The sequence below is a fragment of the Salmo trutta genome, chromosome 38, assembly GCF_901001165.1.
Source record: "Salmo trutta chromosome 38, fSalTru1.1, whole genome shotgun sequence".
NCBI lineage: Eukaryota > Metazoa > Chordata > Actinopteri > Salmoniformes > Salmonidae > Salmo > Salmo trutta.
In genome coordinates, this window is record NC_042994.1 from 2,762,896 (window position 1) to 2,907,074 (window position 144,179).

At 41.3% G+C, this 144,179-nt stretch overlaps 2 protein-coding genes and 2 long non-coding RNA genes across 7 annotated transcripts; 2 read left to right on the forward strand and 2 right to left on the reverse strand.

Moving 5' to 3' along the window:
• Positions 1 to 20,636: 20,636 nt before the first annotated feature.
• Positions 20,637 to 23,935, reverse strand: LOC115177780 (uncharacterized). Its single transcript, XR_003872497.1, has 3 exons — positions 23,904 to 23,935; positions 21,522 to 21,581; positions 20,637 to 21,355 (listed from the first exon to the last, which is right to left on the reverse strand). It is a non-coding gene; the product is annotated as an uncharacterized LOC115177780 (long non-coding RNA).
• A 2,600-nt stretch (positions 23,936 to 26,535) lies between these two features.
• LOC115177743 (zinc finger protein 883-like) lies at positions 26,536 to 44,787 on the forward strand. 2 transcript variants are annotated; one of them, XM_029738700.1, is made up of 4 exons: positions 26,536 to 27,184; positions 41,210 to 41,375; positions 42,840 to 43,506; positions 43,843 to 44,787. In XM_029738700.1, the coding sequence occupies exons 1-4, from the start codon at positions 27,176 to 27,178 to the stop codon at positions 44,516 to 44,518; spliced, it is 1,518 nt and encodes a 505-aa protein (XP_029594560.1). In that variant the 5' UTR covers positions 26,536 to 27,175; the 3' UTR covers positions 44,519 to 44,787. The 2 variants fall into 2 exon arrangements, with proteins under 2 accessions (XP_029594560.1, XP_029594559.1); XM_029738699.1 differs by having other exon boundaries at positions 42,840 to 44,787.
• Positions 44,788 to 45,172: 385 nt separating this feature from the next.
• LOC115177775 (uncharacterized) lies at positions 45,173 to 47,215 on the reverse strand. The gene is made up of 2 exons (XR_003872492.1): positions 46,851 to 47,215; positions 45,173 to 46,467 (listed from the first exon to the last, which is right to left on the reverse strand). It is a non-coding gene; the product is annotated as an uncharacterized LOC115177775 (long non-coding RNA).
• A 3,723-nt stretch (positions 47,216 to 50,938) lies between these two features.
• On the forward strand, positions 50,939 to 69,393 carry LOC115177751 (zinc finger protein OZF). Of its 3 annotated transcripts, none has more exons than XR_003872473.1 (4): positions 50,939 to 51,077; positions 63,757 to 63,928; positions 68,107 to 68,304; positions 68,506 to 69,393. XR_003872473.1 is itself a non-coding variant. In XM_029738720.1 (3 exons), exons 1-3 carry the CDS (start codon positions 62,636 to 62,638, stop codon positions 65,936 to 65,938), a joined length of 1,545 nt encoding a protein of 514 aa, XP_029594580.1. In that variant the 5' UTR covers positions 62,252 to 62,635; the 3' UTR covers positions 65,939 to 66,198. The 3 variants fall into 3 exon arrangements, 1 of the variants encoding a protein (XP_029594580.1); XR_003872472.1 differs by having other exon boundaries at positions 63,757 to 63,916; XM_029738720.1 differs by lacking the exons at positions 50,939 to 51,077; positions 68,107 to 68,304; positions 68,506 to 69,393 and adding exons at positions 62,252 to 62,644; positions 64,575 to 66,198.
• Positions 69,394 to 144,179: the final 74,786 nt, after the last annotated feature.

A 144,179-nucleotide genomic window follows, 5' to 3' on the forward strand; every position in this document is an offset into this window, starting at 1 on the left:
TGAATGAGGGTGAGGTAACAGACATAATTCCGATAGACGAAAAGCTATTATCCCAAATTCCCGCCGACCTCATTGAAATAATTAAACATATGAACGAGTCCGGGACGACCGATGAAAACCAATTATCCCAAATCCTGCCCGCCCTAGTTTGTTTTAATTAAAAATGTCACGTCCTGACCAGCAGAGGGCGTAATTGTGTTAGTCTTGGTCAGGATGTGGCAGGGGGTTTGTGTTTGTTAAATGTTGTGTGGGTGATTGGACTCCCAATTGAAGGCAGGTGTGTTGAGTTGCCTTTGATTGGGAGTCCTATATAGGAGTGTGTGTTTTTCTTTGGGGTTGTGGGTAGTTGTCCTTGCACTGCATTGTATGTGCCTGCAAGACTGTTGCTGTCGTCTTTATTGTTTTTGTCCAGTGGATACTTTACTCCTTTTTTTAAATAAAAAAACATGAGTATCCACATACCTGCTGCGCCTTGGTCCATTCTTGACGACGGTTGTGACAAACAATATGAACGAGAGCATAAGATCTTCTACACCGGACCCCACACAGACCCCGCCATTAACGCCCATGTCCGAAGAGTCTGAAACGCAATAAGATGTTTTTGAGGAATTGGAAAATTGTCTAATAAATCAGGAGGGAGATGGTCTTGATAGAAGTGTCAGGGTTGTGTACAGAAATAAATTCAGCAATACAGAGATTAGACAGTTTTTCGATTTCACATGGTTGAATCAAAATCTTGATTATGCGTTTTTTTACGTGATGATTTTGGATACTCTGAATGAACTGTTAGACAGGGCAAAAGATTATGGCAAACCTCGTGATGTATTATAGTTATAAATTTGTGGAGATAGCATGCAAAACACTATCTCTTATTTTACCCAATGGTGAAGCAGATCTTGAACAATTTATAGCCCTGCTGGAACGACTTGTTCAACCAAATTTATCCGTCATAGCCGATAGAACTTTAGAGTTTGTAGTGCAAATAATACGTCAACCCCTGGGTGGTGGGGGGCAGAGAAGGAAACTAGATAGCCTAATGCAATCAGAAATCATAAACAATAAAAGGGCATGCCTCATAAACGTTCACAATCCCGGTAATAAGCTATGCTTTGCAATAGGCCTAGCACATTTACTCAACCCTGGATGTACGGATCTAGAGGCGTTACAAAAGGCTAGAGAGCTTCAAAATGCTGTCGGTCTGGGCATACAGGATGCTGTGGCATTCTCTGACATAGTCAAATTTGAAAACTTTCTGAACATCAAGATTGTGGTTTTGTACCACAGTAGAGCTAATGCAGCTCTCTTGAAATTCCAAAACAACCCACAACCTCATCCTCAGATTCTGTACTTATATGTGTAAAACGACCATTATTATGCTGTTACCAACATCTGCACGTTTTTAGGCGCAACTTATGTGTGTCCAGCCTGTCATACCGGCTACACCCGAAAGGGGGGGGCACTCGTGCCGTTATAACTGTTCCGTATGTCTGGATGAAAATTATCCGATGCTGCCCTTAAACCTGACACCCTGTGAGGATTGTCACAGGACATGTCGTTCGGCCTACTGTTACGAAAAACACAAAATTGAAACATGGCACCCCAAGGCCTGTAGATCTGTAAGCAGTTGTGACATTAACAAGAAATGTCCAAAATGTCAATGCAATTACAACCTTAAAATAGACAGCCCTAAACCTTGTGTGTGGAATCATACATTGCCCAATCTGTAAAGGGCCTTTGAAAAGCAGAGACTCTGAAGTGGTTCAAGAAGTGCCACACGAGTGCTATATTCAACCCTTGGCTGAAGATGAACATTCAGAGAAATACGTTTTTTATGATTTTGAGACTAATCAACAATCAGGGGGTTCATTTGCCTATTTTTGTATCTACCATGACTTTCAAGGGGGATAAGTGGTCAGCAGAGGGACCCAATTGTGCACTCCTCTTTCTAAAACATTTCAGAAAACCCCAGTACAGAAACTTCACGTTTATAGCGCACAATTCTAGAGCATATGATTCATACCTTCTTTTGAACCCTCTGATACAGCAAGGCGTTGCACCCAGTGTCATAGCTCAAGGTAGTAAAATCTTGTGTTTTGTAGACCCCGCTTTCAACCAGAGATACATTGACAGTTTAAGCTTCTTACCAATGAGATTGGCTCAAATGCCTGAGGTCTTGGGTTTTGAGAACTCTGTGAAAGGGTTTTTCCCCCATTTTTTTTTACATCTGAGGAGAATCTACATTATATTGGATCTTATCCGAGACCCGAAATGTACGGTTGTGATCAAATGTCTCCCAAAGAGCGAGAGAGATTCATGACATGGTACGAGACAATATGTCACAGCACTTTTGATTTCCACAAAGAGATGGAGTCATACTGTGACAATGACGTAGTTATACTTCATGAGGGGTGCCTCAGATTCAGAGCAGAGGTAATCAAAGACGCAGGCATTGACCCCTGGAGTTGTACAACTATTCCATCGGCATGCATGAAAACCTATCGTACACACTTTCTACCTACAGCATCTATAGCTATCCCCTCACCTGACAACTACCGACGGCAATTCAAGTCATACTCTAGTGGCTCCATTCAGTGGTTGGAGTTCTTGACCGAGGATAAAGACATTTGTATTCAACATGCTTTGAATAGGGGTGAGAAGGCGCTTGGAGCTTATCATGTAGACGGATACACACAGATTGACGGTGTTGAGAACGTGTTTGAGTACAACGGTTGTTTCTTCCACGGTTGTAAATCTTGCTTTGAGCCACAGGCCATGTGTGTCCTCACCCAAAAGAATTTTGGGGCAATGTACCAAGAGTTTCAAGACAAATTGGAATCTTTACAGGCTACTTATGGTTTGAAAGTGAATGTGATGTGGGAACATGAGTGGACCACACTCAAAAAGTCTGATCTTCATGTTCGAGCTTTCCTTTCCAGCTTTGACACACCAGAACCGTTGGAACCACGACAGGCCTTGTATGGAGGCCGTACCAATGCTTTGACATTGCGGTATGTAGCGCAACCAGACGAGACAATAGGATATGTAGATTTTACATCTCTTTATCCTCATGTAATGAGTTCCTCATGCTATCCTATGGGGCATCCTGAAATTATTCACCGCGACTTTGACTTACCCCAAAACTATTTTGGTCTGATCAAAGCAACTGTCTACCCTCCTAGGGGTTTGTTTATACCAGTGTTGCCTTACAAGGGACCTCAAGGAAAACTTTTCTTTCCCCTATGTCGCACCTGCAGTGAAAACAACAACCAGGAAAAGCCTTGTGACTCAGATCAAGAAAGAGCCCTGACAGGTGTATGGGTCACAGTTGAATTCTCTAAGGCTCTAGAGATGGGGTATCGTGTGGCCAAAATCTTTGAAGTGTGGAACTTTTCCAGGAAATCAGACATTCAAGACTATCATGACAGAGAAGGCATACTTCTTGACCCTGACAGAATAGAGGTCAACAAGACCAAACGAAATGTGTCAATATTGTACTTAAACTCGCTTTGGGGGAAGCTTTGGTAGAGATGCAATATGCTAACAACGTCGATCATTAAAAACCCCGAAGAATTTTGGGAATTTGTTTTTTCGGACCAATATGCAATTTCACATTTTTCATTCTTGAGTCAAGACAATGCAATGGAGACGTAACAAGAAGTGGGTTCTACCCCCGGGTAAAGTAAATGTGTTTCTTGCAGCAATTACCACGGCCTATGGCCGACTTGAACTGTACGCCCTCATGGAGCAGCTTCAGAGGAGGGTTCTTTACCATGACACAGACTCTGTGGTCTATGTAAGTAAACAGGGTGACTGGAACCCCCCACTTAGCAACTATCTGGGTGGTTTAACGAGTGAACTCAAAGATGGCGACCATATCACAGAATGGTCCTCCTGTGGGCCCAAAAGCTATGCTTTTAGGACTAAAGACAATCACGTGGTGTTGAAAGCCAAAGGCGTGACTCAAAACTACGAAAATGCCCCGCGTGTAAACTTGGAATCAATCACATGCTTGGTCGAGGGGTTCATAAACGATCGGAATAGTGACTTGGAGATTTTGAGCTCCTACAAAAAAATTGTTAGGGGTAAAAAGGTCTTCCATCTCAGGAATGCCCCACTTACTAAAAGATTCAGGGTAGTCTATGACAAGAGACTGCTTTTACCTAACGGGACCACATTGCCCTTTGGCTACTGACTTATGCTACAAGCCCCAGTGTGTCTTAAAGCTTAAGATATAATGGCTGCTGTAGAAGGTTTTGACCCCCGGTTGCAACTACCATTTTCGGCCTTAATCGCAGGCCCCTCCAACAGTGGTAAAACTTGTTTTGTAAAAAGTATTTTAGAGAATTCTGAACATGTGTTATCTCAGAAGCCTGACAATATTGTGTGGTGTTATTCGTGTTATCAACCTTCGTATGATGAATTGTTGAAGAAAATAAAAATCAAGTTTGTTGAAGGAATACCTCAATCCCTGTCTGATGATGAACTTTTTCCTCCTCATAAAAACAATCTGCTGGTTCTGGACGATATGCTATTTGCAGGTAGCGAACATCCTGAAATTGCATGAGCTTTTACCCAATATACTCATCATAGAAACCTGTCCGTGCTTTACTTGATGCAGAATGTGTTTCACCAAGGTAAAAACAGCCGTACCATTAGTTTTAACGCCAATTACATGGTTTTGTTCAAAAACCCTAGAGACAAACTACAAATTAACACTCTAGCTCAGCAGATGTACCCGGGAAGGAAATCCTACTTTATGGAGAGCTATGAGGACGCTACCAAAGCACTATTTTCTTATTTAATCGTGGATTTAAAAGCAAATACTCCAGAACACCTGCGGCTCCGAACAGGCCTGTTCCTGTGGGAGTGGCCGGCTGTGTACATTCCTAAAAAGTAACCGCTATGTCTCTGCGTTTAAAAAGAAACCTGCCCCTCTTGAGAAGCCTAGTTGGGGCTACAGCTGAAGAACAGAAGGCCATGTGGATCACTGTTCTTCAGATCTCATATTAACCCTATGTGAGATTGCTTTGAATCTTCTCAAAGGGCGCATTCCACTCACCCTGACCCAATTAAAAAAATTAAAGAGACAAAAGACCGTGATCAAACTCTTTGCCAATAAAAGAGCCAGTCTTTGAAAGAAAAGACAACAACAGTCTGGGGGTTTTCTTCTGCCATTGCAAACTATAGCTGTGCCCTTCATCACCAGCCTTATTGCTGCCAGACGTGGGGGTTGAACACAGAGTGTGATGGCAAATAAAATGTACTTGGTGCCTCAACAAGAGTTGGATAGACTTAAAAAACAAATGCAGGGTTCTGAAAATATCAGACAAACAGCGGAAAATTATTTGGATACGGCCATGAAGGATATTTTGAACCGAAAAGGATTGAACCCCTATGATAAGGTCCAAAAATACACAAAACTCTTGCAAAGCCTTCCCTGTAGCTCAGTTGGTAGAGCATGGTGTTTGCAATGCCAGGGTTGTGGGTTTGATTCCCACAGGGGGCCAGCACAGGAAAAAAAGTATGAAATGTATGCGTTCACTACTGTAAGTCGCTCTGGATAAGAGCATCTGCTAAATGACTAAAATGCAAAGGTATTTGGCCTTGGTAAAACAAGGTGAGAGCGATACCAACCATTTAACGCTTTCCCTACCGGAACTTTTAAAAGATGACGCGCCTAGAGAGAGCCATGTACCTGTGATCTTACCGGCTGAAGATCAAATGCATGTTGAAGATAATGTTATGCATGACATGTTGACACATGTTCCGGCACGTAACAGGAAAAATGTTAGATACATTATGAACAAGCTAAAAGACTCAAAGGGGACCGCTACTTGGAATTACAAAGGAGAGTTTATCCTTCAGGGCGCTGTTGTCAAGGGTTCACATATGCTTGACTTGCTTAAAAGTACCACGGCAGCCCACAAGGTTGATGATGACAGAAGACCACCAGGGTGGTGTTAGTTTCTTAAGGCCCTGGCAATCCTCAACGTTCCCCTCTCGGGGGTACCTAACCATAAGCTTCGTCAACAGATTCAAGCTTTAAAACAAAACCCTTCAACGAGCTACAGCACCCCTAAAGATGTCGCAACAACCCACCCCCCCTATAAAGAGGATGATGATGACTCATTTAACCCCATGAAGTCCTCCGGACCTTTTCCTAATCCCGATCTCTCGGGTGGTTAGACTTTGAATTACTTTTGAATGACTATGATTAAATTCAATACATTTTATTTGAAAAATTAAGCAATTTAACATTTGTGGCATTCTTGAAACATTTGACGTGAGCATACGCCTTGATTACACGGTCTTAAAGGACACACATTTGAACACTTGATATTTTCTAACAAAACAAGCTACAACGGTATCATTACTTCTTAAATCATCATTATAAAGAGACATAACATCTTCAAAAGAAACTCCACGGGCTCTTTGACATAGCTAGAATACACAGTGTTGACCACATGTTGTGGAAAGGTTATCTTGCACTTGTTTGATGCTGTAGTAGATCTTTGATCCGTTTTTGGTCAAAAATTCTTTAATAGATTTGGGGAAATGTGAAAAACCAGGGGGAAAGCCGTAGGAATCAAAAGAAGTTGAGATTTTTCTTCCTCCTTCATCTTCTAGTGTCACAGCTATCCAATGTTCACCCGGCATGTGTTTAGGATGGGTATTGACAATAAACATGGCCGGCTGCTCCGGCCATTTCTCAATAGGTAATTCATCACAAGCCAACACTCCATAAAATTGTTTTCCAATCAATCGGGTCATGAGCCCCTCCAACTCTTGTGTATTCATGTCTTTGCTCAACGATCCACTAAGACCTGTCTTCGGGGCATTCACTTCCAAGATTGAATCAGAGCATGCATAAACAATCATGCTAACTGTACAGGGTAAAGGTGTACGGAAACGCATTTCCAGCCTGAGGTTACCTTGGGACACCACAGACAGATTTCCTGAGGTGTCATCATCAGGGTATAAATTGAAAGCATACAATGTGTAACCCTCTGCAAAATCATTTCTGTCAATAGGTAAAGAGAGATCTTTTAGATGCCTTCCGGTAGCCAGGAATAGATTGGAAAATTCTCGCACAGATATGTTGTTATTATATTGCGTCTGGAAAGCCTTAGCAGGGACCTGACGTCCGTCCTGACAGAGAGCTACATACTCTGCATTGAAGTGTTGAAAATTAAATGGGTTTTTATGTAAGCTGTCCATATTAGAGGCGTGATCAACCAAACCTATAACCACTGTCATGACGTTGCCCTCTCTCTGGGTACAGAGAACACAGTTGAACCCCCTCCCTCTGCACCAGGCCTTTTCTATGCACCATTCCCCTACCTACCTCCCCCTACCCAGGCTGCTGTGGTGAGAGGGGTCGTAAAAATTCCAAAGGAGAATGTCCTGCCTCATGGCCCAGTTTTGAGACAGAGAGTGGTTTCATAGAAGGGACCAAAGGATTCTTCCACCTCACAGGACGGGGTAACTGAACGACATTTATGTTCTGGAGAAGGTATAAAAGATCGGTGAAGATTCAAGCTACAAACTGGTCCGTTGGGTACAATTTTATGAAACTCACGAGAGACAATATTGCCATATTACCATACTAAGGTTTATATACTAGCCTCAGCGATGAGACTTACATCTAATGGTTGTATAAAATGTATGAATAAGGATAAAGCTATTTGGAATACGTTGAGATGCTATGTACTGATGTTAATGTGATAGAATGTATTTCTGTTCAAAGCTTAAATCAGTCATCGGCACGCCCCCCAGGGTCACAAACAGGACCAGGCGTCATGTGACAAGCCTGTTCTATGTTCACGTATAAAACCCCCACCCTGATTTTCTTTCATCAGACCAGGCCTCCACTCCATTACGAGTTGGCCAATAGGTTTGACCATCCAATTCCTCTACTGAAAGTTAACTACACCACGTTGTTAACTTTTAGACTATCGATACCGACAGAATAAGAACAAGTCTTTGATATTAATTATTAGTCTGCAGCTAAGTACTCGATATCATCGAACGCGAAGATCGACGAAACATCCATTCTATAACGACATTAATGAATGTCGCTTTGAAAGATCCATTCTAACCAAGAGAGAGAGAGAACGCGGACAAAACTCTCCAACAGGACAAAAACTCTCCAACAAGGATCCCGACGACACACTGAGCGTAAATATATATTGGTTGCAATTGATCCCGAATGAGTGAGCGTTCATGTGCAAAGGGTTAGCATATCAATTGTTAATATTAATGAACTCTGTGTTCCTCCTCAGCTGCCCTTTATGACCCTTTGTTTAACAAGCCGCCATGCCGGTTTAGCCCACTAGGGCACATTCCTCTACCTTTTCTTTGTAACAATAACTACTGTTTGTATGCTTTCTGTGAATTACTTTGTTTAGTAAATAAATTATTTTAAGACAGTTGATGTATGGATGATTTAGTAAAGGCTGGGTTTGTGCAGATACAACATTTTACAACGTTTGGAATGAGACTGGACGCAAGGTAAAATACACCATTTAAACCAGAAGATAATCGGCCTATACTACAATATAATATATAATGTTATAATATAGGAAAGTTATATTAGGAAAATTATAACTTTGTAATCTGAATATTTTCCTTGGTGCCCCGATCTCCTAGTTAATTACAGTTAAACGATTAATCAGTTTAATCGCGTGATAATAATTACAGGGAGTTATTTTGATAAACATGTCTTCAGTTAATGGTGCCCAAAGACACGACACCACATAGCGGGGTAAAGGGCCTAGAAAAAGGTTTTCTTGACTGCAGATTATACTGCCCACACGCATGCTAAAGGTTTTCATGGTAATTCTTTGGAGAGGGTAAAGGGCATTTCCTTTCATCAAAGCCTGTGTGTGACCCAGACGAACTGCCGGAGATACAGACACTTTTTTAATAAAAAGCGTTTCCCCCAACACTTTTAAACTAAAGTCACCGTCTGGGGCAGACATCAGACAAAACTCATCCTTGGCCCTGGTTAATTTTAGTCTTAAATCAACCGAATTTAAGAGTAAACGTTCTTGAAAGAAAATGTCAGTGTATAGGCCCTAGCAGATGAAACTCTTGAGATTCGGCACAGTAGCGAGCGCGTGCCTCCAGTCCTTTGTTTGCACCGGTGGAAGGGTCTATCGATTTCATAGTGACTCCTGCAGGATCCTTGCTAAACAGCCTGGCGCTGAATTGTGTCTTGAGAGTGTCTTCGGAGTAGTTGCGTAAACACTCCATGATGGCCCTTTAGCGGTATGTGGCACTGCTTTGACTGATTAGGCGTTCACCCAAAGTCACATCCACTTGGGAGAAGATGGTGGCCACGGGGTAATTAATGAGACTCACTTTGGCATCGTCTGCAATATTAGTACCATCTCATTTGGTCACTTTTAGACGTAAATGCACCAAGGTGTTGTTGAGGTCCAGATAGTTGTCACCGTGACCTGGTATGAAAAATTCTATAGGACTGTTGTCGGTAATGGTAGAGAGTGGGGCTATCTCCACATAACTGGACCTATCTATTGAATGTTGGGTATAGGGGGCCGTGAAAAGATCGAGGTCTGTCTTTATAGCTTCAAAGGACATGCGGTGTAAAAAAGCCATTTTTCTTGGTTCTTTTAGAAAATACTTCCGAGTATTCTTTTTGTCGTTTTAGGTCCAGACCTCCTCACTTTACCACGTCTTTGCCTTACTGAGTTTCTTTTAACGGTTAACCTCCACTTTTTAGGGGCTGGCCTGCGTCTTATACCCGGAGGTCTCTTTTTTGGTCTTCGAGACAACATCATGAGCCTTCTCGGCATCTGGTGACGCCCTTCGGGTCATAGCATTGGCTACAACCTCACTTACTATATTTTTAGCCGCTGATTTTTTATGTGGTTTGGCTATGCTGAGGCCTCTCTTCATAAACGGTAAAACCATCCTAAAGAGGTTACGAAATATACCGCCTATCCCCGAACCGTACATGGTTGGGGGATCCATGATAGCCGGGTAACCCCATTACCCACTTGATCAACATAGTATGAGACATAGCGGTTAGGGTCGAGATGGTGGTTGTGTTCCATAACCATTTCATTTATTTGTATTATGTTTATAAAAAAAATTAAAAATTAAAAACATATATGTATAATACTAATGATATATTTATTATATATGTAGAGAGGCTTTAGAGGGCCTAAAGTGGAGTTTTACAATCGTTTTACCATAAGTAAATTCGATGTTTTCGTTCTGATCCGTTTTAAGCTCAACCAGAATGTTTTCAATATATTTCTTGCTTACAGGTACGTAGTGTGGCTTGTCGTTGGTGACAGTGACTATCCCTCCATCCTTTCCCTCTATATGAACTGTTCTCAGGAGGGGCACACAACTGTCTCCTACCCTTTGATAGGATATGATGTCGGTATACACAAATATGTTGTAAAACCCTGCATGTATATCCGCAGGGAATGGGGATAATATATCTTTCACATACGTCCATTTATTGGGAACCATCCCCAACATGTATGCTAAATTACCTGTGGTCTTTATACCCCTATCCGCAGCCCCTGAGATTTGTACACGTTTATGAATAGGGTTGTAGCTCAAGAGTATTTCCGTATTGTTCTGGGTTAAGAGTTCATTCAACTCTGAGACGATCCTGTCGACGGTTCTATAGAACCCTTTTTTAATCTTTAGAAATTTCGCAGGTTCCGATATCCTTTTGCAATAAAAATCCCGGTCCTTATCTTTGAAATTATACCAGCTGTGGGGGTATGTAATCTCGCTGAGACCTACTTCCCAGGCCTCGGATAACTCTATAGGCTTTGGAAAATAGTTGTATAATTCGAACTTTGGTTCTTACGATATATGTGTGCAGACGCATTACTGGGGAGGGTCAGGTAGAAGCCGCTGTGTTCCATGATGCACTCCTGTGTACACGCGAATGCTGTTGTATTTATCATGCCTGAGGGTTTAAGTTAACCCCCGATGCCTCCACCACATCTTGCTCTAAAACCCAACTGTTAAACTTTTGGGGCCAGTTTTTCCAACGGACCAACACCCATTTTGTTACCCTTTTCTCTCTTATGATCTAGAATCTCCTCCACGTGAAAGACTTTGTCTTTGCCCATCTGTACCTTCTTTAGTTCCTTCTCATAAAACGATCCCTCTATAAGCTCCCCGTCATAATCTTTTATCTTGTAGATAGGGGGTATGCGAGGTAGACATTCGGTAACGGTGAACACCTCATCGCTGTAACCTTGCTCATATTTTTTGTCGTAAACACCCCTCAACTTGGATATACGTACCAAGTCCCCCACTATGAATTTAAAATCAATTTTTTTCTTACAGCGAAGGGGGAACAAACCATACAGATTTTTAAAGACTTGAAAAGAGTTTTCAGAAGAGACCTCTGCGGGCTTCATCCTTATAGTCTTATGGTAGCTGTAGTTGTAACCCTTTACTAAATCTTGAACTATATCGATATATCTATGCGTGTTGTGAGCTGAAAAATATCTCCACATCCGCTCCATCAGAGTTCTGTTTAAGCGTTCAACAACTGAAGCTTTCAAATCCGAGCCTGTAGCTCCTTAGGGTCTGACCCCCATGACGTATTGGAGTCCTGGTATGTTGTAGGAATATCCATGGTATATGCTGAAATTAAGAACCGGAGGCTTTAAGGGACCTACTTTAATTGTTGAACCAGTCCTTTGGGGGTCAGGGCGTGGTTAACGCAGCCGCGTACTTAGTTTTCTTCGGGGGCTGACCCTTCTGAGGATGACCCTTCTTGGGGTTCCTTTGAATCATAATCCTCAGGATTCGTATATATTATGCACTTCCTTAGCCGAGCAATGCTCTGCCACTGTTGGCTCTGTACAAAAAGAACGTCCAACAACTCTAACATTTTCAATTCCATTAGATCCCAACTTTTAAAAGGAATAAGCATGCGCAACCTGAAATCCCCAGTCAGGCCACCATCACGAATGTTTTGGTTGCGGGTTTCCTCGTTGCTGATATAGAACTCCACGCATCCACAAGGAAGTCCATTCTTTCTCTGTATTTTCACCCTGTGAAATACTCTTCCTGAGGAGTCTGGGGTACCTTCCCAACGGGTCTTGTAGCCCGTGAACAAGCTATACCCCTTTGTGATATCTCAGTTCGGGACACAAAACCTTGCGAAAAACCGACCAGTCTTCAGCCCCATATAGTCCACTCCTAAAGTCTGGTCTGTATATTCTCCACCTTCGGCTACGGTATAGAGTTTCACTCTACGGGACAGGTAATCAAACTGATACCCCCAGGGCTGTCCATTAGACATCATCACTTGATCTTTCAGTGCAGTTGCGGGCGGTATTTGGGTTCTATACACACACAGAAACCACTTTCGTGGCGCATCGTATATTGCTGCTTTATACTGGGCCTTTTCTCTATGTTTCAGCCGAGGTCCTGCTTCCGTTGTTACGGTCATCGATGCTTTGCCATATCCATGTTTATTTTTAAAATCTTGTTTAGTGTTCTGGGGCCGCATGTGTCTGGGTCTTATTTGTAAGGCGTCTGCCTCCAACACAAAGCTCCCCGGACATTCCTAATTCATAGACAACAACCCTAAGAGCAATAAAATAGGTGGGGTGTGGGGCCATCGTCTTTGAAATGTTCAAACACAACCCCCCCAGTTCAACGAGGTCCCTACACTTCAATCATCATGACAACTTCAAAGGAATAGATGCAATATAGATATAAAATAACACACACTCTAACACGTGACAGAACAGGATGCAACTATATGACCCTAACCACGTGACACCTTCCCGCCAGGATGTCCTGACAGGATGCCCTTATTTGGGCATGTACGCCCCATCCGGACATAGGGTCATAAATCACGATTTTGACCGATGCCGTCTTCTTTATTTTCTCTCATGCACATTTTTGTTTCTTGAAACAAACATCCGTTACAACTGCAGCTGTAGGAATAATATAGTGTCGTGTCTTTGGGGCACCATTAAACTGAAGACATGTTTATCAAATAACTCCCTGTAATTATTATTACGCGATTAAACTGATTAATCGTTTAACTGTAATTAACTAGGAGATCGGGGCACCAAGGAAAATATTCAGATTACAAAGTAAAAATTTTCCTAATATAACTTTCCTATATTATAACATTATATATTATATTATAGTATCTGACCGATTATCTTCTGGTTTAAATGGTGTATTTTACCTCGCGTCCAGTTTCATTCCAAACGTCGTAAATTGTTGTTATCTGCACGAACCCAGTCTTCACTAAGTCATCCATACATCAATTGTCTTAAAATCATTTATTTACTAAACTAAGTAATTCACAGAAAGCATACAAACAGTAGTTATCGTCACAAAGAAATGGTAGAGGAATGTGCCCTAGTGGGCTAAACCGGCATGGCGGCTTGTTAAACAAAGGGTGATACAGGGCAGCTGAGAAGGCACAACAGAGTTGATAAATATTAACAATTGATATGCTAATCCTTTGCACATAAACGCTCACTCATTCGGGAACAATTGCAACCAATATATATTTACGCTCAGTGTGTCGTCGGGATCCTTGTTGGAGAGTTTTTGTCCTGTTGGAGAGTTTTTGTCCGCGTTCTCTCTCTCTCGGTTAGAATGGGTCTTTCAAAGTGACATTTGTTCATGTCGTTATAGAATGGATGTTTCGTCGGTCTTCGCGTTCAATGATACCAAATTTCTAGCTGCAGACTAGCAATTAATATCAAAGACTTTTTATTATTCTGTCGGTATCGATAGTCTAAAAGTTTAACCACGTGGTATGGTCAAAGTTCAGTAGAGGAATGCCTGGTCAAACCTTGGCTCCCTCTTCTGAGGTAAGCTGGTCTAAAGAAAGTAATTCTGGGTGGGAGTTTTATACTGAACATAGAAACGCTGTCACATGACGCCTTGTCCTGTCTGTGTCCCTGGGGGCGTGCCGATGACTTAGTTAAGCTTTTGAACAGAAATACAATTCTCTCACATTAACATCAGTACATAGCATCTCAACATATTCCAAATAGCTTTATCCTTATTAATACATTTGATACAACCGTTTAGATGTAAGTCCCATAGCTGAGGCTATTATATAAACATTATTATGGTAATATGGCTATATTGTCTCTCGTGAGTTTCATAAAATTGTACCAAGCGGACCAGTTCGTAGCTGGATTCTTCACCGATCTTTTATACCTTCTCCAGAACATAAATGTCGTTCGGTTCTCCAATTCTGTGAGGTGGAAGAATCCTTTGTTCTCTCAATGAAAACCCTCTGTCTCAAAACTGTGGCCTGTTAGGCAGGACATTCCCTTTGGAATTTACGACCGCCTTCACACAGCCTTTTGTCAGAAGTATAGAGGTCGGGGGATGGTGCATAGAAAACCCAGAGGGCAACGTCATGACAATAGGGTCTACTTTAGGTTTTAATATAGTATACTATAGGGTCCAATATAGGGTTTAATATAGTATACTATAGGGTCTAATATAGGGTTTAATATAGTATACTATGGGGTATATTATAGGGCTTAATATATTATATTTAAAAATATATATATTTAGCGTGGCAAGTCAGTTAAAACCTCTTACATCTACACGTTCCGCTAGCGGAACGTCTGCTCCAATATCCAATGATGGGCGGGGCGCGAAATACAAACTCCTCTAAAATCCGAAAACTTCCATTTTTCAAACATATGACTATTTTACAGCTATTTAAAGACAAGACTCTCCTTTATCTAACCACACTGTCCGATTTCAAAAAGGCTTTACAGCGAAAGCAAAACATTAGATTATGTCAGCAGAGTACCCAGCCAGAAATAATCAGACACCCATTTTTCAAGCTAGCATATCATGTCACATAAACCCAAACCATAGCTAAATGCAGCACTAACCTTTTATGATCTTCATCAGATGACACACCTAGGACATTATGTTATACAATACATGCATGTCTGTTCAATCAAGTTCATATTTATATCAAAAACCAGCTTTTTACATTAGCATGTGACGTTCAGAACTAGCATTCCCACCGAACACTTCCGGTGATTTTACTAAATTACTCACGATAAACGTTCACAAAATGCATAACAATTATTTTAAGAATTATAGATACAGAACTCCTCTATGCACTCGATATGTCCGATTTTAAAATAGCTTTTCGGATGAAGCACATTTTGCAATAATCTAAGTACATAGCCCGGCATCACAGGGCTAGCTATTTAGACACCCAACAGGTTTAGCCTTCACCAAAATCACATTCCCTATAAGAAAAATGTTCTTACCTTGCTTGTTCTTCGTCAGAATACACTGCCAGGACTTCTACTTCAATAACAAATGTAGGTTTGGTCCCAAATAATCCATCGTTATGTTCCATCAAGACGTTTTGTTCGTGCGTTCTAGACACTATCCCAACGCTAAATCTCGGCCACGAGCATGTCGCAGAATTTGACAAAAAATGTCTAAATATTCCATTACCGTACTTCGAAGCATGTCAACCGCTGTTTAAAACCAATTTTTATGCAATTTATCTCGTAGAAAAGCGATAATATTCCGACCGGGAATCTGCCTGTCTGTATACTGAGGGAAAAACCGAAAGCCGGGGGCGGGGCGGGTCGCGAGCGTAAGGCTTAGTCCACTGAGTGACCACTCAGCTTTTGCTCTCGTGTGCTTCAGCCAGGGCTTTGAATTACGTCATTCCTGTTTTTCCCGGGCTCTGAGACTTCATTGGAGACGTGGGAAGTGTCACGTAACAGCAGAGATCCCTTGTAATAGATAGAGAGAATCAACAAGGGCAAGAAATGTTCAAACAGGGTACTTCCTGAACAGAAGCATCTCAGGTTTTTGCCTGCCATAGGAGTTCTGTTATACTCACAGACACCATTCAAACAGTTTCAGAAACTGTGGAGTGTTTTCTCTCCAAAGCTAATAATTATAGGCATATTCTAGTTTCTGGGCAGGACTAATAATCAGATTAAATCGGGTACGTTTTTTATCCAGCCGTGAAAATACTGCCCCCTAGCCATAAGAGGTTAAGAACAAATTCTTATTTACAATGACGGCCTAATGACGCTGGGCCAATTGTGCCCTGCCTTATGGGACTCCCATTAACTGCCTGTTGTGATACAGCCTGGAATCAAACCAGGGTCTGTAGTGACACCTCTAGCACTGAGATGCAGTGCTTTAGACCGCTGCACCACTCAGGAGCCCTACTATGGGGGCTTGGACAAGTTTTACATGGGTCGTGAGCTCATGACTTGAGACTGAGCTGTGGCTAAAAGATCTGCTTTGTATATCTGAAAGGGAGCAAGATAATATACCTAACTCGTCATTGCACAGTTTTTTTTTTAGCTCTGCGTGAGTGTCATGGTCATCGCAAAACAAACTGGGAAATAATTTCTGTAACTTCATTAATGTACAAGATATTGCCTAATGTCCATGTTTTATTGACTTAAGTCCATATTAAGGCTACATATCTCAAGTCTGAATCGGGCCCTTCATACACATCTTGCAATTAACATTGTATTTGTTTTGATTTTTTGCTGTATAATTTATCATGAGAATGATTTTGGGTTTAACTATCCAAATCAAATCAAATTTATTTATATAGCCCTTCGTACATCAGCTGAAATCTCAAAGTGCTGTACAGAAACCCAGCCTAAAACCCCAAACAGCAAGCAATGCATGTGAAAGGAGCACGGTGGCTGGGAAAAACTCCCTAGGAAAAACTCCCGAGAAAGGCCAAAAACCTAGGAAGAAACCTAGAGAGGAACCAGGCTATGAGGGGTGGCCAGTCCTCTTCTGGCTGTGCCGGGTGGATATTATAACAGAACATGGTCAAGATGTTAAAATGTTCGTAAATGACCAGCATGGTCAAATAATAATAATCATAGTAATTGTCGAGGGTGCAACAAGCACGTCCGGTGAACAGGTCAGGGTTCCGTAGCCGCAGGCAGAACAGTTGAAACTGGAGCAGCAGCATGGCCAGGTGGACTGGGGACAGCAAGGAGTCATCATGCCAGGTAGTCCTGAGGCATGGTCCTTGGGCTCAGGTCCTCGGAGAGAAAGAAAGAGAGAAAGAGAGAATTAGAGAGAGCATATTTATATTCACACAGGACACCGGATAAGACAAGAGAATACTCCAGATGTAACAGACTGACCCTAGCCCCCCGACACATAAACTACTGCAGCATAAATACTGGAGGCTGAGACAGGAGGGATCAGAAGACACTGTGGCCCCATCCGATGATACCCCCGGACAGGGCCAAACAGGCAGGATATAACCCCACCCACTTTTCAAAAGCACAGCCCCCACACCACTAGAGGGATGTCTACAACCACCAACTTACCGTCCGAAGACAAGGCCGAGTATAGCCCACAAAGATCTCCGCCACGGCACAACCCAAGGGGGGGCGCCAACCCAGACAGGAAGACCACGTCAGTGACTCAACCTACTCAAGTGACGCACCCCTCCCATGGACGGCATGGAAGAACACCAGTAAGTCAGTGACTCAGCCCCTGTAAAAGGGTTAGAGGCAGAGAATCCCAGTGGAAAGAGGGGAACCGGCAAGGCAGAGACAGCAAGGGCGGTTCGTTGCTCCAGCCTTTCCGTTCACCTTCACACTCCTGGGCCAGACTATACTTAATCATAGGACCTACTGAAGAGATAACGTGTAGGTATGTACGGCAGGACCAAATCGGAAAGATAGGTAGGAGCAAGCCCATGTAATGCTTTGTAGGTTAGCAGTAAAACCTTGAAATCAGCCCTTGCCATAACAGGAAGCCAGTGCAGGGAGGCTAGCACTGGAGTAATATGATCAAATCTTTGGGTTCTAGTCAGGATTCTAGCAGCCGTATTTAGCACTAACTGAAGTTTGTTTAGTGCTTTATCCGGGTAGCCGGAAAGTAGAGCATTGCAGTAGTCGAGCCTAGAAGTAACAAAAGCATGGATTCATTTTTCTGCGTCATTTTTGGACAGAAAGTTTCTGATTTTTGCAATGTTACATAGATGGAAAAAAGCTGTCCTTGAAACAGTCTTGATATGTTCTTCAAAAGAGAGATCAGGGTCCAGAGTAACGCCGAGGTCCTTCACAGTTTTATTTGAGACGACTGCACAACCATCCAGATTAATTGTCAGATTCAACAGAAGATCTCTTTGTTTCTTGGGACCTAGAACAAGCATCTCTGTTTTGTCTGAGTTTAAAAGTAGAACATTTGCAGCCATCCACTTCCTTATGTCTGAAACACAGGCTTCTAGCGAGGGCAATTTTGGGGCTTCACCATGTTTCATTGAAATGTACAGCTGTGTGTCGTCCGCATAGCAGTGAAATTTAACATTATGTTTTCGAATGACATCCCCAAGAGGTAAAATATATAGTGAAAACAATAGTGGTCTTAAAACGGAACCTTGAGGAACACCTAAATTTACAATTGATTTGTCAGAGGACGAACCATTCACAGAGACAAACTGATATCTTTCCGACAGATAAGATCTAAACCAGGCCAGAACTTGTCCATGTAGACCAATTTGGGTTTCCAATCTCGCCAAAAGAATGTGGTGATCGATGGTATCAAAAGCGGCGCTAAGATCTAGGAGCATGAGGACAGATGCAGAGCCTCGGTCTGACGTCATTAAAAGGTAATTTACCACCTTCACAAGTGCAGTCTCAGTGCTATAATGGGGTCTAAAACCAGACTGAAGCGTTTCGTATACATTGTTTGTCTTCAGGAAGGCAGTGAGTTGCTGTGCAACAGCTTTTTCTAAAATTTTTGAGAGGAATGGAAGATTCGATATAGGCCGATAGTTTTTTATAATTTCTGGGTCAAGATTCGGCTTTTTCAAGAGAGGCTTTATTACTGCCACTTTTAGTGAGCTTGGTACACATCCGGTGGATAGAGAGCCGTTTATTATGTTCAACATAGGAGGGCCAAGCACAGGAAGCAGCTCTTTCAGTAGTTTAGTTGGAATAGGGTCCAGTATGCAGCTTGAGGGTTTGGAGGCCATGATTATTTTCATCATTGTGTCAAGAGATATAGTACTAAAACACTTTAGTATCTCCCTTGATCCTAGGTCCTGGCAGAGTTGTGCAGACTCAGGACAATGGAGCTTTGGAGGAATACCCAGATTTAAAGAGGAGTCCGTAATTTGCTTTCTAATGATCATGATCTTTTCCTCAAAGAAGTTCATAAATTTATTACTGCTGAAGTGAAAGCCATCCTCCATTTGCGAATGCTGCTTTTTAGTTAGCTTTGCGACAGTATCAAAAAGACATTTCGGATTGTTCTTATTTTCCTCAATTAAGTTGGAAAAATAGGATGATCGTGCAGCAGTGAGGGCTCTTCGATACTGCATGGTACTGTCTTTCCAAGCTAGTCGGAAGACTTCCAGTTTGGTGTGGCGCCATTTCCGTTCCAATTTTCTGGAAGCTTGCTTCAGAGCTCGTGTATTTTCTGTATACCAGGGAGCTAGTTTCTTATGACAGATGTTTTTAATTTTTAGGGGTGCAACTGCATCTAGGGTATTGCGCAAGGTTAAATTGAGTTCCTCGGTTAGGTGGTTAACTGATTCTTGTCCTCTGACGTCTGAGGGAGTCTGGAAGGGCATCAAGGAATCTTTGGGTTGTCTGAGAATTTATAGCACGACTTTTAATCTTCCTTGGTTGGGGTCTGAGCAGATTATTTGTTGCAATTGTAAACGCAATAAAATGGTGGTCCGATAGTCCAGGATTATGAGGAAAAACATTAAGATCCACAACATTTATTCCATGGGACAAAACTAGGTCCAGAGTATGACTGTGGCAGTGAGTAGGTCCAGAGACATGTTGGACAAAACCCACTGAGTCGATGATGGCTCCGAAAGCCTTTTGGAGTGGGTCTGTGGACTTTTCCATGTGAATGTTAAAGTCACCAAAAATTTGAATATTATCTGCTATGACTACAAGATCCAATAGGAATTCAGGGAACTCAGTAAGGAACACTGCATATGGCCCAGGAGGCCTGTAAACAGTAGCTATAAAAAGTGAGTGAGTAGGCTGCATAGATTTCATGACTAGAAGCTCAAAAGACGAAAACGTCACTGTTTTTTTTTTTTGTAAATTGAAATTTGCTATCGTAAATGTTAGCAACACCTCCGCCTTTGCCGGATGCACGGGGGGTATGGTCACTAGTGTAACCAGGGGGTGAGGCCTCATTTAACACAGTAAATTCATCAGGCTTAAGCCATGTTTCAGTCAGGCCAATCACATCAAGATTATGATCAGTGATTAGTTCATTGACTATAACTGCCTTGGAAGTGAGGGATCTAACATTAAGTAACCCAATTTTGAGATGTGGAGTATCACAATCTCTTTCAATAATGGCAGGAATGGAGGAGGTCTTTATACTAGTAAGATTACTGAAGCGAACACCGCCATTTTTAATTTTGCCCAACCTAGATCGAGGCACAGACACAGTCTCAATGGGGAAAGCTGAGCTGACTACACTGACTGTGCTAGTGGCAGACTCCACTAAGCTGGCAGGCTGGCTAACAGCCTGCTGCCTGGCCTGCACCCTATTTCATTGTGGAGATAGAGGAGTCCCTTTTTAAACAAAAGTATATGCAAGGCTTGATTTCACTAAGTGCGCTCCATGTATTAAATAACACAATATAATCAGCTTTATTTGCTGAGGCCTAACAATAAATGTACACAGTGATTTAAACATCACATCCATACACCAGACTAGAATAGACCTACAAACAGTCTGTCTGAAATGGCATCCTATTCCCGATATAATGTCATTATGTCAGTCTTGAGGATTGCCAAGTCAATGACGTCACACTGACAGAAATCATCATCTTCGCCATGGTGATGCACCGTGACAATTTATTTTGATGGTTGTCGAGTGGGCATGTTGTCGAGTGGGCAACACTACACGCTTAGACAAAAAGGTGCTATCTAGGCCCTTAAAGGGTTCTTCAGCTTTCTCCATAAGAGAACACTTTGAATAAACCTTTTGGGTTCCAGGTAGAACCTCTTTGGTTCCACTTAGAACCCATTTTGGTTCCAGAGGGTTCTACATGGAACCCAAAGGGGTTCTCCTATGGGAACAGCCAAAGAACTCTTTTGGAATCCTTTTGTACCCTGCATGTGTCACAGGTGATACCAAGGTCTTATAATGAGTGACATCATCCTTGCCTCCTCCATGGCATCGGCTTAAGGTTCTGAACATGGTCGCTAGGCAACAGTCCAGGGCGGAGAGGGGCCATGGAGAATAGAGGATCATGGAAAAGAGAGTCCCTCGTGACGTCAGAGACTGTACTGGGGCAGGGAGAGGAGACGCAGACAGACGCAGGAGGGTGGAACAACGGATCCTAGAGAGGGAGAATGAGAGCAAGAGAGAATGAAAGTGAAAGTTGAGAAAGAAGAGGAATAAATTATATTTTTGATTTATCATGTTCTCTCCTCTAGCTGAGTACATATATATTCATGATAACAACTTATTGGGCCTTAAAGCTTAATCATGCACCCATGTTTTACCTGCAGCACTGCTCCAAAGGTGTCAGGATAGTGGGTTCATTTATAAAGTGGCCTCCAAACCTGTAGTCCGCACACAGACACAGGGGCGAAAATCTGATATCAACTTTGGAGGGGACAATTACATGAAATTTTCTCAAGAGCAATTCCTGAGGGGGACACCAAGTAGTGCTGTAACACATAGCCTACATTGTAATATGGTATATGTATATTGAGGAACCAAAGAAATAACCTCTTACATCTAGACGTTCTGCTAGCGGAACACCTGCTCCAATTTCCAATGATAGACGTGGCGCGAATTACAAACTCGAAAATCAAAAAACTCACCAGGCTCGAATATGACTCTCACAATATTAACTTATGCAGAGTATCTCAGCAGCATGGGATGTTAGGTGAGAAGGACATCTCCAATAAGAATTCCTATTGTAAACTATCTAGGGTTATGACAATAGGGTATTAACTTCAGATTAAATGATTATAGGTTTCTGTTATTGAATCAGGATAGACCATCCCATGCATTAAATTAAATTGAGACAATCAATGACTCCACCAACTCAATATACATAACGTTCCATATGTGTATTAAAACATTTTCAAACACAAATACATTTTCAGACATAACAAAAGAAATAGAAAATAATAAACCCCAATGAGTCTAAATTATTTGAAGTTCGCTTAAATAAACCGTTGGCGCGCGTTGGAGCTCAAAAAATGATGACACCCAAAAATATCCTGAAGCACCTCACATTGTGGTTACTCACTGCTTGGTAGATATTCCCTCAGCGAAGTATGGCAGTTCCATGCAGGTTTCCTCACAAAGTCCAAGGCAAGCACAGCTACCCATGCAGACAGTACTCCTTAGCCGTAACCGATATCCCATGGGAACACGAACTCGTTAAGCTTCCCAAGCAATTATCTCCCAGTGTCACACGATGCTAGGCTAACCTCAATGCGGACAAATACCTCCACGACGAGACGGTAGCTTCAGTCTTTACTGAGTTTTAACAAAATTATAACAACTCTTTTATAAAATAAAACATGTATTTCCCTTCATATCCTAGTAGGTATGGGTTTTGTTCTAGTTCTGTCGTCTTCTTTTATAATTTCTTTACCAACCGTCCTAAGGTAAAAACGTCCATCCTTTTCATCAACGTCTTTTTTCCTCTCTTTTTTTCCCAGGCCTCCCGTTAACCAGGTCAACTCCCATTGGCCACAACTTATTGTAAGTTTTGACCTTATTGGTCAAAACTTACAATTCAAAGTAAAACAAACTATTCACTTATACATTAAATAAATATTTCTTCAAAAGCATAATGCATTAACAACATTACAGGTTAGGAGCAATTCAATTATCTTTTAAATATATAACCAATTAATTATAACAAATAAACTCAATACCTGGTTCAAACAAGGGTATTACACAAACATATGACTATTTTACACCATTTTAAAGACAAGACTCTCCTTTATCTAACCACACTGTCCGCTTTCAAAAAGGCTTTACAGCGAAAGCAAACATTAGATTATGTCAGCAGAGTACCCAGCCAGAAATAATCAGACATCCATTTTTCAAGCTAGCATATATGTCACAAAAAACAAAACCACAGCTAAATGCAGCACTAACCTTTGATGATCTTCATCAGATGACACTCCTAGGACATTATGTTATACAATACATGCATGTTTTGTTCAATCAAGTTCATATTTATATCAAAAACCAGCTTTTTACATTAGCATGTGACGTTCAGAACTAGCATTCCCACCGAACACTTCCAGTGAATTTCCTAATTTCCTCACGATAAACGTTCACAAAAAACATAACAATTATTTTAAGAATTATAGATACAGAACTCCTTTATGCAATCGCGGTGTCCGATTTTAAAATAGCTTTTCGGTGAAAGCACATTTTGCAATATTCTGAGTAGATAGCTCGCCATCACGGGCTAGCTATTTTGACACCCACCAAGTTTGGTACTCACCAAACTCAGATTTACTATAAGAAAAATTGGATTACCTTTGCTGTTCTTCGTCAGAATGCACTCCCAGGACTTCTACTTCAATAACAAATGTTGGTTTGGTTCCAAATAATCCATAGTTATATCCAAATAGCTCCGTTTTGTTGTGCGTTCAAGACACTATCCGAAGGGTAACGAAGGGTGACACGCCCGGCGCGTTTCGTGACCAAAAAATTCAAAATATTCCATTACTGTACTTCGAAGCATGTCAAACGCTGTTTATAATACATTTTTCTGCGATTTTTCTCGTAAAAAAGCGATAATATTCCGACCGGGAGTCGTTGTTTTCGTTCAAAGACTGAAAAAGAAAACATGGAGTCGTCTCGTGCATGCGCGCTCCAGTCTCATTGTTCTCAGATCGACCACTTACCAAATGCGCTACTGTTTTTCAGCCATGGCCTGCAAAGTCATCATTCAACGTTCTGGCGCCTTCTGAGAGCCTATGGGAGCATTAGAAAATGTCACGTTACATCAGAGATCCCCTGTTTTGGATAGAGATGATCAAGAAGGCCAAAAAATGGTCAGAGAAGGCGCTTCGTGTTTGGAATCTTCTCAGGTTTTGGCCTGCCAAATGAGTTCTGTTATACTCACAGATACCATTCAAACAGTTTTAGAAACTTTGGAGTGTTTTCTATCCAAAACTAATAATTATATGCATATTCTAGTTTCTGGGCAGGAGTAAAAATCAGATTAAATCGGGTACGTTTTTTATCCGGCCGTGAAAATACTGCCCCCTATCCATAACAAGATAAGGTGTTTGCCGTACTCCTAACTACCAGTACCCAAAACTACACAACTAATCACAACAGCAATACCATTGCCTTTAACAAATCTTAGTTCAGTCACCAGTTTAAGTTGAGAGTGGGGGTATCCATGGCATTTTCCAATTATGTTCCTATTTTACAAGTCAAAAAAATTGAGAACCTTTCATAATGTTGCCAAAGACTCAACAAACTTACCTGAGACTCCCTGTCTCTGCCAGTCTGTCCCTGCATATCTGTCCCCAACTCTGCTGTCTGTGTGCCATCTGTTGCCTGCTCTGCCTAATGACATCATTGTGAAACATTTCCATTAGAATTTTATTTCTTTCTTATGAACATTTTATCAACTAGTCTTTGAGATATTAGGCTACTAGGGTTCTTACTTTGTGTTTTGGTGTACTGAAAAATACTCTGATGTCCGTCTTTTATTTTTCTGCCATTTTTCTACCTGGCTGGCTGGCTGGCTACACACACACACAGTGTGTAGGTTATTTACAGTAAGAGATGGGCTTCTATCATCTTATCTTTTATCATTCTATTTGGGCTTCGATCTAAAAGGTAGCTAGCAAATGTGAAACGGATTAAAATGACAAGAGTTGACAGCTGTATGAGTTCACCATTTACACAACATATGCTGCAACCTTTTGTAATTTTAATAGTTTGTTTCATATTGGCTGGCTTCCAACAATAGCTGAATTTGCAAAGCTAGCGAGCACCAATTCCGTTTCAGTGGTGTTTGCTATAATCTTTGCTACCCGGGTTAAATAAAGGTGAAATAAAATAAATAAATAAAAGTTCCCTAACCTTATCACAGGAACTTTGAAGCACTAATTTACATCATCTGCATGCTGATCTTGGAATAAATTGACGATAGCAAAGATTCCATCTTTGACGAGGCCACATAAATGGAATAGGTACTAGCTAGCTTAATAGTTAATATTTGCGCGCTAGCTCTGCATATTCAGCTAGTGTGTGTGCGCGATTGACTGGATTAACCTCACGTCAGTTACGTTCATTGAGTGCCTTTCAGACAGTAGATACGACCCCTCTGTTACCTTGCCAACTAAGGAACTGGCAGTGGATCAAACCATTGTGAGGCAAAGGGTGGGGGGTCGCAATCTTTTGAAACTTAAAAACACGCTATTAAGTGTCTATAATCAGCACAATTGCTTTCATTGCGTATTATTCATATTATTTAAATTACATAGTTATGTTTCAGTGATATATTGGGGGGGACAAATCATATTTTCCCCAGGATGGGGTGGTCGTGTCCCCCCCGTCCCCCCCGGGATTTCCGCCCCTGCACAGACAGTGTCAATGTTACAATCAGCTAACGTTAGTTAAACCTGTAGTCAGCACACGGCTCGTTAGTTAGCTAGCATTCGAGTGCTCACTGTTCTCAATCATTTGTGCAGTGTAAAAATAAAATGTTGGTAATTTGTGTAGTCTGACTACTGCAGTAGGCTACTGCTTGTCCATGTGTTGGCTAACAGCAAAAAAGAAAAACAGACGAGAGAAACGTAAAAGCATTCAGGCAGCAGAGATGAGCTTGTCATTAGCTAGTTAACATTAGCTTTATTGTAGCTATAAAGCATTATGTTTATTGTTATTTTGAAATAACATCTTTATTTTATTGTATACAAGCTATATACATAGACAGAAGTGAGTTAGTTATAAATACAGTACATGTGGCTGTAGTTTAGTTTAGAAGAAAGACTTACGCAGCGTTGTAAAATACTTAAGTAAAAATACTTTAAAGTACTACTTAAATAGTTTTTGGGGGGTATCTGTACTTTACTATGTATATATTTGACTACTTTTACTTTTACTTCACTACATTCCTAAAGAAAAGTATGTTCTTTTTACTCCATACATTTTCCCTGACACCCAAAAGTACTTGTTACATTTTGAATGCATAGCAGGACTGAAAATGGTTTAATTCACACAGTTATCAAGAGAACATCCCTGGACATCCCCTGCCTCTGATCTTGCGGACTCACTAAACACAAATGTTTTTTTTGTAAATGATGTCTGAGTGTTGGAGTGTGCCCCTGCCTATCTGTAAATTTAAAAAACAAGAACATTTTGCCGTCTGGTTTGCTTAGTTTAAGGACATTTTAATTATTCATACTTTTACTTTAAATTCTTAAGTATATTTGAGCAATTACGTTTACTTTTGATACTTAAGTATATTTAAAACCAAATACTTTTAGACTTTGAGTCAAGTAGAATTTTATTGGGTGACACTTAATTTTCTATTATGGTATCTTCACTTTTACTTAAGTATGACACTTGGGTACTTTTTCCACCACTGGACGTACGTTTATTTTTGACTAGAGAATTACTTGTGAATTAGGTTTGATGCACCTGTTGCAGTGACTTGCATACATAGCTCTTTGTCCTTTCTGTGCTGGTAGTGTACAGCAGCTGCCATCATATCACCAGCGAAAGACCAGAACAAGTCATTCAAGACACTCCCTCACTAGAGATCGGCCTGTTGAGATACTCCCTCTTTGCGCATGTGTTCTAAGTGGCTGCCAGGTAAAAATAGACGATAGTAGACAACAGTATTATTAGTGAAAGGGGGTGTTGTTGAACATTTTCTTGACATTACTCGACTTTTATAGATCATGCAAAATGTTATCCAGGAACTTTCTGAAGTAATTGTAGGCTACTTGAGACGTTTATTTTTGCTAACTTAATTACGATATTTAAATAGATGTTTGATTGCTCTGGTCTAGGGGCGCATCAGTTGCAGCCTTGAGAATCGAATTTTCTCTCCGCAACTCCCTAGTCGTTATCTGAACACTACAACAAAGTAGTCTGACTGTACTGTAGGCTACAACATTTCATATCCTACAAAGAAGCAATAGCTTCCACAATGGATCGGGTAAGTCTGGTTTTAACAGTAAATGCCCGCTGTGTTGTATAAAATGTCTAGGCCTAGTTTTCATCATCTTTGATCCTCCACATTCCTGTGTTGGTTTTAAACGGCTGGACAAAAAAAAAACATAACGGTAAAACTTGTTTGGATTTTTTTTCAACAACGTAGCCTACTACTATATCATGTTTAGGAATCTGTGTCTATGACCTAATTATCTCTCCTTCTTCACAAAGTGTTCATAGTCCTTCACGGATTTCGAACACATTATCCATTATTTGACCAAATACTCAAGTGACTGCTCTAACAAAGAATATACATTTCTTCAAAAACGGAAGGCAATCGGAAGAGAGGCAAGATTGTCGTGGAAATATTTGGTCAATCATATTTCACAAATACCGGAGCATGTGAGTTGAAATAGACGTTTTATTACTTCATAATAAAAGCCGAGCTGGTTCATGAATTCAACTGCCTTCCAGTCTTGGCACACACGTTTTATACATTTGTCCTCCTCAGGTCACACTCACAGTAACTCCTCTTAATGGCTCATCCCCTCTGGCATTTAGCCACCGTTATGATATTGCCTTCATATTAGGGCATGGAACCCGTAGAGCCACAGAAATAGACAAAAATAGACCTTCACTCACCTTAAGCCAGGTTCGTGCATGTAGGACCATAGTAACAGACCTCGGCACTCTACAGGAATAACCATACATGTCATCCTGCTAAATCATCTGAAAGGGACACCCCTGTTCTGGAAAATACCCAAGAGGTGTAACCATAGCAACAGTACATAGTTGGCCATAACACAGTTACAGGAATAACCAGTCGTGTCAAACCCCCAGACAGGTGCATGTCTAATGGTGTCTAATGACCCAGAGCACATATAGAGTGCACTAGTTTTGCTGGCTCCTTCTGAAATAAATCATTACCACATAGGTACTGGAAAATTCACAATAAGATCAGATGGGACCATTATTAGGCATAAAGTTAGAAGTGTTGTTAATAAGGACAATGGTAGAAATGGGCGTGGTTTGACTTTGTTTGCGGTTACTAGTGACGACCAGGCACTACTCCCGTATAAAGTGTTCTACTTTTATCAATACACTCCTAACAAACTAATCGTTAAGAAATTTTAATTTGATCAAATAAGGCAGAAGCCAGATTTTGGGCCCAGTTATCCCTCTCTCTTTGCCTCTTCCTCGCTGTTTGAAAGGAAATGACTGGTATGATAAATATGGTGGAAACTGACTAACCCATCCTCCACCAACCCAATGCTATTAGATTAGTGGGAAGTAGTGAACGATTGGACATTTGAGGAAAAAGGAGCTATTCTAAGGATTCACCCAAATCAATCAGCGGTTCAGACTAAATGACTACAACATTTGGTTTATTGATGTTTTATATTTCTTGCCGCCAACAGGACAAAGCTAACCCGTTCCCCTCTACCCTCCCGGAGTCCCCAGGTCAAACGTCTCCCGGTACTGCTTTACTGCTGGGTCTGGTTGACTGCAGGAAAACACCTGGGCAGAGTGGAACTGAGAGAGGAGGAGGAGAAGATAAGGAAGATGGAGATTTGTTTTCATTAAGTAAGAACCATGGTGTGTAGATTAGACTACAGTCTGCTTCTGTAACAGTGAATTGATTAATTATATATTGATTAAAATATCTGGTCGTTCCACCCAATTGTGAAAAGGTTTTTTTATTTCAACTAATTTTAACATTCTGTCATAAAGAGCACATGTTCAACTTCATAAAAAAGCATTTTGCTACAAAACATGTAGAAACAGTTTCACCATATTAAAACAAGTGTTCAGGTCATGTAACAGGGTTGACCTTAAAATGAGGGACAGACGTAAATGAATCAGTAATTACATGAAATAAATCATGTTTAGAAATGACTGTCAAAGTAACCAAATAACTAGGGCTTTACATGCACACTAATCATTTCCTATTAAACTGATTATGGCAGTAGACTGAGTATGGCATTAGTCATGTAAACACCTTACTCTGCTTATCTTAATTGGTATAAGGTCATAACCGAAGTAAGGATACGCCTTTAAAATCACGTGGTTTTCTGAACAATCTTTAGAATGATTAGGACATGTAAACACTTTAATCAGAGTTATAGAGGTGTATTTAATCTGTGCATGTGCTAACACAAGCAGCGCACGCTAACATCTTTTGCTCGAGTGCAGTGAGTTCAGGAAAAACAAAGTACGCATCTTAGACATAGTTTTCACACAAAAAACTAAATTTGTCATAACTCAGAATTAAATATGCTTAAAAAAAATAACATGGTCGCTGTGGTAGAAAGTTTATTTCGATTGGCCATTTTCAGCAAAGTCCCATCAGGTAGCCTGATTTCAGATGTGTCCATATAAACAGGTTTATTAGGGAAATTGTTATTTCAAAGCATGTCAACATTTACATCAAACTCCTTATACTATTTGACTGTTCACAATAATCGTGTTATTCTGCGCTTGTAACTTTACTCAATGATGGTAAAACTTTGAGAAATGATTGCATTAGGTGGGTTAAAATCTTTATAAAAGTTACACAGGGTTGATGGAGGGACTTGTCAAAATGCAGAAACTTGTCACTTTAGAAAGTCTTTAGTCATAATAAAAATCTGATTAGTCGAATTCTCCATGTGTTCAGTATTAAAGGGCACTATTTTAATATAACAGATATTTAAAATTGAATATTGGTGCACAATTTCTACTGGAAACATATCAACGGGTCGCAAAAGGCATTCATTTCATGGAATGACCAATCTGTTTATGGACCCATATTCGCAAAACCTAAGTACTCAATGTCTTTGTTTCACAGGGGACATCCCTAATCGTTGCACTCTTAGTGGGAGGGGCTTATCATCTGGGGAGCCTCAACAACGTCATGATGCTGACAAGAAAGAGAAGAGTCTCTCCAGATCAGAACACCTCAAGAAACACCAGCAGAGAGGTATAGGGAAGAAACCTCACCACTGCTGTTCTGACTGTGGGAATAGTTTTGCTAAACAGAAGGAATTTATATTTCACCAGCGGATTCACACCGGTGTGAAACCGTACCACTGCTCTCAGTGTGGGAAGGGTTTTTCTGCATCTAAAACCTTAAAATCTCATCAGAGAATTCATACTGGGGAGAGCCCTTACCCCTGCTTTGATTGTGGGAAATCCTTCAATCAATTAGGAGCCCTGACTACACACCAACGCATACACACAGGAGAGAAGCCGTATAGCTGTGATCAGTGTGGGAATAGTTTCGCTCGAGATTCCACCTTGACTGCACACCAACGCATACACACAGGAGAGAAGCCTTATAGCTGTGTTCAGTGTGGGAAGAGCTTCAGTCATTCAGGAGACCTGACTAGACACAAACGCATACACACAGGAGAGAAGCCTTATAGCTGTGATCAGTGTGGGAGGAGCTTCAATCAGTCAGGAGACCTGACTACACACCAACGCATACACACAGGAGAGAAGCCTTATAGCTGTGTTCAGTGTGGGAAGAGCTTCAATCAATCAGTACACCTGACTAGACACCAGCGAATACACACAGGAGAGAAATCTTATAGCTGTGATCAGTGTGGAAAGAGTTTTGCTCTAGATTTCAACCTGACAACACACCAGCGAATACACACAGGAGAGAAGCCTTACTCCTGTCTATGTGGAAAGAGCTTTGCTCATTCAGCATCACTGAAAAATCACCAAAATGCACAAACATGTCATCCTTCATCTCCCTCCTCTCTGGCACTGGTTCCAGATCCCTAAATTATGTTTCAATAGAAAACATCTTGTAAAGAGTCATCCAACTCCCATTCTCTATCAGTTTACTAAGTCTGATAACCATGGTAACCTGTATAGCATAATATGCAACTCTGGATCCATCTGTATCAGGTGTGTTGGAATAGGAGGGCTAATCTAGGATCAGGTCCTCTGTCCATGTATTCTCATTTTGATCTAAATGGCTTAATGTCATCATTAAGCCATTTGTGTGTAGAGGGGGATGTTGATGTGGGTGGGGGTGTTCAGAGCTGTATCTTATTTAAATAATTCTTATTATCCATTGTGTAATAATGTTTCAACAATACTAGGTGTGTATTCATGTATGCAGTTGTCGTGTCTTTGGCTATGCCGGATTAAGTGATATGACATGCTAACCTATAAAATTCTTTCTCTGTAATTAATATTACCTGATTAAGCTAATCATGTAAATGTAATTAACTAGAAAGTCGGGGCACCACAGAAGAACGTTTATAGAGCCGTTATCTTCCGAATAAACTCTTAAAATACTTAGTAATATTTTACATCGATAGCAGTCAATATTAACCCTTATCTTATTTTCAGTCTCATAATGAAAGTTTAAATTCTTGGCTATCTTCACGAACCCTGGTTAACAAGTTGAATCAGCAATACAAAATTGGGTTTAATTATTTATTTACTAAATACCTAAACTAATCACACAGAATACAAATGATGTCATACAGAAAACGTCCCTGGTGGACGGAACCTGTATGATGGCTGGTTACACAAAGGAAAGGGGGTTGGGCTTGAATGAAAGAGCGGGAAGACTTAGGAACAAAGAAACAGCAGCTATGCTATCGTAAATACATTATCTTATGCATTCTAAATTACCGCCCATTTGGAAAAAGAAAATGCAATAAATATTTACTCTGAGCTGCGCTTCGGTATATTGGTCGTAGATGCTGGTCGGGTTGGCCAACAGATCTTCCTGTCCTCGGAAGAATGTCTCTGGTGGTAAATTGGATACGTGGTGGTATCTTCGTCTGTTTGTTAGACTGGGTCCGTCGTCCGTCCTTTCCTAGCCCACGTCTACAGCGGCCGCTGCTAACTCAACGGCTAGGAAGTATCACTTCTGTAGTGAATAAGCTCAAAGTTCATACCATTCGCCACCAAAGCTCACGGCGAGGTTGGCTTAGTTCTGTACTTGACGTGTGTCCTTCTAACGTAGAGGCTGCAGACCTCATGAACTGGAACATGTGGTTATCTTTTCACCAAGGCCTTATATAGTGGAGAGGGGGAAGGATGTGTTTCATCGTTTATAACCCCTGTCTCTTCACAGGGGTGGGCCACTGATCAAGCAGGGCACTTTCCTTATGAAAACCCAATTCTCTCATTTGGAAGCTAAAATTACATTTAATCTCCTAACAAACAATTTCAATATCAAACATTTCAATTGCATAACAATTCCATGTGACTCTGATAACTAGAGGGTGTATACTTTCCCAGGTACAGTTTATGTCGTCCTGTCATCAGTCATAATGTCTCAGATGACAACCGAACTGACATCCATACTCATTACGTTCCAAAGCATATTTCCAACTGGTTTTATTACCAAAATATGGTTCCTTTCCCCATTTGTTTATGTTCCCAGACTCTCTATATTTAACACAGGCTATTCAGCAGTCCTTCAGTAGAGTCAGAGAGAGAGGGAAGGGAGAAAGGTATTTATGGGGGGTCATAAACCTTACCCACAGGCCAACTTCATGACACAGTAGATCAGTATATTAAATCCATTATCTGCTCAACCACATCTGCTTCTCACTTCATTTAAGTGTTGTTTTTTATACGGACCAGAGGCCTCTTCTAGAATAAGTTTTCTCCAAAAAGATCTAGACATATTTATTGTAAAACCCTTTACCAGGTTTTAGTGCAGCTGATGGGACATACAGAACAATGCAGCTATAGGAATTGTAGTTGGGATTCTCACCCTCTGTCTTCATGTGGTTCAGGTGACCATCTTTCTAAGACTTATCTTCCACTTTATCATTTTGATTGTTATTGACGTTATTGTTATTCAATGACTGATTCATTAATTTGTGTAAAAAACATGAAGAAAGCCTCCAAATCTGACAAGGGATATAGCAGGAAATGGACAGGTGAGTTGAGGTGGAAAAGTATTTGTTTTCTTTCAGATCTTTTAACAGTGCTCGATTAATCTTGCCTGGCACAATGGAACCAATGGAATAGTCCCAATGCTTATATTGTCTGTCTTTTCTCCTCCAGGGAGACTAAGTCCAGTGTATGACTACATCTCAGGCATGGCCATGGCCCCTACTGCAGCACAGATGAGCAGGGTGATGTTCACTGTCCACCTCTCTTAATAACCAGGAAGTGCCTCTGTACTCCACTGTCCAACTGCACCAACCCAAGAAAGAGGATGAGGATGTCCAGTATGATGTTGTGAAATTCAACCGCCCCAGTGCTGCCATCCGGTGAGCAAGTCAAGCCATTACGTCTCAGAGAATCTTTAATTTACATGGTACTTGTGCTGACAGTTAGGAATGCATACAACACTTCTATGTTATGCAGACCAGCAGTTGGTTGGTTTAAATGTATTAACATCTACATGATTACTTAAAATGAGACCCCAGAAGTGAAGATTAATGATGACATGTTGCATCTCCTTTCATCCAGGCTGTATCACATCCGGCCGTCATTGGGAGTCCCATAGAGCGGCACACAATTGCACCAACGTCGTCCGGGGTAGGCCGTCATTGTAAATAAGAATTTGTTCTTAAGTGACTTGTCTAGTTAAATAAAGGTTAAATAAAAAGAAAGAAATAACAGACCTCCGGCACAAGAAGCTTGGGAGGACCCCTCTGTGCTATATAGAACAGTCAACAAACCCGGAACCAAAAAGACCACAATCAACAGACCTGAACACAACAAGACCTGAATTCAGGATGGGCTTCCTCTCACTACCATATTTGGAAACGGCAAGCGGATGCTTCACATTTCTACATCCGGTGAAATATCTGTCTCATTGTTCTGTGATACGTTCCAAATGGTACCTTGTTCCCTCTAGTGCACTATGTAGGGAATAGTTGCCATTTTGGATGCACTCTGAACACCAGAAGACCTGAACACAAGATGATTCAATCAAAGTTGCATTATGGACAGGCATACTGCACTTACATTTTTAAGGTAATAACACACTATAGGCTCTACTATAGGGTTTAATAAAGTATACTATAGGGTCTACTATGCTCGACTATAGGGTTTAATATAGTGTACTATAGGGTCTACTATAGAGTTTAATACAGTATACTATAGGGTCTACTATAGGGTTTACTATAGTATACTATAGGGTCTACTATAGGGTTTAATATAGTATACTATAGGGTCTACTATAGGGTTTAATATAGTATACTATAGGGCTTGGACAATTTTTACATGGGTCGTGGGCTCATGGCTTGAGACTGAGCTGTGGCTAAAAACGTTGCTTTGTATATCTGAAAGGGAACAAGGTAATATACCAAACTCATCATTGTGCAGTTTTTTTGTAGCTCTTTGTGTGTGTTTTAGTGAGAGGAAACTGTTGCCCATAATGTTGTAAAGTGTCAGGGGTCATGGCACAACAAACTGGGAAATAATTTCTGTAACTTCATTAATGTACAAGACTATACACCCACACTTCGGACCCTATTCAGACTTGAGGACTTAACATCGACTTAAGTCCCAAAATATTGCCTAATGTCCATGTTTTATTGACTTAAGTCCATGTTACGTCAACATATCTCAAGTCCGAATCGGGCATGCAATTAACATTGTAATTGTTTTGATTTTTAGTAAAATGTTTAGTAAAATCAATATCATTTAACATGAAAAGGATTTTCGGTTAAACCATCCCTTTTTAAACAAAAATATGCTGGGCTTGATTTCACTTAGTACGCTCCATGTATTAAATAACACAATATAATCAGCTATATTTAATGAGGCCTAACAATAAATCTACACAGAGATTTAAACGTTTTCTCTTTCCGTCCTGAATGAGGTAAGTCACAGGTCCCAGTCTCCAGATTACTGTCGCCTAAATCCATTTCTCTTTCCCTATCGAACTTGTTCTTCCTCCTGGAAAACTCAAAGGTGTAGTCCACCATGGTCATGGTGTTTATTTTGCTTGACATGTTTTTCTTCCACTGTTTTAGCTAAGTCAGGTCGGAGTAGGTTGAAGCGTGCTCGGATCTGGCGCTTCAGGAAGAGCTCAGCAGGGGTCCGACATGTGACTCTGTGGGGGGTACTGCGGAACATTGGCTCAGCGATGCTTGAGAAAGACAGTAGATTGTCTGTTGTCCTCAAACATTTTTTTTTTTTTATCAGAGCTCGCTTTACTATCTGGACTGACCTTTCTGCTGCACCATTCGAGGCAGGATGGTAAGCAGGAAGGGTCTGCTTGATTCCGTTGTTTTGTAGGAATTGTTTGAAATCAGAAGAGACCAGCTGGGGTCCATTACCAGAGACAATTTCTTTGCACAATCCATAGGCTGCAAAGAGCCTGCGCAGGTTTTCGATGAAGTTCGTTGATGTCATTGAAGTTATGTGAAAAACTTCCAACCACTTTGGTTCACCATCGATTATCACCTCGTAAAGGAATGTTCTCACCTCGCAAAGGAATGTTCTCACCTCGCAAAGGAATGTTCTCACCTCACAAAGGAATGTTCTCACCAGGAAAAGGAATATTCTCACCCAGCAAAGGAATATTCTCTCCCAGCAAAGGAATGTTCTCACCCAGCAAAGGAATGTTCTCACCCAGTAAAGGAATGGTCTCACCCAGTAAAGGAATGGTCTCACCCAGTAAAGGAATGATCTCACCCAACAAAGGAATTGTCTCACCCAGCAAAATAATTGTCTCACCCAGCAATGGAATCGTCTCACTCTGCAAAGGAATCATCTCACCTAGCAAATGAATTTTCTCACTGCGTTTTCTTTAACGGCAGGTGAGTCAGAGCATCATGGTAACACAGTTCCGAGACCAGAGAGACAGCGGCCTCTGTGTCTAACTGCATGTCCAAATCCTTTCCATCCAATGTGACATTTATTGTAATGCCCTTGTCCCATTGGAAGAAGTGTAAACTGTATACACCCCAAAAAACTCTGAATCATCCTCCTTACTCTTGCCATTGCTCTCAGCAGCAACAACATACTTTGTCTGTCCTGCTCTGCGGTTCCTACATGCAGAGGCAATGTGTCCAACTTTAGAACAGACATGCATTTCTCATTTTTGAATCTGCAACCACGAGCAGAATGTTTTCCTCTGCACCTGTAGCATGGTTGCTGATCAGAATTCTCTTGCCTTGTGTCATTTTTTTTATACTGTTTTTTTTTTTCATTGTCATTTCTGCCCTTGAACTGTCCTTTTCCTCTCCTGGGAAATGTTTTAGCATTTTTATTCACTGCATTTACTGTTTGAGCCTCTTTTGCTTACTCTGAAATATCCCTGGTGTTCATGGAAGCTAACTCCATTGACAATGCCATCTCACATGCCTTTCTGAATGTTAGATCCTTCTCTGCTAGCATCTTGTGCTGTAAAGCTTCAGAGCACAGTCCACTTACAAACTGATCTCTCAATGCCTTTCCTAGATATGGACCAAAACACAATTAGCTGACAGCTATCTCAAAGCCATCGCATAATCAGACACATACTCTCCTTCCTTCTGGTTACGTTTTTTCAAATGAAATCCCTCCGCAATCACCACAGGTTTTGAATGTAGTGAGCTAGCAACACTAGCTTCAGTTCCTCATACTGCAAAGTACTTGGTGTATCAGGTGTGATCAGTCTCTTTATAGTCCATATGTCTCTGCACCGATCACAGAAAGAAACACACTGACATTCTTGTCGTCTTTAACGTCATTTGCAAACATCCATAGCTCCAAAAGCTCAAGATATCTTTCAAAATCCTCCCGCAATTCTTTGTACTCGTCCACTTGTCTGCCTTGCATAGTAACCATTTTTCCATCGCTACTGTTCTCTTGGCTGATATCCTCTGCGATAGTTCTGTATGTTCTTCGTGACAGGTGCATGGCTACTCCATTTACAATCCACACTTTTGTTCTTTTGAGTCCATTTGTAGTATTTTAGGTTTTATTTTACTAATTAAAAAAATGGTGTACAACACCGGCATGTTTGAGGCAGCACGTTCTATAAAAGTTCAGAGGTCACAGGATTAACTGTAAGAGGCTTAATACAGTTGTTTTCCAGCCACTAGGGGGTACTCGGGTGAAGCTCATGGGAACTAAATAAGTACAGTTTAAATGGACTGGGGAAGAGGAAGAAAAATGAACAAAGAATGCTGTAAATGGCTGTTACACCGTGCTGACAGTAACTTTCATGTAGGTGTTTATATTATAAGCTCATAAAAAGGGTAACAACAATTCAAGTAAGTGATAATTGTATCTAGGCAGATTACCATGTTCATTTCTTTTTTAAATATATATTTTTTAACCTTTATTTAACTGGGCAAGTCAGTTAAAAACAAATTATTATGTACAATGGCGGCCTACCCTGGCAAAACCTGGGCTAATTGTATGACACCCTATGGGACTCAGCCAGATGTGATGCAGCCTGGATTCAAACCAGGGACTACAGTGACGACTCTTGCACTGAGGTGCAGTGCCTTAGACCGCTACGCCACTCAGGAGCAATCTATTACACCATTCATCCACCAGACTAGAATAGACCTACACATAGTCTGTGTCTGAAATGGCATCCAATTCCCTATATACTGTCAGGTGACATTTCAGATGCAGCCATCCTCTCTAACAGTTAGAAGCCAAACAAATGATGTCAGGAACTCCAAATGTCATTAAGTCACAATTGGGGATTGTTGATGCAATGACGTCTCACAAATCATCATCGCCATCGGCCTTCCCTGTAGCTCAGTTGGTAGAGCATGGTGTTTGCAACGCCAGGGTTGTGGCTTCGGTTCCCACGGGGGACCAGCACAGGGGGAAAAAAGTATGAAATGTATGCATTCACTACTGTTAGTCGCTCTGGATAAGAGCGTCTGCTAAATGACTAAAAAATCAAATCAAAATGGTGATGCTCCATGACATCATTTATTGGAAGGTTGTAGAGGAGTGGGCGTAACAACACTACACTTCGGAAAAAAAGGTGCTATCTAGAAACTTAAAGGGTTCGTCAGCTGTCCCCATAGGAGATCCCTTTGAAGAACCCTTTTCGGTTACAGGTAGAACCTCTTTGGTTCCAGGTAGAACTCTTTAGGGTTCCATGTAAAAACCCTTTCAACAGACCAGATGCTTTTCAACTTTCTGTGGAGAAACTGTACCCGTCACATTAACAAACTGTTGTAATGGACACTTATGAGTAGGGTGGGCTGAATTTTCTGGACATTCCTACCTTAAATAATACTTTATAGATCAATTTGATAAAACACTTCATAAGAAGACCTACTTCTATGTGGAACTTTATTCCTCATCATGCCTCGTCTACTTTTGGTGGCCTTAACTTCATGTTGATTTGCTATTGACAACGTTCCAGTGAAGCTCCGCTAATCATTGGCAGGTTTTCTAGTCATGGTCCTTCATTTAGAAGCATAATTTCTCTCCACACGTATATTATATCTGGAATAATCAGAAAATATTGTATAACAATAAATCTTTGTTTTTAGAATATTGGTTCAGAAATAATATCCTATTGGTGAGACAACTTGTAAATGCAGAGGGTATTTTAGTTCATTATGAATCATTCTTATCACTTTACAAGATCCCTATAACACCTAAAGAGTTTACAATTGTTTTAGTCGCCATTCCCTCAGGTGTTGGTGTCTTATTCAGGAACATGTTAAGACCCTCAGAACCTACCTTCGATTACCGCTGTTGACTAGTAAAGTAGTAGTAAAGATTTGTTATTGTTTTGGTCCATTCAACAACAGAGCGATACTTGCCTTGTATCAACAGGATTTTGTATCTATCTATATACCTTGTGTCATGCCTTATTGGAATCGTTTTATTGATAATATCTGTTGTCTCACACATACCTACTTACTAACACAATTAAGGAAGTGTATTATAAAATTACTCATTCATATTACCCTGCCAACCACTATATGAAGAAGTAAAAAAAGGAGATAGATTCAAATTGTACCTTTTGTAATGACCACCCAGAAACAGTGTTGTCTTATTTTAATGGTATTCATGTAAATAATCTGTGGCAAGACATCAGTAGATTTATAATGGAACAAATTCATGAAGATTTGACACTATTATGGAGAGAAGTTCTGTATGAATTCTTTACCTACGATAGAAATCATTTGGATGGACATTTTTATTTTTCATTCACTCGCCGTACAGTAGGTGGCGGCACTACGCCAATAGGTGTAGTCTGCCATAAAACCTTAAAGGAGAACAAGATAACATCAAAGCAGTTTAACTGTACTGTTGTAGCTGAAAACATTTCATATCATACAAAGAAACAGTAGCTTCCACAATGGATCAGGTAAGTCTGGTTTTAACAGTATAGGTCTGCTATGTTTTATAAAATGTCTAGGCCTAGTTTTCATCATCTTTGAACCTCCACATTGCTGTGTTTCGTTTGGGGCGGCAGGTAGCCTAGTGGTTAGAGCGTTGGGTCAGTAACCGAATCCACGAGCTGACAAGGTAAACATCTGTCGTTCTGTTCCTGAACAAGGCAGTTAACCCACTGTTCCTAGGCCGTCATAGTAAATAAGAATTTGTACTTAACTGAGTTAAAGTTGTTGTTTTTTTAAGTAGCTTTCAACTATATATTTTGTATTTATTATGGATCCCCATTAGCTGCCAAGGCAGAAGCTACTCTTCCTGGGGTCCAGCAAAATGAAGGCAGTTCATACAATCATGTTTAGGAATATGTGACTATGACCTAATTCTCTCCTTCCTCCCTAAGTGTGCACATGTTCACATTCCTTCACTGATTTCTTACACATTAGCCATTATTTGATCAGACGTTCAAGTGGCCGTTCTAAACAAATAAAATAAATGGCTGCAGTCCAAATATGTTGTTTTTCCCTCGCGGGGTATCCACGTCGAAACCGGATGCAGTTTGATTGTCATCTTAAGGGAGGTACAATTCCCTAACGTTAACCCTCGATTTAGCTTGAAGGAGCGAGTGAACAACTTTGGTCACTTGCGGGGTTGATATGACCCACAATTCATTGCAAATTGTACATGTCACATGTCAAACTCTGGTGGCCGCGAAGTGTCAAATTGAATCAACAACCCGCACTTAAGGCATCTCAGAAAATATGAAGCGAGCTTGCTAAAAAAATACAATATTTGTATTTATATATATATATATAATATATATATATATATATAATAGATTTTAGCTTTGGAAAATTGGCTTAGTTTCGTAGTGATGAGTGCAATTCTGAAATGTATTGGAATAAATGACCAAACTATGGGTAACTGTAGCTAGCTACCTTGACAGGAGTGCTTACTAGGTAACGTTACATTAATAGCTTTAGGTTGGTTGTTTTTAAGTTAAACTTCAAGATTTCCACCAAGGACGTTGCCTCGCCTACCATCAGTCTCCATCGCTTGGGCAAGGGACATTTAAGGTACACTCGGATGTAAAACGTCATTCAAGGGCTGAGGGTTTAGGGCCGAGGGCTGTCGAGTTTGAAACGCGGCTGGAAGGCAATCAGGAAGAAGCAGGATCAGGTGGGACCATTATAGCCAATGAGAGGGCAGATATGCGTGTTTTCACTAGTTACCACAGCCAAAGTCAAACGTCTATAACGTATTTTATTTAGGGTTATGCATAAAGTTAATGTTTAAGGTTAAGGTTAAAATGAAAAAAATACCAGTTGTATAAATGGGCTTTGTTTGTGGTAACTAGTGACGACCAGGTACTACTTCCATACAAAGTGTTTTATTTCCTCAAAGTTGCCGGGATGTCACGTGTCCTACTTTTACCAATACACTCCTAACAACCAACTCGTAACGAAAATGTATATACGATCAAATAAGCCAAAGCCAGATTTTGGGCCCAGTTATCCCTCTTGCTTCTCCTCTTCCGCGCTGTTTGATAGGAAATGACTGGTATAAGAAATATGGTGGAAACTAGCCCATGCCCACCAACCCAATGCTCTTAGATTAGTGGGTTGTAGTGAACGATTGAACATTTCAGGTAAAAGGAGATATTCGAGGGATGCACCCAAATCAGAGGTTTAAACTGAATTAATGCAATATTTGGTTTAATGATCAACTGTAAACTTCTTGTGGCCAACAGGACAAAGCTAGTCCGTCCCCCTCCACCCTCCAGGAGTCCCCAGGTCCACCGCCTCTCCGTACTTTACTGCTGGTTCTGGTCGACTGTAGGAAAACACCAGGGCAGAGTGGAACTGAGAGACGAGAAGAGGAACATGGAGATATGATTTCATTAAGTAAGAACCATGGTGTGTGGATTAGACTACAGTCTGCTTATGTAACAATTGATTAATTATATATTGATTAAATATCTGGTAGTTCCACCTAATTTTGAGAAGTGTATCTTGGTCCCCCCAAAAAACGTTTGATTTCACCTAATTTTAACATTCTTTCATGAAGAGCACATGTTCAACTTCATAAAAACATGTTTTCCCATCTCAAGAGGTTATATGAAAATACATACTGTAAGTGCCAATGTGCTAAATAAAGTAACAGGGGATTACTGAAAAGAACAAAACCACTAGTTTACATTGGTAAAATAGTCCTTTAAATCAGCCACAAATTTGCTTAGGACAGGGGTTTAACATTGAATGCTAGCTTCACAAAAAATATATATTCTACCATACCAATTTCTGGGTAAAATGGTTCACTTGTTCAGTTTACAAAAACCACCAGAGAATTGATAAAAAGACTAGAACCAGCAAACCTGCTTTTACTCTATAATTTTACCATTTGATGTTCAATGTTTATTTTGCCTAAAAAAATTTGGGAACAGTTTCACCATATTAAAACATGGGTTGACCTTAAAATGAGGGACAGATGTAAATGAATCACTAATTAAATGAAATAAATAATATTCAGAAATGACTGTCAAAGTCACCAAATAACTAGGGCTTTACATGCACACTCATAATTTGACATTAAACTAGTTATGGCAGTAGGCTGAGTATGGCATTAGTCATGTAAACACCTTACTCTGCTTATCGTAATTGGTATAAGGTCATAACCGAAGTAAGGATACGCCTTTAAAATCACGTGGTTTTCTGAGCAATCTTTAGAATGATTAGGACATGTAAACACTTTAATCAGATTTATAGAGGTGTATTTAATCTGTGCATGTGCTAACACAAGCAGCGCCAGCTAACTTCTTTTGACCGAATGCAGTGAGTTCAGGAAAAACTGAAAGTATGCAGCTTAGAAATAGTTTTCCCATACAAACTTTATACTGCTTCAAAAAGTTAACATAGTCGCTGTGGTAGAACGTTTATTTTGATTGTCAATTTTCAGGTAGCCTGATTTCAGATGTGTCCATGTAAAAATGTTTATTAGGGAAATTGTTATTTCAAAGCATGTCAACGTTTAAATCAAACTCTTATACTAATTGACGATTCACAATAATTGTTTTATTCTGCACTTGTAACTTTACTCAATGATGGTTAAACTTGGAGAAATTATTTTATTAGTTGGGTTAAATTCTTTCTAGAAGTGACACAGGGTTGAAGGGACTTCAGAAATTTAAAATTCAGAATATTGTCACTTTATCAAGTCTTTATTCATATTATTTAATAACAGATTTAAAATGTAATACTGGTGCACAATTTCTACTGGAAAAATATGAAAGGGAAGCAAAAGGCCTTAATTTCATGGAAGGACACATTGGTTTACGGACCCATATTTTCAAAATCTAACTATTCAATGTCTTTGTTTCACAGGGGACATCCCTAATCATTGTTTTCTTAGTGGGAAGGGCTTATCATCTGGGGAGCCTCAACAACATGATGCTGACAAGAAAGAGAAGAGTCTCTCCAGATCAGAACACCTCAAGAAACACCAGCATAGAGGTATAGGGAAGAAACTTCACTGCTGCTCTGACTGTGGGAAATATTTTGCTAAACAAGACTTGACTATTCATGAGCAAATTCACACCGGAGAGAAACCATTCCACTGCTCTCAGTGTGGGAAGAGTTTCGCTGCATCTAAAACTTTAAAATCTCATCAGAGAATTCATACAGGGGAGAGGCCTTACCCCTACTTTGATTGTGAGAAATGCTTCAAACAATCAGGAGCCCAGACTACACACAAACACACAGGAGAGAAGCCTTATAGCTGTGATCAGTGTGGGAAGAGCTTCAATCAATCAGGAGCCCTGACTAGACACCAACGCATACACACAGGAGAGAAGCCTTATAGCTGTGATCAGTGTGGGAAGAGTTTTTCTCGAGATTACACCCTGACTGTACACCAGCGCATACACACAGGAGAGAAATCTTATAGCTGTGATCAGTGTGGGAAGAGCTTTAATCACTCAGGAGACCTGACTATACACCAACGCATACACACAGGAGAGAAACCTTATAGCTGTGATCAGTGTGGGAAGAGTTTTAATCAATTAGGACACCTGACTAGACACCAACGCATACACACAGGAGAGAAGCCTTATAGTTGTGATCAGTGTGGGAAGAGCTTCAATCAATCAGGAGACCTAACTGCACACCAGCGCATACACACAGGGGAGAAGCCTTATAGCTGTGATCAGTGTGAAAAGAGCTTCAATCGTTCAGGGAACCTGACTACACACCAACGTATACACACAGGAGAGAAGCCATATAACTGTGATCAGTGTGGGAAGAGTTTCAATCAATTAGGACAACTGATTATACACCAACGCATACACACAGGAGAGAAGCCTTATAGCTGTAACCTGTGTGAGAAGAGCTTCAATCACTCAGGAGTCCTGACTAGACACCAACGCATACACACAGGAGAGAAGCCTTATAGCTGTGATCAGTGTGGGAAGAGCTTCAATCATTCAGGTACCCTGAGTGAACACCAACGCTTACACACAGGAGAGAAGCCTTATAGCTGTGATCAGTGTGGGAAGAGCTTCAATCACTCAGGACACCTGACTATACACCAACGCATACACACAGGAGAGAAGCCTTATAGCTGTGATCTGTGTGGGAAGAGCTTCAGTCAATCCGGAGACCTAACAGCACACCAGCGCATACACACAGGAGAGAAGCCTTATAGCTGTGATCAGTGTGGGAAGAGCTTCAATCAATCAGTACACCTGACTACACACCAGCGCATACACACAGGAGAGAAGCCTTATAGCTGTGATCAGTGTGAGAAGAGTTTCAGGACATCAGATCACCTGATTAAACACCAACGCATACATACAGGAGAGAAACCTTATGGCTGTGATCAGTGTGGGAAGAGTTTCAATCAATCAGGACACCTGACTACACACCAGCTCACACACACTGGAGAGAAACCTTTTTCCTGTCTATGTGGAAAGTGCTTTGCTCATTCAGTATCACTGAAAAAACACCAGAAAGCACAAACGTGTCATCTTTTATCTCCCTCTCTGGCACCGGTTCCAGATTCCTAAATACATTTTCAATAGAAAACATATTGTAAAGAGTTATCCATCTTCCATTCTCTAACAGTTTACTAAGTCTGATTACCATGGTAACCAGTGTCGCATAATATGCAGCTCTAGATTCATATGTATCAAGCGTCTTGGAGTAGGAGTTCTGTATCTTATTTCATTACCTCCTATTATCCTTTAAGTAATAATAGAATAATGTTTCAACAATACTAGGTGTGTATTCATGTATTTAGTAGATCAATAAATTAAATCCATTATCTGCTCAACCACATCTGCTTCTCACTTCATTTAAATGTTGTTTTTTATATCAACCAGAGGCCTCTTGTAGAATAAGTTCTCCAAAAAGATCTGCACATTTTTATTGTAAAACCCTTTACCAGGTTTTAGTGCAGCTGATGGGACATACAGAAGAATGCAGCTATAGGAATTGTAGTTGTGGTTCTCATCTTCTGTCTCTCTGGCTTCATATGGTTCAGGTGAGCATTTTGTAAGACTTATCTTTCACTTTATCATTTTGATTGTTATTCAATGACGGATTCATTCATTTGTGTAAAAAACATGAAGAAAGCCTCAATCTGACAAGGAGCACAGCAGGGAATGGACAGGTGAGTTGATGTCAAAATGTATTTGTTTTCTTTCAGATCTTTTCATCAGTGCTCAATTAATCTTGCCTTTCACAGTGGAACCAATGGAATAGTCCCAAGGTATGCTTATATTGTCTGTCCTTTCTCCTCTCCAGGGAGTCTCAGTCCAGTTTATGACAACGTCTCAGGCATGGCCATGGCCCAAACCGCGGCACAGACAAACATGGTGACGTTGACCACGCTAATGCCCATTTCTCTTGCTCCATTAACCAGGAAGTGCCTCTGTACTCCACTGTCCAACCTCCTCAACCCCTGAAAGAAGATGAGGATGTCCAGTATGATGATGTGAAATTCAACCCCCCCTAATTTTGGATGCACTCTGAACACCAGAAGACCTGAACACAAGATGAGACTGCCTGGGACTCAAAGTTCCATAATGCACTTGCATTTGAAAGGTAATAACAATTGTAATCATCAAGGCAATTGTCTTTAAAAGCTGTGTTGTCAGCAGCACAGAAGAAAGAAGTCTTTCTATTTTATTGTTACTTTTTATTATTAAAAATAGGGTATACTATAGAGTTTAATATAATATATGGTTTAATGTAGTATACAATAGGGTCTACTATAGCGTTTAATATAGTATACTGTGTGGCTTTCACAAGGGCTGTAGTAGCACTGGACTTTGGTAGGTAGGCATACTGATTTGTGCACTCAGATAAAACTGTTGGCATTAGTTTCTTTTTTTATTAAGCTCTCCTGGATTTTCCAAGGCATGAAGTTTGACTGGAGGCCCATCTCTCTCTCTCGTTGTACATGGTTTTGACACTTTAGGTAAGGAACACACATTGGCAATCTTCCAGGCAGCAGGAACAGTCCAGGCCAGTAGGAGGTGTTAACAATGTGTGTAATGACAGGTGCTTGATCTTCTGCATGCTCTTTTAGTAGCCAGGCTGGAATGCCAACAGGCCCACATGCTTCAGTGGGTTCAGTCTGGTCAGAGCTTGCTTTATCTGGTTAATGCTGCACAGCTCAACCTGCCTTGTAGGCATGGGGAGAGGGAAGATGGCAAGAGGTGTGGTGCTTGTCCATGCTTCAGCAAAGAATACATTAAAAACAAAAGCCACATCCTTGTCTTCAATTCCCTCGACCTGTTTTCTCCCTCCTGATGTTTTCTTTTGTCCCAGTCCTTTGTTAATGTAGTCCCACAATTCCTTTGTCTTTGCTTCTTTGATAAGCGTTTGCACTGTGTTTCTGTATTTTCTCCATTTCATTGTTTTGCCCCATCTGTAGTGCTGCATGTTATACCTGCAGCACTGCTCCAGAGGTGTCAGGATAGAGGGTTCATCTGTAGAGTGGCCTCCAAACCTGTAGTCCGCACAAATACAGTGTCAATGTTACAATAAACGAACATCAGTTAGCTATCATTCGAGGGCTGACTGTTCACAAATATTTGTGCAGTGTAAAAATACAATTGTGGTAAATCGTGTAGTCTGACTACTGCAATAGGCTACTGCTTGTTCATGTGCTAGCTAATAGCAAGAAATCCAGACGAGAAAAACGTGAAAGCATCCAGGCAGCAGAGATGAGCTTGTCATTAGTTCGCTAACGTTTGCTATATTGTAGCTATAAAGGATTATGTTTACTGTTATTTTGAAATAACTATTTCATTGTATATATAAATAGACAAAAGGGGGTTGGTTATAAAGGCAGTATATTTGGCTATAGCTTAGTTTAGAAAAAATACTTACCTCTTTTTTTCGACCGGATAATTCTTTGAGAATTAGGTTTGATGCACCTGTTGCAAAGACTTGCATAAATAGCTCTTTGCTGGTAGTGTACGGCAGCTGCCACGATAGCAGCAGCGAAAGACCGGAACCTATGGGGGGTGATTCATGCCAGAATTAAGCCTCATGAAGCTACTGATACCTCTCACCAAGTGTCTTCCTACCACCATAAAATAACGCCATGAATTAACTGTCAATGGAGATACATTTCTTTCAAAGGCGTCAAATGTTTCAGTATGATATATTGGATAAAGTAATAAAGACAGACACCAATGTCTAGTTCAATAGCCGTGTTCGTGCATTGTACAAATCCCTACACGCGGAGTCCGGGGAACAGTCCGGCTAGTCGATTACCTATCAACTAGACTATTTCGAATTTTTTTGTCACGAAATGCGCCATGCTCGTCACCCTTATTTACCCCTTCGGATAGTGTCTTGAACACACGAACAAAACGCCGCTGTTTGGATATAACTACGGATTATTTGGGACCAAACCAACATTTGTTATTGAAGTAGAAGTCCTGGGAGTGCATTCTGACGAAGAACACCAAAGGTAATAACATTTTTCTTATAGTAAATCTGACTTTGGTGAGTGCTAAACTTGCTGGGTGTCTAAATAGCTAGCCCTGTGATGGCGAGCTATCTACTTAGAATATTGCAAAATGTGCTTTCCCCCGAAAAGCTATTTTAAAATCGGACATATCGAGTGCATAGAGGAGTAATATATCTATAATTCTTAAAATAATAATGTTTTTTGTGAACGTTTATCGTGAGTAATTTAGTAAATTCACCGGCAGTGTTCGGTCGGAATGCTAGTCACATGCTAATGTAAAAAGCTGTTTTTTGATATAAATATGAACTTGATTGAACAAAACATGCATGTATTGTATAACATAATGTCCTAGGATTGTCATCTGATGAAGATCATCAAAGGTTAGTGCTGCATTTAGCTGTGGTTTGGGTTTATGTGACATTATATGCTAGCTTGAAAAATGGGTGTCTGATTATTTCTGGCTGGGTACTCTGCTGACATAATCTAATGTTTTGCTTTCGTTGTAAAGCCTTTTTGAAATCGGACAGTGTGGTTAGATAAAGGAGAGTCTTGCCTTTAAAATGGTGTAAAATAGTCATATGTTTGAAAAATTGAAGTTTTTGCATTTTTGAGGTATTTGAATATCGCGCCACAGGATTACACTGGCTGTTGAGGTTTTAAGCCTCTCTCTCTCTCTCTCTCTCAATAGACGCCGGCGCGTATCCTCATTTGTAATTCCCAGTACTATTTTGTCACGAATCAATTCATCTTTCAATCCCCCGTATTCACAAGTGGCGGATTTCTCTCTCAAACGGGTTACAAAGTTGTGTACTGACTCACCCTCTTCCTTTTTGCAGCTTCCGAAAACGAACCGCTCGTAAATGACGTTTCTGCCGGGTTTGAAGTAAATCTCCAATGCATTCAATATAGCCTTTGCATCACACTGTTGTCGCGCTGTGAGGGTGAGATTGTGCCGGTAGATATGCCTGCATTCGCTGCCCATTAAACTCCTCAGAGTTGCCGCTTGTACCTGGTTGGGTTTCTCATGTAGACCGGTCGCCAGCGCATAGTCTTCGAATTCATCCCAGAAATTGTCCCAATTAGTATTCCAGTCCCCTGTGAGAACCATGGGATTTGGTGGCGGAATGTTCGCTGCCATAGCGATGGAATAGGATATTTATTTGCCTTCAGTCATCGAGGTAGGTAGTGATGCAAGCTAACACGAGTTGATCAGTGTTGTGAGTAGGAAACGGCGTGTGTTCGCATATGGAACGTAACTGCGTCTATGCTGTACTTAGATACAAAAATAACAAACGTGTGGTTTTCGAGACACTTCTGATACCATGTTTTAGTATGATATATTGGATAAAGTAATAAAGACAGACACCAATGTCTAGTTCAATAGCCTTGTTCATGCATTGTACAAATCCCTACACGGGAGTCCGGGGAACAGTTCGGCTAGTCGATTACCTAACAACTAGACTCCGTAACGTCAAACTGCCGACGCGTTCACATCACGGGACATGTACAGGTCATGCAGACGTAGTGTTGACGTGTCAGTTTACCATGAACACCTTATATGCCTATTTCTCGCATCAATAGAAACACAAGGGCTTCTTGTTAGCCTAGTGGTTAGAGCGTTTGGCCAGTAATTGTAATTTGATGGATCAAATCCCAAAACTGACAAGATGAACTCTTCTTTGTCGTTTTGCCCGAGCGAGGCAGTTAGCCCATTGTGCCCCGGGTGATGAATACGTGGATTTCGATTAAGGCAGCCCCCCGCACCTCCTCTGATTCAGAGGGGTTGGGTTAAATGCGGAAGATGCATTCAGTTGTACAACTGACTAGGTATTCCCCTTTCCTTTGTTGGGGGTAGTCTAGGTCTCTAGTGGCGCATTCAAAACAACTCGGAAGTCAGCAATTGATGATCTTCCGACTTCAGTGCATTCTAGACAACTGGGAACTCAGACTTGGATTTTTGTTTTGAACAGTCATCCAACTCGGAATCTCAGGCATCTTTCTCTGACCTGAAAATCACTGATGTCATGATTTGACCTTGTTTTCATAATCCCTGTCACCATGCAATCCTTCTATACATTTATGTGGAGATGTCTTATGGTTAAAAGCAGGGTTCGAATTGAGAGGGTATGTGAGGATATAGGCCTTGTTATATAAACGTACCATAAGCATTGGCTACGACTTGTTTGCTTTGCCATAGGAAAAGCAATGGTCCAGATTTTATAAAGCGATCTAGGCTATAACAATGATAAACTCCACAACTATTTCTACAGTCTACGAGCCTATCGACGGTCTTGCGCAGCCTGAACATCCCAGGAAAATGTAGCTAGTGAATTAAATGCTCTGCAAAGCTATGCCTAATGCAAAATACCATAAAGTTATATTCGGTATGGGTCTACATATAGACCAAACAGCTTAACAGATAAAAACATTTGCTATTCAGGAGTATCCTATTGAATCAGGCTATTCATTTAAGTGCAGTTGCGTTCTTAGGCATATTCTTAGGCTAAACGGAACTGAAAACACCCTAGCCTGTTTCAATCACAGATCATGATGAAGCCTGAACATTTAAGCTGTTTGTCATTGATTTAGCCCACAATTGCCTAGACTTGATACACACGAAGACCTATATTTAATCTGGAATTGACAAACAAAAGCCTGACTAGGATCCCGACTTTCCCCCACGGCATATTACCAAATAGGCTAAATGTATTCCTATTTATTTGCATAGGCTAACCATTGCGATTAATGTTTTTACCATATTCTGCTTTTTTAGGAATAAACAGGAATCAGGGTAAACAATATCATTTGAATTACCCCCCACACATTGTCACTTACCTTACAGATCACAAAGTGAACTCATTCCACTCCATATGAATATACATTTGATTCATACACTGGCTTGTCTGGCTGGCATGTTTCATTTTAAACAGGCATTTCCTTACCTACATTGAAATAATTTTAATCCTCACTTATGATCTTAGAAAATCATAGCTCATTAGTACACTCTTGTGGTTGAATATATATTGTATGTCTCATGATACAATTAATAATGAACTAACAAATACCATCAAGGGATACGTTACAATTTAGAATAACCTTATGAAACAGCTGTGAAAACCAATATAGCAATATTTTTGATTTAAATACATAACCATTGATATTTTTTTGGTACATGTGTGTCAATTTACTTTCAGATTTTTTTTGTACACTCACATGGCAATAAAACTGAAATACAGAATTCTGGTGTGTGGAATAGAGTGGGTTTTGTGTGGATGGGAGGTTCTGCCTGTCACTTGTTTTTCAGCAGGTAGTGGACTCGAAGAGGGAAAGTTCAAAGTCCAGGCGCTGCTGCCCTCTTTGTTCTGAGTGTTTGCAGTGCTAGTGTTTTTAGCTAATCTGTGCAGCTCACACTATGTGCCCAATATGATAGTTGTCTTGCTTAGCAGATAATGACAACATGACAACAACAGTAGCTGATGTAATGAAAAGTTGGAGGGTGGATGGTAATGGAAGACATCAGATGGATCCATGTCTGGGTGTTAGGCAGAACCCCTAGGTCCTGGAGAACAGGAGCAGAGAAAAGGGAACAGGGTAGGAGACAGACGTAAACAAGCAAACACACAGGTTAAATGATTCAGGTATGTAATAACAATTATTGAATGATTTAATTTAAAATGTTTGATTAGACATGCAATAATGTTTTTTATTTTTTTTATTTTTATTTCACCTTTATTTAACCAGGTAGGCAAGTTGAGAACAAGTTCTCATTTACAATTGCGACCTGGCCAAGATAAAGCAAAGCAGTTCGACAACATACAAAAACACAGAGTTACACATGGAGTAAAACAACATACAATCAATGATGCAGTAGAAAAAAATAAGACTATATACAATGTGAGCAAATGATGTGAGATAATGGAGGTAAAAGCAAAAAAATGCCATGGTGGCAAAGTAAATAAAGTATGGCAAGAAAAAACACTGGAATGGTAGATTTGTAGTTTGAAGAAAGTTAAAAGTTAAAATATAAATAATATGGTGCAAAGGAGCAAAATAAATAAAATAAATAAATACAGTAGGGGAAAAGGTAGTAGTTTGGGCTCAATTAAAGATGGGCTATGTACAGGTGCAGAGATCTGTGAGCTGCTCTGACAGCTGGTGCTTAAAGCTAGTGAGGGAGATAAGTGTTTCCAGTTTTAGAGATTTTTGTAGTTCGTTCCAATCATTGGCAGCTGAGAACTGGAAGGAGAGACGACCAAAGGAGGAGTTGGCTTTAGGGGTGACCAGAGAGATATACCTGCTGGAGCGCGTGCTACAGGTGGGTGCTGCTATGGTGACCAGTGAGCGGAGATAAGGGGGGACTTTACCTAGCAGGGTCTTGTAGATGACCTGGAGCCAATGTGTTTGGCGACGATGATGAAGTGAAGGCCAGCCAACGAGAGCATACAGGTCGCAGTGGTGGGTTGTATATGGGGCTTTGGTGACAAAACGGATGGCACTGTGATAGACTGCATCCAGCTTGTTGAGTAGGGTATTGGAGGCTATTTTGTAAATGACATCGCCGAAGTCGAGGATTGGTAGGATGGTCAGTTTTACGAGGGTATGTTTGGCAGCATGAGTGAAAGATGCTTTGTTGCGAAATAGGAAGCCAATTCTAGATTTCACTTTGGATTGGAGATGATTGATGTGAGTCTGGAAGGAGAGTTTACAGTCTAACCAGACACCTAGGTATTTGTAGTTGTCCACAAATTCTAAGTTAGAACCGTCCAGAGAAGTGATGCTGGATGGGCGGGCAGGTGCAGGCAGCGATCGGTTGAAGAGCATACATTTAGTTTTACTTGTGTTTAGGAGCAGTTGGAGACCACGGAAGGAGAGTTGAATGGCATTGAAGCTCGTCTGGAGGGTTGTTAACACAGTGTCCAAAGAAGGGCCAGAAGTATACAGAATGGTGTCGTCTGCGTAGAGGTGGATCAGAGATTCACCAGCAGCAAGAGCGACATCATTTATGTATACAGAGAAAAGAGTTGGCCCAAGAATTGAACCCTGTGGTACCCCCATAGAGACTGCCAGAGGTCCAGACAGTAGGCCCTCCGATTTGACACACTGAACTCTGTCAGAGAAGTAGTTGGTGAACCAGGCGACGCAATCGTTTGAGAAACCAAGGCTACTAAGTCTGCCGATGAGGATGTGGTGATTAACAGAGTCAAAAGCTTTGGCCAGGTCAATGAATACGGCAGCACAGTAATGTTTCTTATCGATGGCGGTTACGATGTCGTTTAGGACCTTGAGCGTGGCTGAGGTGCACCCATGACCAGCTCTGAAACCAGATTGCATAGCGGAGAGGGTGCGGTGGGATTCAAAATAGTCGGTAATCTGTTTGTTGACTTGGCTTTCGAAGACCTTAGAAAGGCAGGGTAGGATGGATATAGGTCTGTAGCAACTTGGGTCAAGAGTGTCACCTCCTTTGAAGAGGGGGATGACAGCAGCTGCTTTCCAATCTATGGGAATCTCAGACGACACGAAAGAGAGGTTGAACAGGCTAGTAATAGGGGTTGCAATAATTTCGGCAGATAATTTTAGAAAGAAAGAGTCCAGATTGTCAAGCCCAGCTGATTTGTAGGGGTCCAGATTTTGCAGCTCTTTCAGAACATCAGCTGAATGGATTTGGGAGAAGGAGAAATGGGGGAGGCTTGGGCGAGTAGCTGTGGGGGGTGCAGTGCTGTTGAATGCAGTAGGGGTAGTTAGGTGGAAAGCATGGCCAGCCGTAGAAAAATGCTTATTGAAATTCTCAATTATAGTGGGCTTATCGGTGGTGACAGAGTTTCCTATCCTCAGTGCAGTGGGCAGTTGGGAGGAGGTGTTCTTATTCTCCATGGACTTTACAATGTCCCAGAACTTTTTAGAGTTGGAGTTGCACGAAGCAAATTTCTGTTTGAAAAAGCTAGCCTTGGCGTTTCTAACTGCCTGTGTGTATTGGTTTCTAACTTCCCTAAAAAGTTGCATATCGCGGGGGCAGTTCGATGCTAATGCAGAACGCCACAGGATATTTTTGTGTTGGTTAAGGGCAGTCAGGTCTGGGGAGAACCAAGGGCTATATCTGTTCCTGGTTCTAAATTTCTTGAAAGGGGCATGCTTATTTAAGATGGAGAGGAAGGCATTTAAAAAAAATAACCAGGCATCCTCTACTGACGGGATGAGGTCAATATCCTTCCAGGATACCAGGGCCAGGTCGATTAGAAAGGCTTGCTCGTTGAAATGTTTCAGGGAGCGTTTGACAGTGATGAGTGGAGGTCGTTTGACCGCTGACCCATTACGGGTGCAGGCAATGAGGCAGTGATCGCTGAGATCTTGGTTGAAAACAGCAGAGGTGTAATTAGAGGGCACATTGGTTAGGATGATATCTATGAGGGTGCCAGTGTTTGCGGCTTTGGGGTTGTACCTGGTGGGTTCATTAATAATTTGTGTGAGATTGAGGGCATCAAGCTTGGATTGCAGAATGGCTGGGGTGTTAAGCATGTCCCAGTTTAGGTCGCCTAGTAGCACAAGCTCTGAAGATAGATCGGGGGCAATCAGTTCACATATGGTGTCCAGAGCACAGCTAGGGGCCGAGGGGGGTCTATAGCAGGCGGCAACGGTGAGAGACTTGTTTTTGGAGAGGTGGATTTTTAAAAGTAGAAGTTCAAATTGTTTGGGTACAGACCTGGATAGCAGGACAGAACTCTGCAAGCTATCTCTGCAGTAGATTGCAACACCGCCCCCTTTGGTCGTTCTATCTTGTCTGAAAACGTTGTAGTTAGGGATGAAGATTTCACAGTTTTTGGTGGACTTCCTAAGCCAAGATTCAGACACAGCCAGGACATCCGGGTTGGCAGAGTGTGCTAAAGCAGTGAATAAAACAAACTTAGGGAGGAGGCTTCTAATGTTAACATGCATGAAACCAAGGCTATTACGGTTACAGAAGTCATCAAAAGAGAGCGCCTGGGGAGTAGGTGTGGAGCCAGGCACTGAAGGGCCTGGATTCACCTCTACATCCCCAGCGGAGCAGAGAAGGATAAGTATGAGGGTACGGCTAAAAGCTATAAGAATTGGTCGTCTGTGACGTCCAGAATAGAGAGAAAAAGGAGCAGGTATCTGGGGGCGATAAAATAGCTTCAAGGTATAATGTACAGACAAAGGTATGGTGGGATGTGAGTACAGAGGAGGTAAACCTAGGCATTTAGTGATTATGAGAGAGATATTGTCTCTAGAAATATCATTGAAACCAGAAGATGTCATAGCATGTGTGGGTGGAGGAACTGAGAGGTTGGATAAGGTATAATGAGCAGGGCTAGAGGCTCTACAGTGAAATAAGCCAATAAACACTAACCAGAACAGCAATGGACAAGGCATATTGACATTAAGGAGAGGCATGCTTAGCCGAGTGATCAGAGGGTCCAGTGAGATTCAGACAGCTAGCTGGGCCATAGGTAGCAAGCTGGTGGAAGATGGGAGGGAGGTCTGTTTTTAGCCGCCTCGTGCGTTTCCGTCTGTGGGTTAGTGGGGTTCCGTGTGGAAGGGGGGACCTGTCCAAGTTGGCAAAATAGTTAGTTATAGTGGCCCAAGAAAAGTGTCCGACAGACCTATTCAGATCGCAGCCGAAAAGACAGCTAACGATTAGCTGGCCGCAGATGGGCGATCAGGTTACGTCGCGACGGAGGGGCCAGTTGGAACAACTCCCTCGGGCAGATAACGTCGGTGATCCAATCGTGAAGACCCAATGGGGCTCCGCATCGGCAGTAAAACGGGTCAGGATAGGTGAGTTGTAGCCCAGGAGACACTTCAGCTGGCTAGCTCAGGAGTAGCCCACGAGTGGCGACGGAATTCTTCAGCTGGCTAGCTAGCTAGCTCCGTAATTGTGTGTGTTAATTCCGAGACCGACGTTGCCAATAGTCACTCAGGTAGCAGCTAGTTAGCTGCAAGATCCAGGTGTAAATGTCCAGAGCCTGCGGTAGAAATCGAGGAAAGGAGAGAGAATAGGTCCGATATGCTCTGGTCTGAGTCGCGCTGTACAAAAACTGGCGATAGCTTTTCGAGCTAATGGATAGCTGAGGACAGCTAACCGTAGCTAGCTGAACTTCAACGTTAGCCTGTGAAAATAGCTAACCTCTGGCTAGCTTCTGTCGTGGAATTCAGATGAGGTAAATAATACTTTTTTTTTTTTTTAATTGATGAGGCGGGTGTTGTTAATGGCAGACATGATAATGTTAATGGCAGACAGAAAAGAAAGGATAGCCATCTTTTGATGTCAGTGGAGTTGGTAAGGGATGATCCCTGGAAAAGATAGAGATGAGTTGTGAGAAACTCCAGGGTGGCGTCATGACCACTGGAGTCATACACCTTAACAGTACCTACCTGGAAGTGGCGGTTACTTAACGTGACCCAGTGGTTAGCCTTGAGATTGACTATTTGGAGAAAACCCTGGGCCAGCGTTGGTACTGTTGAGAGCATGGTGATGCCGCCTATCACGAGGCAGAAAATGCAAATAGTTATCGGAGATTTTTCTATTCACCTTAACGGATGTTGACCCCGGCTAGGAGCGAAAGAGCACCAAGCTTTCCTGGGTCTCGCCTTCCCTTCGTCCTTCTTCCAAGCCAAGTCATTCACCCAGATGTCGAAGCACTTGGTCCCCTTGATTCTTCTCAGGTGGCTCTCGTTCTCATGCACCCTGTCCATGTTCAGTCTCACCTTGATTGATAATAGAAATCCAATTATTACAAATACATCTCTTGGAAGGCCAGAAAATACATTTACAGCATACAATAATTATTACCTGGTCAAAAACCTCCACATCCTTCTCAGTCCGTGCCTGAAGGTGGTCTTCGAAGGCGTTCTGATCTGGTTTGACAACTTCCACATCAGGTGGAGTATCAGTGACAAAGTACATTATACAAAAAACAGCAAAAGAAAAACGCTAAGTCAATCAAAAAAAAAATATACTACAATATATGCAATGTTATATACAATTGCATTGTTTACCTCAGTTAACTGCTGCGGCTCCCCTCCATATAGCAGGCGATATAGTCAATACTCTGGAGGCCTGGACACTGCTGTGTTGTGTGAAAAGATAATTACCTTCAGATTGTCCTTCCACCATTCCTGGTACCCGTCAAGGGACTTGCCAAGGGCAGTCCCGTTGGTCTGTTCATCCAAACGTGTAGTCACCATACATCTACACATTAAATATAAAACTCACTGTAGTATCAGTGTCAAATTCGAAAAAACTCAAAATGACTGGACGCCTATGCGAAACAATGCTACCTTCCTGGTCCCGTCCCTCAAGTCATTGAGTCAACAATGGAAGGAGTAATGGATGGATAGTTCATTTATTTCCAAAGCTGCAATCATGGGACACACAGTATGGATGAATGATGAGCAGTCGACGGGATATAAATAGCACTCCTAAAGTAGATTAATTTTCAAGTTAGCTGCCAATTTGAGAGGGAACGTTAGCTAGCGTAAAACCCACATGGCAAATATCAGAGTGGTTTATTTGACGCCAAACCAACAACATTAGTTACTAATAACATAAATTGCGATTTAAAAATGTGGATTTTGTTATGTAATGTCAACTTTATACATTTCTATCCCGGGACCATTCAACGTTCAACTCGCCCACAGCAATTCTCCATAGATCTGCTGTGGATTACCTAGAATCCCATACCTTTATCACTGAGTGTATTAGACAATGTAAGCACACTAATCCACCAGGAGGTGGCATAATACCCATTTTATGCAGGAATTTAACAACTTAATTACACTGTTACACTACAACCATTACATTAATAATGACATTGACTAAAACCAACTAGGCTAGAGCGAACTACTATATCGCTTAGTCAAGCTAAATTTGGTTAGCATCAAGCTAGCGACCTGTTAAACGCGATTTTCGTACAAAAACACATTTTTTAGCGACATCACATATTTACATATTACCTAAAGTAAACTGAGCCTTTGTTCATTGAAAATAAAACAAATTGGATATAAAAAGATGAAGAAAAAAAAGTACAGAAAGTTGATGTTGATCCCTTCTTATTCATATAAACCATTAACGTTAGCAGTTTAGCCCAACTCCATTAACTTACAACGGAGAAAATACGCTGTTAAAACTGCCTTCAAACATCACCAAACTCATGGACTAAGTAATTAACCATGTTACCTCAATACTTTTAAGTCATATTGCATTTTCGCACATTACATACCTGAATTAATAGGGTAAAATGATGAGACGGAGAAATGTTCGTTTTCAGAACTAGTCATTCTCCATCATGAAGAAGAAACGTTAAATATATCACTAACTCACCTAATTGACGTAACAGCTCCCCTAGCGGCAGTACTTATGTACTTACATTACATGCACATTCCTGGGGAAACAAAATAAAATATTCACATGGCACATACACATGGCATATGCTTGAGTATCACCTTGACATCTGATCTGCTTGCCTCAATAAATTAATACTAGAACATTGGTAGCCAGGATTAGCTATTTCAAATCAAATAAAATGTTGTCACATTCGCCGAATACAACAAGTGTAAACCTTAACGTGAAATGCATACTTACATGCCCTTAACCAACAGTGCAGTTCAAGAAGAGTTAAGAAAATATTTACCAAATAAACTAAAGTAAAAAATGTAATAAAAAAATAATAAAAGTAACATAATAACATAACAATAATGAGGCTATATACAGGGGGTACCGAGTCAGTGTGGAGGGGTACAGGAGAGTTGAGGTAATTTGTACATGTAGGTAGGGTTGAAGTGACTATGCATAGATAAAAAACAGTGAGTCGCAGCATTGCACAAAACAAATGGAGGGGGTCAATCTAGCAGCAGCAGCGTATCTAGTCTCCTAACAATTGCATAACGGCGCAAGTTAGACAAGTCATCTTTGGTTTGCATGTTTTAAAAAATATATATTTTCATTTAACCTTTATTTAACTAGGCAAGCAAGTTAACAACAAATTATAATTTACAATGACAACCTACACCGGCCAAACCCTAACCCAGACAACGCTGGGCCAATTGTGCGCTGCCCTATGGGACTCCCAATCACGGCCGGTTGTGCTGCTGTTTCCTGAAGTACACGATCATGTCTTTCGTTTTGTTGACGTTGACTGAGAGGTTCTTTTCCTGACACCACACTCCGAGGCCCTCACCTCCTCCCTGTAGGCCGTCTCGTCGTTGTTGGTAATCAGGCCAATGTTGAGTGATCACACATGCCTCAGCACACATACTTACTTTGTCTGATTGCAAATGCGTGCTAAAAGTGGGGATGTTTCATAGTACTTTTGATTAACTCACCGCCACCAATGACATTTATTTTTCACAGATATCCACAGAATCACGACTGCAATATAGGCCTACACTCAAATAAAAAGGTGCTATCTACAAACTAACAGGATTCTTCCGCTGTCCCCATAGGAAAACCCTTTTTGGTTCCAGTTGAACCCCTTCTGTGTCTAGGTAGAACACTTTTGCAACCTTGAACCAAAAAGTTCTCCCCTTTGGTGACAGCCAAAGAACTCTGTTGGAACCCCTTTCTCGAAGAGTGTACTCAACAAGTTTAGCCTGTTAAGTTTACACCATTTGATTCTGTACTCAAACATCTGCCTGGTATTCAAGATAACATGCAACATAGCACTACCACCGAAACCAGGTTTTCATCAACCTCTGCTCAGACTTAAATCGCAGTGTTCCAAGAACCTCCACCAGGTGTGACTGTAGTATCCTCAATGGACAAAAAGGAGGCACAAGAGGCACCCCACACTCATTTTAGATCCCAAGTGGTCTTTATTTTCATGCTGTATGCTCTCACTCTCATCACTATCTCCTTTGCCATCTTATCAAGTATTTACTTGGAACTCCACACACACACACACACACACACACACACACACACACACACACACACACACACACACACACACACACACACACACTATAGCATCTTGCTTACATTTCTCACATTGTAGGCATCCAGCTGAGGCCTTGGATGGATCATGTTATACTGAGATGGGCACAGGGGTATATGTACAGTCATTGTTAGTGTGGTGGCAAAGTAGTTGAACAGGAGAAGAGGATGTGGTTACTTGTGGAGGGAGAACATTGAGGTTGAGTGGGTTGAGCATCTGCAGTGAAGCTGATTGGTTGCTCTGGCTCATCACATCTTGACTAAAAGATTTAGAAATGAGTTTGACATTGCCATAGTTCAACAGCTGAAGAGCCATCATTAACATACTCCCAGAGATAGCAATATATTCAGTATTCACTGAATGAAGTAGCCTACCCATCCCCATTTACAATTGTATTCATCAATTAAATAAATGATACTATAGCACATTCAATTACATTATTATTGTAGACTATAGACTACTGCTGTATCTACCTTGTATAATAACGTAATCATTGAATGAAATAGCGTACCATTCACATTTACAATTGAATGGATCAATTAGATAAATAATGCTAGCAAGCACATACAGTTATATTGTTGTAGAATAGGCTACTACTGTATCCACACTATATTAGGTATACTGTTGTGATATTGTCAGGCATGATTTTAGGTCTTCGATCGAAGTTGCATGTTGTACCTCGTTTCCCTTCAGTGAAAGGTAGTTATTTCATTTAAAATTGAATTAATCCATTAAATAAATAATACTAGCACATCAAATTACGTTATTGTACAATTGCCATCTCCGCTATCGAGAAAGTAAATAATATTGCCTACGTGCTTTCGACAATACGTTATCAACAAAAAAGTATTATTTTCAAAGAAACCAAATTTGCCTTAACACTGTAGACCTAAATATTTCCTAACGATATCACAACTTAAATATATCCTACTTACTCCTCAATCGGATCAAGGACATCTTGGTAATTATTTTCATCGTCTCAAATAATAAACTCTGAAGTTTTTCGTACGATGTACCCAATGATTAATGAAAACTTGCTATGTCCTCATTGTGGTTTTACAGACGTGTTTAATAGGTCTTATTTATACATTTTTGTAATATTTATGAAATGCATATTGTTATGTTTGGTAGCACTTATTTGTTTTTCCTTTGCCTCCAACCCTTTCGATGTGTGGAACGGATGTGGGTGGGGCTAGGTCTGCATAAGGGTGCTAATTTCCAAAAATTCACAAAAGCTCTGACGAAGGCTGTGAGGCCGATATGTAAGCTGAATAAATATCAGTGATACTATCAAGAGCAGTGTGCGGTTTCCTTTTTCCTTCATCGTCTCAAATAAGGAAACTATCTGGGGCAGACACTCAAATCGCTTCTGTCACAAGTAAAAAAAATTAAATAAAATGAATGTCTGTGTCTCCGCCGAGCTCTCCAAATACCGTGCCAGTCTCTCACTCTATGAACGTTCACTGCAATCCGGATTCCTTGGGACGTCCTTACCCTAAACCCTAAACTAACACTAATCTTAACCAATTTACATTTATTCTTTATGGAGGTGTGAACATCCCAAGGATTCCGAATAGCACGGACCCTCTGGGAAGGTCTATGAACTGCTCTATTCGACTGAAGGGACATCCCAAGGATACCGATTGCAACTATGAACTCATCTGAAAGCCATGACACAACTCTTATTGGTTGTCTGATGTGGAACTGGTAACAACACAGTCTGTGATTGGCTAACAACATTTAGATCTGAATACAGCGAGATAAGATAACATACCATGCCATGAGGTGCTGAGGGAAAGACAGATTATCTATGATCTTTTCTAGGCCATTAGCGATAACAGGAAATACACAAGCCGTCGGCTACACTATAGTTCAAGGTGGCTACGTCGGAATGTCTGCTTGCATGGGAAAAATTGTACATTTCAAACATTTATGGTTGAGATTGAATTAATATAAACTATGCATATTGACTTTCATTAACATGCGATGCAGGCGTCACGCAGACATTAGTAAGGCGTTGGTATCATGTCATGTAAGTCAGACGCGTAACGCAGGAGTCACGCAGACGTTAGTGAGGCGTTGGTATCATGACATGTCAGGTGGTACGGCTGCCTAGGCTTATATATGTCCCTTATGACCCCCCATAGAACTCTGTAGGGCGCTTGCCATCCTCCTGTCTCTCTCTCTCACCAGTTACGAGTAAATTTGAAGGAAGGGATCTAGCCTCTAAATTTTAATTTCTCTCTTTAAAATCCTTGATTTCCTTTTTCATTTGGAAAACATTCCTTTCCAGTGTGGTGATCGACACAGAGTAGCCATTAGCCGCGGTCTCCATGCTGGTCATGCGGATGTCCAGTGCCTTGTGGTTGGATCTAGTCTGTTCGGTGGCAGTTTTCAGCCCCTCTCTCACCTGGCTAACCTAGTTTCGTAGCTCTGCCGACTGCATATCCATCCATTTTGTCAATTAATTCCTGCTTCATTTCAGTTAATGCCTGTAGAACAGCTTCTTGTCCAGTCGCCTCGGCTGTGCATTGTTCAGTTGTTGGAGTAGCTTCATGGTCCTTGGCTAGTCTAGCTGGTCTGTTAGAATTAGCCCTAGGCTGATTCTTGCGGTTGGTGCCTGACATTAAGCCTTAAAATGTAGTCTCAGGTTGTAGAGTGGTATTTTGATCAAAATTAAAATTGTATTTGATTTTACTAGGCAAGTCAGTTAAGAACAAATTCTTATTTACAACGATCCTGGACGACGCTGGGCCAATTGTGCTCCACCCTTTGGGACTCCCAAACACGGCCAGTTGAGATACAGCCTGGAATTAAACCAGGGTCTGTAGTAACGCCTCTAGCACTGAGATGTAGTGCCTTAGCTGCGCCACTCGGGAGCCCCGAAACACAATCTGCCCAAATATTTAAATGTTCTGTTGAGGAGCTCAGAAAAGTACATCCTCACATGGCGCCGCTCCCTAGTCGTCCCTCCGGGAATTTGGGGATTAACAACACTTTTGTTATTGTATATGATGATGATGATGATGATGATGATGATGGTGGTACTGTATCACGCCCTCCCGCCTTCATTTCCCACAATGGACTTTTTTTTCTTCCGTTCACTACCCGTACAGTAGGTGGCGGTAATACGCCAATAGGTGTAGTCTGACATTAAACCTTAAAGAAGAAGAAGACAACAAAGTAGCCGAACTGTACTGTTGTTGCGACAACATTTCATATCATACAAAGAAACAGTAGCTTCTACAATGGATCGGGTAAGTCTGGTTTTAACAGTATATGCCTGCTGTGCTGTATAAAATGTCTAGGCCTAGTTTTCATCATCTTTGAACCTCCACATTTCTGTTTTCGGTTAAATGTCGTTACAAAAAAAAACAAGACGGTAGAACTTGTTGGGAAATTTTTTTACTTCAATAAAGTAGCCTACTACTATATCATGTTTAGGATTCTGTGGCTATAACCTAATTATCTCTCCTTCCTCACAAAGTGTGCACATGTTAACATTCCTTCACTGATTTCGAACACATTATCCATTATTTGACCATTTGCTCAAGTGGCCGCTCTAACAAAGAAAAAAAAAAGAAAAATGTAAGGCAATCGTGAATAGTCAAGATCACGTGGGACCATAATATGCAATGAGAGGGCAGATGTGCGTGTTTCCACTAGTTTCCACAGCCAATGTCTATATCGTGTTTTTATTTATTTAGGGTTAGGCATAAAGTTAGAAGTTGTGCAGCGGGTGGCGCAGTCTAAGTCACTGCGTGTCAGTGCTAGAGGCGTCACTACAGACACCCAGGTTCGAATCCCATAGGGCGGCGCACAATCGGCCCAGCATCATCCGGGTTTGGCCGGTGTAGGCCGTCATTGTAAATAAGAGTTTGTTCTTAACTGACATGCCTAGTCAAATAAAGGTTAAATAAAAAAGGAGTATGGTTTGGGTTAAATTCACATTTAAATAAGATCAATTGTAGAATTGGGCGTGGTTTATGACTTCTATGACTAGTGACGACCAGGCACTACTCCCATATAAAGTGTTCTACTTTTATCAATACACTCCTAACAACCTAATCGTTACGAAATGTATATTAGATCAAATAAGTCAGAAACCAGATTCTGGGCCCAGTTATCCCTCTCACTTCGCTTCTAAATTGCTGTTTGAAAGGAAATGACTGTTATGAGATATATGGTGGAAACTAGCCCTTGCCTCCACCAATCTAATGCTCTTAGATTTGTGGGTTGTAGGGAACGATTGAACATTTCAAGGAAAAGGAGATTTAAGGGATGCACTCAAATCAATCAGAGGTTTAGACTAAATTAATACAATATTTGTTTTAATTATACACCTTTTAATACTTCTTGTGTCCAACAGGACAAAGCTAACCCCTCTACCCTCCCGGAGTCCCCGGGTCAAACGTCTCCCGGTACTGCTTTACTGCTGGGTCTGGTTGACTGCAGGAAAACACCGGGGCAGAGTGGAACTGAGAGAGGAGGAGGAGAAGATAAGGAAGATGGAGATTTGTTTTCATTAAGTAAGAACCATGGTGTGTAGATTAGACTACAGTCTTCTTCTGTAACAATAGTGGATGTGCGTAAAGATGGCGGCCCGCATGTACTTATCACAAATTCTTTGTTTTGTTGAGTTCACTGTATTCTACGTTGCTCTTTTTTACTGTTTTTTTGGTATGGTCATTAGCGCAGTAAACATGATCCCAATTTTTGCTTCAAGACGGCGGCGATTTGAAAAACCCCAAAAGTATATTGTGCTGAAATATTGGACAGTTAGTTTCAATTTAATGCAATCCAGAAAATGGAATTGTTCAAAGATTACTAGTATGTCTATGTATGGGTAAATGGGTTGACTTGCTCAGTTTTCCACCACAAAACAGCTTAAGTTGACAATCGAAGTAACGCTGTTAAAAACACCTGTTTTTCTGAGCAATATTTCAAATTATTAAGACACGTAAAGGCCTTCATCAGATTCAAAGAGGGATATTTAATCTGCATATGTTCTAGCACGAGCAGAGCAAGTTTCTTTCATTTGCGTGAAAAAATTCAATATGCTTCTCAAAAATGACATGTCGCTGTGGTAGTACGCTTATTTTAATTGGCAATTTTCAGCATTTATCAAAGTCCCATCAGGTAGCCTGATTTCAGATGTCCATGCTATTCAATATCTTTGTTTCACAGGGGACAGCCCTAACTGTTGCTCTCTCAGTGAGAGGGGCTTATCATCTGCGGAGCCTCGACAACATCATGATCCTGACAAGAAAGAGAAGAGTCTCTCCAGATCAGAACACCTCAAGAAACACCAGCAGGGACATACAGGGAAGAAACCACACCACTGCTGCTTTGACTGTGGGAAGAGTTCTGCTAAACAGAGGGAATTGGTCATTTACAAGCGGATTCACACTGGGAGAAAAATGTACTGCTGCTCTCAGTGTGGGAAGAGTTTTGCTGCATCTAAAACCTTACAATCTCAGAGAATTCATACAGGGGAGAGGCCTTACCCCTGCTTTGATTGTGGGAAGAGCTTCAGTCAATCAGGAACCCTGAATACACACATACGCATACACACAGGAGAGAAGCCTTATACCTGTGATCAGTGTGGGAAGAGCTTTGCTCTTTCCGGAAACCTGAGTACGCACCAGCGTGTACACACAGGAGAGAAGCCTTATAGCTGTCATCAGTGTGGGAAAAGCTTCAATCAATCAGGAAACCTGACCACGCACCAGCGTGTACACACAGGAGAGAAGCCTTATAGCTGTGATCAGTGTGGGAAGATCTTTGCTCTGTCCGGAAACCTAACTAGACACCAGCGCATACACACAGGAGAGAAGCCTTATAGCTGTGATCAGTGTGGGAAGAGTTTCAATCAATCAGGAGAACTGACTAGACACCAACGCATACACACAGGAGAGATGCCTTATAGCTGTGATCAGTGTTGGAAGAGCTTTGCTCTGTCCGAAGACTTGACTAGACACCAGTGCATACACACAGGAGAGAAGCCTTATAGCTGTGACCAGTGTGAGAAGAGCTTCATGGATTCAGGAAGTCTGACTAGACACCAGCGCATACACACAGGCGAGAAGCCTTATAGCTGTGATCAGTGTGGTAAGAGCTTCATGGATTCAGGAAGTCTGACTAGACACCAGCGAATACACACAGGAGCGAAGCCTTATAGCTGTGATCAATGTGGGAAGAGTTTTGCTCAATATTCCACTCTGACTGCACACCAACGCATACACACAGGAGAGAAGCCTTATGTCTGTGATCAATGTGGGAAGAGCTTCAATCGTTCAGGAGCCCTGACTACACACCAACGCATACACACTGGAGAGAAGCCTTATAGCTGTGATCAGTGTGGGAAGAGCTTCAATCATTCAGGAGCCCTGACTAGACACCAGCTCACACACACTGGAGAAAAACCTTACTCCTGTCTATGTGGAAAGAGCTTTGCTCGTTCAGGGTCACTGAAACAACACCAGAAAGCATCTCCCTCCGGCACCGGTTACAGATCTCTGAAGACAGTTTCAATAGAAAACATCTTGTAATGAGTCATCCATCTCCCATTCTCTAACAGTTTACTAAGTCTGAATACCATGGTAACCCGTGTAGGATAATATGCAGCTCTGGATCCATATGTTTCGAGCTTCTTGAAGTATGAGTGCTGTGTGTGTGGGGGTGTTCAGAACTGTATCTTATTTCATTAACTCCTATTATCCATTAAATAATTGTGTAATGTAGAATAATGTTTCAACAATACAAGGTGTGTATTCAATTGATCAATAAATTAAATCCATTATCTGCTTAATAACAGCTCCTTCTCACTATGAACCAGAGGCCTCTTCTAGAATAAGTTTGCCCCAAAAAGATCTAGACATATTTATTGTAAAACCCTTTACCAGTGTCATGATGTTGCCCTCTCTCTGGGAACAGGGAGCACAGTTGACCACCTCCCCCTTACACCATCCCCCTACCTACCTCTCCCTACCCAGGCCCTGTCAAGGCGGTCGTAAAATTCTAAAGGAGAATGTCCTGCCGCCTGGCCCAGTTGAGACACAGAGGGGTTTCATAGAGAGACAAAGAAAATTCTTCCAACTCACAGAATTGGAGAACCGAACGACATTTTATGTTCTGGAGAAGGTATAAAAGATCGGTGAAGAATCCAGCTACGAACTGGTCCGCTTGGTACAATTTTGTGATACCCATTGGAGACAATAGTACCATATTAGCATACTAAGGTTTATATAATAGCCTCAGCTATGGGACTTGCATCTAAATGGTTGTATAAAATGTATTAATAAGGATAAAGCTATTTGGAATACGTTGAGATGCTATGTACTGATGTTAATGTGATAGAATGTATTTCTGTTCAAAGCTTAAATCAGTCATCGGCACGCCCCCCAGGGACACAGACAGGACCAGGCGTCATGTGACAAGCCTGTTCTATGTTCACGTATAAAACCCCCACCCTGATTTTCTTTCATCAGACCAGGCCTCCCCTCCATTACGAGTTGGCCAATAGGTTTGACCATCCAATTCCTCTACTGAAAGTTAACTACACCACGTTGTTAACTTTTAGACTATCGATACCGACAGAATAAGAACAAGTCTTTGATATTAATTATTAGTCTGCAGCTAAGTGCTCGATATCATTGAACGCGAAGACCGACGAAACATCCATTCTATAACGACATTAATGAATGTCGCTTTGAAAGATCCATTCTAACGAAGAGAGAGAGAGAGAAACTCTCCAACAGAACGACCTTTCCAACGAAGATCGACGACACACTGAGCGTAAATATATATATATAGATTGCAATTGTTTCCGAATGAGTGAGCGTTCATGTGCAAAGGATTAGCATATCAATTGTTAATATTTATCAACTCTGTGTGCCTTCTCCGCTGCCCCCACCCCCCTTGTTTGTTTAACAGGCCGCAATGCCTGTTTAGCCCACTAGGGCACATTACTCCACCAATGCTTTGTAACGATAACCATTTGTTTGTATACTTTCTGTGAATTACTTAGTTTAGTAAATAAATGATTTTAAGACAATTGATGTATGGATGACTTTTAGTAAAGGCTGGATTCGTGCAGATACAACAATTTACGACGTTTGGAATGAGACTGGACGCGAGGTAAAATACACCATTTAAGCCAGAAGATAATCGGCCTATACTATAATATATAATGTTATAATATAGAAAAGTTATTAGGAAAATTATAACTTTGTAATCTGAATATTTTCCTTGGTGCCCCGATCTCATAGTTAATTACAATTAAACGATTAATCAGTTTAATCGCGTAATAATAATTACAGGGAGTTATTTGATAAACATGTCTTCAAGTTAATGGTGCCCAAAGACACGACACCAGGTTTTTGTGCAGCTGGTGGGACATACAGAAGAATGCAGCTATAGGAATTGTAGTTGTGGTTCTCATCTTCTGTCTCTCTGGCTTCATGTGGTTCAGGTGAGCATCTTTCTAAGACGTATCTTTTTTATCATTTTGAGTTATTAACGTGATTTTTGTTCAATGATTGATTCATTCATTCACTTGTGTAAAAAAAACATAAGTCAGCAGGGAATGGACAGGTGAGTTGAGGTCAAAAAGTATTTGTTTTCTTTCAGATCTTTTAACAGTGCTCGATTAATCTTGCCTGGCACAATGGAATAGTCCCAAGGTATGCTTATATTGTCTGTCTTTTCTCCTCTCCAGGGAGACTCAGTCCAGTTTATGACAACGTCTCAGGCATGGCGAGCAGGGTGATGCTGACTACGCCAATGCCCACCTCTCTTGCTCCAATAACCAGGAAGTGCCTCTGTACTCCACTGTCCAACCTCCTCAACCCCAGAAAGAGGATGAGGATGTCCAGTATGATGCTGTGAAATTGAACTGCCCCAGTGCTGCGACCCGGTGAGCCAGTCCAGTCATTACAACATCTCACATAGTGTTTTTATTAGATGGTGATTGACACTTAGGAATGCATAAAACACTTGTATGTTTAGCAGACCAGCAGTTGATTGGTTTAAATGTGTTAAAATCTACATGATTACTTAAAATGAGACCCCAAAAGTGAAGATTGATGATGACATGTTGTGTTTCTTTTCATAACAGACCTACGGCACAAGAAGCTGAGTAGGTCACCCCTCTAGTCATCGAACTAAGGAGACCACAACCAACAAAAAGACCTGAATACAAGATTATATTGTCTGCATCCCAAATGGTACCTTGTTCCCTCTGGTGCACTATGTAGGGTGTCAATTTGGATGAAGCTGAACACCAGAAGACCTGAACACAAGATGACAGCCTGGACTCCCAATCACGGCCGGTTGTGATGCAGCCTGGAATCAAACCAGGGTCTGTAGTGACACCACTAGCACTGAGATGCAGTGCTAGTGGTGTCAGACTGCTGCACCAGTCGGGAGCCCTACTATAGGGACTTGGACAAGTTCTACATGGGTCGCTGGCTCATGGCTTGAGACTGAGCTGTGGCTATAAGATTTGCTTTGTATATCTGAAAGGAAACAAGATAATACACCTAACTTGTCACTGCAGGTTTTTTTTGTTTGTAATGCGTGTGTTTTAGCAAGAGGAAACTGTTGCCTATGATGTTGTAGAGTGTCATGGGTCATCGCAAAACAAACTGGGAAATAATTTCTGTAACTTCATTAATGTACAAGACCATAAACCCACACTGTTGTTCACGTCGGACCCTATTCAGATTTGAGAATTTAACATCGACTTAAGTCCCAAAATATTGCCTAATGTCCATGTTTTATTGACTTAAGTCCATGTTAAGTCGACATATCTCAAGTTTGAATAGGGACCTTCATACACATCTTGCAATTAACATTGTAATTGCTTAGCTGTTTTTGTAAAATGCAATATAATTTATCATGAATGATTTTGGGTTAAACCATCCCTTTTTAAACAAAAGTTTATGCTGGGCTTGATTTCACTTAGTTCGCTCCATATATTAAATAACACAAAATGTCCCTGTTAGTCTTGTGGATTTCCGATGCAATGACGTCACACAATTCGTCAACGCCATGGTGATGCGCGGTGACAATTTATTTCTTTGGAAGTGTTATAGAGTGGGCGTGGCAACACACGCTTAGAAAACAAGGTGCTATCTAGAACCTTTAAGGTTTCTTCGGCTTTCTCCATAGGAGAACCCTTTGAAGAACCCTCATTGGTTCCAGGTATAAACCGTTTGGGTTAAGCATTCTACCTGGAACCCAAAAGGGTTATCCTATTGAGACAACCAAAGTACCCTTTTGGAATCCATTTTTCTAAGAGTACACAATGGCGGACTGGCCGTCGGGAGCACCAGGACATTTCCTGGTGGCTTGTGGTTCGTTTTGGCCTGCGGTGAATAGTCAACTTGACCAGCAATAATATAGCAAGCAGGAATGAGTTGACGGAGAATCCAAGCATCAGGCGAGACTCTCACTCGCTGCAGTGTCATCGCACCAAAAATGACATCAGGCATCTCCGTGACGCACATAGCAACCGTCTACCTGCCTCTCTACAGATAACATTTTAGACAAGTCGCACAGCGAAATGGACAGGCAGAAGAGGGGAGGGGGAGAATAAAAAAGAGGAAGGCCCTTTGTTGGTTTGGGACCAAACCAACATTTGTTATTGAAGTAGAAGTCCTGGGAGTGCATTCTGACGAAGAACACCAAAGGTAATAACATTTTTCTTATAGTAAATCTGGTGAGGGCTAAACTTGGTGGGTGTCTAAATAGCTAGCCCTGTGATGCCGGGCTATCTACTTAGAATATTGCAAAATGTGCTTTCACCGAAAAGCTATTTTAAAATCGGACATAGTGAGTGCATAGAGGAGTTCTGTATCTATAATTCTTAAAATAATTATGTTTTTTGTGAACGTTTATCGTGAGTAATTTAGTAAATTCACCGGAAGTTTGCGGGGGTATGCTAGTTCTGAACGTCACATGCTAATGTAAAAAGCTGTTTTTTGATATAAATATGAACTTGATTGAACAAAACATGCATGTATTGTATAACATAATGTCCTAGGGGTGTCATCTGATGAAGATCATCAAAGGTTAGTGCTGCATTTAGCTGTGTTTTTGTTTTTTGTGACATTATATGCTAGCTTGAAAAATGGGTGTCTGATTATTTCTGGCTGGGTACTCTGCTGACATAATCTAATGTTTTGCTTTCGTTGTAAAGCCTTTTTGAAATCGGACAGTGTGGTTAGATTAACGAGAGTCTTGTCTTTAAAATGGTGTAAAATAGTTTGAGAAATTGAAGTAGTAGCATTTCTAAGGTATTTGAATAACGCGCCACAGGATTCCACTGGCTGTTACGTAGGTGGGACTATTTCGTCCCACATATCCTAGAGAGGTTAATGATGCCAAAGACACGATATGGTGCCCACTGTGAGGACTCTAAAACTAAGATGCACGTTGGGTCATTTTGATAATACATTTATGGAGCCCCCGTGCGAGGAATCTAAGATAGAATTGGACTTTGCTGTGGAATTGTATATATCAATTGTGCAAACAGAATTGTACAAAAAGGCTATACAAATCTATACAAATTGTGTGTGTGTATGCATATTCTAGTTTCTGGGCCAGAGTAGTAACCTGTTTAAATTGGGTACGCTTTTCATCCGGCTGTGAAAATACTGCCCCCTAGCCCAGACAGGTTAACTTAGATGAAGCAAAGCTCTCAGGTTAATTGACAGTTAATTCCCAGATAGCCTATACAGGTTTGATTTATCAAAAATAGATTAATCAGTAAAATCTGCTTTAGCAAAGCACATTCAGTAAAACCCATTACTGACGGGAGTGAATCCCATGTGGCTTCGGCCCAAGGGAGAAGTGTACCCTAGTGGTGAAGGTTCCCAACATTTGACCTGCTGTTTACACTTATGATATCCAATCAATGGAAATTGTATGGATTATCTTCTCATTCAATTGAATAAGTTAAATTGTTGAACATACCTTTCTAGGTTCTTCCAATTAAATGAGACAACTTAAACTTTGCATATTAACCTGGATGAAGCAACCTCTCAGGTAATTCAAGTTTAATACCCAGATAGCCTACCCAGGTAGGACTAATCATTGGCATTGATTAATTAATTCAATTTGCTTTTGCAAATTCATTCACGTCCAACTTCCACATTACTCGGACAGTACTGATGGTTTGTCAACATCTATAAATAGATTAAACTTGTCTTTGCAGCCTCCAATGAATTCCAAACCCAAACTTTGGAAAATTAGGAAAAGCATTTTTCCTCTAAATTTTTCTAATAATGTGCAACCTATCAAAGGAGGTGGTCACCACTCCTCCGCTAATTAGTGAACCTCCACCCATAAAAGGATTGATCTCTGACCTCAGCAGCGATACCAACCCTAATTATGCCATTAGTGGAAAAGCAGACAACGCTTTCCAAAATCAACCATCGGGCGCAGGCCTCGTAAAGGTTCTCTCCAGTCTAGCTCTGATGTCTTGCCATCCAAGATTGGCATCTGTCTAATACTGCAGTGCACAGCTGAAGCACGAGCAGGTAACGGTAGACATAAAGGGACAGGTGGAGAGAACCGGGAAACTAATGACAAATGCAGAAAAGGGAAAAATTCTGCTAGCTATGGAACTGCGTTTGAAAACTGAACAATTAAATGTAATTGCAAAAACGTATGACGATGAACAAGCACAAGCTCTTCAACAAAATCGTCTTCTACAGGAACAAAATCATATGCTAGAGGAACAACTCAATTTAGCCAAAACTAAATACGATGATGTCCACGCCAAACTAGATAAATCTGAAGTTATCTACAAACAGGAGCGCTCAACTTGATAACATGCATGCTGTTTTGTTGAATGTTACTCAAAATAACACGGTTCTCCTCAAAGCGCTGCAGACCAAAGACGATCAGTTAATGAACACAATGACAAAGTTGGATGACAAATCAGCAGAACTTATTGAAGTCGCTGACCAAATGAATGATGAGAGAACTCAGGTGATGAGGTTGGAAATATTGATTTCTAAGCAAGCAGAGGAAGTCTCATCACTGAATCTCTCACTCCGTACTCAAGACCTCTATCTGCAAACCATGACAGATTAGTTTGAGACCGAAAGGAGCAGGTGTGACACTCATGTGTCCAAAATCGGTACTCTAAGCGCTCAAGTGGACTCTGCAATGCAGCAGAATACCACCCTTAGATACCATCTGGAGGAAATCCAGAATGGTCACGCGCTACAGCGCGACTACCCATCCAAGCAACCGGAGCCCTGTACTCACAGGAGTAAAGACAATAGGTTTCAGACCTTGCCTCCCTCATGTGTCCCTCAGTCTTCTCTTGGCCCTTCGGCACTGAGTAATATGGCGCCTCTTGGCCAACAACAACAAGGCTTGGCTTCTTCTCTTGGCCTTTCGGCCCCAATCTCTCCACAGGATGAAGCCAACCCTCTCCACCCGCTTGGCGCGGAATACCTTGACAAACTCGTCAAGAATTTCCCCACCTTTGACCCCGTTCCAGGTCAGCCAAACAATACTGAGACATTCCTAGCTGACATAGAGGACGCGTTGGATGGCTACCCGAATGCTACGGGTTCTGACAGGGTTTACCTGTTGAAGCGAACGTCGAATAGACACGTGACGAGGTTCATTCGTCTACAACAGCAACACGTGCTAAATGACTACGCTAAACTTGCCACAGCTTTGAAATTAGAATTCAGTGGTTCTGGGACTCGCAAACATGATAGCTCGCTGGCTAACACGGTCAAACAAGCTCGGAACGAACACCCACAAGCTTTCTATCATAGGCTTCGTTCAGCTTACTTTGGCCTACTCACTGAAACAGGAATGGAAGAGCTGTTACCATTCAAACAAATGTTTCTGTCGAACATGTATCCCACCTTCATTACCTACTTGGGCCCTGCCGCCCACGTTGGCTTGCCTATCTTACAACTCAGAGAGCTTGCAAGCACAGCTTTTGAGGCATCAAAAGTTCACAACGCTAAGAGCCCTGACCACTCGGTTTTGAAGTTTGACCAGGAGCACTCACTCCAGTTAGAGGGTGCATTATCAGGTATTGGAGCGTTAAGAGATGATGCACAACAACAGTTTCTACCACAAAACCATGATTCCAATAACCTCCGCGGTCAAAATAACTGTAAAGTACGTAGCCATCAACATGACTACCGCTACAATTGACCTGTTCGCTACGTTCCTGCACCCAACCCACAAAAAGTGTCAGAGCACAAGGGTAACAAAGGGTTGAAGGATGATCAAAACGTAGACCAATGTTCTCCAGAAGTTCCACTACGGGAAGAACTAAAGCGAGAACAATTTGAGAAAAGGGTAAAAGATAAGTCACAAGGACTAGACGGGGAATTACCGGACACCAGGTCCGCAGGAATTAACACCCATAGCAAGGACATTAAAGTTCAAATTTCTCCCGCCCTCATTCAAGACCCTATCCAGGGCCCGCTTGATCAAGAAACAAGCCCCCGGGCTTTGTCTATAGACTCTGATACAAAAGTTGCAAAGAAAAAGGTAAAACGCTTCGTTAAAGCCAAGTCCACTCAAAATCGGAAAAGTCAATCTGCTTCCACCTTGAACAGAAATGGCGCATCACGTCATTGCGAACGACCACTCCACTTTGTGGGGAATATGTCCACTAACCACAACTCTAAACGGCCATACATGGAAACATTCCTTGAGGACTGCTTAACTTGTCATGCGCTAATTGATTCGGGTGTGACAATATCACTCATCTCTCAAACATTGTTCGAGGATCTCAAAAGGGCTTTGAAGCCAACTAAACGTTGGTTAAAAGTGGGACGATGCGACACTACACTTCGAGGGGTCACTCAGGCTACCTCGCCTCTCACATTGAGAGTCATGCTGAAACTACACTTCCAGGACGTATCGCTCGTTCACCCTGTGTATGTTACCAGCCTCGAAACTGTACCCCTGCTACTTGGAGCAGACTTGATGGATCGGTTACTCCCATTGATGGATTGGAAAACCAACCAGGTATGGTCACAGCCACAGTGCCTTCTCCACCGACCACACTGTCTTCCCCTAACGCTAGCTGCAACGCAGTCATTCACGAGGGGTATCTGTCGAAAGCACCCCTTGGGAAAAAGATGTTTAAAAACCCCTTGGTGCAGAATCCGATCCAAGGAGATATTACGATATCTCGACACATTCCATCAGCCAACCTGATTGACCATTATTTTCATGATTTCGAGCCAGCTGTCTCTGTGAATAAGCAACTTCCCTCCTCCTTGCAGTCGTGCAATACGATAGTTGAGATGAACTTCTCTTGCCCTTCGGACACTTCCGCAAGCACTGCGGCCGTCTCAGCAAGAAAAACATCGATGCGCAGAGTATACTCTGCTTCCGATGATACACCTTCCGCTTTGTTGGGGACTGTCACCCCTTACAATGACACTAATGGCGTCAGTCCAGCAACTGACCCGATGACTCCCACTGGTGAAACACTTTGCGATATCACAGACCGATATCCTCGTCTCAGTTCGCAGGTACTGAAGAGGTTGCCACACGCGGACGCGGTGGTGACTGACATGCCTCGACAGCCACTGAGTGTTTTGAAGCACAAACACCAGGAGATTTGGTTGAAAGGTTACAGCCGTTCTCATAAAAACGCGGCCGCTGACAACTCGTACATAGGGTCCGACCTTTTCGTTTGCGCATCAGACACCAACACCACCCACTGGTGGGGGGGGTCCCGAAACACAAAGGGGGGGAATAGTAGCCCAGACCCATGATGAGCCTCATCGAGGCTGGTGGGGGGGTCGAGACTACGGACAACACCGTACGAGGCCGCCAGAGCATAAATGAAATCTAGTTGTAAACTCCCCTATGAGAACAGTGAGGAGCAGACAGGCCCCTAGACGGGGATTATCTTAGAACACATCTAAGGTAGTACTGAGGTGTACCACACTGGTCATAAAGGAAGTCGAGTGGACTTGTCACCTCCAAAACAAATGGCAACAATAAACATTCTTTGCCATGTGTAGGTTCAACTACAATACAACTAGTAAAATGCTCCAATCATGTGTTCCGGTAGATAATATTTCAGAATAAATCGGTAGGATAACTGGTCCCGTTGAGTACCAATACCAGCAACAGTCAGTCCAGCTACAATCAGTAAGAAGGTTAGAGACCTAACCAATCAAATTACCCTTAACAACAGCGACATAAGAGTCACTCAGAGTGCAACACGTCGAAGGGAATCTCCAGTGCACTCTTCCAATGGTTAACACACGTCACTAACAAATAGAATCCTCCATTCAGGAGGAAAATTATTAGAAGACATTAACCATGATCACACCACGTACGACTGGTCCAATACTTAGAGTACTTCCGTCGTGGATAACATAGCTATGAAATAAGACTTCATACCTATCGCCACTACAATAGTGGTAGACACAGTGACTTGTAGAAAACTGCTACAGACTCCCTTGACACCAATTCTGACCGACCTCCAGGCATTGACATGAAAATTACCTGACTACGTCAGACTCATTCTGAACAAGTTGTAATCTGCCAGGATACTTGGTTTTCTTCTCTTGACATGTGCGCTTGTATAAACATAAACACACATGCACAACGGAACATCCAATTAGGATTTATGCTAGGATCACTTAAGGGTCCAAGCAAAATACCAGCCTTAGTAAAGTTGAACATTTACTTCTAGGCCTTTGACGCTACAGCACTCACCAGTTTTCTTCCCAGAAGTCCATAGGTCATCCCTGTAGACTGCCCAAAACTAGTGCATTACAGCTGTAGACTTATCACATAGTTATCAACTTAGGATAGTGCCTAAGCAACACACCAAGTAGGAAAACCCTAGATATGGCATTAGAGACAAATGCCATGATAATCATTTTGCCAGAACATTGGATGGATATAGAATACAGTCCAATTAGATGATTTTTGTGTGAGAACTATATTTTGTATATCTTTTGTTTATGCTTTCATTCCTTTTCGGTTCAGTTCCTTTGACACTTAGGAAGTGATTGAGCCATAAACAAAGTCCCCATACAACCATCACTTAGTGCCACAACGCCGCTCATTGGGGAATTAATGTAATTATATATATTTCATCAGTGTGTGTGCGTTGTTAACATCTGCTTAAGTTACTGCCCAGATCTTCCAGTCTGGACGACGGGTCCGGAACGGCGACCCCAAATCCGGACACCCACGGCCTATCCTTGTGGCGGCATGCCCGCTGTCAGAGAGCCTACCAAGGTAAACCACCAGAGGGGGGGACCGCAACGGCGATCACCAACCAGGACATCCCCTGGCCCTTCCTGGGGTACTTTGCTGCTTCCAGGGAACCTACCAAGGTACACCACTAGAGGAGACCGCAACGGCGATCACCAACCGGACATCAACTGCCCATCCTTGTGGTGGACTGCTCCGCTTTCAGAGATCCTACCAAGTTCAACCACCAGAGGGGACTGCAACGATGATCTACAAACGGGACATCACGTGGTCATGATTTTATGTTGATTTATAACATGCTGGATAAAGAAGATCCAAACCACCGGGGGGGTATGTCATGACGTTGCCCTCTTTGGGTACAGCGAGCACAGTTGACACCATCCCCCTACTTCTGCACCATCTCCCTCTGTCTCCTACACCCAGGCTGCTGTGGTCAGAAGGCGGTCGTAAATTCCAAAGGGAATGTCCTGCGTCATGGCCACAGTTTTGAGACAGAGTGGTTTCATAGAGAGACAAAGTAATTCTTCCATCTCACAGGACGGGGGAACCGAACGGCATTTATGTTCTGGAGAAGGTATAAAAGATCGGTGAAGAATCCAGCTACGAACTGGTCCGTTTGGTACAATTGTGTGAAACTCATGAGAGACAATACGGCCATATTACCATAATAAGGTTTATATACTAGCCTCAGCGATGAGACTTACATCTAATGGTTGTATAAAATGTATGAATAAGGATAAACCTTTTTGGAATATGTTGGGATGCTTGTAAGATGTTAATGTGAGAGAATTGTATTTTCTGTTTAAAGTTTTACCAAGTCACCGGCACACCCCACAGACAGGACAAGGCGTCATGTGACAGCCTTTTCTACGTTCAGTATATGAACCCCCACCCAGGGTTTCTGTTACGGATACAAGTGTGTATCCTGTGTGTTTCTTTTCTCTCCTTCTCCTCCTCACAGGTGATAATCATCACTCCCCAATCAGTCATCAATCCGTCCCCAATCAGAAGACACCTGTTCCTTTTCCCTCAACCTATCACAGTCCCTTTCCCTTGGTTTAAAAACCCCAGTCAGTTGCTCTCTCTCTAGCTCAATCTCTCTGTGTTCAAACTCAAAACTCTTTTGTTTTGAAACTACATGTCACTTTGTCCATCCCACCTGTGAGTATTGTTTTTGTTAAAGTGTTGACTGTTTGTTTGTTTGGTGAGAAAAGGGGGTACCAAGACAAGTCGCCCATGGGCATACATTACCCGTAGGAATACTTTGTCTAAGTACCCTAGTTAGAACTGGGCGGACCACCCTCTGTATTTTTGGTTAGTTAGCTAGCTGTTGTGGAAATAGGCTAGTCTAGCTTAGGGGTGTTTTCGATTATTGTTTCTTTGCTTGGGTCCAGCTCAGCCCCTTTTCTCACACCCCATTACCGTGTGTTTATAAATAAACCTTTTGAGTTTGACGGTAGATTTCAGTTGTTTTTGGTTCTCACTGTTCTTTATCACTATTATAATTTGCATGATTAAGTTACGGGTCTCGTATCCATCCCCCCTAGACTGCTGGGCCAAAGGGATTCGTAACAGTTTCTTTCGGCAGACCGAGCTTACCTCCATTACGAGTGGCTAAAGGTTGCAGACCAGGCCTCCACTACATTACGAGTTGGCTAATAGGTTTGACCATGCATCACTCTACTGAACTTTAACCATACCACGTGGTTAAACTATCGATACAGAATAATAACAAGTCTTTGATATTAATTACTAGTCTGCAGCTAGGAATTCGGTATCATTGAACGTGAAGACCGCCGAAACATCTCTCCTATAACAACATGAACGAATGTCGCTTTGAAATATCCATTCTAACCGAGAGAGAACACGAGGACGAAACTCTCCAACAAGGATTCCGACGACACACTGAGTGTAAATGTATATATTGATTGCAATTGTTCCCGAATGAGTGAGCGTTCATGTGCAAAGGATTAGCATTTCAATTGTTTAATATTCAACTTTGAACCATCTCTTTTTTTAACAAGCCGCCATGCCGGTTTAGCCCACTAGGGCACATTCCTCTACCATTTCTTTGTAAAGATACCTACTGTTTTGTATGCTTTCTGTGAATTACTTAGTTTAGTAAATAAATGATTTTAAGACAATTGATGTATGGATAACTTAGTGAAGACTGGGTTCGTGCAGATAACAACAATTTACGACGTTTGGAATGAGACTGACGCGAGGTAAAAATACATCATTAAATCAGAAGATAATCGATCAGATACTATATCTGAAAGTTATATTAGGAAAATTTTGTAATCTGAATATTTTCCTTGGTGCCCCGACCTCCTAGTTAATTACAGTTACACGATTAATCAGTTAATTGTGTAATAATAATTAGAGTTATTTGATAAACATGTCTTAAGTTTAATGATGCCAAAGACACGACAACGGGGAGAGGGTTGACTTCCTCAGTTTCCCACCACAAAACAGCAGTAAATTGATAAAAACAGTAGAACCAGCTCACCTGCTTTTACTCTGTGATTTGACTATTAGATGTTCAATGTTTATTTTTCAAAGAATAATTAAGGAACAGTTTCATCATATTAAAACGAGTTCAGTTTATGTATTTAACCTTTATTTAACTAGGCAAGTCGGTTAAGAACAAATACTTATTTACAATGATGGGTTAGGAACAGTGGGTTAACTGCATTGTTCAGGGGCAGAACCACAGATCTTTTCCTTGTCAGCTCGGGGATTAGAGCTAGCAACCTTTCGGTTACTGGCCCAACACTAACCACTAGGCTACCTGCCGCCCCAAACAGGGTAGACTTTAAAATGAGGGACAGATGTAAATGAATCACTAATCACTTGAAATAAATCATGTTCAAAAATGACTGTCAAAGTAACCAAATAACTAGGGCTTTACATGCTCACTAATCATTTCCTATTAAACTGATTATGGCAGTAGACTGCGTATGGCATTAGTCATGTAAACATCTTACTCTGCTGATCTTAATTGGTGTGAGGTAATAACCGAAGTAAGCATACACCTTTAAAATCACCTGTTTTTCTGAGCAATCTTTAGAATGATTAGGACATGTAAACACTTTAATCAGAGTTATAGAGGTGTATTTAATCTGTGCATGTGCTAACACAAGCAGCGCACGCTAACTTCTTTTGCTCGAGTCCAGTGAGTTCAGGAAAAACTGAAAATTTGCAGCTTAGAAATAGTTTTCACATACACATTTTATTTGTCCGAACTCAGAATCAAATATGCTTAAAAATAACATTGTCGCTGTTGTAGAACGTTTATTTTGATAGCCAATTTTATGCATTTATCAAAGTCCCGTCAGGAAGCCTGATTTGTCAACGTTTAATTCCAACTTCTATACTAATTGACTTCACAATAGTCATATTATTCTGTGCTTGTAACCGTACTCAAAGATGGTTAAACTTGGAGTAATTGTTGTATTAAAATCTTTCTAGAAGTTGAACAGGGTTGACGGAAGGACCTGTCAAAATGCTGAATTGTGTCACTTTAACAAGTCTTTATTCATATTAAAAATTGGATTCATCTAATTCTCCATGTGTTATGTATTAAAGGGTACTTTATTTAATGTAACATTGATTTAAAATGGAATATTGGGGTACAGTTATTACTTGAAAAATATCAAAGAGACGCAAAGGGCATTCATTTCATGGGAAGACCCATATTTTCAAAACATAATTATTCAATGTCTTTGTTTCACAGGGGACATCCCTAATCATTGCTCTCTCAGTGGGAGGGGCTTATCATCTGGGGAGCCTCAACAGCATTATGATGCTGACAAGAAAGAGAAGAGTCTCTCCAGATCAGAACACCTCAAGAAACACCAGCAGAAACGTACAGGGAAGAACCCTCACCACTGCTGTTCTGACTGTGGGAAGAGTTTTGCTAAACAAGACTTGACTATTCATGAGCAAATTCACACCGGAGAGAAACCGTTCCACTGCTCTCAGTGTGGGAAGAGTTTAGCTGCATCTAAAACCTTAAAATCTTATCAGAGAATTAATACAGGGGAGAGGCCTTACCCCTGCTTTGATTGTGGGAAATGCTTCCAACAATCAGGAGCCCAGACTAAACACATACACAGAGGAGAGAAATCTTATTGCTGTGATCAGTGTGGGAAGAGCTTCAATCAATCAGGAGACCTGATTAGACACCAACGCATACACACAGGAAATAAGCCTTATAGCTGTGATCAGTGTGGGAAGAGCTTCAATCAATCAGGACACCTGACTACACACCAACTCATACACACAGGAGAAAAGCCTTATAGCTATGATCATTGTGGGAAGAGTTTCAGTCGAAAAGGAGACCAGACTACACACCAACTCATACACACAGGAGAAAAGCCTTATAGCTATGATCATTGAGGGAAGAGCTTCAGTCGAAAAGGAGACCTGACTACACACCAACTCATACACACAGGAGAGAAGCCTTATAGCTGTGATCAGTGTGGAAAGAGTTTTTTGTTCGAGATTCCAATCTGATTGCACACCAACGCATACACACAGGAGTGAAGCCTTATAGCTGTGATCAGTGTGGGAAGAGCTTCAATCACTCAGGATCCCTGACTGCACACCAACGCATACACACAGGAAATAAGCCTTATAGCTGTGATCATTGTGGGAAGAGCTTCAATCATTCAGGAGACCTGACTAGACACCAACGCATACACACAGGAGAGAGGCCTTATAGCTGTGATCAGTGTGGGAAGAGTTTCAATAATTCAGGACACCTGACTATACACCAACGCATACACACAGGAAATAAGCCTTATAGCTGTGATCAGTGTGGGAAGAGCTTCAGTCGATCAGGATCCCTGACTGCACACCAACGCATACACACAGGAAATAAGCCTTATAGCTGTGATCATTGTGGGAAGAGCTTCAATCATTCAGGAGACCTGACTAGACACCAACGCATACACACAGGAGAGAAGCCTTATAGATGTGATCAGTGTGGGAAGCACTTCAGTCGATCAGGAAACCTGACTACACACCAACGCATACACACAGGAGAGAAGCCTTATAGCTGTGATCAGTGTGGGAAGTGCTTCAGTCGATCAGGAGACCTGATTACACACAAACGAATAACCACAGGAGAGAAGCTGTTATCAGTGTGGAAAAAGTTTTGTTCGAGTTTCCATTCTGATTACACACCAAAGCATACACACAGGCGAGAAGCCTTTGTGGAAAGAGCTTTGTTCCTTCAGGGTCTCTGAAAAAACACATTTACATTTACATTTAAGTCATTTAGCAGACGCTCTTATCCAGAGCGACTTACAAATTGGTGCATTCACCTTATGACATCCAGTGGAACAACCACTTTACAATAGTGCATCTAAATATTTTAAGGGGGGGGGGGGTTAGAAGGATTACTTTATCCTATCCCAGGTATTCCTTAAAGAGGTGGGGTTTCAGGTGTCTCCGGAAGGTGGTGATTGACTCCGCTGTCCTGGCGTCGTGAGGGAGCTTGTTCCACCATTGGGGTGCCAGAGCAGCGAACAGTTTTGACTGGGCTGAGCGGGAACTGTGCTTCCTCAGAGGTAGGGAGGCGAGCAGGCCAGAGGTGGATGAACGCAGTGCCCTTGTTTGGGTGTAGGGCCTGATCAGAGCCTGAAGGTACGGAGGTGCCGTTCCCCTCACAGCTCCGTAGGCAAGCACCATGGTCTTGTAGCGGATGCGAGCTTCAACTGGAAGCCAGTGGAGAGAGCGGAGGAGCGGGGTGACGTGAGAGAACTTGGGAAGGTTGAACACCAGACGGGCTGCGGCGTTCTGGATGAGTTGTAGGGGTTTAATGGCACAGGCAGGGAGCCCAGCCAACAGCGAGTTGCAGTAATCCAGACGGGAGATGACAAGTGCCTGGATTAGGACCTGCGCCGCTTCCTGTGTGAGGCAGGGTCGTACTCTGCGAATGTTGTAGAGCATGAACCTACAGGATCGGGTCACCGCCTTGATGTTAGTGGAGAACGACAGGGTGTTGTCCAGGGTCACGCCAAGGTTCTTAGCACTCTTGGAGGAGGACACAAGGGAGTTGTCAACCGTGATGGCGAGATCATGGAACGGGCAGTCCTTCCCCGGGAGGAAGAGCAGCTCCGTCTTGCCGAGGTTCAGCTTGAGGTGGTGATCCGTCATCCACACTGATATGTCTGCCAGACATGCAGAGATGCGATTCGCCGCCTGGTTATCAGAAGGGGGAAAGGAGAAGATTAATTGTGTGTCGTCTGCATAGCAATGATAGGAGAGACCATGTGAGGATATGACAGAGCCAAGTGACTTGGTGTATAGCGAGAATAGGAGAGGGCCTAGAACAGAGCCCTGGGGGACACCAGTGGTGAGATCGCGTGGTGCAGAGACAGATTCTCGCCACGCAACCTGGTAGGAGCGACCTGTCAGGTAGGACGCAATCCAAGCGTGGGCCGCGCCGGAGATGCCCAACTCGGAGAGGGTGGAGAGGAGGATCTGATGGTTCACAGTATCAAAGGCAGCAGATAGGTCTAGAAGGATGAGAGCAGACGAGAGAGAGTTAGATTTAGCAGTGCGGAGAGCCTCCGTGACACAGAGAAGAGCAGTCTCAGTTGAATGCCCAGTCTTGAAACCTGACTGATTAGGATCAAGAAGGTCATTCTGAGAGAGATAGCAGGAGAGCTGGCCAAGGACGGCACGTTCAAGAGTTTTGGAGAGAAAAGAAAGAAGGGATACTGGTCTGTAGTTGTTGACATCGGAGGGATCGAGTGTAGGTTTTTTCAGAAGGGGTGCAACTCTCGCTCTCTTGAAGGCGGAAGGGACGTAGCCAGCGGTCAAGGATGAGTTGATGAGCGAGGTGAGGTAGGGGAGAAGGTCTCCGGAAATGGTCTGGAGAAGAGAGGAGGGGATAGGGTCAAGTGGGCAGGTTGTTGGGCGGCCGGCCGTCACAAGACGCGAGATTTCATCTGGAGAGAGAGGGGAGAAAGAGGTCAAAGCACAGGGTAGGGCAGTGTGAACAGGACCAGCGGTGTCGTTTGACTTAGCAAACGAGGATCGGATATCGTCAACCTTCTTTTCAAAATGGTTGACGAAGTCATCCGCAGAGAGGGGGGAGGGGGAGGAGGATTCAGGAGGGAGGAGAAGGTAGCAAAGAGCTTCCTAGGGTTAGAGGCAGATGCTTGGAATTTAGAGTGGTAGAAAGTGGCTTTAGCAGCAGAGACAAAAGAGGAGAATGTAGAGAGGAGGGAGTGAAAGGATGCCAGGTCCGCAGGGAGGCGAGTTTTCCTCCATTTCCGCTCGGCTGCCCGGAGCCCTGTTCTGTGAGCTCGCAGTGAGTCGTCGAGCCACAGAGCAGGAGGGGAGGACCGAGCCGGCCTGGAGGATAGGGGACAGAGAAAATCAAAGGATGCAGAAAGGGAGGAAAGGAGGGTTGAGGAGGCAGAATCAGGAGATAGGTTGGAGAAGGTTTGAGCAGAGGGAAGAGATGATAGGATGGAAGAGGAGAGAGTAGCGGGAGAGAGAGAGCGAAGGTTGGGACGGCGCAATACCATCCGAGTAGGGGCAGAGTGAGAAGTGTTGGATGAGAGCGAGAGGGAAAAGGATACAAGGTAGTGGTCGGAGACTTGGAGGGGAGTTGCAATGAGATTAGTGGAAGAACAGCATCTAGTAAAGATGAGATCAAGCGTATTGCCTGCCTTGTGAGTAGGGGGGGGAAGGTGAGAGGGTGAGGTCAAAAGAGGAGAGGAGTGGAAAGAAGGAGGCAGAGAGGAATGAGTCAAAGGTAGACGTGGGGAGGTTAAAGTCACCCAGAACTGTGAGAGGTGAGCCATCCTCAGGAAAGGAACTTATCAAGGCGTCAAGCTCATTGATGAACTCTCCAAGGGAACCTGGAGGGCGATAAATGATAAGGATGTTAAGCTTGAAAGGGCTGGTAACTGTGACAGCATGGAATTCAAATGAGGAGATAGACAGATGGGTCAGGGGAGAAAGAGAGAATGTCCACTTGGGAGAGATGAGGATTCCAGTGCCACCACCCCGCTGGCTCGATGCTCTAGGGGTATGTGAGAACACGTGGGCAGACGAGGAGAGAGCAGTAGGAGTAGCAGTGTTATCTGTGGTAATCCATGTTTCCGTCAGCGCCAGGAAGTCTAGGGACTGGAGGGTAGCATAGGCTGAGATGAACTCAGCCTTGTTGGCCGCAGACCGGCAGTTACAGAGGCTGCCGGAGACCCGGAACTCCACGTGGGTCGTGCGCGCTGGGACCACCAGGTTAGAGTGGCAGCGGCCACGCGGTGTGAAGCGTTTGTATGGCCTGTGAAGAAGGGGAGAGAACAGGGATAGACAGACACATAGTTGACAAGCTACAGAAGAGGCTACGCTAATGCAAAGGAGATTGGAATGACAAGTGGACTACACGTCTCGAATGTTCAGAAAGTTAAGCTTACGTTGCAAAAATCTTATTGACTAAAATGACGAAAATGATACAGTACTGCTGGCTGGCGGAGTAGGCTAGCTAGCAGTGGCTGCGTTGTTGACTTTGCTAGAACCTGTAGCTGGCTAGGTAACCTCGATAGTTTCAGTACTACACCTTGTCATGATACAAAAGCAACTTTGTAGCTAGCTAACATAACACTAATCAAGACGTTCCTTTGTAGTGTATTTAGTTTCTACAGTGCTGCTCGTCGGTAATAGTTGGCTACTTTTGGAAAAATGGCGTCGCGGGGGACGGAAATAGCTAGCTAGCTAACCTCGATAATTACTAAACTACACAGTTATCAAGCTATGACAAAGACAACTATGTAACTAGTTAGCTAACACTGCACTAGTCAAATCGTTCCGTTGTAATGTATTAGTATCTACAGCGCTGCTAGTCGGTAACGGTTGGCTAGCTAGCAGTGGGTTTGATGACTACGTGTGTTGACTAAGTCAGGAGTCTGGACAAGGCGTCGCGTCGCGGCTGGCTAGCTAACCTCGATAATTACTAAACTACACAATTATCAAGCTATGACAAAGACAACTATGTAGCTAGCTAGCTAACACTGCACTAGTCAAATTGTTCCGTTGTAATGTATTAGCATCTACAGCGCTGCTAGTTGGTAACGGTTGGCTAGCTAGCAGTGGGTTTGATGACTAGGTGTGTTGACTAAGTCTGGAGTCTGGACAAGGCGTCGCGTCGCGGCTGGCTAGCTAACCTCGCTAATTACTCTAAACTACACAATTATCTTAGATACAAAGACAGCAAAGACAACTATGTAGCTAGCTAACTAACGCTAAACTAATCAAGTCGTTCCGTTGTAATGTAATAGTTTCTACAGTGCTGCTAGTCGGTAGAAGTTAGCTAGTTGGCTAGCTAGCAGTGTTGACCGACTAGCTAGCTAGCAGTGTTGACTACGTTAGGACGAAAATAGCTAACCTCGATAATACTCTAATTACTCTAAACTACACAATTATCTTTGATACAAAGACGGCTAAGTAGCTAGCTAAGAAAAAATTGCTCAGATCAAACAAATCAAACTGTTGTAATGTAATAAAGTGTAATCTTACCTGTGGAGCGAAGCAAAGTGCGACTGCTCGCAAAGAAAGCACAAACATGTCGTCTGTCATCTCCTTCCCCTCCGGCACCGGTTCCAGATCGCTAAATAAAGTTTCAATAGAAAACATCTTGTAAAGAGTCATATCTCCCATTCTCTAACAGTTTACTAAGTCTGATTACCATGGTAACCTGTGTAGCATAATATGCATGTCTGGATCCACATGTATCAAGTGTATTGGAGTAGAAGTGCTGATCTAGTGCTGTGTGTGTGTGTGGGGGATGGGGGTTTTCAGAGCCATTAAATAATGTAGAATAATGTTTCAACAATAGTAGGTGTATATTCATGTGTCGTGGAAATGTTTATTTCTGAAGAGATTAATTTTACTTCTTGTCTCATACAATCATTGGTTCCTGTAGGTGCTGGGTAGAGATGTGAGGGGGAGACGGTCATGACCCCTCAGACCTTGTGGCAGAACGCCCAGAATATGTTCTAGGGCCTAATTCATTTATTTCAATTGGCTTATTTCTATATATGAACTGTAACTCATTAAAATCGTAGAAATTGTTGCATGTTGCGTTAATATTTTTGTTGAGTGCAATAATAATTGAAGAATCTAATGGATCTACTGTTTTAGGTGTTCTGGGTCAGAACTGTTTCAACATAACTTACACCCATCAGAGTATCTGTGCTATGAAGGGATCAACCGTGGAACTGCCCTGCACATATCAACATTCAAGTTATCATGTAGTCTCAGAACCAAACTGGTATATACAAGAGAAATGTAATGAGGCGCCTAAAATCCTGAGCTCGGTCCAGAGTATGCAGGTCATGCTGAGTACCTTGGGACTAAAGAGAAAGACTGCACCCTGAGAATCACAGACCTGAGAGAGAGAGATTCAGTTGAGTACAAGTTCAGATTTAAAACACAGTATGCAGAATGGGGGTACAGCTTCCATGGAACAACTGACTGTCACATGTAATATATAATATCAAATTCAAATCAAATGTATTTATACAGCCCTTCTTACATCAGCTGATATCTCAAAGTGCTGTGCAGAAACCCAGCCTAAAACCCCAAACAGCAAGCAATGCAGGTGTAGAAGCACGGTGGTTAGGAAAAACTCCCTAGAAAGGCCAAAACCTAGGAAGAAACCTAGAGAGGAACCAGGCTATGAGGGGTGGCCAGTCCTCTTCTGGCTGTGCCGGGTGGAGATTATAACAGAACATGGCCAAGATTAGTTCAAATGTTCATAAATGACCAGCATGGTCAAATAATAATAATCACAGTAGTTGTCCAGGGTGCATCAAGTCAGCACCTCAAGAGTAAAGGTCAGTTGGCTTTTCATAGCCGATCATTGAGAGTACCTCTACTGCTCCTGCTGTCTCTAGAGACTTGAAAACAGCAGGTCTGGGACAGGTAGCACGTCCGGTGAACAGGTCAGGGTTCCATAGCCGCAGGCAGAACAGTTGAAACTGGAGCAGCAGCACGGCCAGGTGGACTGGGGACAGCAAGGAGTCATCATGCCAGGTAGTCCTGAGGCATGGTCCTAGGGCTCAGGTCCTCCGAGAGAAAGAGAGAATTAGAGAGAGCATACTTAAATTCACACAGGACACTAGATAACACAGGAGAAATACTCCAGATATAACAGACTGACCCTAGCCCCCTGACACAAACTACTGCAGCATAAATACTGGAGGCTGAGACGCTGTGGCCCCATCCGATGATACCCCTGGACAGGGCCAAACAGGCAGGATATAACCCCACCCACTTTGCCAAAGCACAGCCCCCCACCACTAGAGGGATACCTTCAACCACCAACTTACCATTCTGAGACAAGGCCGAGTATAGCCCACAAAGATCTCCACCATGGCACAACCCAAGGGGGGGCGCCAACCCAGACAGGTAGACCACGTCAGTGACTCAACCCACTCAAGTGACGCACCCCTCCTAGGGACGGCATGGAAGAACACCAGTAAGCCAGTGACTCAGCCCCTGTAATAGGGTTAGAGGCAGAGAATCCCAGTGGAGAGAGGGGAACCGGCCAGGCAGAGACAGCAAGGGCGGTTCTTTGCTCCAGAGCCTTTTCCGTTCACCTTCACACTCCTGGGCCAGACTACACTCAATCATAGGACCTACTGAAGAGATGAGTCTTCAGTAAATACTTAAAGGTTGAGACCGAGTCTGCGTCTCTCACATGGGTAGGCAGACCATTCCATAAAAATGGAGCTCTATAGGAGAAAGCCCTGCCTCCAGCTGTTTGCTTAGAAATTCTAGGGACAATTAGGAGGCCTGCGTCTTGTGACCGTAGCGTACGTGTAGGTACGTACGGCAGGACCAAATCGGGAAGATAAGTAGGAGCAAGCCCATGTAATGCTTTGTAGGTTAGCAGTAAAACCTTGAAATCAGCCCTGATTCAGAGCTGCAGGTGAAGGTGTCTTCCTCCACAGAGGAAAAGAAGAGAACACTGACCTGTAGCACCACCTGTCTTCTGACTGACAACCCCAACCCCACCTACATCTGGTACAAGAACGGACAACATCTCCATGACCCTACTTCTCAACAATACTCCTATAATACTCTAGTGGTCTGGTGTTACTCTGCAGACATTTACTCCTGTGCTGTAAAAGACCATGAGGAAATTATACAGTATAATAGAAAAGGTAGAAAATGCCTGGTATGTTACCTTGTTATATCGTTTTACAAAAACATATATTTTTTATCCATTTTAGTATAAGTCTGTAACGTAACAAAATGTGGAAAATGTCAATGGGTCTGAAAACTTTCCGAATGCACTGTAAGTGTCTATATTTTTTATTAGTTTTAAATGAATCAGTCCAATACATTTAAAACACTTAGTCTCATTATCGTTTGAGGAATTGATCAGATACATTTAGTTTCAGGTGTTTATGGTCAGAGCTGTTTGAATGTGACTTACACCAAGAGGAGTATCTGTGCCTTGAAGGGGTCAACAGTGGACATTACCTGCACGTATAGACATCCCAGCTGGAATAACGTCACAGAAGTATCCTGGTTCAACAAATGGGAGTCTGGAGTTACTACAGATCTAAGCCAGGACACAGAGTATGCAGGTCATGTGAAGTACCATCAGTGTTATAGTCATGAGAATAAAACAGGTTCAAAACAATCGACAGAGAAACACGTTACTTACAGTGCTACAGCACCTACAGGAACCAATGATGTATGAGACAAGCAGTACAATTCAAGTGCTACACATCTGTTTTGATAAGTTATATTTCCTGCTTAATTAGATCAGGTGTAGTTATTCACCAGTTATAAAGTGTGTTTGTTGTCTATCTTTATTTTTCTATGACTGCAGGGATGGAGACGCCGCAACGGGCTTGAGAACAGCAGGAATAGATATATAGGCCTGTGGTTTACACACGTCTCTCAGCAACTGTGTAACAAACTGCTTCAGAGTGATTTTTTCATTTATTTAACCTTTATTTAACTAGGCAAGTAAATGTCGGCCTACCAAAAGGCGAAAGGACTTGTACGACAAAACACACATCACGGCAAGAGTGACAACACTACATAAAGAGAGACCTAAGACAACAACATAGCAAGGCAGCAACACATGACAACACAGCATGGGTAGCAACACAACATGGTAGCAGCACAAAACATTGTACAAACATTATTGGGCACAGACAAAAGCACAAAGGGCAAGAAGGTAGAGACAACAAAACATCTCGTGATGCTTCTCCATGGTTGTTATTCACACTGAACTCAGCAACTACGGTAACAAAGTGTTGACAAACTGTCTGTGTGAGCTAATAGGTTTGTGCCTAATTAATATCCTTTTGATGTGTGATTGTGTTGCAGTGATACTGGGGCAGGATGGCTGGAGTGTGACTTACACAGCGCAGAGTATCTGTGCCTTGAAGAGGTCAACAGTGGATCTGTCCTGCTCTTACACATATCCCAGAGGTCATACAGTCACAGAGACATCATGGTTCTATAGATGGTCTGGGGTGAAACCTGAGAATGATGATCGTGTGGAGTACTATGGGGACAGAGTGAATAACTGCACCCTGAGAATCACAGACCTGAGAGAGAGAGACTCAGCTGAGCACTGGTTCACATTCAAGACTCAGATCATACAAGGTCATGTCTTTCAAAGTGTGACAAGTGAGAGATATTCTGGCAGTCCTGGAGTCAGGCTGTCTGTCACAGGTACACTATTTTGTAATGCTTCATCAGTTACATTAAAGCCTTTAGAAATCTGTTTTAATGTGACATTATACAGTACATTAGGATTGACAGTCTGTTTGTAATATGAATCTCTTGTGTCATTTCATTACAAAGGTTGTCGTATGCTGGTTGTTTTTAATCACAGGCCTGAAGGCAAAAGTTCAAACTATAGTGACAGAGGGACAGACTGTGACACTGACCTGTAGCACCACCTGTACTCTGACTGACAACCTCAACCCCACCTACATCTGGTACAAGAACAGACAACGTCTCACCAACCCAAATACCAAAATGACTACCTGTACCTAGACCCAGTCAGCAGTGAGGATACAGACAGATACTCCTGTGCTGTTAACGGACATGAGGATCTCGCCTCTGCTGAAGAGACTCTCACTGTCAGATGTAAGTACAATACATATAATCTCACTGTAATTTAATTCTAGTATTATACTTTGGTTACACTGTGTGTTTATTTGTATGTCATTCCAAACACTAGATGGCTCAAAGAGAGTGTCAGTATCAGTCAGTCCTTCTGGTAAAATAGTGGAGGGCAGTTCAGTGTCTCTGACCTGCAGCATTGATGCCAAGCCACCTGTAGACAAATACACCTGGTCGAAGAGGAACATAACCTCACCAAAAGCATCAGGACAGAGTTACAGCATCACCAACATCAGCTCTGAGGACAGTGGAGAATATTACTGTGAGGCTGAGAATACAATTGGAGCCCAGAAATCTACACCTCAATTGATCATTGTAGCCGGTAAGATTATTTTTATTTAAAGCTATATGATAACATTCAAATCATTCTTTATGCTTTAGGAGGGCTCACCTGGTGCCACTGTAGTAGTACCTAACACATATAGAATACTTGTACCAGCTGTTATAGATACATTTTATGATGATGAGCTCCTACATTTGCTCCAGTATTAAAGTTGCCTTGCAGTGGCCACCACCACTCCTCCAGCCACATCTGGAACTACAAGACAGACAGACAGACAGACAGACAGACAGACAGACAGACAGACAGACAGACAGCTGTGAAAAATAGACAAATGTAAAACAAATGTTGCTTATTCATAGGTTGCACCTAAGACAGTGGATCGCGTCATGTCATTGTTATGAATGTTCTTCAGGCCTCCCCCTGCTGTCGGTGCCATAGACGTGCACAAAAGTCGCGATGGATCGAGGCTAACGACCATATGATAACAAACGTTTTTATTATTATAAATATATATATATTTTATCCAAACACAGGAGCTCACTCTCAATTTTCAAAATACACCAGAGAGCATAATTTAGCCACAGATGATCAATAGTTTAAAAAAATAACTGTGGATTAAGTTTATATTTTATCACAAGCACATACAGGTAACTGCCAAGCCCTTTCTCAACAATGCAGAGTTAAAAAGTAAAAAACAAATTGCTTTGGAAAATAGTAACACTAAATAACAATAACGGGGCTATATACAAGGAGTACCGGTACCAAGTCAATGTGAAGGGGTACAAGGTAGTTTAGTTAATTGTGGTAATATGTACATGTACAGTTGAAGTCGGAAGTTTACATACACCTTAGCCAAATACATTTGAACTCAGTTTCACAATTCCTGACATTTAATCCCAGTAAATATTCCCTGTTTTAGGAGTGAGTGTCACTAAGCATAATTACAGGAGCTGATGGTGTGTCGTTAGGAACCCGAGTAGAGCAAAAATGTAGTGAACCTACAACATCTATAGTTCTAGCTGGGGTCTGAGGCAACTCCCTGAAAAACCTCCCTTTCCCAAGACCCAGTTCGAGCTCATCACTGAAAACACGGTCTCCTTTTCCAACAATATACAGTTGAAGTTGGAAGTTTACATACACCTTAGCAAAAATACATTTAAACTCAGTTTCACAATTCCTGACATTTAAACCTAACCTAACCTAAAACCTAACCTAAACACAAAATGAGGTGGAAACTGAGCTGCACTTTCTAACTTCCTAATGAAACCCTACTTCAAGTCTCAGAGCGAGTGACGTCACTGATTGAAACGCTATTAGCGCGCACCACCGCTAACTACTAGCCATTTCACATCGGTTACACTAACATCCTGCCAAATGTATGACCATATTAGAGACACATATTTCCCTCAGATTTAACAAAGAATTTGAAAACAAATAACATTTTGATAAACTCACATATCTATTAGGTGAAATACCACAGTGTGCAATCACAGCAGCAAGATTTGTGACCTTTTAACCACAAGAAAAGGCCAACCAGTGAAGAACAAACACCATTGTAAATACAACCTATATTTATGTTTATTTATTTTTCCTTTTGTACTTTAGCTATTTGCACATCATTACAACACTGTATATAGACATAATATGACATTTGAAATGTCTTCATTCAATTTGAACTTTTGTGAGTGTAATGTTAATTTTTGTATTGTTTATTTCACTTTTGTTTATTATCTATTTCACTTGTAAACATATATGTCCCATGCCAATAAAGCACCTTAAATTGAAATTGAGAGAGAAAGAGATAGAGAGAGAGCAGGGCTGTACACTGAGGTTAGATGGGAATTCAATACGTAAATTCCAAAATGGTGACAAATACTAAGATTTCATCAATTACAAATGATATGACTCCCCTGGACTAAATTTAAAAAAAACACTAAACCCTCTCCCTGACTGAAATTGAAATAGAATGACACTCCCCCATTTTCCTCCGTGAAATACAGTAATTGCATACATTTCTGCCTGGCCCTAAAGCATAATGGATTTTTACTATAGGATTGGGGCGGTAATACAAGATATTGGATGACAACCACTAATAACGTCCACTGAAGAAGAACAACAATTTCGTCTTTACAAATATTTTCCGGTATGTGAGATAATTTACTTGTTCTCTGTAATATCGTATAGATTTGGAATCGTGACATTATCTACCTTGGAGGAAAATAAGTTTAGCAACCGCGTGACCCAGCATGACAACGTGAACCAGATTGTTCAACAGTCTGCTGGGTGAGGCGATATACGTTCCTCCATTCATTAACGAATGGGATTCCTATATTCTCCTTTCATTAAATATCTCTACCATGAACTCTTAAGTCGAGATAGTTGTGTATTTTGCTACTGTATGGCCAGTGTGAGCCAGAATGCTAACTAGCCAGCCCGTAGTTGTTCTTTCAAATGCGGTGGTCAGTGGATAAACGAGCTCTGAGTTGAACAAATGTCAGAAAACGAACTAGTAGCCAGGTGTTGTTGCCCATGGTGGAATCATATCAAACCCACAGGCTCCTGAAGCACATATGTCCCTACCCGAACTCCTGAGTCAGCTAGCATTTCGCTACCTAGCTAAGCTGTTTTATGACAAAACGGATGATATGAATAAAACACTAACGTTAACTAGCAAGCCATCCTCGGCGACAATGTTATTGTGGCGCATGAATGTCATATGTGTTTTAACTTTACGTTAACTGTCATTGAAGTTGATGCTTACTATTAGGTTTCAGATCCGAGGTAAGATAAATTGTCCATTATGTTTTGTGTTTCGTTAAGGACTCAGAATTTCGACTCCCGGAACACTTAAAACAAAGTAACTGTACTACTGCAGCCAACACACTTCTTGTCTAAGACAAGTTATCTGGTGAAGAAACAATAGATTCCACAACGGATCCTGTAAGTCTGGTTTCCTTTTAACGGTATAGGCCTGCTGTTGCTATATAAATGTATAGGCCTATGTAACAGGTGTAAAATATACGTTATGTATTTCACCGAAAATCCCTCATATTTATTTTAAGGTTATTTTGGGATATATTACATTACTTTCAAGAGTGAACTATTTTATTGTAATTATTTTCTAAATTGTGTTAATGCTGTGATGTCATCAACGGGAGCCATTACTTTAATCCTCAGTTTGATCAGAGCGTTATGAGGAGTGGTATGTGCTATGTACGCTCAGGTCTTTTGAATGCACATGTTCACAAATGCACAAGAAAAGACAAGCAAAATGTATATCTTCACTGATTTAGTGTTGCATTGCTGTTTATATGAATATATATTAATGTGAATGGGGATAATGTTCGAGTGCAAGTTTGCAAGGCTAACCCAGCTACCGTTAGCTTTGTTGCGGGACAGGTGCAGACATCTTGAGTTTTCTGATGATTTTTCTCACGGGCATTCTGCACTGTCTTTTGTCTTTAATCAGGCAAATATACTTGTATGGGAGTCCAGACGGCTGCATTAACCTTTGCATTGTATCCATTCCTTGCAGGTATGTTGTGAAATGTGCCGATTTTGTATTTCATGTTTAATGTGCCTAGTTAGCTGTCGTTCATTTTGTTACCTGTCCGGTCATGTAAAAAACCGTGTTGCTTCATTAGTATGCCTCAGGTATAATGGTACAATAGTACACTCTAAGAAATATTTAGCACTTATTAGCAAATTATTGGTGTACAACATTTAAAACGAAATGTGAGTCTTTAAAAAATATGAACATGTATATGAACATTCTAGGGAGTTTTTTCTAGCCACCGTGCTTCTACACCTGCATGGCTTGCTGTTTGGGGTTTTAGGCTGGGTTTCTGTACAGCACTTTGAGGTATCAGCTGATGTAAGAAGGGCTATATAAATACATTTGATTTGGTTTGATGTACAATGTATTTTTGTTGTTGATGCTTTTACTAATGAGTTTGCTCAGAGCGTGATGAGGAGAGGCAAATATACTTGTATGGGAGTCCAGACGGCAGCATTAACTTTGCCTTGTGTTTGTATCCATTCCATGCAGTCATTACTAGAGGGACAACCGGCAGAATTGTGTCCAGAGCCTTGTCTTCCACCTACACCTTACCAGAACACAACGCAGAACGGTACCGGTACAGAACCGGTTACATTGGTGCTGTGACCCAGATCAACGTGGATCATTATGAATCGCCGTTGATCAACACCAGCTTGGTCGCCGGGAGTTGCTATGCTATAAATAGGTTGGAATGAAATCTCTTACACACACAAGCAAAAATATCTAATGTTTTGTTTGGTATATCTCTTAGATTTACTGATTGATTTGAAGTTGTTGATACATATATTCCATTTTATTTGTGTATTTTGATAGTGATTATGACTTATAGTTGAAGTCGGAAGTTTACATACACTTAGGTTGGAGTCATTAAAACTCGTTTTTCAACCGCTCCACACATTTCTTGTTAACAAACTATAGTTTTGGCAAGTTGGTTAGCATCTACTTTGTGCATGACACAAGTCATTTTTCCAACAATTGTTTACAGACAGATTATTTCATTTATAATACACTGTATCACAATTCCAGTGGGTCAGAAGTTTACATCACTAAGTTGACTGTTCCTTTAAACAGTTTGGGAAGTTCCAGAAAATGATGTCAAGCTCCTGATAAGCTAATTGACATCATTTGAGTCAATTGGAGGTGTACCTGTGGATGTATTTCAAGGCCTACCTTCAAACTCAGTGCCTCTTTCCTTGACATCATGGGAAAATCAAAAGAAATCACCCAAGACCTCAGAAAAAAAATTGTAGACCTCCACAAGTCTGGTTCATCCTTGGGTGCAATTTCCGAATGCCTGAAGGTACCACGTTCATCTGTACAAACAATAGTATGCAAGTATAAACACCATGGGACCACACAGCCGTCATACCGCTCAGGAAGGAGACTCGTTCTATCTCCTAGAGATGAACATACTTTGGTGCAAAAAGTGCAAATCGATCCCAGAACAACAGCAAAGGACCTTGTGAAGTTGCTGGAGGAAACGGGTACAAAAGTATCTATATCCACAGTTAAACGAGTCCTATATCGACATAACCTAAAAGGCCGCTCAGCAAGGAAGAAGCCACTGCTCCAAAACCACCATTAAAAAAGCCAGACTACGGTTTGCAACTGCACATGGGGACAAAGATTGTATGTTTCGGAGAAATGTCCTCTGGTCTGATGAAACAAAAATAAAACTGTTTGGCCATAATGACCATCGTTATGTTTGGAGGAAAAAGGGGGCGGCTTGCAAGCCGAAGAACACCCTGCCACCTGTGAAGCACGGGGGTGGCAGCATCATGTTGTGGGGGTGCTTTGCTGCAGGAGGGACTGGTGTACTTCACAAAATAGATGGCATCATGATGTGGATATATTGAAGCAACATCTCAAGACATCAGTCAGGAAGTTAAAGTTTGGTCGCAAATGGGTCTTCCAACTGAACAATTACCCCGAGCATACTTCCAAAGTTGTGGCAAAATGGCTTAATGACAGCAAAGTCAAGGTATTGGAGCGGCAATCACAAAACCCTGACCTCAATCCTATAGAAAATTTGTGGGCATAACTGAAAAAGAATGTATGAGCAAGGAGGCCTACAAACCTGACTCAGTTACATCAGCTCTGTCAGGAGGTATGGGTCAAAATTCACCCAACCTATTGTGGGAAGCTTGTGGAAGGCTACCCAAAACGTTTGACCCAAGTTAAACAATTTAAAGGCAATGCTACCAAATACTAATTGAGTGTACATATACTTCTGACCCACTGGGAATGTGATAAAATAAATAAAAGCTGAAATAAATCATTCTCTCTACTATTATTTTGACATTTCACATTCTTAAAATAAAGTGGTGATCATAACTGACCTAAGACAGGGACTTTTTACAAGGTTTAAATGTCAGGAATTGTGAAACTGAGTTGAAACGTATTTTGCTGAGTTGTATGTAAACTTCTGACTTCAACTGTATATTGTTGGAAAAGGAGACCGTGTTTTCAGTGATGAGCTTGAACTGGGTCATGGGAGAGGGAGGTTTTTCAGGGAGTTGCCTCAGACCCCAGCTAGAACTATAGATGTTGTAGATCCACCACATTTTTGCTCTACTCGGGTGTCTTCCACCCCCACATGGACCGGGATCCAAGCAAAGCTTATATGGACACCTATCTGTCTCACCCGGGCATGAATTTGAATTCCTTCATATAGCAGGCCTCGTCTGCTATGTGAGCTAAATGATTGCAGACTCATCAACACAGCAAACGAGTCAGAACATATAACTACTCTGCATGACTTCCTCCTCCCACTGCAAGGTCAACAGTACGACTATCAACTCAGCCAGGTGGTCTGTAATTGTCTTCTGACAGCCACCCCACTTTCCTGTTCAACAAAGGCTGATCCAGTCTGACCTGTCCTTGGGTCTTTTGATCCATCTGTATATATAGGCAAAAAAACACTGATTTACAGTTTCCAGTCGCCTTTTAAAGAACTTGCATGGATCAACCCCCTCCCTGTCTTTCCGTACACTCTTCAACACTTGTAAATCAACTACTGGAGGTGGGAGTAGCCATGGTGGACTCACAGGGATAGGTACCGTGGGGCTAAAGTCCCTGCAGTACAATCCCATCTGCCTCTCCTGGTTATCACCCAACCATCCAAAGCTTTTATTCTGTCCACGTTCAGGCTCCCAACTTCTCTGTAGCACCTCTTTTGTGGGGTGAGACACATCATGTTCCTGTAAATTAACTCAATAATTAATTCCCAGCAATTGCCTGCTAATATGTAATGGCAATGAAAATACATTTCTTAAATGTATGGCAGTCGTTACCACAGCCACAAAGTCAAAATGTATGTCTTGGAAGTTCATGGAAACAAAAATTAGCTTTTTTGTTTAAAGGTTAGGTTGAGTCATAAGGTTAACAGTGTTGTTAAGGTTAGGTTTAAGATTACATTTTAAGTAGATCAATTTTTTAAATATATGCGTGGTTCATTATTTTTTTCTCAAAGTTGCTGGCATGGCACATGTCCTACTTTTATCAGTATACTCGTAACAACCTAATAATTATGAAACGTATATTCAATCATTTAAGTCACAAGTCGCCTCTTATGTTTTGAAAGGAAATGACTGGTATAATAAATATGGTGGAAACTGACTAGCCCATTCCTCCACCAACCCAATGCTATTAGATTTTTGGGAAGTAGTGAACAATTGAACATTTGAGGAAAAAGGAGATATTCTAGGGATTCCCAAATAGACTAAATTAATACAATAGTTTATCATTAAACCAAATATGTTTAATATTTCTTGCCGCCAAGAGGACAAAGCTAGCCCGTTCCCCTCTACCCTCCCGGAGTCCCCAGGTCAAACGTCTCCCGGTACTGCTTTACTGCTGGGTCTGGTTGACTGCAGGAAAACACTGGGGCAGAGTGGAACTAAGAGAGGAGGAGGAGAAGATAAGGAAGATGGAGATTTGTTTTCATTAAGTAAGAACCATGGTGTGTAGATTAGACTACAGTCTGCTTCTGTAACAATAGCGGAGGTGCATAAAGATGGCGGCCCGCATGTACTTAGCACAAATTACTCCTTTTGCTAAGTTCACTGTATTCTACATTGCTCTCCTTTACTGTTGGTATGGTCATTAGCACAGTAAACATGATCCCAATTTTAACTTCAAGATGCTGGTAATTTTAAAAAAATGAAAAGGGTAAAGTAACGGTGCATAGATGCGACAAGGAATACATCGTGGCTGCTATGTAAGTGAATTGTGTCTTCGCGTGATCAGGGATGTGTTCGTTCCGCCAATTCTGTTAAAATGTTTCTTGAACAGAAGTAAATGGAACAAATCTGGCATGAACAAAGCTGAAGTTGTTTGCAAATGTTTGTCTAATGATTACACCCTCTAGATAATTAGCAGTCAGCGCATGTTAACTGTCCTGTTGCGTAATAATCACATTTTGGAACAGTGAGAGCATTCTGACATCAGGTGCATAAAACAACTCACGCTGGGGTGACCATTAGATATATTTGGAATGTTTCATTCCACCCGTTTATAAAAGTGTAACTTGGTCCAAAAATATTTTTCACCTAATTTTAACATTCTATCATAAAGAGCACATGCTCAACTTAGGAAAACATGTTAATTATCTCAAGACATTGAATTAAAATATTACTATACTATGTGCCAAATAAAGTAACAGGGGACTACTGAAAACAACAAAACAAAGGTTACGTATGTTACCACGGTTATGTGAGCTATATGGATATCTCCAATATACTGGTATCACTCCGCGGCGGAGGGATACATCCAAGGTGAGGACTTACAGATTCACTCCCGTGTACACTTGTGTCATGGCTGGGGTCCGCCCCCAAATATAGAACCACATTCTCTACCTAACTTTTGAGGCGCCTCTAGCACTGTAGAGGATTGGAGTGATCCATAAAGCTCACATAGCCGTGGTTACATATGTAACCTTCGTTATGTTTCACTATATTGAATCACTCCAATAAATTGGTATACCCGTACAAGATTTAGTCGGTGCTAGAGGGACCTGGCCAGCCAGCGGTGAAGTCCCAGCGCGGGACCGAGACTCAGGGGCCGTCAATGTGGAAGGTGGGTCCCGGCACAGTCCCCGGAAGGGGAGGTGATGCCCAGGATCACTGAACCAACTGCAGAGGAAGGTGCCACATTTACCCGATAGTACCTAGCAAAGGTGCAAGAGGAAGCCCAGCTGGCAGCAGCAACGATATCAGCGAGGGGCTCTCCTCTCAGTAGAGCCCAGGATACAGCCACACCTCTTGTTGACTGTGCCACCACAGATCCCAGCACTGGCCTGCCAGCCAGGCAGTATGCTGTCATAATTGTGTCCACGATCCAGTGAGAGAGCCTTTGCTTAGATAACAAAGCCCCTAGGACTGTCTCACCATAGCAGAGAGCCGGTCTGTTGTTCTCACTGCCCGTGTCCGCTCCACATAGGCAGCCGGTGCCCGCACAGGGCACAGCATGCCAGAGGGAGGGCCAGACTCTTCCGCCACTCCCGGGGGATCGTAAGCAGACAGGATAAAAGGGATCCTTTTCTGTCAGACATGCCTGTCTGACATAACTTTTGGGAGGAATGAAGAGTTGGGGCGAAGAGATATTCTCCTCCCACCGGGGCCATCCGGTAGCACTCAGAACTTACTGAAAGAGCATGGAGCTCACCCACCCTTTTCATAGAAGTAATTTCTACCACAAAATCCACCTTCGTAGAGAGGTGTTTCAGGGAGGCAGACTCCAACGGTTTGAAAAGGCAGCTTTGCTAAAGCTGCCAAGACCAGATCCAGATCCCAGCTCGCCATTGAGCACGTCCTAGCTGGACGCAGGCGACAAACCCCCTTCGTAAACATGGAGACCAAGGGATTGCGTCCCACTGGCCTGTCTATCCACCCCACATGGCAGGCAGATATAGCGGCCAAATACCCTCTCAGTGTAAGCTTCCAAGCCCTCATCCAAGTGAGACTGCAGGTATTGGAGGACATACTGCACCCCGCATGACCAACGTAGCATAGCCACGTTGGTAAAGCGGCCAAGAGAGCGGAGGGACCCATATGTGGCTTTCAAGTCGCATCAAAGACCCTTGGGGGTCCCAGCTTCAGTCGCAGGTTCCGCTCTTTAATCTCCTGGTTCAGGAGGACCATGGCAGCTATCATGGTGTGGTACTCCCGGAGGCCGAGTGACACTACGCCCGCAACATAACTCCATGGTCCAGTCTCTACTGTGAGTCTGAAGAGCCCCCTGGCAGAGACCCAGCTCTCCTGCAAGGCCTCACGGAACTCAGCAGAGATGGGGACAGATGGAAAGTCATCCCTGTCCACCAGTTTGATGTCCAGTGCAGTGGCTACCTGAGTGAGTAGGCTCCGTGATGAAGCCCCGTTGAAGGCTTGTGGTGGCCTGTCAGCCTGGTAGCCCCACTCACGGTGGTGAGCAGTGCCAGCATTGTCCTCCAGGAACAGCCTATCACTGGCCAAAAGGGAAAAGCTGTTGTCACCATTGACGCTATCAACCTCCTGACGCAGGGTATGCGCCCTCTGATCAAGGTGGCCCCAGCGTTCCGACTCCAGTCCCCGTCCAGGCCTGGCAGCAGATGGGCTCTGCCTGTGGTGGCTCCGGCCATGCTTCCTGGGATGGGTACTGGACCCAGTAGAGGGACAACAGCTCGCTGCCGCACCACTCCTGAGGGAAGGAGCTCATCCCCAGCCTGAGCCCAAGCCTGGCCGACCCACTCGTGCATGGACAGCAATCGTGCCAGGCGCAGGCGTTCTGAGAACACCACACAAAACAGGCATCCAGTAGGGCGCTCCACCGCCCTCTCCGCATGGCTCAAACCCATGTAGTGCATACACGAGGTATACGGATGTCCAGGGGGGACGCCACCATCACACCTGTCACAAAGGGAAGCCATAAGCTCAGCCAAGCCAGCAAGGCCACGGAGCAGAGGTCCGACACCCTGGGAGAGCTATGTCGTGACCCGCATGGAGGAATAGGAACCCGATGAGGGATAAATTACCTCTGCAAAGGAATGGGAAAGACCCATGTGGGAAAAACAGGCAGACAAAACAGCAACCAAGTAATGGATTTGATTTATTTGTATTTTTGTTTGAGGCCAACTGCAATATTACCTAGCCGGTTTAATATCCAAGCAGTAAAAACAGCACCATATGGAGTAACTTTGTTAAGGAACTCCAAAGTTAATGTCTCAACACAGTGGAAAGTCCACCATGATACTCTTACACTCTGCAGGGGAAAGAACAAGAAAAAAACCCAGCAGGGTAATTAGCAGAGAACCTGGCGCGGCGAGCAGCATGTTAAATCAATTCGCAACACACACATAGAACAAGCCAGTGGGCAAGTTGTGTAAGGTAAATACAGGTTGTGTCAGCAAGAGCCACCATACTAATGGATGCACACTGAGTCGTAGTGTAACGCCAACGAAACAAGTACGACAAACCAGGGGCGAAAGATACAGATCAACCATGTAGATACAGAGGCGGATCCCAGCCGTGACAGGTGTACACGGGAGGGAATCTGTAAATCCTCACCTCGAATGTATCCCTACACCACGGAGTGATACCTATATATTGGCGTGATCCAATATAGTGAAACATAACCACCAGCTTACATGGGTAAAATAGTCAATTAAAATGAACCATAAAACTGCTTAGGACAGGGGAATGGAAGGTTGCTTTGAGAAACAAGGGGTGACAATTGAATGCAATCTTCACAAAAAAATGTAATTGTAAAACATTTCTAGCATGTCTATGTATGGGGAGAGGGATGACTTGCTCAGTTTTGCACCACAAAGCAGTAACTTGATAAAAAAGAGTTGAACCAGCTCACCTGCTTTTACTCTGTGATTTGACTATTAGATATTCCTATTTTTTAAGGAATAGTTTTCACCATATTCAAACGAGAGTTCAGTTCATGTAACAGGGTTGACCTTAAAATGAGGTTCACTAATCACATTGATAATAATCTTCAGAAAGGACTTTGTCAAAGCAACAAAATAACTAGTGCTCCTACAATGAGTGTATTTACATGCAAACTCATCATTTGACATTAAACTAGTTATGGCAGCAGGCCGAGTATGGCATTCGTCACGTAAACACCTTACTCTGCTTATCTTAATTGGCTTAAGTTGACAATCAAAGTGACGCTGTTAAAAACACCTGGTGTTCTGAGCAATTTTTCAATATATTAGGACACGTAAAGGCCTTCATCAGATTCATAGAGGCATATTTCATCTGCATATTTTAAAGGATTTTATTTGTGATATCTTTGAACTTTCCTTATTGTGTATTAAGTGTGCTCCAGAAAGATGTTCACACATTTTATTTTTAATCGAATGATGTGTTGGTTGTTAGGAAGAGGCATCATGGGGGTAGGAAGCCAGCTCTGCCCATCAGTACTTATAGGTCATGTCAACCACAGACCTCACACTCTTCTGTTCTCTCACGGCCAGTAAGGTCTCCTACCAAACTTCTCTCTCTTCACACTGGAAATACACTTGATAATATCTTATACCGTACCATTCTACTTTTTATTGGTGATTTGTTATGTGGAACGAATGTTTGTATGTAAACGTCATTGTAAAACATACATACGAATGTGGTTTCATGTTTTCTTGTTTTGTTTTACATTGCTGATTGCATATACATTTTTTTTTTAAATATGTATTTTTTTAAATGTTTAGTTTAGTTATGTAGAAGAGACCAGGATATGTTGTTGCCCTGTGTCCCAATACTCAATGTTGTAGTCATGGTCCTGAGAATGAAACATGTTTTAAACAATCAACAGAGATTCACATGTCTTACCGTGCTACACATCTGTTATAATAAGTGCTTTTTCCTGCTTAATTGAAGTATCAGGTGTAGTTATTCACCAGTTATTAAGTGTGTTTGTTGTCTCTCTTTATGTTTCTACGGCTGCAGGGAGGGAGATGAACGTTTTCTTGGTTTTACTCAATCTGTATAGATTAGGTAAAATCTTATCCAGGAACTTTCTGGAGTAAGATTAGCCTGGGGCAGCAGGTAGCCAAGTGGATAGAGCGTTGGGACAGCAACTGAAAGGTTGCTAAATCGAATCCCCGAGCTGACAAGGTAAACATCTGTAGTTCTGCCCTCTAACAAGGCAGTTATCCCACTGTTCCTAGGCCGTCATTGTAAATAAAAATGTGTTCTTATCTGACTTGCGTAGTTAAATAAAGATGTCAGATGTTATACTGTCATAACGTAATTGAGCTTGAATATCTAAATAGATGTTTGATTGCTCTGGTCTAGGGGTGCATCAGTTGTAGCCTTGAGACAGGAATTCTCCCCCTGATCCTTATCTTAACTCTGTGACAACAAAGTAACTATACTGTAGCCTACACATTTCTTGTCTTAGTAAGAAACACTGAAGAAAACAATAGCTTCCACGATGGATCCGGTAAGTCTGGTTTCCTTTGAACAGTATAGGTCTGCTGTGTTGTATAAATGTCTAGGTGTAGTTTTCATCATCTTTGATCCTCCACATTCCTGTGTTCGGTTTAAAACTGCTGGACAAAAATAAACATGATTGTAAAACTTGTTAGGATATTTTTTTCCGTCAGCAGAGTAGTCTACAACTATATCATGTTTGGAAATCTGTCATATTACCTAATTTATCTCTACTTCCTACCAAACTGTGCACTTGTTCACCTCCACTGATTTGAAAATCAAATGATCCATTATATGACCAAATACTCACTCTGACAGTGAAAATACATATTCTTCTTTGGGGTTTATTGGTGGTTGGCATCCAACTTTATGGTACGTTACACCACCTAATGTACTAGAGTGTGGGCCAACAACAGGGATCGAGGAACTAAATAGAATAAGTTTTCTCCAAAAAGATCTTGTCATATTTATTGTAAAATCCTTTACCAGGTTTTAGTGCAGCTGATGGGACGTACAGAACAATGCAGCTATAGTAATTGTAGTTGTGGTTCTCATCCTCTGTCTCTGGCTTCATGTGGTTCAGGTGACCATCTTTCTAAGACTTATCTTTCACTTTATAATTTTGATTTGTTTTACGAATTTGATTGTTATTCAATGATTAATTAATTAATTTGTGTTAAAAACATGAAGAAAGCCTCCAAATCTGACACAAGTGGCACAGTAGAGAATGGACAGGTGAGTTGAGGTCAAAATGTATTTGTTTTCTTTCAGATCTTTTTATCAGTGCTCGATTAATCTTGCCTGGCACAATGGAACCAATGGAATAGTACCCAGGTCTGCTTATCTTGTCTGTCCTCTCTACATCAGTGAGACTAGTCCCATGTATGACAACATCTCAGGCATGGCCATGACCCCTACTGCAGCACAGAGAGCAGACAGAGGTGAGCAGGATGACAGTCACTACATCAGCGTCCACTTCTCTGGCTCCAATAACCAGGAAGTGCCTCTGTACTCTACTACATCATCTTAGATCATTTCAAAATTAGATGGTTCTGGTGCTTGACAGTTACATACATAAAAGACTTATGTTAAGCAGACCATCAGTTGTTTGGTTTAAATGTATTAAGATATACAATGACTTCAAAGTTGTTTAGTTTAAATGTATTAACATCTATACAGACTATACAGTGTCGGAGGAAGGCCCCATCATCATCAAGGACCCCACACACCCAATCCACGAGCTGTTCACACCCTTACCGTCGGGCTGACGGTATCGGAGCATGAGGTCTGATACCAATCGGCTCAGAAACAGTTTCTATCTACAAGCCATCGGACTGCTTAACACTTGAACTGGACTGACCAGCTGCACTGTTTCTTTGCACCTTAGAACACATGAACTCACTCATGCACATACACACTCACGCACACACTCATGCACACACACACATACATTCATGCTACACATCACAACTGCTGCTACCAGACTCTTATTATGATTGATAAATACTACACAATTGAACCACTTGCCCCCCCCCCCCCCCCCTTCCCCAAAACACGTGTAAATATTGGACTGTATTATACTTATGCCACAATGTTTATTCTATTCTACTGAGACATTTTCTTTGTTTGTATTGTTATTTTTTATTATGTCTTATTGTTGTTGCATTATTGAGAAGGAACCTGCCAGTAAGCATTTAGTTGGACGCTGTATACCATGTGTCTTCTGTACATACGACTAATTAAACATGAAACTTGAAACAATGACTTTAAACGAGACCCCAGAAGTGAGGATTGATGATGACATGTTGCATCTCCTTTCTCATCAGACCTCTCTCACAGGTAGCTGAGGAGGTCTCCTCTGTGTTCTACAGAACAGTTAACAAACCCAGAACCAAGAAGACCTGAACACAAGATCTTTGTTGCGTCCCAAATGGTACCTTGTTCCCTCTAGTTCACAATGTAGTCGTGGGCTCATGGTTTGAGACTGAGCTTTGCTTTGTATATCTGAAAGGGAACAAGACAATACCAAACTTGTCATTAAGCAGTATTTCTTTAGCTCTTAGCGTGTGTTTTAGCGAGAGGAAAATGTTGCCCATAATGTTTTAGGTCGTCGTGGGTGATGGCACAACAAATTGGGGAATCATTACTGTAGCTTCAGTACTGTTAACGATTAATGTACAAGACTATACAGCCACACTGTTATTCACTTTAGAACCTATTCAGACTTTATTTAAGTTGACTTCACATGGTCATAAGTCAAAATATGTTGAGTCTACTTATCTCAAGTCTGAATTGGGCCCTTTATACACATCTTGCTATTAATAATGTAAAAATAAAATGTAAATGATTTTGTAAAATGCTCAATTAAAATTACTTTCATTTAGGGTTGAACTATCCTCTTGAATAAAAGTATATGATAAAACTGGGCTTGATTTCACCCCCCAAAAATGTCACCTTTATTTAACTAGGCAAGTCAAATTAGAACAAATTCTTATTTACAATGACAGCCTACAATGACTGCCTACACTCAGTACGCTCCAGTTATTAAATAGCACAATGTAATCTGCTTTATTTAAGAGGCTTAACAATAAATGTACACAGTGATTTAATCATCACATCCCAACAGTAGTATTTTAGGTTTTATCACCTATAGAATAACTAATAATAACTGGACAGGAGAGAGCAGCTCATTTGGGAAACTTTACTAATCCAAAACATGGTAGTACAACACAGAGGCATGTTTGAGGCAGCGCGTTCTATCAACGTATTAAAGTTAAGAGGTCATAGGATTAACCAATCAGGTGAATGATAATCGTATCTAGGCAGATTACCATGTTAATAGACCAATCTATTACACCATCCATCCACCAGACTAGAATAGACCTACACATAGTCTGTGTCTGAAATGGCATCCTATTCCCTATATACTGTCAGGTGACATTTCAGATGCAGCCATCCTCTCTAACAGTTAGAAGCCAAACAAATCCTGTCAGGAACTCCAAATGTCATGAAATCACTATTGTGGATTGTCGATGCAATGACGTCTCACAAATCATCATCGCCATGGTGATGCTCCATGACATAATTTATTTGGATGGTTGAAGTGTTGTCGAGGAGTGGGCGTAACAACATTACACTCTTTGGGAAAAAAAGGTGCAATCTAGAAACTTAAAGGGTTCTTCAGCTGTCCCCATAGGAGAACCCTTTGAAGAACCCTTTTCGGTTGCAGGCAGAACTTCTTTGTTTCCAGGTAGAACTCTTTAGTGTTCCGTGTAAAACACTTTCAACAGACCAGATGCTTTTTAACTTTCTGTGGATAAACCGTCGCCATCACATTAGGAAACTGTTGTAATGAACACTTATGAGTATGGTGGGCTGAATTTTCTGGACATTCCTACCTTAAATAATACTTTTAAGATCAATTTGATAAAACACTTCATAAGAAGACCTACTTTTATGTGGAACTTTATTCCTCATCGTGTCTTTTTTACTTTTGATGGCCTTCACTTCATGTTGGTTTGCTATTGACAAAGTTCCAGTGAAACTCTGCTTTTCATTGACAGGTTTTCTAGTCATGGACCTTCAATTAGAAGCATCATTTCTCTCCACACATATATTATATCTGGAATAATCAGCACATATTGTGTAACAATAAATCTTTGTTTTTAGAATATTATTTCAGAAATAATATCCTATTGGTGAGACAACTTATAAATGCAGAGGGTCATTAACTTCATTATGACTCATTCTTATCACTTTACAAGATCCCTATAACGCCTAAAGAGTTTACAATTGTTTTATTCTCCATTCCCTCAAGTGTTGCTTTATTATTCAGGAACATGTTAAGACCCTCAGAACCTTCCTTCGATTACCACTGTTCACTCAATAGTAGTAAAGATTTGTTTTTGTTTTGGTCCATTCAACAACAGAGTGATACTTGCCTTGTATCAACAGGATTTTGTATCAATCTATATACCTTGTGTCATGCCTTATTGGAATCGTTTTATAGATAATATCTGTTGTCTCACATATACGTATGTAGTAGAGTTAAAATGGTTATTCCAGCAAACTTCAAATTATTAGAATAGTACACAACGCAGAACAGAACAATCAGGTTGAGGGTCAGTGGCCAAAGCCCGCGAACAGGAATATTCCAAGTTCAGACAGAAGGGGGGAGTCAGATCGCCAGGAACTTTACTTTTGGTTTCTAATTTTAATTGTTGCGCTACTGGTGATGCCTGTTGATGTTAGGTAGGCAGCTACAGTAGCTGAATGATGTTAACATCTTCAGGTTTTGTTTCATTAAATGTATTTTATTTTATCTGGGTGCTTACGTCACCTACTAACACCCTGGTACTACCCTTAGCTCCCGCTCTCCTCAGTCTGAGAAAACACTGAGAGAGAAAGGTACGGGTTGCAGATTACTCCTTTGTAGAAGTCCGTAACGTGAAATAAATAAAACGTCCCAAGGTTAATGCTGTAGATATTGTTATAAGGGGATGTGAGACTATCGAAACACGTAACTTTCAGAGTTTTATTGTTGTTATTAATATAGTTACAGAGTGCTAAAAGTGTTGCTAGCTAGCATGACTTTCTGTGATGCAGAAGGCTAGTTGAGCTGCCGACTAGTGATGGTGGTGCATTATGGGGGATGTAGTTTTTGCCCTCTAAGGCGATTTTACGTTGTAACTTGTTTGTGTTGCAGTGGTTTTGTACATGAGTTGTTGTATTTTGCTACTATCAACACTGAAAGTATCTAGCAATGTATTGGGGATGTGAGACAGGATATGTGTTTTACCTTTCTTCATGCTCCTGTGTAGAACAACTTGTCAGGCGTTGCATTGGAGACTGATGTGTTCCTGTCCTGTCTTTTCATAATACTATTGCAGGTATGGTTCTATTGTCTAAGAATTAAGATTATACATTCTTTGTATTAAGGACTGGTTATTATTTTATACTATACATTATGCCTTTATGTATGAGTGTGATTGTGAGAGTCTGAGAAAACACTGAGAGAGAAAGAACAACTTGTCAGGCGTTGCATTGGAGACTGATGTGTTCCTGTCCTGTCTTTTCATAATACTATTGCAGCAGATCAACATAAAAGCCTTAAAGACAGCCGTGGTGTCGCTCTTCAATTCTGGGTTCTCCTGTGGTGCATAAGAAACCCGCTACACGTACATACTAACACAATTAAGGAAGTGTATTAAAAAATGATTAATTAATATTAGCCTGCCAACCTCTATATGAAGAAGTTTAAAAATGTATACATTCAAATTGTACCTTTTGTAATAACCACCCAGAAACAGTGTTGTCTTTTTTTAAATTGTATTCATGTAAAGAATCTGTGGCAAGACATCAGTAGATTTATAATGGAAAATATTCATGAAGATTTGACACTATTATGGAGAGAAGTCCTGCATGAATTCTTTACCTACGATAGAAATAATTTGTAAGGACATTTTTATTTTTCATTCACTCGCCGTACAGTAGGTGGTGGCAATAAGCCAATAGGTATAGTCTGCCATAAAACCCTAAAGAAGAACAAGATAACATCAAAGCAGCTTAACTGTACTGTTGTAACTGAAAACATTTCATATCATACAAAGAAACAGTAGCTTCAACAATGGATCGGGTAAGTCTGGTTTTAACAGTATAGGTCTGCTATGTTGTATAACATGTCTAGGCCTAGTTTTCATCATATTTGAACCTCCACATTCCTGTTTAGTTTTGTTTGGAGCGGCAGGTAGCCTAGTGGTTAGAGCTTTGGGACAGTAACCGAATCCATGAGCTGACAAGGTAAACATCTGTCGTTCTGCCCCTGAACAAGGCAGTTAACCCACTGTTCATAGGGCGTCATTGTAAATAAAAATGTGTTAACTGACTTGCCTAGTTACATAAAGTACATTTAAAAAAAGTAGCCTACAACTATATAATTTGTATTTATTATGGATCCCCATTAGCTGCCAAGGCAGCAGCTGCTCTTCCTGGGGTCCAGCAGAATGAAGGCAGTTCATACAATCATGTTTAGGAATCTGTGACTATAACCTAATTCTCTCCTTCCTCCCGAAGTGTGCACATGTTCACATTCATTCACTGATTTCTTCCATAGCCATTATTTGACCCGATATTTAACCTCTACGGGCCACGGGGGCAGTATCGAGAATTTTGAAAAAAATATGTGCCCATTTTTAACTGCCTCCTACACCAACTCAGAAGCTAGGATATGCATATTATTAACACATTCGGATAGAAAACACTCTGAATTTTCTAAAACAGTTTGAATGGTGTCTGTAAGTATAACAAAACTCATATTGCAGGCAAAAACCTGTGAAAAATAGATTTAAAAAAATGAGAATTTTGTGACTGTACTATTTAGTGTCATTGTTTTAAAGATACCACAGTGAGAAAGGATTCAGTTCGCAACTCCTACTGCTTCCACTAGATGTCAACGATCTTTAGAAAGTTGTTGGAAGCATCTGTCATGAATACAGACCGAATTAGAAAGCTTACAAGTTGACACGTCATCACTTCATTTTTTGCGCCTGCGCATGAATCTGAGAAGAGTGTCTTTGTCATAATCGTTTATTCTAGACACTTGATAGGTTGTGTGAAAATATTACTGATGTTTCACGTTAAAAATGGACCAAAAGATTAATGCTAAACAACGTTTGACATGTTTGAACAAACATAAATAGATTATTTACTAGGTTTTTTTTAGCTTTTCGGCGTGACTTTACACTGCCCACCTCATTTTGTGGGAGCCTACTGAACGCTAACTATTTGGACATAAATTATGAACTTTATCAAAAGAAACCACATTTGTTCTGGACCTGGGATCGCTGGCAGCGCCTTCTGATGGAGATAATCAAAGGTAAGGGGATATTTAGAATGTTATTATCGATATTAGATGATGCTAATGCTAACGGTATAGCTTAGCTTATAGCTTAGCTTATGTTGTTAGCATAGTACCCAGTTTATAGCAAAATGTGATTTCCCAGTAAAGTTATTTTGAGATCTGGCCATTCGGTAGCAATTACGAGATGATAATATATTATTCTTTGAATGACAATATTATAATTTACCAATGTTTTCGAATAGTAATTCCGTGATTTGTAATGCTGGATTCACTGGGAGCATTCGAGCCGAAAAAAATTCTGAATTTCACCGTGACTGTAAATGCTGTTTTTGGATATAAATATGAACTTGATGGAACTAAAAATGCATGTATTGTCTAACATAATGTCCTATGAGTGTCATCTGATGCAGATTGTCAAAGGTAAGTGCATAATTCTAGCTAGTTTTCTGTCTGTTGATGCCCTTCTTTGAATTGGCTAAACATTACACGCAGCTCACATAACCTAACTTTATGCATTCTCCGTAAAGCCTCTGAAAATCGGACAGCGTGGTTAGATTTAGGAGATATATCTTTCAAATGGAGGAAAATAGTTGATTATTTGAAATGATTACTCTTGCAGTTTTGAATTCCCCGCCATGGTCACATGACAATGAATCCCAATACCGGGATAAGATCCTGCCCCCTGGCCTCAACAGGTTTTAAGTGGCCGTTCTAACAAAGAAAATAAATGGCTGCAGTCCAAACACGTTGTTTTCCCCTCGGGGGTATCCACGTCGAAACCGGATGTAGTTTGATTGTCATCTTAAGGGAGGTACAATTCCCTAACGCTAACCCTCGATTTAGCTTGAAGGAGCGAGTGTACAACTTTGGTCACTTGCGGGGTTGATATGACCCACAATTCAATGCAAATTGTACATATCAAACTCTGGTGGCCGCGAAGTGTCAAATTGAATCAACAACCTGCTTTTACGGCATCTCAGAAAATATGAAGCTAGCTTGCTAAAAAAAATATTACAATGATTTTAGCATTGGCTTAGTTTCGTTGTGTCGGGTCGCGTTAATTCAATCTGGTATTGGAATAAAACAGTTAACACAGAGTAACTTCTGATTTCTTTGTACTTTAATTAATGCAAACACATTTATGGTAAATTTGATGTTTGTATATACGGGCTCGCTGTGTCACCACGCAGGGCAGACAGAGAACTCAGTTAGACATCCTTTGCTTTTCATTAAATACTCTGACAGAGATAGTTCCCACTCACTGCTGGCCTGTCAGAGGGAGGATGAGCGGGGTTTAAACTTACTCATCCTATCGTTGGCGTGCAGGTTGGTCCCAACCTCGAGACGCCTCCTGTTGCCGGGCGTAGTTATTATCTTTGGCAGTCGATTTATCTTGTGGCTGCACAATGCACAGTTCTCTAAAACCCCGACACCCCTCCGCATATACATTTCACCCATATCCTGCCCTTATCTTTTAACAAGTTCTTCCATATCCCTGATTTACAGCATCTGCATTCTTTCCATATGACTCAACATCCCATGAGCCCCTTCCTCTCACACAGCAGTATGCTCTTATCATATAGAGTATAAACTTTATATTATAGCATAGCTTCTTTGTTATATTATATAGGTTTTGCAAACAAATAGTTGGTCAAACCCTAACAGTAGTGAGGAGTGCAATTCTGAAATGTATTGGAATAAATGACCAAACTATGGGTAACGTTAACTGTAGCTAGCTACCTGACAGGAGTCCTAGCAAGATACGATAGCTTACTAGGTACATTAGGTTGGTTGTTTTTAAGTTAAACTTCAAGATTTCCACCAAGGACGTTGCCTCTCCAATCATCACTCTCCCTCGCTTGGGCAAGGGACATTTAAGGTACACTCGGATGTAAAACGTAATTCAAGGGCTGAGGGTTTAGGGCCGAGGGCTGTTGAGTTGGAAACGCAGCTGGAAGACAATCCGGAACAGGCAAGATCAGGTGGGACCATTATAGCCAATGAGAGGGCGTGTTTTCACTAGTTACCACAGTCACAAAGTCAAAGGTCTGTATCGTATTTTTATTTATTTAGGGTTAGACAAAGTTAGTGTTTAAGGTTAGGGTTAAAATCACATTTTATAAAGATCAATTGTAGAAATGGCTGTGGTTTATGGCTTTGTTTGTGGTAACTAGTGACGACCAGGTACGACTTCCATACAAAGTGTTTTTTTTCTTTCAAAGTTGCCGGGATGTCACGTGTCCTACTTTTACCAATACACTCCTAACAACCTACTCGTTACGAAAATGTATATACGATCAAATAAGCCAGATTTTGGGCCCAGTTATCCCTCTTGCTTCTCATCTTCCGCGCTGTTTGATAGGAAATGACTGGTATAAGAAATATGGTGGAAACTAGCCCATGCCCTCCAATCCAATGCTCTTAGATTTGTGGGTTGTAGTGAACGACTGAACATTTCAGGTAAAATGAGATATTCGAGGGATGGACCCAAATCAGAGGTTCAGACTGAATTAATACAATATTTGGTTTAATGATCAACTGTAATACTTCTTGTGGCCAACAGGACAAAGCTAGTCCGTCCTCAGGTCCACCGCCTCTCCATACTTTACTGCTGGTTCTGGTCGACTGCAGGAAGGTGAGATTTGATTTCATTAAGTAAAAACCCCGTGGATTAGATTACAGTCTGCTTCTGTAACAATTAATTGGTAATTATGTAACAGTGTAGGTTCCGTCCCTCTCTTCGCCCCAACCCGGGCTCGAACCAGCGACCCTTGCACACATCAACAACTGACACCCATCGTTACCCATCGCGCCACAAGAGCCGCGGCCCTTGCAACGCACGGGGAAACCCTACTTCAAGTCTCAGAGTGAGTGACGTCACCGATTGAAACGCTATTAGCGCGCACCACCGCTAACTAACTAGCCATTTCACATCGGTTACAATTATATATTGATGAAAATATATGGTAGTTCCACCCAATTTTGAGAAGTGTAACTTGGTCCCCTCAAACACTTTTGATTTCACCTAATTTTTAAAATGTTCTTGAGGAGCACATGTTCAACTTCATAAAAACATGTTTTCCCATCTCAAGAGGTTATATGAAAATACATACTGTAGTAAGTGTCAATGTGCTAAATAAAGTAACAGGGGATTACTGAAAACAACAAAACCACTTTACATTGGTAAAATAGTCCTTTAAATCAGCCACAAATTTGCTTATGACAGGGATGGAAGCTAGTTTTGTTCCACAGGGAGTGAAAATTGAATGCAAGCTTCAATTCTACCATATCAATTTATGGGTAAAATGGTTTACTTGCTCAGTTTTCTACAAAAAACACCAGAGAATTGATAAAAAGGCTAGAACCAGCTAGTCAGTTGTTCAATGTTTCTTTTCTCCAAAAAATGTAAGGAACAGTTTCACCATATTAATACTTGGGTGGACCTTAAAATGAGGGACAGATGTAAATTAATCACTAATTAAATTAAATAAATGATGTTCAGAAATTACTGTCAAAGTAACCAAATAACTAGGGCTTTACATGCACACTCATGATTTGACATTAAACTAGTTATGGCAGTTGGCCGAGTATAACATTAGTCATGTAAAGACCTTACTCTGCTTATCTTAATTGGTATAAGGTCATAACCGAAGTAAGGATACCCCTTTAAAAACACCTGGTTTTCTGAACAATCTTTAGAATGATTAGGACATGTAAACACTTTAATCAGAGTTATAGAGGTGTATTTAATCTGTGCATGTGCTAACACAAGCAGCGCCAGCTAACTTCTTTTTACAGAGTGCAGTGAGTTCAGGAAAAACTGAAAGTATGCAGCTTAGAAATAGTTTTCCCATACAAACTTTATACTGCTTCAAAAAATAACAGTCGCTGTGGTAGAACGTTTATTTTGATTGGCAATTTTCAGCATTTATCAAAGTCCCATCATGTAGCCTTATTTCAGATGTGTCCATGTAAACAGGTTTATTAGGGAAATTGTTCTTTCAAAGCATGTCAACGTTTAAATCAAACTCTTATACTAATTGACTATTCAAAATAATCATATTATTCTGCACTTGTAACTTTACTCAAAGATGGTAAAACTTTGAGAAACGTTTGTATTAGGTGGGTTAAAATCTATCCAGAAGTTACACAGGGTTGACGGAGGAACTTGTCAGAATTCAGAATATTTTCACTTTAGAAAGTCTTTATTCATATTATTTAATAACAGAGATTTAAAATGTAATACTGGTGCACAATTTCTACTGGAAAAATATCAAAGGGACGCAAATGGCGTTCATTTCATGGATGGACCCATCTGTTTATGGACCCATATTTGCAAAACCTAACTATTCAATGTCTTTGTTTCACAGGGGACATCCCTAATCGTTGCTCTCTTAGTGGGAGGGGCGTATCATCTGGGGAGCCTCAACAACATCATGATGCTGACAAGAAAGAGAAGAGTTTCTCCAGATCAGAACACCTCAAGAAACACCAGCATAGAGGTATAGGGAAGAAACCTCACCACTGCTGCTCTGACTGTGAGAAGAGTTTTGCTAAACAAGACTTGACTATTCATGAGCAAATTCACACTGGAGAGAACCCGTACCATTGCTCTCAGCGTGGGAAGAGTTTTGCTGCATCTAAAACCTTAAAATCTCATCAGAGAATTCATACAGGGGAGAGGCCTTACCCATGCTTTGATTGTGGGAACTACCGTAAATTCCGGACTATAAGCCGCAACTTCTTTCCCACGCTTTGAACCTCGCGGCTTAAACAATGACGCGGCTAATATATGGATTTTTCCCGCTTTCAATTTTTTTTCCCAAAAAAACACATTCTGTGACATGCTCAGTTTTTTGGCGGCATGAAGCTTTCATTAGACCAATGAAATTGCCGAACGGGTTAAGGTCAAAAACTTTTTTGTTTACTGTTTAGATTAAATCGAGTGCTCTCAAACTTCCCGTCATTCTGATTACGGTAGTCATTTTGTCACCCTCATCATGGCAAAGACACGGAGAAATGCATATGATGCAGCTTTCAAGTTGAAGGCGATTGATCTGGCTGTTGGAAAAGGAAATAGAGCTGCTGCACGGGAGCTTGGTCCTAATGAGTCGATGATAAGACGTTGGAAACAGCAGCCTGAGGAATTGACTCAGTGCAAAAAGACAACTAAAGCTTACTGCAAATTTTTTCTTTTTTCTTACCAGCCGTGTTTCGTTAAAGCCTGTGTAAAGTTAATTTGTTTCAATGTACCGGTAGGCACCTGCGGCTTATAGACATGTGCAGCTTATTTATGTTCAAAATATATATATTTTTTAAATTCAGTGGGTGTGGCTTATATTCAGGTGTGCTTAATAGTCCGGAAATTACGGTACTTCAATCAATCAGGAGACCAGACTAAACACAAACACACAGGAGAGAAGCGTTATAGCTGTGATCAGTGTGGGAAGAGCTTCAATCAATCAAGATCCCTGACTGAACACCAATGCATACACACAGGAGAGAAGCCTTATAGCTGTGATCATTGTGGAAAGAGCTTTGCTCATTCAGGTTCACTGATAACACACCATAAAGCACAAACATGTTTTCTTTTATTTTGTTTCTCTCCGGCACCGGTTCCAGATCCCTAAATAAAGTTTCAATAGAAACCATATTGTAAAAGAGTTGTCTCCCATTCTGTAACAGTTTACTAAGTCTGATTACCATGGTAACCTGTGTAGCATGATATGCAGCTCTGGATCAATATGTATCAAGCATCTTGGAGTAGGAGTGCTGTGTGTGGTGGGGTGGGGGTGTTCAGAGCTGTATCTTATTTCATTAACTCCTATTATCCATTAAATAATGTTGAATCATGTTTCACCAATAGTAGGTGTATATTCATGTGTGAGGGAAATGTTGTCTGAAGAGAGAGCCTAGAATTGTACATCTTGTCTCATACAATCATTGGTTCCTGTAGGTGCTGGGTAGAGATGTGAGGGGGAGACGGTCATGACCCCCTCAGACATTTTGACAGAACGTCCAGAATATGTTCTATAAGTTACATGCAGGAACCAAACGTTAATGATTAATGTTAATCACGCAAATATAACTTGTCTGTGTAAGCAGTATATAAGAGAACTAACGGGACTTCCCCGAAAGAGCTCCTGACGGACGTGTACTATGGTGCATTAAGTTTGTTGGAACCTTTCCAGCTTGCTGATAATAAGAAATGATTCCTTTATGTTTGACTTTGAGTCCCTGGTGGTATTTTCCATGACGTATTCAATACATAAATAAATGAAATCCATTATCTTATGTGAAGGAGATGTGTCGCACTGCATGAGGCAAATGGTGGTCACACCAGATACTGACTACCTTTTTTTTAAGGTATCTGTGACCAACAGATGCATATCTGTATTCCCAGTCATGTGAAATCCATAGATTAGGGCCTAATTCATTTATAGCAATTGACTGATTTCTTTATTTGAACTGTAACTCAGTAAAATTGTCACTTGTTCTGTTTATATTTTTGTTGAGTGCAATAATAATTGAAACAAATTGAATAAATGATTGGTCCTACTACTGTTTTAGGTGTTCTGGGTCAGAACTGTTTCAACGTGACTTACACCCATCAGAGTATCTGTGCTATGAAGTGTTCAACAGTGGAACTGCCCTGCACATATCAACATCCAAGTTAGCATGTAGTCTCAGAACCAAACTGGTATATCCAAGAGAAATGTAATGAGGTGCCTAAAATCCTGAGCTCGGTGCCAGAGTATGCAGGTCGTGCTGAGTACCTTGCGACTAAAGAGAAGGACTCACCCTGAGAATCACAGACCTGAGAGAGAGAGATTCAGCTGAGTACAAGTTCAGATTTAAAACACAGTATGCAGAATGGGGGTACAGCTTCCCTGGAACAACTCTGTCACAGGTAATATATATCTAATTATAATAATTCATTACAATCATTCAGAGCTGCAGGTGAATGTGTCTTCCTCCAAAGAGGAAAAGAAGAGAACACTGACCTGTAGCACCACTTGACAACCCCAACCCCACCTACATCTGGTACAAGAGCGGACAACATCTCCATGACCCTACTTCCCAACAATACTCTTGTAATACTCTAGTGGTCTGGCGTTACTCTACAGACAGTTACTCCTGTGCTGTAAAAGACCATGAGGATTTTCTCACTCCTACAGTGTGTGAGTCTGGACTCACCTATAATAATCATCTTAAGTATCAATCATTAAGAGCTGTGGACCAATAGTAGAACATGTGGGGAAAAACAGACAAATCTGTAACACTAGTAGAAATGATGCAGTATAATATAAAAGGTAGAAAATGGCCCCTTTTCAGACTTACAGGTGAAGGAGACTCCTGGCACAGAGGAAGGGACCTGTAGCACCACCTGTACTCTAACTGACAACCCCACCTACATCTGGTACAAGAACGGACAACTTCTGCTGTGGAATATTCTAATCAAGTGAGAAACTTTGTCATTTCTTCAAACAATCATCTTTATTCAATATCGATTAATTATTGCAATAATGAGGCTGGTCGACCCAACAACCTTGAGTGTTGGACCGAGTAACCCAACTGATAATGAGAAAACATAAGTTATACAGGACTTAAAAATTCTTAGTTTCCAGGATGCAAGGATGAGAACAAACAATGAGATGTTTGTTCTATTCCTTCAGGCTCTCTCTATCTCGAGTCACAGAAACAATCTCATCTATAGAATGCAGGCTCAGTTAGACCGGAGACATATGTCTCACATGCACCACTAATGATAGAATGGAATGTGGCTGTTTGTTTTTTTCATCACCAAGACATCAATCAATTGTCAGATTCAAGCTATCTCTAGTAAAACCCATGTCCTTGACTAGCTGCAGGAAGAGTGGAGACCATAAATAACAGCATTAATAGGACAGAAATGTCTTACTATTGTTAGGTATATATTGTTAACTATTAATATCAAACAAATAAGGTAAATATGTAATTTTTATATCCCACTTCTCACCAACCCAATAACTACATACAATGTGTTAGCCCTTGGTGCAGTCACAGCTCTCAGGCACCTGCGCGAGCACATGGAAACTCACTCAAACACTGTCCCAAGTACTCACAAGTTACAACAGGTACCCTAGTTAGCGAGCTTGGTGAAACTTGTTAACATAAATCTTTATATTGTCCACATTGTAACAAAACGTATGGTTGCATAACAGCACATTGTGTAACATTATCAAGGTTTTATATTGAACAATAGCAGAGCCAAGGACAACATACCTCGCTAAGCCGAAGGTCAGGCAACAGAGAACAATAAGGGGGTATGGAAATACAGATAACCCGCTATGTTACATGAATTGTAAATATGAAATATCAAAAGCAAATGTACACCCCTTTGTTAATATGTATTGGCAATAATGAACTTAAGGGTGAGGCATTTCAATGATAAAAAATGTATCTTTTGTCAGGCTGAATGTTTGAAATATGAGGTGATTTGAGACATGCTTCTTCAGTAGTGGAATAAAGACAATTAGCACTTGGATGTTGTAAATAAATACTGGAGTGATGTAGGATTGTTAATCAAATTGATTATAGACCAATTTATTATACTGCGTCCATGTGTATATGCTGCAAGTACGGTGAAATTAAGTTGTTTTCAAGTCATTGAAAAAAAACGACATATTTTCAACTTTCAACTAGAACCGAACGCATATTGGACGTCGGGCATAGTCTTATTTTCAACGTCTTTTGAATTACATTTTGCTAAATGTCAATGTAAAAAAAACAGTTCTAACGTGTTCAAATCAATATGCAGAAACAGTTTGGGATATATTGAAAACCTAAACATTTTTAGGTGTTGCGTTTTGATTCCAGTGGGTCACCAATGTGGTAAACAGCTAGCTACATTTTGAAGTGTTGCATTTTGATTCCAGTGGGTCACCAACGTGGAAAACAGCTAGCTACATTTAAGTGCTGCATTTTGATTCAAGTGGGTCACCAACGTGGTAAGTGTAACACAACTATTTTTGTGTTAGTCACTTTTTGTTAAATCTCATAAATAGTACTCTTTCAATTCAGAACCTGGATTTTTCCCCAGAGGCTAATATCCATATCATGCTGAAATCAATTGAATGGGGCAAAACAATTAGGCTTCTACATTATGACATTATTAAAATACTCCTACTGCAATGTTAAAACAGTCTATATTGTGACATTATTTCATTGATATCATGAAACAACTCCATGTATTTTCTGATGTTTAATCAGAGATCTTTTATCATAGTATCTCTTCCCACATTGATTACAGCTATAAGGTTTCTCTCCAGTGTGTGTTCTCTGGTGTGATTTCAGAGTTTGTAGCCGAATAAAACTCTTCCCACAGTGATCACAGCCAAAAGGTTTCTGTCCTGTGTGTGTTCTCTGGTGTATAGTTTGATAGCTAGATGTAGTGAAACTCTTCCCACATTGATCACAGCTATAAGGTTTCTCTCCTGGGTGTGCCCGCTGGTGTACTATCAGGCTGCTTAGCTTAGTTAAACTCTTCCCACATTGATCACAGCTGTAAGGTTTCTCTCCAGTTTGAATTCTTTGATGTATTTTAAGGTCTGATGAAGTGTTGAATCTTTTCCAACAGTCTGTGGGTCCCTGTGGGTCTCTGCTGGTGTTTCTTGAGGAGTTCTGATCTGGAGAGACTTTTCTCTGCCTCATCAGCATCATGATGTTGTTGAGGCTCCACAATAGTCCTGTCTCTCTCCTGTGTGAACGACAAAGTCAGACAGGTGGTTAAAGGCCCAACACAGCAAAAATCCACTGTTTATTTGAGGTAAAAGGTGATGCCCAGAGCATACCCATGAAGTTGTACAAAAATTGACGTCTTAAATTTGACAATTAAGACAGTCAAGCTTGCAACAATAGTCATATGTTGTCTTGTTTTCACATTAGTAGTAACATCGATGATTGTAGGCTAGAAATAAGTTATTCAAGTTGTTGAAATCCTAAGCAGGGTGCCAGACGACTTTTGGTCTCCAATATAGGCCCCTTTCTGTGTTTGCTAAAATTGCAGCACGAGGGTGATGCACACGCAATTTGGTTGCAGAAACTCCTCCATGCTAATGAGGAAACCACTAGTTATGGATGTAGTTTATCTGCATGGAGCAAAAATGGTGAGCGAAGATTTTAGTTTTTCACAATGTATTCTGAATATTACAGCTCAATATCAACGCAAGATCAGGAGTGCTACTCAAGGAAACTCACATTAAGCTCTGTGTTGCTATTCACTAATTCACCACCATGGGGGAAAATTCAGGGGAGTTCTCATAGGCTGACAGCAAAAATAGCCTCCATTTCCAGGTTGCTTATGAGTGCACTACTTTTGGATTATAATTGTAAGGCTCGTTTGAATGTCCTGTGTGTTATTGTGGCAAATAAACTGCTTTATACTTAAACAACACTTCAACCAGTAAAATGCTCTTTGGCTAGCTTTGCCATCAGCCTGACAATGAGTGTTTGAACACTAAGTGTTTACAAATTGGCCCATAACTTCACCTCACAATAACATAGACCTACTGTAGGACCCATAACTTCACCTAACAACAACATAGACCTAGGACTATAAATCATTTAATATTTCAGGTGAAACATGAAAACTAAAATGTCTTTGTCATGACATTTCATAACCTGATCACCAGATAATTTTGTGAATAATCCCACTAGGCTACTCTGTAATGTGTTTTCATTCTAAATGTCCTGAATAAAGGAAAATAGCTCTGTGTGTTGTACAATAGCCTATCCATCAAGGAACATTTCTCTACACTTTATGAGCTAAGTATCTCTGTGTGCAAACAGACTAACGAGACGCTACTGTAAATCAAGCAGATAATAACACATTATAAACATCAATATGTTAGGGATGTTGGATCCAACGTGGAGCACGGCATAACTGTCTTTACCGGTGTAATGAATGAAGAAGCACTTTTGACTGGCATGCAGAAAATGATTTCCTGGATCAGCTGATGATAGTTGAACATGTGACGGTAACTAAACAGCTACAGTATTAAGTATTATGTGTTATTATCATTGAAGAAACGCGTTAATGACAGTATCAATTTGGGTGTTGTGAATCAACTTAAGATGACTCTCAGTTAAAACCATTGGATTTAGCAAACTCTGAAATGATTTAGGATTTATGTGCCCATGAAAACTGTTTTCCCAGCGTAACATAAGGAGACACTAAATGTTACGTAGTTAGAGAGCATTTCAGAGATCTGAATACAAAAAAACTGTCCGACAGCAAGATCCAGTATTTAAGTTGAAGTTCATCATATGACAAGCGTGATGTTATAACTATAACTACTGTTCCCGGAAGGAGGGAAACTAGGTACAACATACTATTAAATCCACACGTTATGACTACAACTACTGTTCCCTGAAGGAGGGAAACAAGGTACAACATATTATTAAATCCACACCCCGCCTTCCACAGGTGATGAGCGTGAGACTCGGATTTATTCCTTAAATTTAATACCGCACTTCACCGACCTAGGAAGTGGCGGGGCCAAACATGTTATACCTCAGTGGAAATGGTAAGATAAATTGGCACTCCAAATGGAAATGGAAAAAGTTTGCAGATTTTACCGGAATCTTCAGGAGCATAACGACAGAATTTACAAAGGCCAGCAGCAGGTCGGGAATTGGTTATTTTCTTCTGGTTATATTGATTGCTGGCTTCCTTAAGTCATTTGTGTGTGTTAATTATTTAATCAAACGTTTGAAGCATCAGTTCAGTTCAAGTTCCGCACATACAGTTGATTTTATTAAACACATACCCCATGTGTTTAATAAAATCAACTGTATGTGCAGAACTTGTGTCTATATGAACAAATACGTCATAACATTTCAACCAATTAATTGGTAGAAATACTGTTTTTTTTTATTTATCTGGGACAGCCCTAGAACATAGTGCATTCAGACCCCTTCCCTTTTTATACATTTTGTCACGTTACAGCCTTATTCTGAAATGGATTAAAAAAATTTTAATGATCAATCTTCAGACAATACCTCATAATGACATCACAATAACCCATAATGATATCACAATACCCCATAAAAGTCAGAAAAAAGTTTAGAAATGCTTGGACATGCCAGTAGGCTACAGTAGGTTGTATCTCTCTAGGTCACGCCAGTAAGCTATAGTAGGTTGTAACTCTCTAGGTCATGCCAGTAGCCAGTAGGCTACAGTAAGTTGTTTCCAAATGCAAACAATTATCAATGCAGTGTGGAAAATGTTGAATTTGGTCAACAACAAAATTAATGGCTTATTTGCTACGTGAGGTTTACTTGATCAAACATAAGTTTCGTAATGATTAAGGTGTTATGTGGACACGTGACATACCGACAACTTTGATAAAAACACTATAGGAGTTGTCTCCAGATCGCTATGCATATTCATGCTAGTAGCTTAGCATCTCTCTCCATTGAATACAGGCGGTTGACGACAACAACCCTCAGAATATAAACAACAGATTACAATAATACGATGAATCCACCAATCCAAAGACAGGATAGGCGGGAGCTAGACAACCCACAGTGCCGCTTTGTGGACAACGACTCCCCTTGTTAGGGCGGAGAGACATCTTGTCAGTATATCCATAATATTTGGTGTAACCAACCCAACTCTCACATGGCACTATTGGGGGGCACGGTGTGTAGTAAATCATCACTACATGAAAATGACTACATGCCGTGCCCCCCCAGATATATATATTTGAGAAGGGTCTATGTTAAGTCACTTTTTGGAAACGGAACGGAGAAAACAAGGGTTAGCTTGCTTTCTACGTCGTCTGATTCTAGACATATCAGTCATCATCCTAGGGCCCTCCATTGAAGAGGTATTGACGAGCCAACTCCGGATATCCAAAATTAAAAACAAATTTAAGGCGGTACTTACTGGGATCTCCTATCTCCTCCTCTTTCAATGTGACAGTAATCTCCCCTTCCTTTCTCACTCCAAAAACGTCATCCTCTTTTTCTTCCTGCTCTTCTTTCACGGTAACATACTCCTCCTCTTTCACTCTGAAGGTGTCTTCTTTCACTGTAACAGCCTCACCCCCAACTTATTTTTTACTGTAACATCCTCCCCCTCTTTCACTCTGAACGAGTCTTCCTCTTCTTTCACTGAAACGTCTTTCTCTTCTTCTTTCACGGTAACAGCCTCACCCTCTACTTCTTTTTTTTACTCTGATATCCTGCTCTTCCTTCTCCTCTTTCACAACAATGTTCAGCCCCAGACCTCCTCTTATTTAACAGGAGGGGAGTAGTTTAGGGAGTAGTTCATGTTCGGATATGTTAGCTAGCTAGCTATCATTAGCGACTAAGCTAGTGCTAACTTAACCAGCCAGCTACTACATGAAATAGGTTAACAAGTAGATACGCTAGAAGTGTGTCTAAAACACAGTAGCTAATATACACTGAAAGCGTATAAACAGCTGGAATCGTTTGGCTATGTCGGCTAGCAAGCTACCGAGGTGGTTGACTAGCTGTTTTTGAACAACCGTCCACTAGATTATACGTCACGCTATTAGCATCGCCTGAAAGACTCACGTCGCCGTCTGCTGACTGGAGTGGGAAACGCAGTTGAGGATCATATTTTATTTTCAGACAAAGATTATTTTAAATGGATTTAATTAAATAATACTATTATATTGAGACATACAAAGACAGGGATTTGTTGATTGATTATTGCGATTTTTTTTATTACATCACATTTAAGGCAGTTTCATTAAGTCATACTATATCTAAATAAGTAGCTAGCTACTGTAGGTATATACTGCTCCTACATGGTGTAACAATACATCATGTAGATGTATATAATGAACAGACGAGGTCTATACTGCTCCTACATGGTGTAACAATACATCATGCAAATTCTAAGTTAGAACCGTCCAGAGAAGTTATGCTGGATGGGCGGGCAGGTGCAGGCAGCGATCGGTTGAAGAGCATGCATTTAGTTTTACTTGTGTTTAGGAGCAGTTGGAGACCACGGAAGGAGAGTTGAATGGCATTGAAGCTCGTCTGGAGGGTTGTTAACACAGTGTCCAAAGAAGGGCCAGAAGTATACAGAATGGTGTCGTCTGCGTAGAGGTGGATCAGAGATTCACCAGCAGCAAGAGCGAGTCGCCAAACACATTGGCTCCAGGTCATCTACAAGACCCTGCTAGGTAAAGTCCCCCCTTATCTCCGCTCACTGGTCACCATAGCAGCACCCACCTGTAGCACGCGCTCCAGCAGGTATATCTCTCTGGTCACCCCTAAAGCCAACTCCTCCTTTGGTCGTCTCTCCTTCCAGTTCTCAGCTGCCAATGATTGGAACGAACTACAAAAATCTCTAAAACTGGAAACACTTATCTCCCTCACTAGCTTTAAGCACCAGCTGTCAGAGCAGCTCACAGATCTCTGCACCTGTACATAGCCCATCTTTAATTGAGCCCAAACTACTACCTTTTCCCCTACTGTATTTATTTATTTTATTTATTTTGCTCCTTTGCACCATATTATTTATATTTTAACTTTTAACTTTCTTCAAACTACAAATCTACCATTCCAGTGTTTTTTCTTGCCATACTTTATTTACTTTGCCACCATGGCATTTTTTTGCCTTTACCTCCATTATCTCACATCATTTGCTCACATTGTATATAGTCTTATTTTTTTCTACTGCATCATTGATTGTATGTTGTTTTACTCCATGTGTAACTCTGTGTTTTTGTATGTTGTCGAACTGCTTTGCTTTATCTTGGCCAGGTCGCAATTGTAAATGAGAACTTGTTCTCAACTTGCCTACCTGGTTAAATAAAGGTGAAATAAATAAAATAAAAATGTAGATGTCTATAATGAACAGACTAGGTCCATACTGCTCCTACATGGTGTAACAATACATCATGTAGATGTATATAATGAACAGACTAGGTCTATACTGCTCCTACATGGTGTAACAATATATCATGTGGGGCTTTAAGGCAATGCTGCTAGTGTGACGTATAATCTAGTGGACGGAACGCTTCTTTCAACAGCAGTTAGTCAGCCACCTCGGTAGCTTGCTAGCCGAAATAGCCGAACCAATAAAGCTCTTTAGACGTTTTCGTTTATATTAGCCACTGTGTTTTAAACCCACTTCTGTCGTCTAGTTAGTTATTTGTTTTAATTTCATATTTACGGTGTTGTTGTTATCAGTCAGCTAGCGGGCTGGTTAAGTTAGCATTAGCCTAGCTAGCTAACATACACGACCATGAGCTCACTAAGCTACTCTCCTGCTAAAGAAGAGGACGTCTGCTGGACGGAGAAAGAGGGTCTGTGGCTGAACGTTGTCGTGAAAGAGGAGGAAGAGGATGTCACAATACAAAAAGAAGTAAAGGGTGAGGCTGTTACAGTGAAAGAAGAAGAGAAAGACGTTTCAGTTAAACAAGAGGAAGACGCGTTCAGAGTGAAAGAGGAGGATGATCTTACTATTAAAGAAGAGGAAGAGAAAGAGGAGGATGCTGTTTTGGGGGTGAAAGAGGAGGAGGGGGAGATGACTGTCACATTGGAAGAAGACGAGGATGAAGAGGATGAAACTGGATATCTGGGCTCGGTTTCCCAAAGGCATGTTAAGGCATCCAATGGTTCTAACGATAAACGGGCCCTGATTAACACTAGTAAGTACTGTCTTAAATACAGAGGCACAAACTCTGCAGTTGTTGAACTGATGTGTGGTGTTAAAGGGGAAATATGCAATTGCTTCATCCATATTTAGACTTTTTTAAATTATTTATTTATAGCCATTGATTCTTGAAGAATATAACACATGCCTCATGAGCTTAGTTCAACTATTTACCCAGTCAGAACCCCAAATACGCTGTTTTTACCCCAATGTTTAGAAATGATAAATGATAAACAAACACTGTAAACACTCAAAACATGGTTAAAACTATATTGTTGATATCATGGATGGTCAGTCCTTGCATCCGTAGATCCGTCTATGAATTTGAGAGTAGTTACATTTCCAGCCCCATCATCATCTTATAACCAAACTAGTGGTGGAATGACAGCTTTGTTATTGTATGAACTGCAGATTGGTTGATAGGTGTGCGGCTATTTTATAGGGGTAACCTAGGATTTAAATAGCAAAAAATTGTCAGCCCTGAGACTTGGTTTGGTAAACAGCTGAGGGATTGGGGCTGGAGAAATGTAACCACTCTCAAATTCATAGAGAAAGCTATTGTAGCAAACGTAACCCAAAACCTAGCGACCTCGTTAAGAAGTTCAGACTTCTTGACAGTTGCTGGACCCAGGTTTGAGGCCAGCTCAGGACTACCCACTGTTTTGACTACACTATAAATACAAGGACTGGCCATCCATAAGGTCAAAATTATAGTTTTAAACAAGATTTCAAGGCATACTAACAGTGGCGTTATACAAGCTTATGTTTTGGTTTCTGGTGAGTTAATACAATTGAAACATTTGAGGCGTTTATATGTTATATTCTTCAAGAATCAATGGTTATATAGTAAATGGGTCTTTCTATAACTGCCAGTGAAGATTTCCTGTGGGGGTACATTTTTTAGAGCTGTTGATAAGTAATTAGCTGTGTTCGAATACTCATACTAACCGTACTATTTGTGACGGGAATTGAGTATATAGTATGCTTATTGGTCATAGTATGATGTAGTTAAGTATGCCAATAGTTTCCGGATGTCGTACTAAATTCGCCAAAATATGACGTATACATGCAGTACTTTAGGGCCCATAATGCAATTCTTCAAGAAATGGGCGTGTCTTCACAGTGTTTCAGATTTGAAGAAAATGGCGGAAAATACGCAACCGAAGTCCAACGAGAACCGATACAAATTCATTGCTTTAACGGATTATGACAAATGTTAAGAAACTGTTGAGCAATGTAATGACTTTTAAAATAAGTTACCTTACACAATATTTTGGCTGACAATTTGCTAGCATGTTATTACAGCAGTATGTACCAGTATGTGAACTAACGTACCTTGGCTACTTATACTTCAAACTTGCCAGTATATTAACTATATTCTATCTAACTAACTACCCAACGTTTATTGACTTGATTATTCCCGTCATTCTTAGCTTAGCTAAACGGTATAGTCGTTGTGCTTTCTCAATGGACATTCGGGTGCTTTCATAAATTCGCTCTGGCTATCTACTCCGATTTCAGAGCACTCTCGTCTGAGTGTACCAGAGTGCAGAATAATGAATTTACTAGCGCTCAACACCCGTTGAATATGTCCAGGTGTCAGTAACGTAGGCAAAAAAAAGCGTCATTTAAATGTTTTCCAGCAGCACAGTCACTCTGGATAACATGAAAACTGCCTAACCAGCTCTGCTAGGGCGAGTAAAATGGTCAGAGTGGTCTGGAAGTAGCTAGCAAGCTAAGGTCAGAACGGTCAAATCAACCCAACTCCTCGGCTCCGAGAGCGAAACGGGCTAAATTTACAAATGGACAATCTGACAACGCTCTGAATTTATGAAGCACTCTGGTATTCAAGATTGAATTTAAAACACACCTGAAGTCGTAAAATGTTTAACTAGTAATGTGTTATGCTAAGAGGTTGCATAGCAACAACAAAAACTTCCGGTAGATATTAGAAGAGCGCTCAACTGAATGGAAACGGTTCGGTTACAGTTTACTACAATCAACTAATAGTATGTAGTATATACTCATTAAGTATGTAGTTACAGTATACTACAATTAACTAATAGTATGTAGTATATACTCATTAAGTACAGTGAGGGAAAAAAGTATTTGATCCCCTGCTGATTTTGTATGTTTGCCCACTGACAAAGAAATGATCAGTCTATAATTTTAATGGTAGGTTTATTTGAACAGTGAGAGACAGAATAACAACAAAAAAATCCAGAAAAACGCATGTAAAATTTTTTATAAATTGATTTGCATTTTAATGAGGGAAATAAGTATTTGACCCCCTCTCAATCAGAAAGATTTCTGGCTCCCAGGTGTCTTTTATACAGGTAACGAGCTGAGATTAGGAGCACACTCTTAAAGGGAGTGCTCCTAATCTCAGTTTGTTACCTGTATAAAAGACACCTGTCCATAGAAGCAATCAATCAATCAGATTCCAAACTCTCCACCATGGCCAAGACCAAAGAGGTCTCCAAGGATGTCAGGGACAAGATTGTAGACCTACACAAGGCTGGAATGGGTTACAAGACCATTGCCAAGCAGCTTGGTGAGAAGGTGACAACAGTTGGTGCGATTATTCGCAAATGGAAGAAACACAAAAGAACTGTCAATCTCCCTCGGCCTGCGTCTCCATGCAAGATCTCACCTCGTGGAGTTGCAATGATCATGAGAACGGTGAGGAATCAGTCCAGAACTACACGGGAGGATCTTGTCAATGATCTCAAGGCAGCTGGAACCATAGTCACCAAGAAAACAATTGGTAACACACTACGCCGTGAAGGACTGAAATCCTGCAGTGCCCGCAAGGTCCCCCTGCTCAAGAAAGCACATATACATGCCTGTCTGAAGTTTGCCAATGAACATCTGAATGATTCAGAGGACAACTGGGTGAAAGTGTTGTGATCAGATGAGACCAAAATGGAGCTCTTTGGCTTCAACTCAACTCGCCATGTTTGGAGGAGGAGGAATGCTGCCTATGACTCCAAGAACACCATCCCCACCGTCAAACATGGAGGTGGAAACATTATGCTTTGGGGGTGTTTTTCTGCTAAGGGGACAGGACAACTTCACCGCATCAAAGGGACGATGGACGGGGCCATGTACCGTCAAATCTTGGGTGAGAACCACCTCCTCTCAGCCAGGGCATTAAAAATGGGTCGTAGATGGGTATTCCAGCATGACAATGACCCCAAACACACGGCCAAGGCAACAAAGGAGTGGCTCAAGAAGAAGCACATTAAGGTCCTGGAGTGGGCTAGCCAGTCTCCAGACCTTAATCCCATAGAAAATCTGTGGAGGGAGCTGAAGGTTCGAGATGCCAAACGTCAGCCTTGAAACCTTAACGACTTGGAGAAGATCTGCAAAGAGTAGTGGGACAAAATCCCTCCTGAGATTTGTGCAAACCTGGTGGCCAACTACAAGAAACATCTGACCTCTGATTGCCAACAAGGGTTTTGCCACCAAGTACTAAGTCATGTTTTGCAGTGGGGTCAAAACTTATTTCTCTCATTAAAATGCAAATCAATTTATAACATTTTTTAAATGTGTTTTTCAGGATTTTTTTGTTATTCTGTCTCTCACTGTTCAAATAAACCTACCATTAGAACTTTGGACTGATCATTTCTTTGTCAGTGGGCAAACGTACAAATTCAGCAGGGGATCAAATACTTTTTTCCCTCACTGTATGTAGTTATAGTATACTAAAATTAAATAATAAATAAAATGAACTAATAGTATATACTCATTAAGTATGTAGTTACAGTATACTAAAATTAACTGATAGTATGTAGTATGTACTCATTAAGTATGTAGTATACAGTATGTTAGTATAGGTATTGAAACACAACTATTCGCCTTTTTTTCAATTTATTTTCAATGCCATTACATTAAAGGCAAAACATACCAACATTCAATAACATTTATGAATTGTTTGAAACCTTTGTTTTAAACCCTTCTTAAAGTTGGTGCCTTGATGGATTTGTGATTTAAAAAAAATCATAAAGCACTACTTAACTTTCCTTGTATTTATGGCAGTGTAGTTCCCTTAAGGGTCAGTCAGCTTTGGTACAACATACTATGGGGAGTCGCAACTTCGGTTCAAGGATTAGCAGGGAGGAGTTTCTGCAACCAAATTGTGTGTGCTTTACCCTCGTGCCACAATTTTAGCAAACACAGAAAGTGGCCTATATTGGAGACCAAAAGTCATCTGGCACAGTGCCTAGGATTTCAACAACTTGAATAATTTATTTCTAGCCTACAATCATCAATGTTACTACTAATGTGAAAACAAGACAACATATGACTATTGTTGCTCACTTGACTGTCTTAATTGTCAAATTTAACAGAGGTCAATTGTTGTACAACTTCATGGGTACGCTCTGGGTATCACCTTTTACCTCAAATAAACAGCGGATTTCTGCTGTTGTGGGCCTTTAACCATCTGTCTAACTTTTGTCGTTCACACAGGAGAGAGACGGGACTATTGTGGATCCTCTGGGGAGCCTCAACAACATCATGATGCTAACGAGGCAGAGAAGAGTCTCTCCAGATCAGAACTCCTCAAGAAACACCAGCAGAGACACACTGGGAAGAAATCTCACTGCTGCTCTGACTGTGGGAAAAGATTCAACTCTTCAGTAAAACTTCAAATACATCAAAGAATTCACACTGGAGAGAAACCATATAGCTGTATTCAATGTGGGAAGGGTTTTTCTACATCTCGCTATCTAACTATACACCAGAGAACACACACAGGAGAGAAACCATACAGCTGTAATCAATGTGGGAAGAGTTTTATTCGGCAACAAACCCTGAAATCACACCAGAGAATACACACTGGAGAGAAACCTTATAGCTGTAGTCAATGTGGAAAGAGTTTTTCTACATCTAGCTATGTAACTATTCACCAGAGAACACACACAGGAGAGAAACCTTATAGCTGTAATCAATGTGGGAAGAGTTTTACTTGGCCAGACAGCCTGATAGTACACCAGAGAACACACACAGGAGCGAATTCTTATAGCTGTAGTCAATGTGGGAAGAGTTTTACTCGGCCAGACAGCCTGATCGTACACCAGAGAACACACACAGGAGAGAAATCTTATAGCTGTAGTCAATGTGGGAAGAGTTTTACTCGGCCATACAACCTGATAGTACATCAGAGAACACACACAGGAGAGAAACCTTATAGCTGTGATCAATGTGGGAAGAGTTTTACTACATCTAGCCAGCTGACTTTGCACCAGAGAACACACACAGGAGAGAAACTTTATAGCTGTAATCAATGTGGGAAGAGTTTTACTAGATCTAGCTATCTAACTGTACACCAGAGAACACACACAGGAACGAATCCTTGCTGTGATCAATGTGGGAAGAGATACTCTGATAAAAGATCTCTGATCAAACATCAGAAAATACATACATGAAGGAGTTGTTTCCTGACATCAATGAAATGATGTCACAATGTAGAATGTTTAAACATTGTAGCAGCATTATTTTAGTGATGTCAGAATGTAGAACCCTAAACGTTTGCCCCCTGTTCTGTTGATATTAGCCTCTGGGGAAAGATCCAGGCTCTGAATTGAATTTAATGAAAAGTGACTAACAAAAGAAGAATTGTTTTACACTTACCACGTTGGTGACCCACTTGAATCAAAATGCAACACCTCAAAATGTAGCTAGCTGTTTTCTACAGATTGTCCTCTAACCAGTGATGTACACATTATTCCCAGATTCCGTGTGGTCTTTGAGCTGTACAGTCGTGGCCAAAAGTTTTGATAATGACACAAATATTAGTTTTCACAAAGTTTGCTGCTTCAGTGTCTTTAGATATTTTTGTCAAATGTTACTATGGAATACTGAAGTATAATTACAAGCATTTCATAAGTGTCAAAGACTTTTATTGACAATTACATGAAGTTGATGCAAAGAGTCAATATTTGCAGTGTTGACCCTTCTTTTTCAAGACCTCTGCAATCCGCTCTGGTATGCTGTCAATTAACTTCTGGGCCACATCCTGACTGATGGCAGCCCATTCTTGCATAATCAATGCTTGGAGTTTGTCAGAATTTGTGGGGTTTTGTTTGTCCACCCGCCTCTTGAGGATTGACCACAAGTTCTCAATGGGATTAAGGTCTGGGGAGTTTCCTGGTCCTGGACCCAAAATATCAATGTTTTGTTCCCCGAGCCACTTAGTTATCACTTTTGCCTTATGGCAAGGTGCTCCATCATGCTGGAAAAGGCATTGTTCGTCACCAAACTGTTCCTGGATGGTTGGGAGAAGTTGCTCTCGGAGGATGTGTTGGTACCATTCTTTATTCATGGCTGTGTTCTTAGGCAAAATTGTGTGAGCCCACTCCCTTGGCTGAGAAGCAACCCCACACATGAATGGTCTCAGGATGCTTTACTGTTGGCATGACACAGGACTGATGGTAGCGCTCACTTGTCTTCTCCGGACAAGCTTTTTTCCGGATGCCCCAAACAATCGGAAAGGGGATTCATCAGAGAAAATGACTTTACCCCAGTCCTCAGCAGTCCAATAACTGTACCTTTTGCAGAATATCAGTCTGTCCCTGATGTTTTTCCTGGAGAGAAGTGGCTTCTTTGTTGCCCTTCTTGACACCAGGCCATTCTCCAAAAGTCTTCGCCTCACTGTGCGTGCAGATGCACTCACACCTGCCTGCTGCCATTCCTGAGCAAGCTCTGTATTGGTGGTGCCCCGATCCCGCAGCTGAATCAACTTTAGTAGACGGTCCTGGCGCTTGCTGGACTTTCTTGGGCGCCCTGAAGCCTTCTTCACAACAATTGAACCACTCTCCTTGAAGTTCTTGATGATTCGATAAATGGTTGATTTAGGTTCAATCTTACTGGCAGCAATATCCTTGCCTGTGAAGCCCTTTTTGTGCAAAGCAATGATGACGGCATGTGTTTCCTTGCAGGTAACCATGGTTGACAGAGGAAGAACAATGATTCCAAGCACCACCCTCCTTTTGAAGCTTCCAGTCTGTTATTCGAACTCAATCAGCATGACAGAGTGATCTCCAGCCTTGTCCTCATCAACACTCACACCTGTGTTAACGAGAGAATCACTGACATGATGTCAGCTGGTCCTTTTGTGGCAGGGCTGAAATGCAGTGGAAATGTTTTTGGGGGATTCAGGTCATTTGCATGGCAAAGAGGGACTTTGCAATTTATCTGATCACTCTTCATAACATTCTGGAGTATATGCAATTTGCCATCATACAAACTGAGGCAGCAGACTTTGTGAAAATTAATATTTGTGTCATTCTCAAAACTTTTGGTCACGACTGTACACGTTATTCCAAGATTCCGTGTGGTTTTTGAGCTGTTAGTTTTAACAGGACGTGCAACCTCATCTCCCTCCTCTCGCACAATTGATTTCAACATGATATCGATGAGTGATGACAAATAAGTGTTCTGTTCCTTTGTTTTTGTTCCCCTAAATTTAAATGCATCACTCCAACCGACTGTCTTCTGCAGGTTGTCCTCTAACCAGTGAGGTAAAACATATCTTCCATTTCCATGTGTTTGTTTTAGTTGTGTTAGTTTTCAACAGCACGTACAACCTGATTTCCCCCCTAATCGATATCAGTGATTTATTGCTGCTTGTGCAGTTTATAAGGTGCTTGTTTAAAAAAATACAAGTAATATGATTATTTTGGCCGATATTTGTGTATATAGCACATTTTATGTTTAGGTTTTCAATATATCACAAACTGTTTCTGCATATTGGTTATTGATTTGGACATGTTAAAACTGTGTTTTGACATTGGGGCTATCCCACCTAGCAAAATGTTATTGAAAAGATGTTGAAAATAAGACTATGCCCGAAGTCCAATATAGGTTCAATTACAATTCATGTAACATTTAGCAATCATAATTATTTATGCAACCATCTGACAATTTTATCACATTTCAAACATCTAGCCTGACAAAAGATACATGTTTTATTATTCCATGCCTCACCATTGTGAATTATTGCCAATACATATTAACAAAGGGGTGTACATTTGCTTTTGATATTTCATATTTACAATTCATGTAACATTTAGTAATCATAATTTATTTACTCAACCAGCTGACAATTTTTGGGTATAATTATATTGACATTGTTGCCCTTCTTTTAGAATATCAGGATTCATTCTCACATGTGCCAGACCAAATGTACATGACGTTGGGGACTGGGCCCCAATCCAACAACATGCCTATCTAGTGAACCCTGAAAAGAGAGAGAAGCTCTGTAGTGAGGTGGAAAGTGACTACGGATATTGCAGGAGTTTCCTCTTGAAATCAGACATGTCTGTGGTAAGGACAACTTAGTTGCTGATTGTCTCAGGGGTGGGCAGTCAAAATGTTTTGCGTTTAGCCAGTGCGTTGCCATGGATCACAATTTGTATTGACTGCATGTTTTTCCGTATTGGAGATGAGTTGTGTTTGGCTCGTTCCAAGGGGACGAGAGTTCTAGAAGCGAGTGAGTTTTAGAAAGACGAGAGTTCTAGAAGCTAGTGAGTTTTCAAAAAATAAGATTGTAGAAAAATAATATATTTAGAAATGTTTTTTCCTGTTTTTAATTGTTGACAGCCAGTAAACCATGTTTATATTGTAGAAGGTGAAGCATTGTAGTTGATTAGAATGTGAAATGGGAGTTTTCTCTTGGTGGTGAGCAAACTTATAGGATATATTTGTTGTCTTAACGGGGAAGGTGTTACAGGCTTTGGTTTTTCCATTTATGTTTTGAGGTTGGACTTTAGCACGTATAGCTTGTTAGCACGTAGGGTGCACTGATTGGTGTCACCTCGTTAGTCAATGTGTTACACCTGTGCTGGCTTGTCCATCTCGTTAGTGGGAAGGTGTTTCACCTGAGCTGGTCCGGGTTCTATTTAAGTGTCTGGCCCAGTGCTCCAGTTGTTTTGATAGATGTGGAAAGCCAACACCTTTAGTTGCTCCACCTTTTGGTTTACTTATTGTCTTTAAGTTTGGTGTGGTTTTTCTGTTGTTTGCCTCTTCTTGGGCAGATTTAGTGGGTCTCATGGTGGGTGTCTTATGTCCCAGTTGTTGTTACTCGTCAACTTTCAGTGGACACCCCCATAGTGTCTATCAGAACCCCTCCTAAAACCCCACCTGTTTAGTTGTTGTCAGTGACTCTTTGTTAGTTCCATCTTCTATTTAAGGGACTTTTCAGATTTTCTTGCTGGGGAACGAAACAACAAACAATGGAGTTAAACAAGCTTATATTTTGGGTTGGATGTTGCATCCAATTCTTAGTATTTTAATCAATGGATTTTCCTTAGAATGTTTTAGTCTTTCAGTTAATCTTTTTTATCTTATGTTTGTTGTGGTAAATATTTGTTTATTTTCATTGTTTTATTTGTTTTTTCCTGTGAAGCCATTGTGTTGCATCCATGTCTGAAATGTGCTGTATAAATAAAGCTTGATTTGATTTAAACATATTGCAAAACAAATTAACCCGATGACTGACCAATCAAGACTCTTGCAAAAGCAACACGTATCTTGGTCCATCTTAGTATGAAAAACAGTATAAATTCAGTATATCTACTGTATGGTATGTATGTTTCATCTCACTTTTTTTAAAATCAACAATACGTCAAAGGATTCAACTATTAAAAACAAACAAAATTATCAAACAGCTCTGCTTATGTCATGTTCTGTGGCCTTGTTCCATTTCTTGACTGTCCCTGCAACACAGAATGAAACACATTTAGTCATATTATGTAAACCACTCAAAGTAATGGATATGGAGCATCTATGGCCTCAGTTACACCTGGCACCTAAATGTGACTTCTCTCATCCGATTCCTCCAAGCTGCATTAGGTTCAGATCTACCAGGATGGGCCTTTGACATATTCTGGACGCAGTCAGGCCACCAAATATGCATCAGCAATGTAAAGAGATGAGGTGAATGAGTGGGGAAAAGTAAATTTGACACAAATTACCTTCATAATATCAAACAACAAATGTGTGTCTGAGGGGAAATTAACTTTCATACAGCCAAAAGGGGTGAGAAATTACACCAATATCAGTGGATAATTTGCACTAATGTAAATAAACATGGATGATGGAACATATTCCCGTTTGCTGACGTGATGAACTGCTAAGGGGACATACATATTTACCATCTAAACCATGTGTGACCTCTCTGGCTGTAGAAGTGTTCTTCCTAACCAGTCCCTCAACAGCTCTCTGACTGAGCTCCACCCTCACTGGGTCTTCAGAGGAGAGGAAGGCTGAGGAGGGATGGAAGGATGAATGGATCAGTCAGTCAATAAAGTGTAGAGCTGCTGTCTATGCTGTCTGACAAAATCACTATTTTAGTAGTTCATTAAAGTAAATAAGGCTTTATGACTGCTGAATACTAACTATCAATCACTTAGATCATGTATTTTCAGGTAGAGATACATCCTTGAGACGTCCCTAGCCCGTTGAAGTTGACATTTAAAATAGTTAAGGTAGGGTTTAGGGTAGGGATGTCCCAAGGATCCCGGATAGCATTGACCATTGTGCATTCTTCTGTCTCTTTTACATAGCAGGTGATGAGTTCTGATTTATGTACTTTTAAATATGAAATTGAATGAAACAATAATGTATGTTGATGCTAATATGATGTACAATATTCCATGATGTTTCTATATGATAACAATAGAGTAAAATATTGAATATGCCATATACAATTTTTTAACAGTTTCACTAATTAATTTTAATTAACTTAATCATTATGACACAGCCCTCATTATTGTCATTGGTTACACTAATTGCACTGTTTGTCTACATAACCTAATTCAATTATTAATGACATTAACCTGAGGAAGGCACAGTGCCAAAACGTTGGTAAATACCCATTAAATTGCTGGGGGTTTATACATGGAGAGTGCGACTTTCTTTATTTTGATAGTTTATAGTTTATTCGCCGTTAGTCAGCACCTCCACACAAACTATTTTTCAGGGTCTGCGCCAGCTCATGTTTTTAAGGGTAAGTAACAACACAACTGATCACCAACAACGAGGAGACAGCCTATAGGGAGGAGGTCAGAGACCTGGCCGTGTGGTGCCAGGAAAACAACCTCTCCCTCAACGTGATCAAGACAAAGGAGATGATTGTGGACTACAGGAAAAGAAGACCGAGCACACCCCATTCTCATCGACGGGGCTGTAGTGGAGCAGGTTGAGACCTTCAAGTTCCTTGGCGTCCACATCACTAACAAACTACCATGGTCCAAACACACCAAGACAGTTGTGAAGAGGGCACAACAAAACCTATTCCCCCTCAGAAGACTGAAAAGATTTAGTATGGGTCCTCAGATCCTCAAACGGTTCTACAGCTGCATAATCGAGAGCATCCTGACTGGTTGCATCCCTGCCTGGTATGGCAACTGCTCTGCCTCCGACCGCAAGGCACTACAGAGGGTAGTGCACACAGCCCAGTACATCACTGGGGCCAAGCTTCCTGCTATCCAGGACCTCTATACCAGGCGGTGTCAGAGGAAGCCCCCGCCCCACTCTCTGTTATCATCTATGTATAGTCACTTTAATAACTCTACCTACATGTACATACTACCTCAATTACCTCGACTAACCGGTGCCCCAGCACATTGACTCTATACCAATACCCCCTGTATATAGTCTAGCTATTGTTATTTAACTTCTGCTCTTTAATTACTAGTTCCTTTTATTTCTTATTCTTATTTGTACTTTCTAAAACTGTATTGTTGGTTAGGGGCTTGTAAGTAAGCATTTCACTTTAAGGTCTACACCTGTTGTATTCGATGCATGTGACTAATAAAATTTGATTTGATAGACTCATAGTACAGAATGAATGACTGACTGCCCGGTTCAACATCTGTTCACCATCTCACCTCATACTGTATTGGAGCAGCAGCAGCTGACTTGATCGTTGATGCTAATCAGCATTTTTTAATCTGAGAGTAAATAGAGCCGGCTACACTCTAAAAATGAACGGTTCAACTGGAGTTGTTTTCAGATCCCCTAAGAACCGTAGGGTTGTTGGTCAATGAAAAACAGCACTAAAAGGTTCTTCAAAGAACTTGTTAGAAGGTGGGTTCATCGAGGAACCTCTGCTGTTGCTGGACTTCTTCCGGGAACTTCGCAATTACAATTGAAAACTCTGGTGAAGTTTGGATGCGACAACAGTTAAAAAGGTAAGTTTGGGTTGATGTTTGGCTCTGAATATGTATCGAAATAGTTTATAGAATAATATAACATACTAATGAATAACAAAGACAATTATGGTTTTCTGTGAATAGCTTCCATAATGTTACTATAGCTAATTAACGTAAATATTAGAAAGCCGGGTTTGACCGTCGGCGTTGTATGAGCTACAGTACAGTACCGTTAGCTAGCTAGCTAACGTTATGTCCTAACTAGGTTTGGATTATTTCCTGAACTATATTCTTTCCCATATATTGTATATAGTCTCCATAAAGCCAACATGGCTTTACACTCATTAACGCAAGTTTCCATACTAGAGCAGTTCTCACTTTTGTGAGAATGAACTAGCTAACGTTAGCTTCGTTAACTAACTAACTAACTAAGGACGGTGACCTGTCCAGATGAGATGTTACAATGACCTGAATCGTCAATGGAGGGCTTCCTCTTTATATCGCCTGCTACAGCATGCAATACTATTAACTCACAAGGGGGCATAACGTTACATGTACAATACTATCCCATTTTGGAAACGTTACATGTACAATGCTATCCCTTTTTGGAAACGTTACATGTACAATGCTATCCCATTTTGGAAACGTTACATGTACAATGCTATCCCATTTTGGAAACGTTACATGTACAATGCTATCCCATTTTGGAAACGTTACATGTCCGCCCCCTTGTGGAGGGAAATTACTACCTTAGATGGTAGCTGTAGATGGGATTCAAATGCATAATGGTATTAATACAGTGACTACCTCTTTTGTATAAATGCCCTTCAGAATCCAAACACAGTATTGCCACGCAGCAAAATGTTGCGTATAATCTTTCAAGTCAGCCTGATAAAATATTGAACAATTTGTGTACAAAGATATCTTGAAATGTGATATTAGGCCTGTATGGCAGTACTGTTACTGTATGGCAGTAATGTATTGGCTAGTGCTTTCTCCTATATGTTCTTCTATTTGGCATTCAATTGTATGTCGATGCCATTTATCTTTAAATATTTATTTAGTATATATGTTACGGATACAGGTAGTGTGTATCCTGTATTTGTATTTATTTTCTCTCCTTCTCCCCTCACAGGTGACAATCATCATTCCCCCAATCAGTCATCAATGAGTCCCCAATCAGAAGACACCTGTTCCTTTTCCCTCAGCCAATCACAGCCCCTTTCCCTTGTTTTAAAAACCCCAGTCAGTTGCTCTCTCTCTAGCTGCTTCTCACTCTCTGTGTTCAATCTCTCTCTGTGAGATCAAGTCGCCCATGGGCATACATTACCTGTAGGAATACTTTGTCTAAGTACCTTAGTTAGAACTGGACGGACCACCCACTGTATTTTTGGTTAGTTAGCTAGCTGTTCTTGAGGTAGGCTAGTCTAGCTTAGGGGTGTTTTGGATTATTGTTTCTTTGCTTGGGTCCAGCTCAGCCCCTTTTCTCACACCCCATTACCGTGTGTTTAGCAATAAACCTTTAGAGTTTGAGGGTAGATTTCAGTTGTCTGTGGTTTTTGTTCTCACTGTTACTTGTCACTATTCTAATTTGCATGATTTATGTTACGGGTCTCGTATCCATCCCCCCTAGACTGCAGGGCCAAAAAGGGATTCGTAACATAAGTGGGGGCTCGTCCGGGATCTGTCATTACTGACGCCCATACCGCTCATGCAGATTGTGATAGTGGTTAGTTCAGTGTTGAGCGTCAAAGCATTAGTGTTTGTGTTTGGTGTAGTAGTTTAAGATGGCTACTTTTGATGTGCAATCCTTTTTGGATAACCTGTCGTGGGAGGTGTTTGATAAATGTCGTAAGATTGATTTAATGACCTTGGCAGACCATTATTCATTGTCTATTTCGCACAGTTTCGTTAAGGCAGAGGTTAAGAAACTAGTGTTAAATATTTTGTTAAAAGAGCAGGTGCTTGTGTTACTGCTGTCTGAGCCTACTACCCCTGTTAGGGATGTTGTGGCTCCGGTAAGCCCCTCGGTGTCTGAGACTGAGGGCGAGGCTAAAGCTCCAGCAACTTTGCCCCGTTTTGATCCCCTCTCCCCACTGTCAACCGGTGATGCCAGGAGGGATGTCCGATCGATACAATTCCAACTGGAGGCGGAAGAGAGAGCCCAAATTAGGCGAGAGAATCTCCAGTTGGAGATGTGTAAAATAGAGGCAGAAAGAGAACAGCGGCAGATGGATTTCAAAATGCGCCAGATGGAACTGGAGGCAGAGACAGCGAGGCTAGACTTCGTTCCTGCTGTGCCTGTTAGTGAGGCGTCCTCACCAGCTTCCAACATGTTTGACATTAGTAGGCAGATTGCCTTGGTACCTTTTGTTTAGAGAGTCAGAGGTTGACTCCTATTTTTTTGTGTTTGAATGTATAGCCGTAGCCTTGAAATGGCCTGAAGAGGTGTGGTGTTTATTACTTCAGTGTAAACTAACTGGTAAAGCCCAAGAGGTTTTGTCAGCGCTACCTTTGGAAGACAGTTTGAACTATGACGTGGTCAAAGATACTGTTCTTCGTGCTTGTGCCTGAGGCATACCGACAGAGATTTAGGTCTCATAGAAAGTCTTCTAATAAGACTTATGTGGAATTTGCTAGAGACAAGGGAAATCTGTTTGATAAATGGCATGCTGCTAGTAAGGTAACTGATTTCAACTCTCTCCGGGAGTTAATCTTGTTGGAAAAGTTTAAAAATTGCTTAGCCGGACGCATTGTAGTTTACCTAAATGAACAGAAGGTATCCTCCCTGTCAGAAGCGTCTGTGTTGGCAGACGAGTTTGTGTTGACGCACAAGAGCGTGTTTTCGGCTCATACTGAGAGTAGAGCTACTGAGTTGCCTACTTTTAGTCCTAGTCGGCCAGCAGTATATCAAGCACGCCAGAAAAATGAGTGTCCCTGTTTCTATTGTCATAAAGTGGGACATATGATTAATGATTGCTTCCTACTAAAACGCAAACAGGGGATGCCTATTCGTGCCAAGCCGCCAACAGGTGTTGGGCTAATTCGTACGGTTGCGAGGTCTGAAACGAAACAGGTGCCTCAGGGTAAATGTAGTTTGAAAGTCTCAGTACCCGACCGCAGTTACGAACCGTTCATTTTCGAGGGGTTTGTGTCCATAACGAATGATGAAGCGTCTCAGCGCCCAGTTAAAATCCTTAGAGATACTGGTGCGGCGCAGACATTTATATTGTCTGATGTGTTGCCCTTATCCGACAATACATACTGTGGTTCCAGTGTGTTAGCTCAGGGTATTGAAATGGGTTTTGTCCCAGTGTCGTTGCACTTTGTGAATATTCAGAGTGGGGGTACGTCCTACGTTGCCAGTAAAAGGTGTGACCTTTATAATGGGTAACGATATTGCCAGAGGAAAGGTAGTTCCCGTATTGGAAGTGATGGATAAAAGTGACCACTCTCTCTCCAATGAGTTGGCACAGAGTTATCCCCATGTGTTCCCCGCTTGTGCTGTCACTCGTGCTTAGGCAAGACAAATGGGTGACGTGATAGATTTGTCGAACACTGTTCTGTTCAAAGAAGATGATCAAGAGGATGGGTTGTGTGCTACCTCTGAGAAGCTGATCACCTCTGACAAACAGCCAAGGGAAGAGTCGAAGTATGTTGAACTTATTGCTGAGGCAATACAGTTACCAGTCACTCGTGAGCAGCTGATTGCTAACCAGAAGGTTGACAACAAGCTTGCTAAATGTTTTTCTAGTGTTGTCTCAGTGGAAGAGGTAAAGAAGAAGAACGTGGCTTACTTCCTTGATGGTAATCTCCTCATGCGTAAATGTACAGCCCATGTTGACGCAGACAGAGATTGGAATGCTGTTTACCAAATAATGATTCCTACAGCCTTTCGACACAATGTGTTATCCCTTGCTCATGATCACCAGTGGTCTGGTCATTTAGGAATCACAAAGACTTATGATTGGATCCTTCAACATTTCTTTTGGCCAGGTTTAAAACAAGATGTGGCTCAGTTCTGTCGGACATGCCACACATAACAGGAAAACCAAATCAGGTTATTCCTCCCGCTCCTCTTTGTCCTATACCTGTCATAGGTGAACCATTTCAACATGTGGTGGTTGATTGTGTTGGACCGTTACCGAAGACAAAATCGGGTAATCAGTTTCTGTTAACGATAATGTGTATGGCAACAAGATACCCCGAAGCCATTCCTCTGAGAAGGATTACAGCTCCGGTGGTGACTAAAGCCTTAATTAAGTTCTTCACGACATTCGGGTTACCTAAGGTGGTACAAACTGATCAAGGTACAAATTTTCTGTCAAAGCTCTTCAAGCAGGTGTTAAAATCCTTGTCATTTACGCACCGTGTGTCAAACGCATATCACCCAGAGTCTCAGGGTGCACTTGAACGATGGCATCAGACACTGAAGTCTATGCTACGTAAATATTGTTTGGAATCTGAGAAAGATTGGGATGAGGGAGTTCCTCTAGTTTTGTTTGCTGCTCGTGAAACTGTACAGGAGTCCCTAGGGTTCAGCCCGGCTGAACTAGTGTTTGGTCACACCGTGAGAGGACCAATGAAAGTCCTTAAAGAACAATTGTTGTCCCAAGAGTTGTGTACGGGAGAAGAGAATGTGTTGGAAGAGAATGTGCTTCTGAGATTTCTGCCTTTGTGACCCCAGACAACTTCCTACAATACTTTGTCATGGCTTTTGAGATGCGAAATGCACCAGCCACTTTTCAACGACTGGTTAAGACCGTATTAGCTGGCGTTCCCAATTGTAGTGCATATCTTGATGATCTAGTGATTTATTCATCTGAGTGGTCAGATCATGTTAGCTCTCTAAGGGTAGTATGTGAACGTTTGGCAGCTGCTTCTCTAACCCTGAACTTGGCAAAGTGCGAGTTTGGGAAGGCTACTGTTACCTATCTCGGCAAAGAGGTCGGCTATGGACAGGTGCGCCCTGTTGATGATAAGGTCTTGGCTATCACTGCATTCCCTGCACCTACCACCAGACGAGAGCTACGCCGCTTTTTAGGGATGGTTGGCTACTACCGTAGCTTCTGTAAAAACTTCTCTGCGGTAGTTGCTCCATTGACCGATTTGCTCAGTCCGGCTAGATCGTTTGTGTGGTCCCCGGATTGTAAGGTAGCTTTTGAGACTGCTAAAGCACTCTTATGTAATACCCCTGTACTTGCTGCTCCGGATTTAGAACAACCATTTAAACTTGAAGTAGATGCTAGTGCCAGAGGTGCTGGTGCTGTTCTACTGCAGCAGGACAAGAGTGGACTGGATCATCCTGTGTGTTATTTTTCCAGAAAATGTAACAAATGTCAGACAAACTATGCCCCCATCGAGCAAGAAGCTCTAGCGTTGTCGTTAGCTCTGCAATATTTTGAAGTGTATA

Bases quoted from the DNA above. Each gene is read 5' to 3' on its own strand.
- LOC115177743 (XM_029738699.1), top strand. The intron at 41,376-42,839 runs GTGTGTGGATTA...TTTGTTTCACAG, and splicing joins TTCATTAAGTAAGAACCATG to GGGACATCCCTAATCATTGT.
- LOC115177751 (XM_029738720.1), top strand. The intron at 63,929-64,574 runs GTGTGTAGATTA...TTTGTTTCACAG, and splicing joins TTCATTAAGTAAGAACCATG to GGGACAGCCCTAACTGTTGC.